This window comes from Clytia hemisphaerica, unplaced genomic scaffold (genome assembly GCF_902728285.1).
Source record: "Clytia hemisphaerica strain Z4C2 unplaced genomic scaffold, Clytia hemisphaerica genome assembly, whole genome shotgun sequence".
Taxonomy (NCBI): Eukaryota; Metazoa; Cnidaria; class Hydrozoa; order Leptothecata; family Clytiidae; genus Clytia; species Clytia hemisphaerica.
In genome coordinates, this window is record NW_027103595.1 from 7,212 (window position 1) to 141,267 (window position 134,056).

The window sequence follows — 134,056 nt, forward strand, 5'->3', positions numbered from 1 at the left end:
GTCTGAATTGGAAAAGTATTTGACGAAAGATTTTTCTGAATTTGAATTTGAATTTGAATGCGAGAACATCCAGCTGTCTGACTAATTTATCATCTATCATTTAGAATACGACCTCAAAAAAGAAAAGTTCCAGGACGCGTTGTGGATCCGCTTTAACGGAAGCATCCCTCGATTTCAAGTGATTGTGTGTTTGGCAACTAGTTCGAAATCAGTCACGCCTTATCTTGCAAGAAAGGAGGTTACGTCACCCTCCGGCATAATGAAGTCCGAGATATTACCAGCAAATTGTTGAGCAAAATATGCGTCAACGTGAGAAACAAACCGAGATTAATTACAATCAACGGTGAAGAATTCACATACAAGACTGCAAACACGTCTGAAGGAGCTTGCCTCGACATAAGTGCAACTGGGTTCTGGACACCTGGCCAAAGAGAATTTTTCAATATAAGGGAGTGGTCAGAAAGTATCTACTAGAGGGGAGGGGTGGAGGATTCTAGGGGGGGTTCCAAATCTTTTGGGCAACTCAAGAGAAAATGTAGGAAGTCTAATTTCATAGTTTTACGTTTCGAGATTTCAAAAATTTTTCGCCCTGACGGCCGACAACTCAGAATTTATTTTATTTGATATATGTACATGTCATACTAACATTATTTGGGCGTCATCGCCTTGCCCTTTTGGTTTGTAGCATTGAGCTAAATGAGGGAAGTAGATTAGTGGCTTTCACAGCTCATCAGAGTGGTTTGAAAAAGTACTTTTTAGAAAGAAATTTGTCAAAACAAAGTGTCTTTTAGCTAAAATGGTGGTGAAAAACATTGACATTTTTTCCCGTCGGCGCAAACCATGGTTGTGCCTCCTTAGTCTCTACTAATATCTTATAAATCATATACACAGATCTTTGACAGACCCTGGAAAACCTGAAAATATAGGTTTATAGGGAAATTTCAAACTCAGAGAATTTTATTTTTCAGACTCCTTTTAACAACAGAATAGCTTGTATTTTAGGGTCTCGAGTACCTGATCTTCAAAATTTTCTCCCTTGGGGCCACCTGGTGGCCCTCAGGATATTTGAGTAATTGAGTAATGCCTCTGTATGTAGGGATTATGTATCAGGAAAAATAAGCCGTAATTTTCTCCCAAAACTTTGGGAAACTCAGAGAAAATAACTCGTTGATTCTTATTTTAACCCTGGGCTATTCCTATAGGAGATCTACCATTTTGATTGACGTTTACATCACGGGTTTTTTTCTTTTGTTTACTTCAGAGAAATTCCGTCGTAACCATGGAAATCGACGGGAAAAATCCCGTGGTAAACGTCAATCAAAATGGTAGATCTCCTAAAGGACTAAACTCAACTTTACAGGGCTAAACTATCTCCCTTACCTAATTTTGACATAAAAAACTGTCATACAAACAAATAATACTCTTTGTACCGCATCTGTATGAAATCTTTTTTTGCGTGAACATTTTTCTAGTGGAGGGGGGGGGTGCGAAAAAATATTGGGCCTTATGAGTGGGGGTTCGAAATTTTTTTCCAGGCTAGGGGAGGGGGTGCGAAAGTATTTTGGGATTTTTCAAAATATCCTCCACTCCCCCCTAGTAGATACTTTCTGACCACTCCCTAAGGATCTTTAACCTAAACGCCCGTAGGTATAGAGGTTTGGAACTCATTAAGTGCTTTCAACGGAACGAATCCGAGAAAAAGAGAGACACTACAACGAGAGAGTCAACAATGTTGAAAATGGTACCTTTACCCAACTGATGTTTTCAACAAACGGACGCATGGGGAGAGAGTGCCAATTACTTCTTTTCAATAGATGTCGTTCCATTGCGCTCGAAAAAAATAAACCGGCGTTTTTCTTTCTGAAACTTTGACCTTCACTCAAAAGCAGTTTTACTTGCGTAAAGATGGTTTTTCCCATGAAGATAAAGCTGTCATAAAGAATGATTATATCGAAAAAGGCTGGTCAGCGTACAGGATTTGTAAAGAGCATCCCATGAAGAAGTGGTATAAAAGTTCTGTGCAAAATCTCATTAATCGATTCAAAAAAAGCGGGACCATGGACAGAAAACCCGGCTCCGGCCGTCCAATAACTGTAACAACTGCAGAAAACGAAGAAATTGTTGAGCAACTGATTTGTTTGCAGGAAGAATCACCTGGAACACACAAATCACCGCGAGAGATTGAAAAGATAACGGGAATAAAGTGATCGTCAGTGCGAAGAATGGTGAAACGAAATGGATGGAAGCAGTATAAAAGAATCAAGACCCCGAGTTACTGAAGGAACAAAGAAACGACGTACGGAAAGATCTGGTGCTTTGGCTGAACGGTTTTCCCACAAAAGAAGCGTAGAGAAGTGTGTGTTCCAAGACGAGAAAGACTCTTGATGTACCCATTAATTCACAAAATAGCATATATAGTATATAGTATATAGCCAAGGAAAAAAGGCTGATGTCCCTGATAAACGTTTGTATCATGAAAAAAACCGACAGTCAAAAAAAGTGATGGTGTCTGCCTGTGTCACGTGGCACGATGCCACAAAACCTTTTTTTGTTACGAACAATAATGTTAAAGTAAATGCCAAGAGATATAAAACGCATCTTCAAAAATAGAAGGACATTGTATAAAAATGTTGTTTGGTTGAACTGTTTATTGTAAAACAATCTGTATTGTGCTTCTTCTACGATATCTATTTAACTTTTGTAATATACGAATGTCTTGGTTAGATTAGATGAATAGGTTATGCTGTTACTTCTAAAATTTATTTTGACGTCAATTTTTAGCTATTTTGAACAAGTCGAATAATACCACTAATCGTAAAGTCTTAATATCTCCCTTTCACTTTTCGACTCGATACTAAAACTTGGCAAAAAATTGGGAAAATACTTATAGAATAAAAGTGCAAAATCGTGATTGCACATCTTTTTTCGATCTACCGTCAATTAAGAATGAAATATGGACTTGTTCCACCCGTATTCTATAAACGTTTGGCCTTGATGCTTGCCGAAAAACATGCACCTCTCCTAGAATCCATCGCGTACATCCAATCAAAAATATCCTTCAGTTTGTTGAGGTCCTCATTGTTATGTATTCGCGGCTATCGATCGATTTGGAACAAAGAATTGAACACAGCTCACATAGAACTCACGAACTCATTCGCAAGAGTCACAAATATCTAAGAAAATGATATTTTTTTTAATGTTATTTTATTTAACACAAAGCTTTTGGTATTTTTTTGTTTGAGTCGTTACAGTGCCATTTTTATAACCCAGCGCTACCGCGTTACAGGCACGACGGAAGCTTTTTATATCTGGCACGGCGAATGAGGAAATTTAAGCGATTTTATAGCGATTTTACCGACGAAGAGGAAAACTTCGGGTATTTTTGTGAAAATCTGGTACGGCGGCCGCCGTACCTGCCGTACCCGTTGCGTCGTGCCTGGCGTAGTGTGCCAACATTCGTCACAATTTCCCCTTACGTTCGTGTCCTCTTAGCCACACTTCGCTTTCCCTATTGCACTATTCTTGTTAGTGGTACACTTAGTCTTTAGATTACTACAGAACTCAAAATCTTTTAACATTTATAACATATTCCAGAAGATTTTTCTGGAATTAAAAAAGATTTAGCAAAAGATTTTTCTGAATTTAGACGGAAGATTTGGAATTGAAAAATATCTGATGGAAGATTTTTCTGAATTTGAAAAGCATCTGGCGAAAGATTTGAAAAGTATTTGACGGAAGACTTTTCTGGAATTGAAAAGTATCTGATGGAAGGTTTTTCTGAATTTGAAAGGTATTCGACGGAAGATTTTTCTGAATTTGAAAAAAAGTATTTGATGAAAGATTTTTCTCGATTTGAAAAGTATTTGACGAAATTTTTTTTGAATTTTAAAAATATTTAACGGAAGCTAGAATTAAAAAATATTTGACGGAAGATTTTTCTGAAGTTGAAAAATATTTGATGGAAGATTTTTCTGAAGTTGAAAAGTATTTGACGGAAGATTTTTCTGAAGTTGAAAAATATTTGACGGAAGGTTTTTCTGAAAATGAAAAATATTTGACGGAAGATTTTTCTGAAGTTGAAAAGTACTTGATGGGAAGATTTTTCTGAATTTGAAAAGCATTTTAGTGAAAGATTCTTTTGAATTAAACAATGTTTGACGCTCAACGGTCGGTTTTTACCAGAGATTCAAATTAAAAATTAAAAGCATTTTAAATCGAAATTGTTAAGATTTTTTGATGACGTCAGCATTTTTTCGCAAAAACAGTTTTTCAGCCATTTTTGCTGACGAAAGCATTTTTTCGATTTTGTTTTCCAATTTTCTAATTTGTTTTATTCATATACGTCTCTGGTCGAAATTTCAGCTCGAAATCTTTTTTCTACCTGAACTTATTCAAGTTTTTTTGTCAATGACGTCATCAAAATGGCGGATTTTCAAGAATTTTCCAAAATTTTTCGAGTTTGGTGCATTATGGAACATGTGACAGGACACAACTATGACGGCTAAATTAAGCTTCTCCAAAAAAGTCTAAAAATAAGTATGTTTATGAGGTGGAAGTACATGCAGTTTTGAAAAAACCGAAAATGAGCCCATTACGATCGCTGAGCGGAAGATTTTTCTGGAATTGAAAAGTGTTTGACAAAAATTTTCTACTTCAAAATAGTAGTACGAGCATCACAGAAGTACATGGCTCAGTTAAATTACTGAAAGATCTGTATGCTATGTTTTGAGATATACTCTTCGTTTCTTACAGCCAAGGAACGGTTTTTTTTCTGTCGGTTGTTTCTATTTGCTGACGATTGATCCATTTTTTCGCTAGGAGGGAGAATACTGTATTATATCGATAGCAACACTCCTGGAAAATTTGGCCAAAATTTCGTCTCTTGTACTAAAAATACCTCAAAACGCACTTCAAAACCATCCCCACTGGATTATTGAAGCTTGAAACTAGAGAATCTCTACCCCCATTGGGATTACGTTGGAAAATTTTATCCCCGCTGAGAGAAAAAGTTTTACCGGGGCTGTGAGACAGGGGTGTATAGCAAGATAAATTCCATTTTAGTCTGATTTAAGTCTGATTTTCACTTTGTTCGGGGACCGTGAATAAAATTCATAATGGAGCATTTTATTACAGAAATAAGATTTTGAGATTCAGAACAGTATTCACTATTCTAGGTTAAGAAATTACCGCACCTTTCTGGCTCTGTCAACTCGTGCTCGCAACACACAGAGGTGCCAGTGTATATTAACTACACTTCTTTTATATAAGAACAAACTATATAAGAACATAAGACTGGTCAAAATATTTAGAACATGCTAAGAACATTTTAAGACTTTGAGGACCTTAAAACACCCAGTTTCTTAAGAAAATGGACAAGAACACCCTCAAAATGGTGAAAATAAGAACATTTTAAGAAAATTTTTACGCTTGAAACTCAAAAGGTTAAGAACATCCGAAGGCTTAAATATTTTTGGAAGTTTTTGGAAAAAAACGTGTATACTTGACTATACCATAAACATCTAAACGACTGGACATCTATCTTTTATTATCTCTTTGAAGCGAGCTTCGTTGCCGCCTGTATTTCAAAATTGATATGAAAAATCGGACAATATTCCATCATAATTTCATTTCTTTGAATTATTTAGGTAAAAGGATTAATAGAGCTTGAACATTATTCCCAATTCACAAAAATAATTACTCTCGAATTTTTTCACAAGTTTGTAATATATTTTATCAACATTTTCAACTCTAAAATGCAGAATTTTAACTGCGTGTATACTTTTGAATCCCTTTTGTCACTCCAATAATTTTTTTTATGACTTGAAAAAATAGCTTGCCAAAGTTAAGAACCTGTGTCAAAAGAATATCGAAATTAGAGTGCGACACTCTCTAAAATTATTAGACACTTTTAAGTCAAAATTTAAAAATATTAGTCGGAGTTTTGACAGCAGAGACTTTTGTCGAAGTTTTGACGTTGTTAGCAAGGTACTCCCAAGTTGTATATCATCAAAATCTATTTCATTTTATGCTTTTAACGAGGCGGCAACGAAGCTAGCAGCCCTTTCTACATAAAGAAAGATGGATGTCCAGTCGTTTATATGTTCATGCTCAAACACAACACCAGACATATCTCCCAACACTATTGAATTTATGTTCCCGAAGATGACTGAAGTCGACCCTTAAACGGTTAAGTAGAAACACGCCTCTATTGTCATCAAGTCTGAAAACCAATTTCCAAATCTGAAATTCATTGAAATATCATATTTTGAAAATATGATGTTTCAATCCTGGAAATATCATGAAATATGATATTTTCTAAACTTTGGAAATATAGAAAAGTCATATTTTCATATTTAAAAATGTATATGAAAATATCATATTTTTAAGATATTTCCAGGATTGGAAATCTCTTATTTCAACCAGTGATTTTCACTCATTTCAATTTCATTCGCATAAAAACATAATGATAACAAGGCAAGCGTTGTTCGTGATGTAATTTTATTCATGAAAACGTCTTTCTCCTGTAAAAAAGGGGACGTATTCCTAGACAAACTGTCTTGACAAAAATAAAAGCGTGATGTAGAGAACGATTGCAAGCAAAATTCCAAGCACTTTGGTCATTGGCCGTTATCTGATATAGAAATTAAGTTTTGGTCTTCGGAGTAACCAGTGCAGGTGGTTGATACGCGCTGTAGGGGCCAAAACCGTTTCAAAACCCCCTCTAAGCCACTTATGAAGGGTTTATTTTCAAGGAATAAGCATTTTATTTACAAAAATAAAAATAAATGTATTGAATTGAATTCATTTTCAATCATCATAGAGAGAATACATTCTTATTTTGCTCACTATCTTCATCTTTTTGAAATATTCTAGGAATTCTTAAACTAAACCTTCTAAGTGTATAGGAACTTGAAAAATGATACAAACAGGGAGGGCTAATTGCCGGGGGCGGGGTTGGAAATTGTACTTCTGAAAACCCATAAATCAAGTATATTTATAGCAAAATAAGGGACCTTCTCTTTGACTGCTGAAAATATTCTTAAAATTAATGAACAGGGGGGTCCTACTTTAATGGGATAAACTTTGGCGGGGATTAAAGTTCGCGGGTTGGGCCTATCCGCGAAATTCAAAAATTTCGCAGGGACTTAATTTCGCGGGTGGGACTATTGGGTGGCAATATTTTCACGATTTTGTGACTTTTACTGTCAAATCAGGCATGTTGGTTGTTGAAATACACATTATTCGCGCCTTTTTGATGCAAGTAAGTAACCATTCAAATTTGGAAAATTTTCGAAAAATTACCAACTATAGGGGGCCCGTTTATTTAGAACCTAAGAGTATGATTTGAACATGATTTGAACATTTACTTTTATATCACAGATTAGTCTCTTTCCGAACCCAAACTCGTATCCAGACCCTTAGCTCTCTCTGTGATGATTCTGATAGCGCTCACGAATGTGAAATGAAAGAGTGATATAAATGACTATGGGTACGAGATTGATGCAAGCCCCTATAACTCGAATAATTCCTTAACTCGAACAAATTTGAGCTCCCCATGCGTGTTCAAGTTATAGAGACTCCATACTTAAGATATTGTAATTCTAAATGAAAACTTGAAAAAATATAAACGAAATCAATAAAAAAAGCCTTCCTTGAATTTTTTTTGGATAATGTTCTTCCTCTGAAATTCAACCACTAATAACACACCTTCAGAAATCCGATGCCACATTCTCTTAACTGTACAGCATCTGAAAAATTGTTACTTGGGAAGAGCTCTTCCAAGTAGTCAATCAAGCTCAAACTCGTTATATGGTTGAAATATAAGTACTAGTTATCGCATGACTTCGAGTGCAATATGAGAAATATTTTACGAGTACCGAGATTTTTCCGTAATATTTTTCCGAGCCTTAAGGCGAGGAAAAATATCGGTAAAATCTCGGAACGAGTAAAATATCGAGTATTGCACGAGAAGTCATGTGATAACTAATTTATTGTCGACTCAAAAAAATTGTCCTCTTTTTGTTTTAAAACTTACTTCCGCCTTCTTCTGCTTCTGTGTACTTTCGAATGTTTTTATTCGAAAATCTAATTCGAACGTTAGATTCGAACAAAATAACATTCGATAACTTCCCGCCGAAAATATTCAGACAAAAACAAAATAGAGAAACATTTTTCGATCATTTTCGATTCAGAAGTTTTTTTTTGAATAGTTGCAGATTTTTCAGAGATGTATTTGAAAGTTTCTAGATTGATAATTCAAAATGCAGATGATGTACAGTATGGTTTCGATAGAGAAGGAACGCTCCATCATTGGATTAATCAGATTGATAACATTCAGTCTTTTTCTATGTTTTTGTTTCGATGACATGGCAATGGGAAAGAATAGCAGAGGAAAGGAGTCCCACGATGGAAATGTATGCTTGTAAAAATGGTTAAGGAGCAACATTTTTTCAACAGCAAAACAATTTGGATACTTTCTTGATTATCGTCAAGCTCTAAATGTTTCGAATTTTAGAAGGAAGATGTATAATGATTGTTGAGTTGAAAAGTCAAGGACGTACGTTGTTGTCGAGAACGAGAATTAAGAGAGAACTTTTATAAAAATCACTCGTCATTTGGTTTAATACAAGACATTACACTTTCCTTGTTATGTTATGAGAAATTTTATTGGCCAACATTCAAGAATCTCAAGTTTTTTTGTATGCATTGATAAAAAACTGTTTGGTTATCACACGGACAAATTTGCCACAAGTTGAAAATATTTGGGTGGTGTCAAGTAGTTTTATAATAAATTCTTAGTTCATCAGATTTGATTTTAGTGTCTTTTATGGAAGAACTCCAAAGTAAAAGTTAATCTGAACATATTTTTGTTGCGTTTCCCCCTTTGATGTTTGATTCCCAAGTCAGTTTCTCCGAAAGTCAGTTCTTTTCGGCTGTTTTGTTTAGATTTTTCTCCCGCCGCTTACCCAGTCCCCCAAAAGTCAACGCGGTCATATTTCCAGACTAAAGAAATATGAAATATCGCAAATATCTCGATGCTCTCGACCAATCAAAACGCTGATATTTTTTTGGGTCGGCAATAAAAAACATTATTATGGGCATTATTAGGGCAGTATTAGGGGCAGCTCGGATTGGACCAGTTTGATTTGTGTTGGGTGTGAATGGCACACTTGAACCGCCTGTGATATAGTTGTAAGAATTCCCGTATTCTTCCTTAGAAAAGAATTAGGAGAATTAGAGAACTATGCTAGATTCCATTTGTTCTTTTACATTCCGGAATATACACGATGTATTGCCAAGAACATTTGCGAATATAGGGAAACTAACAATGCATTTATGCATCAAGAAAAAGTAAAACGCTTGACACTCTATCTAAAATCAGTGCCATAACTTCGATCTGGGAGGGATTTATTGGTTTCTAGGCTATATTTCAAGCCCTACTGGACCATTCTTGAACTTTGCGGGATCCTCAGATCCTAAGGTCCTAAGTCTTATGTCTTAAGTCTAGCGTTAAGACTCATAGTTAAAACTCTACCCATCCGACCTAATTTAGAGCGCTTCCAAATTGTTTGTGGTTATAAAATTTCGTGGGGAATTTCCCCTTTGTGCCAAGTTTTTTGGAACTGATTGTAGAAGGAAGTAAAAGTAATAGCTCCATAACTAGCCAATCAAATATATTTTTCAAAGTTTAATTCCAAATTGTTTGTGGTTATAAAATTTCGTGGGGAATTTCCCTGTTATGCCAAGTTTTTGGAACTGATTGTAGAAGGAAGTAAAAGTAATAGCTCCATAACTAGCCAATCAAATATATCTTTTCGAAATTTAATTAGAATAAAAATACATTTATATTTTCCAAAATTAAGTAAAATATTTATGAATACTTTACCCTACTCCCGTAAAACGGTAAAGCTGAAAATTTAATACGCACGAGGTCAAGATATGTTTTCAATAACATTGACAGAGAAGATCATCTTCTTTAACCATGTGGAATTGTTATCGTTTTAATATATTTGAGCTTTTATGGAAAAGGAACCGTTGAATCAAAAGTATACTTCTGGGAGAAGAACATTTTGTCTTGAGATAGACCATACACACACCACCGTGTCAATAATCTGGTAGGAACAACCGCCTCTAGAAAATTTGGCCAAAATTTTGTCCCAGATGGGAAAGATACCATGTAATTTCAACTCTACTGGTAAACTGACGTTAATTTCATCCCTATTCGAAATTTAATGTAAAAATATACTCCAAATGAATTCCTACTGGTGTTTTGGTGATCTGGAAACAATTGACTGTCTATTCCCATTTAGAGTTCGAAAAAAACCCTTCATCTAAAATGTGGGAAAAAGTCCTCACGGAGCGTTGAGACAGGAGTGTTTGCCCCACATCTGGGAATAGAAAGAAATTTGATTTAGCAGGAATAGATGTATTTCTTACCTCAAAAACATCGGATTTCCAGTACCTAGCATGGTTCCGGTTGAAATAGCGAATGAAAGCTGCTTAAGTTGCTATGATAATCGGAAAATTGACATCGTTTGAATTGACCGCAGCCGATAATTTGGACAAGACTAGCTAAATCCACAGATTTGTAAAGCCCGAATTGCTAGATGTAGTGCTTTAAGTCATCGCATGAATAAAAAATTGAATATCGGAAAAAATATTGTTTCTATTGTTTTCAAAAACCCGCCAAGCTTTTGATTGTTCAAGCGCTGAAATTCAATTGTAATGTCACGTGACCTAGGTAAGATTTCCTGCCAAACCACGGCACACTTTTAAGCCGAAGCACGGCATCTAACCTTCCGGTTTAAATCCGGTGTTTTATATACCTTAAGGGAAAAAGATTTCACTGGAAGAAATTTTTGCCGGAAGTAATTTTCACGGAACAAGTTTTTTTGGAAATTAATTTCCCGTTTTTTTGCCAAATCCGCGAAATTAAATTCCGCAAAACACGACTATTCTCAGAAGGGAAAAGCATCTCTCTTATCAAAAAGTTTACATCTGAAAATATTGTTTTCAACGGTGATTTCTAAATCTAAAAGCGATGCATGGTTTCCGGTTTCCATGGTGCTCAACTTTGAGATCTTATTCTTTAGGGTAAATCTGTTTATAGCAATAATGAAACTCATCTCTGTCATTTAAGGCACAATTCATCAATAAATCTGCCCAAAGAGTAGAATTTATTTGCACTAGGCGAACTAGCAGAAATGACCTTTGACATACTCAGATTCAAAATGGAAACAGATTGGTCTATTCCCATCGGAATTCCGATGCACTGTTTAAGAAGAGAAGTGCCAACTTGGAAGAAACAATTTAAATAAACAGCTAATTTCAAAATTCATTGTCCAAGAGGGTCTGTTGTCAAAAAATTTCGAATCAGAAAAGATAATGATTTGAGATTTTTCAAACTGACCGTTGGAGTGCGGATGAGAGAAGGTAGACCAGCAAAGTAGTCTGTTAATTAATCATGTCAGAGGGTGGGAATATAAAGGCTAATTGCTAGAATAGGAGCTGCGTAGGAGAACGAGCAAAATTTGGTGAGAGGCTGCTGATTAAAAGCTTTCATCCCTTGCCAACAACAAAATTTCTTCCTACGCTCACTTTTCCCGCGTGATACCGTTCCAGCCCGACTGACGTGCCAGTCTAGGTATTTTAAACCTAAAGCTCGAGCGGGAATGACTTTTTCAGGCTTTCTACTTTATCCGATCGGGTATTTCGATTTGGGTTGGGAATAATGGCTTCCACGGCTATATTTCAGCCTACACGTTTTTTTTTTATTAGAACACCTAAAATTTGGCTGAGCCTGGATGTGCTTATTTTTTTTAGCAATTTTCAGCCTAAAATGTTCTTAAATGCGTTCTTAATTTTTCAGACTACTCTAAATCAACAATATGATACAAAATAAAGAGCACTTAAATTTGGCAAAATTGGACAATATTTGACTCTCGACTTTTGAAGATCCACCCCTAAATTCGGTTAAGACTGCTTAAAAAGAGGAAAAAATTGTAGTTTCTTGTCATTTTTTCCAAACTGAGGCTGGGCATGTTCTTAAGATGTTCTTAATTTTTCGACGAATTTCAGCCTATATGCTCTTATAATAGTTATGTCAGTGTTTTTTACACTTTTGGCAAAAACGTGAAAATTTGGGCACTTTTTTGAAACCAAATTTTAGAGAGCAAGTTTTCGTTTATTATCAAATTTAGTGGTTTTATTGGAGAGAAAAAAGATTGAAGATTCCATTCCTTTTTAAATGAACTATATAGCGTTATTGTACTAAAAGTAACGATCTTTCAAAGTTTGGAGCAGTTAATCATAAATTTATTCCATTGGGAAATGGAAGAAATATTCCATCGGTAATAACTCATTGAGTTTTTAAGCTTTTGGGCTAAAATTTGGCAGGCAGAAACCTTTAAGCGTTCGCAATCCATAAAAGGAAGAATTATTCCATTTAGAGCAATCCTGGAGGAGTTATTCCACTTTTTCGTTGGATAAATCATTAACTTCATTCAAAATTTTATTGGGTAGTATTTGAGAAATCATGTTCAAGCAAGCATTTGTTCAATCTCAAGCTTCCCTAGAATTGAAAAGTTTACATTTTGTTGGAAATGGAGCATGCAGGGATTCCATATTTCACTTTTTGCATAACCCCTTATCATGGTACTCTTTTTTTATTAGTTTGGTAGAAAAGGTCTCATTTCAGAAGTATCTTTTTGTAAAGAATAATTTTACACCTCCTGATAGTAAAAAGCCTGCTTTATCCGTAGGGTAAGATATAAATTCATTTAGAGCTCTCTAGAATGAGATATTCCAAATTTACAAAAAATCATGTATGTCACGGATGGAATGATTCATCCTAAATGACTTACTACATTCGAATGTTTTTATCAAATCCATTCGAAGAGAAGGTTAGATAATCACTTGATAAAGCGTTACTTGTGATAGAGAGCCTTCTAAGATTGATATATTCCTAACAGTTCTTGTGTTAAAAAAATACGAAATAAATTACCCAGAAGCATCTTTACGTTCATGTCAAGTTATTAGCCATAATCTGAGCTTTGAATCCTTTTTACAGACTTGTTTCATATTATGACAAAGAAACTTTTCATCGAAAGTATTTGTAGTTTAGAGCGTGCAAAGATTATTTATTCCATGAAACTTTTGAAAAATGCCAGAAAATATATATTTTTTGTTGGAATTCGAAATGTTACATTGCTTGGGTGACTGCGGTAGACTTCGACTGCTTTGCATTATTAGAACTAGGTAAGCCTTTAAAAACGGAATATTTCATCCTTCTGAACTCTAGAAATATCTTACTTCTACCATTAATCGAGTTCTTGATACTTATTATGTTTCTAAGCTTTTCAAACTGGGAATAGTTACCGTGAAAAGCACAGCTCAAAATCATATATTTACGCTGTGCCGACGAATCGAGATTCTATTCATCGCGCAATCAGCGAAGACAAAAGTAACCATGACGACCATCCAAGATCTTGGATGAGCGTCATAGTCGATATTTTTATTCCCGTCGTTGAAAACACAACTTACAAAAAGTCATCAATGCTTTGTAAAAAGAGTCAGTGATAGAGAATCATAACATAAAGTCTGTCTATTATTTCGATTCAATTAAAGTGACATTTCCATAATTAAAAGTTTAGTAATTACTGTTATACATTTGGGGATCATGTAAAAGATTTCTTTCGAAATAAACTCATTTCAATTACACTTGGATGTTTCTGGGGAATTCGTAAATAGTAAACTGCATACTGATACAGTCTGCTAGACATTAATATGGTAATATTTGCTCTTCATCTTTGATTTTTTCTACAGTGATTAGATTGACACATGCGCGATAAAATTTCTATTATTTGTCTTCAGAGGTTACTATTTTCTTTGAAAACTTAACCTCTGATACTCAGGGTAGGGAATAGTCCGAAGAAGCTCAAAGAGGTTACTATGGCTAGGTTTTTCTGATATTTCTTGTTGGAATATTTATCTTTCTCAGCTCCTTTAGATTATTTCATTAGTATTCATTGTTAAAATTCGTTAACTTTATCTTGATATGTATTATGAGTTCATGCTAAAAATTCTTTCTTTGTTCGATAATCAATATGGTTGAATAATTTTGCTTCCATATAGTCGAACGTGCGCAACGCACTGGGCTCAACTTCAGTGGCTTCAAATTATTCATAGGCCCAATTGTAGACCCCCAGATATTCACCCAATGAACAAGTGTGCCAAATTTCAACCAAATCCGACCATTTTAGAGGCCTGTAGACTGCTCCGAAGCTTTAGCCTCGTTTTGGCAAAAAACTCGTCCCCATGACCCAAAAATCAAAATTTTTGAAAAATGCAAAAACCACACCCAAATATTCACCCAAAGAACAAGTGTGCAAAATTTCAGCCAAATCGAACAATTTTTGAAGTCTCCAGGCTGCCCCAAAGTTTTAGCCTCGTTTTGGCGAAAAACTTGTCCCCAGGCCCCAAAAATAAAAATTTTCAAAAAATTAAAAAAAAAAAAACCAGATATTCACCCAAGGAACAATTGTGCAAAATTTCAGCCAAATCGAACAATTTTTGAAGTCTCCAGGCTGCCCTAAGGTTTTAGCCTCGTTTTGGCGAAAAACTCGTCCCCAGGCCCCAAAAATCAAAATTTTCAAAAAATGAAAAAATCACCCCCAGATATTCACCCAAGGAACAAGTGTGCAAAATTTCAGCCAAATCTAACAATTTTTTAAGTCTCCAGGCTGCCCCAAAGTTTTAGCCTCGTTTTGGCGAAAAACTCGTCCCAGGCCCCAAAAATCAAAATTTTTGAAAAATGAAAAAAACACTCCCAGATATTCCCCCAAGGAACAAGTGTGCCAAATTTCAGCCAAATCGAACAATTTTTGAAGTCTCCAGGCTGCCCCAAAGTCTTGGGACATACACACAGACAGACACACACACAGACACACATTCTCAGATTCTAACTCAACTGAAGTTGAGAATAGTCCAAGTTAAATGGAATTTAAAATACTTATTGACTCTGTAAGGGTTGGAATATCATTCTAAAAACTTTCTAGGGTAATCTTGTACGACAGATTTTACACCAAGTTTAGATGTTATAGAACTCAAAATCATTTGATAAAACCTTTAAAATTTATGTTTAGCTTTAACTAACTTTTGTGACAGAATAAGCAATAAAAAAGTGCTCTTCGCTTGTGTTTTTCGAAATTCAGGGATGAAGGTGTAAGGAAATCGTATTTAAAACTTTGAAATTTGTATATAACAATTTCAAATGAGAAAAACACAAAATCTAATTTTTTGGAATATCTCATCCAGTATTGCTCGAGGAAAAAATTTCAACAGATTTGAAATTATAATTCGCAACTTATTGGAAGTTTTCATCCCAAAATACTCAAGAATCGTGATTTTAGACTGAAAAAACCGTTTTTGACGAAAATTAGTTTTCACGTTTTTGCCAAAAGTATAAAAAACATTGACTTATAAACTAGGTTCTAATAAAAAAAATTTCGTGTATTCGAAATGGTATCAAATCCTCGGTATTAATTACTACGTAGGTAGAGTGCAAAGAATTCAAACATAAGCCTTGTCATTGAACATATCACTGTTTGAGACTGTTTTTTCAAAAAAAAAATGAATGGTATAAAAAGTACAGACAATACTGTAAAATGAAAGATTTTTAAATACACGCCTTGATCGAATGAATTCACAAGAAATTGAATTTCTCCAAAACATACAAATTAGGGTTTGTAATGGATGTTATCAAGATAGCCTTTTGTACCATCAATTTTCAAAAGAAGTAACTTCTACAAGAATATAAAAAGCAAGATTTGAATGCTCACTGAAAGCTCTCTTAAAAGTATTTTATTGATCTCACTAGTTTTAATATTTTTAAAATCGGATTATCTTTCCAGAAGACTTTTGACCTTTTTTTTCCTCTCCAAAGCATTATGGTTTCAATTTGAATTTAAATTAATGCATTTTTCAGTCTATTGTCATTAAAGTCCTTCAGCTTTCACATTTCCTACTACATTCTACAATAAATCTCTACACTCCTTAACATTAACCATCCCAATAAAAAGTGACATCTATTATAAGTTTCATCATTCAAAATTCTTTTAATCTAACTTTAAAAATCATTAGATTTGACTTATGATGCATTTGTCTTCTAAGATTTTTAGATAGAATAAACTAAGCTTCTTGGATAGAATAATTTTCTAAGAAAACCGAGTCTCAAAAATTCAAAACAAAAAGAAAAATTTAAGAGCAAATCTGAGCAAATCTTTTTTACGGTCATAGTTGTAGAAACTGGTCAAAATCTGCTTGAATACTGAAAGAAATATTAACAGCAAGTATTATTGTATATCTAATTTCTCCTTTGTATTTATTATCCGTCCTCACAGCTATTTGTTTCAAATAAACACCCTTCCTAAAGAGGAGGCGTTTATTCGAAACGAGCGTTAAAAACGAAATAAAAAAACATGCTTTCGACTTTAACATGCTTCATTGATGCAAGGACAATTAATTAGAGGTTTGTACTAATTATATACACCACGTTAATTACGTCAACTATTGTTCAGCGCTGTTATAGAACAATAATTTTGATTAAACAATAGAAGAATCTACGGTCTTAATTTATGCAGAAATTTACCCATAATGCTTAGTTTTGTTTATTAAAGGGTAAATGATCATACACCCACTTCAAACACTTTTCGCATCTCGTATCGCCAGGATCAACGTGATTATCGATTAAAAAGACTTTATATTTACTTCCTTCAGATTTTGTTCGAGAAATTAATTTTGAAAATCTTCCGTACGATTTCATACATATCAGAAGAAATTTTGTTGGCGCAATATTTGAAATTTGGTTTTGTCATTTGGAAGTTATTTTGTTTTGGGCACTAAAAACAGGTAGTTGTTTGATTAAACATTTCTTCGGCTGATCATCTTTATTCTATCACTTTCTTTCGGCAAACTCACTATAAGCAAGATTGATATTCATTTGGGTTGAAATTAGAATCATAACTTTTGGCGTTTTATGATCTAATGATACTAAAAAGTTTTCATTTTCAGCAGGGAAACTTTTAAATGCTCTCCAGGCTTGGGTTATTGCTCAAATGACTCCAAACCAAAAACGGATGCAAGCTTACATGAATATAAACAATGCCCACCAATTAAAAAACTTTAAAAGGGCGTTGTTTTTTCGTGTTGTAGGGGAATTAAGGAAAAAAGATCACTTAGAAATTTATCCTTATTAATTTCGATTGACTGGAATTTAGAAATAAAGCTGACAAAGTGAGAAAATGTGATATTCTATTCAGCGAATAAAGCTTAAACGTACACAGCCTTTCAGATTCCTAGTCATTATACTTATTTATATTTAGTTAGAAAAATAAAATGTTTTCTCGTGTCAGACCTACAAACTACAAAGAATGAGCACACCCCTGTCTCAGTGCCCCGGTGGAGCTGGAGCTGGAGCTTTTTCCCTCGGTGGGGATGAAAATTCCTATCGAAATCCCAATGGGGATAGAAAATATTTTGTTTCCTGCTCAAAAATTCCAGTGGGGATGGTTTTGGAGTGCAATCTTTTCCATTCTTTTTCTAATAGGGATAAAATCAGAGAACAATTTCCCAGTGTATTTGAAATTTTAGGTTGTTTTTTCCAACGGGGCGGGGGTCCACCGGGTCTGTGACACAGGGGTGTATGAGCGAACTCTTTCACTCTTCGAGAGACAATGTTATATACTTCACATATGGTATTGGAATAAAAAAACAATGTTTCTTTTTAATAAAACTTTTCACTCTACATTTGTGTATTGAGCACTTATATATACTTACTTCAGGTGTACAAACTTTCACGAGCTTAAACTTTCGCGAAATTGAGGAAAAAGTATTTTTTGCGAGCAACGCCATTGGCAACAATTATTGCGTTGCACGCACCTGAAAAATTGCTCAGTGTAGCCTTAGCTTAACTTTCACGAAATGGGTGATGAAAATAAAAATTTTCACACGAAATACTACTTACAAGTGACAAATGCATTTGAATTTAATTATAACTGGTATTTTATCACTTTAATCAAGTTTTTAAAGCATATAAATGCTATAATTACTAATTTTTATTTTGCGAGGATTTATAGATTTACCACTTTTCAGATAATTTTCACGAGCATAAACTTCCGCGAATCACCTACTTTCACGATGAAGGCAAAAATTCGCGAAAATCGCGAAAGTTTCTGCTCGCTAAAGTTTGTACGCCAAAAATATTCACCTGTTAGCTTACACCCATTTTTGGTTTGGAGTAGATTGAGCAATTTCCCAAAGCTGAATAGCAAGTCAAAGTTATATCATTGAAAACGGTCGAAATACCTAATTTAGGGAATTTCATTAAAACACACAAAAATCACACCCTCTTTAACAATTCCACTTATTCAACATTGTTTCTATTTATGTAGGCTTGCATCCGTTTTTGGTTTGGGGTCTTAAAAGTCATTTATCAAGCTTCTAGTACACTTCAAAGTTCAAAAATGAGTTATTTTGAATCCCTAAATGGGGGAAAACACAAAAAAATCACGCCCTTTTGAAGTTTCTTAATTGGTAGGCATTATGTTTCTATAACTGTCAGATTGCATCCGTTTTTGGTTTGGAGACATTTGAGGAGCCCCCCCCCCCACCAGTGGACCCAAAATTCACGCAAGTTTTTTTCGGGTGTTTATGATAGAAAAATGACATAATCTTGACTGATGCATATCAAAAATTGTTGGACAACTGGTCACATCAAAGGGGGCACTAGTTTGAGGGCTGAGGTATATTTGAGTAAATTGACAAATCCCACCATGGTTGGGCAACGGAGAAAATTTTGAATTTTGAAGGGTTCAAAGTGCTATTTAGGACTTGAGAATTGAAATGGTCAATTTGAAAAACAATTCATATAAAAATAATGGAAATCTTTTAAAAGTACAAGCAGCTTTTTTGGTAAAAACATGAGGGGCCATGCCCCCTGGTTTCCCCGTTGACGGGACCCGCCATGGGCATTAATTGTGAATTAGCGTGAATAGTTTTCAAAAGGGGAATGAGGAGACGCAACCATGGTTTGTGCCGATGGGTGAAATTTTCAATTAGTATGGCTAAAATGCCCTCGTGTACTCTCTTTTTTCCAAAATATGGTTTAAACATCACAGGATTCCTTTGATCAATACTGATCTGCTTAAAATTACACCTCATAATAAACATGTTGCTTCTTTCTGTTTAAGGTTTTGCTATAAATATATTCTTTCCTGAAATAAAGGACCTGGTGTCTTTGATGCATTTAATAAGACTAAGCATTTAAGAAAGAGAGGAAAATATTAGTTACGGAGGAAGCGCAAACATAGTTTGCGCCCACGGGAGAAATTTTCAATTTTTGAACCTCTCTTGGTATTCGACTTTATTTTGAAGACTAGCTAGCAACTGCTAAAGACAATTGGAAGTTACAAGGATAAATGGCACATGAATAAAACTGTTTGTACCGTTTCTTTTATGCTTTGAAATGAGATCTATAGGAGGCCCCACCATAGTTGGGGCCAACCAAGAAAATTTTGAAGTTTAAACCCTCTAAATTGGCTAAAATGGACATACAATTACGATTCAACTAATGAATATAATTTTCACGATCACGCTGAACTGCAAATTTCCCGCAATCACGCCTAAAAAAACTCGATTTCACGATTTACCGGTGTACTTCAATTTCACGCCATCCCCCCACTTTTTTCAAAATTTCACGACATCACACCCCGGGGGGGGGGGGGGTACTAATGGTGAATGAGGGTTATGTGCGGACGGGACCTCCGAAAACCGACCCTTAGAGAGACCAAATTTTAGTGAAAAAGTGACCCTTAGACTTTTTCGAAATTTTTTTTCTGATTTTCAAAAATTTCCCTACCCTTAGTGAGACTTTTTGTAATTTCTTCTCTCAAAATCAAAATTTATTTCTAAAAATCGTGATTTTTCCCACCCTTAGAAACTACTTTGAAATTTCTTGATTTTTGTAACCCTTAGAGAGACTTTGAAAGGTGAAAAACCCGACCATATACCCAGCACCTATTTTTGCCTAAGTACCCCCCCCCCTTCCGGGCATCACGCCACGAAAAACCTTTCATCATGACATCACGCCAACCGCTGAGGGGGGCTCTTTGAGCAATTTCCCAAGCCTGGAGAGCATTTAAAAGTTGCACTGTTCAAAAATTGCTAAATATCTAAATAGGGAATTTCCCTAAGTAACTGTCAGCCGAGGGTTGACATTACTGTTCCGGGGATAAGAATTGATCGAGACTAATTTGAAGTTACTTTTTGGTATGCATTATCTGCATGTCTTTACTCCATAAAATATATATTAATTATCTATCTTGAAAGTTGCAGGCTCCTTATCAAATATCCTTCGGCATGCTAGCCATACCGAAGGTGAGCGAAAATAAAATATGGCTGCCTGACAACCCCCAACAAAAAAAAAATGTGACGTCCTCGTTACAAGATTTCGTCAAAAATAAATTCTAAAACTAAATAAATAATAATTTTCTAATATAAAATACTACAATCTTTTTTGGTTTATTGTTCTTCTTCTCTTGGTACCATCATTGGACCGTCAGGCCATTCCCGGTTGCACAGTGGGCAACGCTTTGCCACAGGATAGGTGCTGTTCGAAGACAAATCTATATAAATACTCAAACAATTCCTGCAGAACGCTGGCTGCCCACAGCAACTGGTTTGCATGTCGCTGTTGCCAATCTGGTCCATGCAAACCGTGCAACACGGTTCGTTCGTCGCGCGTTCGTCGTTTGTGTTGCGAAGAGAAACGTTTGTCCCGCGCGTCCAATTCCTTATTACTCGATTACGTGACAATCCATCAGCTTCATTACCAGTGCGTCTGGCTAGTGGTCGCATGATGAATTGTTCGTCTGTCCAGGATATGAGTCGTGTGAGGTCCACACGTACCGTTTCTCTCCTTCGGACCCGTCTTAAGATTCTTTGATGCTCCCTTTCCACTATGCTGCCAGCTCTCGCAAATAGTTTCTGATAGTGTGGATCGTTCATGAATCCTCCAAACGGTAAGGGGCGTGATTCGTATCCCATCGAGCTCAATTCACTCTGCATTGTGTGGTACATGAACCATAGGTACCAACGTGGTGTGAACCATGAGAGGGACGAGTTCTGTCTGATTACGAATTGGTGATTACTTCGCACACGTTCCTGCAGCTCCTCTCTCACTGCCGCTCTGGCATTTGCATTTAAACTTCTAAATTGTTGATTGGTTTCCACAGTGTACATTTTGTTCTTGTATTTTCTTCTGCTGTTGGCAACTGCTCTCTATACTTGTATAGCACGTTATACTTCCATTCGTCAACGACTATCTGATTTGGCTGTACTTTTCATTCTCAAAGATAGCCGATCCTTTGCCCAATTGATCACTCAACAATGGCCTTGTTCAAACAGCTACCAACACAATCATTTAGAAACGTTTTAACAGATACAAAGTCAAACTGAATTTGTCTTCTTGGTGAAATCAATTCTTCATACCTGGCGATCAATCAACAAACAATGTTTTAGAGATTTTGGCGCATGTTTTCTTATACACAATAATTTAGCATGATTAAATAATGCGCCAATTTACTTTAACTCTTTGGTGCTTTTCTTGTATATTCTTTGTCGGCACTTTATGGAGGATTTCGCAGTCATGTTCGCCTCGGTCTTCCAGGTGACCATCAATAACTTCCAAATTTAAACCTCTCCTGGAGAACTTTCGGTATCATTATCTCCATCACAGCATTGGCTTCGGTGTTTGATGCAATCATCTTGCCTTCTCTTGCTCCAATTTCAGTTGTCTCAATTACATATGTTGTAGAGTTAAACGCGTTGGGTATAGTCTTCTGATTGCAAGCTAGTGGGGTGTGATTCTGCGTTGGTGGTCTCAACAGAAGTAGTAGCACCAGTGCCAGAACTGTTAAAATCTATATAGCAGTGACACCTATTATTACTTTTCTTGAGCATCCATTGTAAACGAAAGGTCCTTTCAATGATATCTTTGGATGCTTAAGGAATAATTCTGGTTTTAACCCTTTTTGTCTGCATGCTCTTTCCTGGAACATTAACGACAGCTTCGATTTTCTTGGAGCTGCTTTTTGGTTTCTTCCGTTTGTGCATTCTTTTCGAATTATTTCGTTTGATGCCTTCTGTATTTTTTATATAAGTTTTCATCTCTTCCTTTATAAGCTTTTGGACAATTCTTACCAATTCGACATTACTTTGAAAACTTTGTTCACTAGTAGAGGGCGGATTTGGTCTCTCTGTTTGATTTTCGTTAGATCTGCTAAGTCGCTGATGGCGTCATAAATTCGAGACATTATTTCTGATATTGTTACTGGAGGAAGATGAAACTCTTCCTCAAGCATGATTTCTTTGTGATCACTTATGATGTCCTCGATGACATCTTGTATTTTTCACTACATGTTTTCTTCACTTCCATCACTCGTCATACATATATGAAGAAGTGGGTAGTCTTCGGGTCAAACTTGTAGATTTTGTGATCTTTGACATATACTTCTGTTGCTTTGCCATTCAAGTTCTTACAAGAACTTATGGTTTGTGGGGAATATATTTTCAACACCTTGCTTCTTCTGCAATCAAACATCTTCAGTTTTGGCGATGCATTGGTTACATTGTTCGTTGCTGTTTTATTGAGGTTATTCTCAAAAAAAAATTTTATTATTTGAAGTTTTTGCTTCAATATTCGAGATACTTGAAATAGTGAAGATTAAATGTCCGATCATTTTGTATTTAGCTTTACTTCTCTTGTATCTTCACTAAGATCTGTTCAAGTATCAAGTGATTCTCTTTAACTTGTTGATATCGGGTAAAAGCTTCTGAGTTTGGCTTCTATTCAACACGACTGTATCTTCGTTTAAATCATTCATTCATTCATTTTATAATTCATAATTTATTAGTCATGTCGTTTTTCTTATAAGGAAATTTAATCGAACATTCTTTTGGTTTTGATGCTCGTTTGATTATTCAAAGGATTTCATTTTCTTGTCTTGCTTCGTCAATATTCCTCTATTATTTTCTTAGGAATATTTTTCGTTGGCTTTCAAGTGTTTTGATTCTCATCATAGTTCAATCATTTGATCAGGAATCTGATTTTATTTCTGGTTTTCTTGTGTTTAATCAATTTTTTTACTAGATAGAAATCTTCGGGTAGATGGCCATTTTTCGTCTTGCCATCCTTCTCTTGCGACAAAGTGGCTTCTTTTGCTTGGGGATTCGGTTTTCTGGCAGCTTCATTTCTAGGAACTTCTTGGGTGGCTGCACCATTCAATTCTTCTATAGTTTTTTATGGCTTCATTCTGTCGAAATAAACTCGCGTTGGGACATCACTTTCTTTCTTTTTGACTTGATATAAAGGATGATTTTCTCTTGACACGACAAAAGGTTCTTTTCATTTAGGTGTAAGCTTTCGTGACAGATTCTTGATCTTTCTCTGTATGGTAATGTAGACTTCATCTTCTATTTGGTGTCTGGTTGTATTTCTTACTGATCTTAATCGTGAATATTCTTTGTCATCATTCAAGTTCGTCTTTACTTGCTGGTGCAAATTATACAATTTTCTTTTGAGGTGATGCAGGTACTGATTTGGAGTCTGGTAGTTCATCTCATCTTTAGAGATTGGGACTTCAGTAGGCTGCTGAGCAATTCTTTCAAAGTTTATTTCAAACGGCGAGACTTTTCTGGTCTTGTTCACGGAGGATCGATATGCGAATAACATCAACGGGAGTTTTGCGTCTCAGTTTCTTTGGTTCGTATCAATCAGGGTGGATAGACCATTTGCTATGACTCTATTGAATCTTTCTACTTGTCCATTCGACTTTGGTGAGTAAGGTGCTGTTTGTAACTTCTTTATTCCAAGAATTCTGCATACTTCTTTCATTAGGCTACTGATGAAATTTGTTCCACAATCTGATAGAATGGTTGACGGGGTTGAAAATCTTGCAATAATCTCGTTCACTAGGAGTGATGCAATGATTGGGGTTTTCGTTGTAGCGACTGCAAAACATTCTGGTCATCCGCTAAATCGATCCACAAATGATACGATGTAGCGATTTCCACTATTGGTTTCAACAAAAGGATCTAGGACATCAACAGAAATGTCCTTCCATGGAGCACTTGCTTCTAAGGGATACAGTTCACACATCTTTTTCTTTTCTTTGAAAATGGCACATTTCTCGCATTGCTTCACTTTTGTGATGATGTTCTTCATCATTTCTGGTCAGTAGTATTCAGACTTCAGCTTTTGATAGACGATCTCTGAATTCAGGTGCCCTGCGAAAGGGGTGGCGTGGCCTTCATGTATCAGTTGTTCTCGGTACTTTCTTGGAATACATAGACGCTTCTCAATCTGGTTGTTTTTATTCACGATTCTGTGTAGAAAACCATTATCGTCAAGATATAATTTGTCATTCACCTCGTAATTCTTGAATTCATCTTCTTCCGTCAATTGCTTTAACCAATCTTCAGCTTCGGTTTCTTCGCTCACTTTCAAAATAACATTGATTTCTTGTGGCAATCTTGATATTCCATCGGCATCTCTGTTCTTTAATCCTGGCTTGTAGATAATTTGGAAGTCGAATTGCTGGAGGTACAGATACCACCTAGCTAGCTTACTCGTTTTTTCCTTAACGTTAAATAGGTGGACCAACGGTTGGTGATCCGTGTGCACTGTGAAACTACTTCCTTCCAGAATGAAGTAGTGCGTTTTAATTCCGTGCAACATTGCCAGACATTCCATTTCTGTCACGGTATAGTTGCATTCTGCCTTGTTCAACTTCCTTCCACCATAAAAGATTGGGTGCTCCTTCTCGTCTGGACCTATCTGCGTGAGCACGTGACCAATCGCAGTGCCTGATGCGTCTGTGTTCAGGTTGAATGCTTTGGTAAAATCTGGATAGGCCAGCAATGGTGGATGTAGAAGCGTCTCTATAAGCTTTTTATAGTTATCTTGTAGCTCTGCATCCCATTGGAATGTTACATCTAGCTTCAGCAAGTCATACATCGACTTCGAAATTTTGGAGTGATCCTTAATGAATCTCCGATAGTAGGCAATCAATCCTAACACTGATTGTAACTCCTTTTTGTTGCTTGGTGGTGTCTTGTTTTTCAGAGATAACAGGTTGGTTGGCGATGGTAGAATTCCTTCTCTGCACACGATGTGTCCAAGAAATTTGAGCGAATCTTTTCCAAAGTTGCATTTTGATCTTTTTGCTGTCAATCCTGCCTCTTTTAGAAGTTTAAAGACTTCTCGTAGGTGCTCAAGATGTTCTTCAAACGTTTGACTGAAGATTACGATGTCGTCTATGAAAACAAGGACGCAGCGTCCTCTGACCTTCTGCAGCACATCTTCCAGTAACTTCTCGAATGTACTGCTTGCTCCTTGCAAGCCAAAGGGCATTCTGACGTACTCGAACAAACCCAAGTGACATGTGAAGGCGGTTAACGGTATCGACGACTCTTCCATTTTCACTTGATGAAATCCAGACATCAGATCCATCGTTGAGAAGAACTTTACTCCATGCAGGGCAGCTAAGATATCAGACGTGTTCGGGATAGGATACGCGAATTTTTTGGATGCTGTATTAATTTTCCTGTAGTCAACACACATCCTCCAACCACCTCCTGGTTTAGTCACCAATACAATCGGACTACTGTATTCAGACTTACTTTCACGTATGATATCTTTCCGTAGTAGATCTTGGACTTGACTCTCAATTTCCTTTCTCTTGAATGGTCCAACACGGTAAGGCTGCTGTCGAATTGGCGTTGGATCCAATAGCTCAATTTTGTGCTCTACTCTGTTTGTTGAACCAAGTGGCTGCGATGCATCTGGAAACAGTGTGCTGTACTCTTCAACAAGCTGATCAATTTTCTTCTCTTGCTCAGCATTTAGACAGCTCGATTTCGGCACCAAGGTGGGCTTTATTTCGTTGTGTGGTGGTAAGCTTGGATCTTGAGTGTCTTCCTCTGAATATCCTATTGGTGCAGAAGCTTTGAACTCAATCTTGTCATCTGATACATTTGTGATGACGCAGACAGCACTGCCAGTTGATACTGGGTTCTTCTCTATGGAGGTGAACATGTTGACACTAAGTCCATCAGCTAGGGTCATCTTTCTGTAATTCTGGAAATCATCAAAGTCCATGAAGAATTGTTTACTCTCTCCAGGAGGGATATGCATGACTTCCTCAGGTTTGTTATGCTCGGATATGTGGATGGCCATCTCGACTTTCTTCTTGTTTAGTTCAAATGACATGCTTTGGTTTTGAAAGTCTACCTTTAAATCATGCTGCTTCAGGAAATCCGCACCAATGATGGCATCTGTTGCGATACCTTCCAGGACCAGAAATTTGTGAGTGATTGATACATCTTTTCCCACCATCATTTTCAGGTTTACGAATCCCTTGGTGCGCAATGGCGTTCCAGAAGCACTCATTAAGGATATCTTGGATTTTCCTTCAATATTCATGCGTAGTTTTTCCATCATTTGAACGCTGATGATTGAGACAAGTGATCCAGTGTCAATCAGGAATTCCATTTCCTTTTTATTGATTGCAAATTTGATCATGGGTAGGCCTAGTCATTCTTCTGTGTTGTTGCCATCGAATCGTTGGTTTCGGAACTTGGATCGACATCTGCTGGCAATGTGACCGATTCTGTCACATGCGTAACATTTCAGATTCTGGTGCTTTTTGGTGAAACATTGGGATTCAACATGACCTTTCTTCTTGCAGAAACTACATGTTTTCTGTGCACTACCTTGGTTGTGCGACATTGTATTGACCGAGGATCTTTGTCTACTCCTTGATCCCCTCATTTGCTGCAATTGCCTTGTGATTTCAACGTGATCAACGTCGTTGTTGTCCAGGTATCCGGCGTCTGGCCGTGCATGACTTTTCAAGAGTCTGATTATCTCCTGAACTCCAATGCTCTCTTCTTCTGGTCGGTGGAGTGCATCTTTCAGCTGAATGTATCTCACAGCCTCATCATAGGTTCTAGGCTGCCTCATCTGGAGCTGATAGCTGAGATTTGGTCTTAGGTTTGCAACCAGAATGTCAATCTTTGTGGCATCGGGAGTTCCCAACTCCCCGAAACACTGTTCGATCTTGGTCAGGTACTCATCTAAATTCATATCTCCTTGTTTCTCGGTGAACAGCATCGTTCTTCTTTTTGCCAGCTCCTCTGGCGCGTTAAAATGATTCATAAACTTGTCCTTGCATTGCTTGTAATTCTTTTGCACTCCCGGTGTGAGAGTGTCATAGTAGGAGAGTGCTCGATTCACCAGACAGGTTGGTAGGATCAGCGCTCTCTGATCATCTGTCCAGCCATTCAGGATTGCATAGCGCTCGAATTTCATAAAAAATTGCTTTACAGTCAAGTTCTTGTCACCGAATGTGGGCAGATCAGTGATTCTGGTATTCAACACCGTTTGTTTGTCCTGCTGAGTTGTGCTATTCATCACCATCTTCTCGAAAGCGGATACTAGTTTATCATTCTTTTTCGTGCCGATTGGTTGAACGTAGTCTCCTTCATTTTTGACGCTCTCCATTCCTACACTTTCAATTTTGTCTGCGTCTCCTCTTCCTCTAGGAAACAAGGAATATTCTTTCTTTCATCTCCTTTGGTTCTGTTTCGCTTCTGCCACCATCCATGATAGCGTTTATCCTTATTGGGACGTGGAAGACCTTCTTTTGCTTTCTAATTGGTGATTGATCTGGGCTTGAGTCTGCTGGTGATGGAACGGTATATGGTAAGGTTGTATCAACTGTTGCAACTTGCTCTTTTGGGAATTCTAAATCTTTTTCTTCTTCTTTGCTTGAGCTGGAGATGTTTTTCTCTTCAGTTGATTCCAGACTTTCTTCTTCTTCAGTTGAGCTGATTGCTTCTTCTTCTTTTTCTTCTTCTTCTTCTTTTTCTTCTTCTTCCTTTTCTTCTTCTTCTATTGTTGAGGTTAATCTCTTCCCACTGCGAAACCACCTCTTGTGTATACTTTTGATTCTTTATGTCGAACTATCTATTTAATTGCAAACAAATTGCTTTTAAATGTTATGTTTATTTCTTTATGCAGCCATGTGCATATTTTCATTTTGGGCATTCTTTCCAACCACTTGTGCAATACCAATTTTTGTTCATTTCGATTGTTTGTGCTTCATTAAAACAGTTCTGTTTGACATTACGCAGTTGTGTTAATATCCTCTTCTTCGGTACATTTCTTGAAACATCTAGACAATATTCCGTTTGTTTGCTTTGTTTTCAAAACTTTTCAGCTTGATAAACAACTTTTTTCATCTTCTGTGATGAAATTTTGAATTTAGTCAAGTTATTCGCTTAACTGCTTCCTCACATTCAGCATGTGTTTATGCTTGATTCATTGGTTTTGATTTAAATCTTCTAATTTTATTTTAATTTTTCTCTCATTTTGCGCATGATATTTCTCATCTCTTTTTTGAATTCTATCTTAGCCTTTTGCTGATTTCGAAAGTTTTTCCTTTATATCTTTCTGGGATTCCTCTTTCCCATACGGTACATAATCTTTGGTGCCTCTATTTGTTTAATACTTCATTTCCATTAGATGTCTTCCCAAAGCGTGTTTGCGTTTAAATGTGTAATCTTGCTGGACTACCATTTCAATGTGTGCTTACGTTAAGCAAATACAATACACCGTTATCTTTCTCATCAGGAACATATTCATCTGTGTATTGCTACTCGCCTTCCTTCGGCTATATTACTCATGATACGTACTCTATGACATTTTATTTTTATTCAGGATTGCAAACTCAAGTCAACGTCCTCGATAATGGGCCCTTCGAGGATGAATTCTCGAAGATTGCGTGCTCTGACATTATGTATACATATTTCTTATTCGCTGCGAATGATTCGCACATGCGATCGACTTTCAACCATGGTTTCTGCTGTCACTGCACAAGGCATCAGTACATATCCCCAAACCATGGAGTTTCGTTAACGCGTTATCGTTCCTGGAATATACTCAAATTTCAGTTCTTCAATTTTACGTTTCCATTTATATTTTCTATTCTTTACTTGTATTGCGCCTTAAATCTTTAATCTCCAAATTGCTTTTACTGCACCACAATTCTTTATTTCATATTTCACCATAAATATTTGTAAGTCACACCATTCGTATTTTCTCACAAATACCCGCAAATCACAAAAATTCGTACACACGTACCTCTTGTAATTGCCATTATACGCTAATTAACTTCGTCGTAACCCTGACAAAGGGGAGCTTCCGGGTGCTGACCTTGCTCAAAGGAGCCCGGGAACAGTTTAGTGTCTTACTCAGGACTTACTGCTACTCATAAGAATTCATTCAATATTGATCTCTTTGTTAAAGAACCTTCAGATTTTCTCATTTCTATTACATTCCCCAGAACAGCACAATGGTCCGAGACCCATTAGGATCTCGGTAGAACCTCCAAATGTCAGCCGAGGGTTGACATTACTGTTCCGGGGATAAGAATTGATCGAGACTAATTTGAAGTTACTTTTTGGTATGCATTATCTGCATGTCTTTACTCCATAAAATATATATTAATTATCTATCTTGAAAGTTGCAGGCTCCTTATCAAATATCCTTCGGCATGCTAGCCATACCGAAGGTGAGCGAAAATAAAATATGGCTGCCTGACAGTAACGAAATAACCACGCCATTTTTTGGATTTTTTTCCAAATTCTTAATCTCAAGGTAAATGACCTACCGGACCTGCGGCCCTTACGGCTAGGTTTATCAAGGTTTTGTTGAAAGTCAGAGCAAAGTGCTCTGTAAGGGTAGGAAATTTGATTAAATTTTGAAATTCTTCTTCTGCACTGTAAGCCCTGTAAGGTTCGTTTTTTTGCCAAATTTTGTACTACACTGTAAGGGTCTGATTTTTAAAGCCAATTTTTGGGCCGCACGTACGGTAGTTTTGAGATCGAGTGCCCCTGCCCCTCGAAATTGGTATACAATATCAGAGTCATCTGACAGACCATGAAGATATCATCTACTTTTTGGGACTTTGACTTTTCGCTTTCATTTAGGAATCTTGTTCAGCCAATTTTTGGTCGCAATGAATAAAACTATTTACTTTTTTTTAACAGGGATGGAGTCTTCAACCGAAAGCAAAAATGATAATGCTTTTGCTAAACGCAAAGAAATTCTTGAGAAACTTGATGAATTAAAAAAAACTGGCAAGGGGAACATAGAGTTGTTAAATGAAATGTATGTGAGAGTCGAAGCAATAGATCCAGCAAAGTCAAAAACTGAGAAAGAAAAAGCAGAATTAAATAAAAGCCTTGACCGATTAACAAAAGCTGCAAAAGCTCTAGGACAAGCAATACCAAAATTGGCTAGTGAAGATCCTTTTGTGATCAGTCAAGGATTTGTGGAGATTGTTGGAGCCATTGGAAGTGCTTTTCCGCCCCCAGAAGGGGTTATTATTGGTGTTATAGCAGCTTTCGTTTCTGGAATTCTGGGTTCGCTGGCCAAAAAAATCTCTCCAATTGATCGTATTATAAATAAATTAAAAACGGTTTTAGAAGAGTACCACGAGGCTGAGATACGTGAAAAGATAGCTGGTATGTTAGAAGAATTCAAGCATGCTCAAACCACAATGAACAGCATTGAAGGAACAAAATTTTGAAGTGATGACGCTCCCCACCTTGATCAAAACGTTCCGAATAATATCGGAGTCAATTTCTTGGGCCAGTTAGCTTATTTCCTAAAGAAAGATGTATCAGAACAGAGTGATGAAGCCGCTGCAGAAAAGTTTCTTCTGTTTGTGCGTTCATACTGTGAACTTTACAGCTTTAGAATTTCGCTATTGCAACATAAGGTATCATTGTTGGAACGAATGGGAAAGACAACCATGTCAATTACAGCTCAAGCTCAGATCAAAATGGACCTTGGAGAAGATAGAAAAAATGATTTAAAATTTCTGTATCGACCACCAACCCCTAAAGCAGCTGTTGTAGCATCAATGTATAGCTGTAAAGACTGGCCGCTGATTGATAAATTTATGATTAAGTCACTGAAGTATTTTGAGCCAGTGATTGAAATACCGCATCATGCAATGTTGCAAGTGAAAAAATGGAAAGATATTTGTATAGCTTTCAAGGGCAAAGAACTTAAGAACTATAGCGACGATTACATGGTTTGGTTAGATAATAAAAAGTATTATAAGAAAGATTGGGGGCCTATTTTCTTGCCTAACTTCAGTAAATTAAATAACGCTGACTACTATTTATTTGAAAAAGATGATTCTTTCAGTCAGAAAAATATTTTTTCTATTAGAAGTGAATCCAAGAATCTTCTTCTATCAGCTGGCCTTGTCGCGGTGAATGGTGGCAATCCTTATGGTAAAAATATGTTTTTATCACAAATTGAAGAAAAAAAGGTAATTGTTAAAGTCATTTTAACTGAAAATGACATCTGCTTGCTGGCTTCACAACAAGAACCTGATAGGTTTCTTATGATGAAGAAATTCGAATTTAGTGAATATGACCATTCTCCAATAGAATTTGGAGATGGTGTACCAGATTTTTGTGGCTGGTGGAGATTCGATATTCGATGTGACGGAAAATCCTTAACAACATCGGAATTTGACGGGACTTCGAAGAATTTTTACAATGACGACTGTATTATAATTTAACCAAGTACACAAATGGAATTATAGCTCAATAACTGTGTTTGGATCACACGCTTTTTTTATAAGAATAGTGTAATTTTGTTGCATGATGGATATTGTTAGTTTTTTTGGTTGAAATGATCCTAAAATATTTATTATTCATCTACTTCTTTCTCTGAATTTCGATATAATGTACAAAATGAAGGTTCCTGATTATAATCAAATAATGAGTACGCTTCGTACATAAAAATATAGATATTAACAACATCAAATAACGTACTGTTACAATTTGTATTTGAAGGATTAAGTTGTGCAGATTTAGAAAAACAATTGGAAGTGTCTTGATAACAAAAGAACTTGATTTTGTCTACTTGGCTAAGCTGAGTATCGAGAAATTACGTCGAACCAAAGGAAGACCAAATGGCATAGGAGAATTCTTACTTATGAATACTCTAGAAGTTACTAAAAAATACTAAGAATTTACTTTAATATATTTTGATATATAACTATTTTAAGATTTTTGGAAATTGTTAGTTTTGTATGTTTTCACCTATGGTGATTCCGGCAATGTTTAGGTTGAAATTTTAGGTTTGAGAACTTTACAAAGCGATTGTGGGGCCCTTGTTTCGACAATAGATACCCAATAAGGAGCTTTGGTGTAAATGTTTTTTTTCTGATGAAATTATACTAATCTTGAACTATTAGGCCTTTATGAACCGTCTAGAACAATAATCTCGCTCCAATCTTGAGAAACACTGGAAAAATAGGATAGTATTGCCTGCCATAATTTCACAGATTTTCTCTGCTTTCTGCCTGAAAATGCTGCCGTATAGCCGAAAACGAAAGTGAAACTGTGAAAACGTCCGCAAATTCGGGCCCAGTCCTCTTCCGAGACAGAGGCTAACTTGGAACCTAAGAGTAACTATATAACTTATTCATAAAAAAAAAACAGAGCAAAAAAAATACTTTTGATGTGTAATTTTTTTATATTTAATATTCATTCGATTTATGTCATAGTTGTATGTATTGTGTAGTATATATAATTTATTTATCAGGTAAAGGCGAAAAAATATTTAAGACAGACAATGCTCAATACTGTGCTAGTATATAAAGGGGGGGGGGGGTTCAGGGGGCGTCAAACTGTCTAAAAATGAGCCGAAATTCCGCCACCGAAAATTCCTTTGAAATTCAAGGTTTTTGTCAAAATCTCCGCGAATTTTGGATATTTTTTGCCAATTCCGAATATCCACAATTTTTTTTCCGCCACTCCACCAACCATGAACCCCCCCCCCCACATAAATGTCAGTTTCTCGCTTAGTGCGATCATGGAATTATTATTAAAGTCTATTCACGATAAGTGTGCACTCTTTTTTCATTTACCTATAACTTTTGAAAAAATTCTTCAATCTTTATAAATTTGGTATCATTAGAAAGATATTAGTGAGTGGAACAATTCGGAATAAAAAAATCGATAAAAAAATTCTAAAAATGAGAATGAAAATGAAGAAGAAAAAAATGAAGATCTTGTAGAGAAGTGCTATAACTTTCATTTTCATTGGAGAGATTCTTTGATCTTAGGAGGTCATCACTGTGAAAAAATTTCACTAAAATATTTATTCAAGATAAAGTTATGATACAAATTTTATAAGGGAGTGGTCAGAAAGTATCTACTAGGGGGGAGTGGAGGATATTTTGAAAAATCCCAAAATACTTTCGCACCCCCTCCCCTAGCCTGGAAAAAAATTTCGAACCCCCCTCATAAGGCCCAATATTTTTTCGCACCCCCCCCCCCACTAGAAAAATTTTTACGCAAAAAAAGAATTCATACAGATGCGGTACAAAGAGTATTATTTGTTTGTATGACAGTTTTTTATGTCAAAATTAGGTAAGGGAGATAGTTTAGCCCTGTAAGGGGGCCTGTAAAGTTGAGTATAGTCCTTTAAGAGATCTACTATTTTGATTGACGTTTACAACACGGGATTTTTTCCGTCGATTTCCATGGTTACGACGGAATTTCTCTGAAGTAAACAAAAGAAAAAAACCCGTGGTGTAAACGTCAATCAAAATGGTAGATCTCCTATAGGAATAGTCTAGGGTTAAAATAAGAATCAACGAGTTATTTTCTCTGAGTTTCCCAAAGTTTTGGGAGAAAATTACGGCTTATTTTCCCTGATACATAATCTCCCTACATAGAGGCATTACTCAATTACTGAAAATATCCTGAGGGGCCACCATGGTTGGCCCCGAAGGGAGAAAATTTTGAAGATCAGGTACTCGAGACCCTAAAATACAAGCTATTCTGTTGTTAAAAGGAGTCTGAAAAATAAAATTCTCTGAGTTTGAAATTTCCCTATAAACCTATATTTTTCAGGTTTTCCAGGGTCTGTCAAAGCTCTGTGTATATAATTTATAAGATATTAGTAGAGACTAAGGAGGCACAACCATGGTTTGCGCCGACGGGAGAAAATGTCGATGTTTTTCACCACCATTTTAGCTAAAAGACACTTTGTTTTGACAAATTTCTTTCTAAAAAGTACTTTTTCAAACCACTCTGATGAGCTGTGAAAGCCAATATTCTACTTCCCTCATTTAGCTCAATGCTACAAACCAAAAGGACAAGGCGATGATGCCCAAATAATGTTAGTATGACATGTACATATATCAAATGAAATAAATTTTTGAAATCTTGAAACGTAAAACTATGAAATTAGACTTCCTACATTTTCTCTTGAGTTGCCCAAAAGATTTGGACCCCCCCCCCTAAACCCTCAAAAAAAAATTGAAACCCCCCCTAGACCCTCGAAAAAATTTTGGAACCCCCCTCCTAGAATCCTCCACCCCCCCCCTAGTAGATACTTTCTGACCACTCCCTAAGTGATTGACCCAAAAAAACAGGAGAAAACAGCGTTTTTAGACGTCAATCAGCTTATAACTTTGTTTGATATCTTTTGACTGAATGATTATTTTTGAGAAATTTTTTCACAGTGATGACGTTCGATAATGAAGGATTTGCTTCAGTGAAAATGATAGTTATAGCACTTTTCTACAAGATCTTCATTTTTTTCTTCTTCATTTTCATCTTCATTTTTAGAATTTTTTTATCCATTTTTTTATTCCAAATTGTTTCACTCACTAATATCTTTACAATGATACCAAATTTATAAAGATTGAAGAATTTCTTCAAAATTTATAGGTAAATGGAAATAAAAGGTGCATACTTATCGTGAATACACTTTAGAGAGATCTGGTAGCATATAAAAACATAAAAATACTTCAGATGGTGATAAAAGCATAAAATTTGGCTCAGATGATCCTTGGAGGGTCTAAATTTTAAACAGTAACACCAAATTTTGCCACCTGCCCACCTGCCAAATGACGTCATCAGGTGGCTGGGTAAAAAAATATTTTTTGAAAATATTCAAAATCGGATGGTTCCAGCGGAAAGAGCATGAAATGCTGATGAAAATCGAGGTATAAAACATGCCTTGAAAATTTTCCTATTAAAAGTTATGAAGGTTGAAAGTTTTGTGATGACGTCATCATCAGCCTTTCCAGGCAAAACCTAAAAATCCCGTACTAGCGGAACTAGTTGGCCAGATTTGGTGTTTTATACATGAATCCATGTCAAAATTCGAAGTTCCACAAAATTTACCTCAACATACAAAGTTCTGAAATTATAGATCAAAACATGAAATGTCAGAAACTAGACTGTGAAATAGTTTACAGCCTGGATATCCAGGCTATATCCTTCCACTATTCTTCATAGTACTTTAATTGCATTTATCATCAAAATACACTTATATCCAATTCCCAAATGAGACTTTAAGTTCTCCTCTGAGATTCAAACTCATCTAGTTAATTACTACTCTTGGGTACCTAAGCCTAATAAGTTTGGAATCAATCGTAAAAGGGGTTACGCACGGAGAACAAGTCTCGTGTTCGCAAAGCGAAAGGGATTCTATAGACGCCGGGTACTCGTTTTTTTAACTTGGAAAGAATGACTCGGGAACTCCGGGTCTCTATAATTTCGAATGTTTTTGTTCGAAAATCTTGTTCGATTAGAACGTTAGATTCGAACAAAAACATTCCACAATTAAGTTCCCGCCGAAAATATACACATCAAAATAAACAAAAAATTTCTTTGATCCAGAAGCTTCAAAATAAATGCAGCAGCTTTTTCAGAGATGTGAAATTATCATTATACGTAGAAAAGAAGATGTATTGTATTTTTTCGATTGAGAAGAAATTCTTCATCATTATTGCGTTTTTCTATAAGATTGATAACACTTTTCGATGTTTTTGTTTCGATGTATGGATGAGAGAAGTTTGCATACTGGACTGGTTTTAAATAGCTATATATAAATGATCTGAAACAACATTTTTGCAACAAAAACTAAATGGGGAACTTCTCGACTTTCAACTTTATTGTCAAGCTGTAAACGTGTCGAATTTTCGAAATTGTTGAAGAATTGATGCTGAAAAGTCACAGTTTTGTGGAGAATTGGCTGGGAGATACACGAGAGACCTTTTACAAAAATCCCTCGTTACATGGTTTAATCAAAGACATTGAATTTTCCTTGTTTTGTTATGGAAAATATTCTTGACAAGTATTAGAGAATTTCAAGTTTTTATGAATTTATTATTGTATTGATAAAAAAAACTGTTTGGTTTTCACGAACGAAGAAAGTGCCAAAAACTGAATTTATCTGCTTTGGGTTGTGTCACGTGTGTGTCGAGTAGTTTTGTAATAATTTCTTTATATTTAATCAGATTTAATTTCACTGACTTTTTGGAAAGAATAGAATAAGAGCTCATCAAAAAATAGTTGTATTTCTTTTACGTTTTCCCATTATCATTATTTATTCCGAGAGTTCAGTTCTTTTCCGCTGTTTTGTTTTGATATTCTCACACCGCTTACCCAAATGTTAGCTAATTTCTATTTAAAGTCGTCCTAAAGCCATATAACACCCCTCTCTCATTGCATTCTCGATAAATTTTCCGATCCAAAGAGGGGTTAGTGCCATTTCAGAACTCCTTTCCAATCTAGAGTTATCACGTTTTTTTTTTGTTTTGATGACGTCATCAACTGAAAATGGCTAAAGCTTCAGCCAAATTTGAAAGTCCTACTCAAGAGTTATAAACTCTTCAATCTCATTCCCCATATAATTCCCGATAGAATGAGGGATCAACGACCTCTCAACTCCTCTTCAAACTCGAGATATCGCATTTTGAAGTTTTTCCCAAACCCGTGACGTCATTGGGTCCCTTTACCCCTAATGTTATCAACGGTCAATTCGCAAATTTTGGAATTTTTGCGGTCAACAGGTACCTTATGCCCCAAGGGTCCCTAAAAACCAAAAAGCGTCAATTTTTACGCACGGAACGAGCGTTAGCGAGCGGAGTGCGACTCTTTTGGCAAACGCATGCACGTAAGCAAAATTAACAAAATTTCAATGATATGCGGGCGCTAAAAATGGAAATTCACCTTTTTTTCGTCCAGCTGCTATTCGACCATGTTTAGCCTCTGGAATGTTTCAACTTTCCGATCCAAAGAGGGGTTAGCCATTTCCAAACTCCTCTTCAAACTCGAGATATCGCATGTTTTCTGTTTTGATGACGTCATCAACTGAAAATGGCCAAAATTCAGCCAAATTTGAACGTCCTACTCCAGCCTTATAAACCCTCCCATCTCATTCCCCATAAAATTCCCGATAGAATGAGGGGTCAACGACCTCCCAACTCCTCTTCAAACTCGAGATATCGCATTTTGAAGTTTTTTCCCAAACCTGTGACGTCATTGGGTCCCTTTACCCCTAATGCTATCAACGGTCAATTCGCAAATTTTGGAATTTTTGCGGTCATCAGGTACCTTATGCCCCAAGGGTCCCAAAAAACCAAAAAACGTCAATTTTTTCCAAGGGAAAGTGGGTTTATCAATCGTAAAAGGGGTTACGCACGGAGAACGAGTCTCGTGTTCGCAAAGCGAAAGGATTCTATAGACGTCTCAAGCCCACACTAGTTATGTAAGAAGAGGTGAAGAATATCGTACTCTTTTTCCGAAATCCCAAACCCCAAAGAAATTCCGAAAATCCAGAATTCCATAAATCTAAAAATTACAACTTAAAACGGATCAAAACTCAAAATACTGTGAATCTTGTGACGAGGACGTCATTTTGGCCCTGAATGTCGTCACCGAAAGGGTAATAAATTTTTAACATTACTGAAATGAAATCGATTTCTAATTGATGATCCGATAGATTCTATCGATGATTACCAAATCCAATGAAGACTCAATAAGTAATAGTTATCGCACGACTTTGAGTGCAATACGAGAAATATTTTACGAGCGAGGCGAGCCTTTTAATTAAACGTAAAATTTAATAGATTTAATCTATTTACAGAAAGTTATTAAAGGAAGCCAAAATGGGCTCTTCCAGAAAAAATCCGTTCATGGGGGGTGGAGGATATATTATTTTTTTCATGATTTACCCCTGGACATTTTGATTTTTGACCCCCTGGACACGGGTTATACCCCTGGACAAACATCAAATCAACCCCGTGGACACAAAAAATTACCCCTGGACATTAGAATTTACCCCCTGGACATTGCAATTTTTTGGCATTTTTTCAATACCCTGGACAATTCATCCTCCACCCCCCATGAACAGATTTTTTCTGGAAGAGCCCAATTCCCGAGTTCAAAAAATAAAAATAACTCGGATAGTTAAAGGAAGCACAATTTTCCGAGTTAGAAAATAAATAATAACTCGGAAAGCTAAAGGAAGCAAAAATTCCAAAGTTATAAAAAATGGAAAATAACTTCCGGGTCTCTTTAATTTCGAATGTTTTTGTTCGAAAATCTTGCTAGATTCGAATTTTAAATTCGAACAAAAACATTCGATCGAAGTTCCCGCCGAAATTATGCACATCAAAATAAAGAAAGATTTTGTCGATCCAGAAGCTTCAAAATAATTGCAGCAGCTGTGAAATTATTATACATTACAGTATACACAGAAAAAGAAGATGTATTGTATTTTTCGATTGAAAAGAAATTTTTCATTATTGCGTTTCTCTATCAGACCCCTATCAGATTGATAACACTTTTCGATGTTTTTCTTTTGATGCATAGATGAGAAAATGCATACTGGTTTAAGCTATGAATAGTCTGCTGAAACAACATTTTTGCAACAAAAACTAATTGGGGCGAACTTCTCAACTTTCAACTATCGTCAAGCTGTAAACGTGTCGAATTTTCGAAGTAAAGTGTTGATTGTTGAAGAATTGATGCTGAAAAGTCAAAGACACAGTTTTGTGGAGGATTGGGAGAGACACAAGAGACTTTTTACAAAAGCCCCTCGTTACCTGGTTTAATCAAAGACATTGAAATTCCCTCGTTTTGTTATGGAAAATATTCTTGACAAGTATTAAAGAATTTCAAGTTTTTATGCATGCATTGATAAAAAACTGTTTGGTTTTCACGAACGAATAGTGCCGATAGCTGAATTTATTTGCTATATGGGTCGCGTCACGTGGTTGTCGAGTAGTTTTTTATAATTTCTATATATTTCATCGGATTTAATTTCACTCACTTTTTGGAAAGAATGGAGTAAGAGCTCATCAAAAAATAGTTTTTTTTTTACGTTTTTCCATTATTTATTCCGAAAGTTCAGTTCTTTTCGGCTGTTTTGTTTTGATTTCCTCACGCTGCTTACCCAAATGTTAACCAATTTTTATTTAAAGTCGTCCTAAGGCCTCATAACACCCCTCTTCTCTCATTGCATTCTCGATAAATTTTCCGATCCAAAGAGGGGTTAGCCATTTCCAAACTCCTTTCCAATCTCGAGTTATCGCATTTTTTTGTTTTGATGACGTCATCAACTGAAAATGGCTAAAGATTCAGCCAAATTTGAAAATCGTGCTCAAGCGTTATAAACTCTTCAATCTCATTCACCATAAAATTCCCGATAGAATGAGGGGTCAACGACCTCCCAACTCCTTTCCAATCTCACGTTATTGCATTTTTTTGTTTTGATGACGTCATCAACTGAAAATGGCTAAAAATTCAGCCAAATTTTGAAGTCCTACTCAAGCCTTATAAACCTTCCCATCTCATTCCCCATAAAGTTCTCGATCTAATGAGGGGTCAACGACCTCTCAACTCTTCTTCAAACTCGAGATATCGCATTTTGAAGTTTTTCCCAAACCCGTGACGTCAGTGGGTCCCTTTACCCCTAATGTTGTCAACGGTCAATTCGCGAATTTTGAAATTTTTGCGGTCAACAGGTACCTTATGCCCCAAGGATCCTAGCCTGTACCAGACGACCACGGCTTTTTCCTCGACACCGTATCGTCTGTAACTTTTTACATTTATTCCCCCAGAGATTCGTGGGGGAATAAAAATCCTCGGCTTCAAGCCAAAGGACCGTAGCTTTTGACTGCAGCAAAAACTCTACCAATAAAATTTGTCACCGCGAAGGAGTGTTTTTGTAAACAAAGCTCAAAAACAGAAGCGGGAAGAGTAGGAACTGATGTTTTGCTACATTTCGAACGAAAACATTCGAAAATATGTGACTTTAGAAACATTCTAAAACGTACCAAGAGAGTTCGAAATGTTGCAGAATGTTGTGTTTATATTTATTTTGTGCTTTGAACTTTGAAATTTGAAGAGTCACTCTTCAAAAAGTTTTTGGAATGGCTAGTCACTAGTTGTCTAGAATTATCCAGAAATTAATAGATACGAATTTATAAAGGGAAAGAGCAGAAAGATGACTACAAGAAACTTTCTCTGGAGCACTGCTTATGTTGGATTATTTTTGTTACATAAAGACTTTAATTTTGGTAAAATGGGCAAAGATTGACGAATGGTTTTATGAATAGAATTTGTCGAAGAATGGACAGTGGTGTGGTGAGACACACAAATTAATCAAACATATCTGTATGTTGGAATGATAGTGGTTGGATTTTTGTTAAAGATTGCTCCATGGATCATCCCTGCTTCCAACAAACTTGGAAGTACATGAGTATATACTTAGGCTCCTTGTTTTTGTTACCAAAATAAAGCACTATTTTTTCATTTCGAAAGATTTGAGTAACATTGTTTTTAAGTCAGATCGTTTCTATCGTGGACATTTCTATTTCTATTCAGACAGTGGACATACAGAATGCATGGTAGTGTATTTCATAATGAGAAATGTTAACAAAGAGAATATATGTTACTTACGTGGGTGGTGTGGTGGCAAGCACAATTCGAGAGGCCCACCAAATACTTTTGATGATATCATGAGGAAATGTGGCTGATGGTCTACAGCTGGATTATTTTATTTATAATTTTTAACAGAATAATCCTCGAGATAGGAGACCTTTAAAAGATACCTTTTCTTTCCTTTTGTGGATTCTACCGGAAACCACTGAGTATAGAAATAATTATTTGAAAGTTTCGAAATAATCAAAACATGTTTCAGCTTGATATATGCGAAGTACAAATCCAGAAATCAAAGTAAATCTTATTTATATATTTTATACTTTTTTTACTCTTTTCAAGGGAATTTTGCATATTTTTTTACAAAGTGGTAGGAATCTTTTGTCGTTTTAGGTGCATAATTTTTTTTTTTTAATTCTTGTATTCCTCTGTTTTTATGTATGGTGGTAAGCTTTATATTTTCTATTTCAAAAAATTTGAGCAATTTATTTTCAATGCTTTTATTGATAGAGTAGGGTTGTTACTTTATCTGCTTTTTACTTTTTAGGCAGTGAAATTTTATAAACAACACTAAATACATTTTTTGTTGTGTTTAATTTTTGTAACATTTTGTACAATCAACACAGCGACACACCTCACAATACTTAAAAAAAGTTCTGCAATAAGTCTCAACATTCAATTTTTTCTTTTCCTTTCCACCCGCCCTTCTTTGTTTATGTTTTCGGCCGCCATCTTTTTTCGTCGCTAGTGACGTCGAATTTTATAAAAAAAACACGGCGTCGATAAATTCGGTCAAGTTCTCCATCGTAGACGCGAAAGTGGTAACAAGTGATAGACCAACAGAGTGATAAAAAAATCGCGTGTTGGGATAGAGATAGGCTACAAGGATCCCAAAAAACCAAAAAACGTCAATTTTTTCCAAGGGAAAGTGGGTTTTGCGAAAGATCGACACTGCAACGACTTCTCTTAAAAACGCTAATTTTCACGAAATTTTCAAAGTTGAACCATTCCAGAGGCTAAACATGTTGGAATAGCGGCTAGACGAAAAAAATCGTGAAAAAAAACTGAATTTCCATTTTTAGGACCCGCATATCATTGAAATTTTGTAAATTTTGCTTACGCGCATGCGTTTGCCAAAAGAGTCGCACTCCGCTCGCTAACGCTCGCTCCGTGCGTAATAAATTAGCGAAAGATTGACACTGCAACGACTTCTTCTCAAAAAACGCTAATTTTCACGAAATTTTCAAAGTTGAAACATTCCAGAGGCTAAACATGGTGGAATAGCGGCTAGACGGAAAAAAAGGTGAATTTCCATTTTTAGCGCCCGCATATCATTGAAATTTTGTTAATTTTGCTTACGCGCATGCGTTTGCCAAAAGAGTCGCACTCCGCTCGCTAACGCTCGCTCCGTGCGTAATTATTGAGTGCTGAAAATGCATTTTTAGCACCAATCATATGAAGAGTCTTGATGTTGGTAATCTGCACAGGTGATATTGTAATTGCCCAGATGATGTTTGTATTTCTGTTGGTGGAACAGTTCAAAAAAGCTTGCAGCTATGTACCTAGGCAATGGTACAACAAATTGAAATTTCCAACAGAAATAGAACAGATAATTTTTTGTTTCATCATTGTACGGGCATTTACCTTACGCATTTTCTTTTTCTGTTCTGAATAATAATGAGACACTTCACTCGCCATACGCTCAAATGATTTCCATTTGTGGCGGGGCTCTGAGTCCAGAATCAATGTTCAAATTCACACTGCAGAGCACTATTCTGAAGTTAAAAATTATTTGATGAATGGTTTTAAAATCACAAAAAATGGAAGTCCAGAATATTTCAATGTTATTCCTATTCTTTGTGCTGACTTATCCTTCGTTTAAGAGGTTCTAGGTAAATGATTTTGTACAAGCATGTTTGGTTTTATGTATTGTAAGAAAAACATCTCAAAATGAGATGAGGACAAAGTACAACCCACATCAGCACAATCAATAGAGGAGATGAAATTGTTTGGAGAAGAGGCCATCAAAGTTCTTGGAGAAAACCCATTTTACGAGTCCAGACAGTCTATAGAATTCCGGCAAAGCCATTTTGGACAGTATGTAAGTACGTTTTTCATAAGCGTAGCGAGATATCCTGCAAAATTTGTGGATGAGAGTGGTTTTTACGACACTGTAATTATTTTCTTTGTTTTATCAAAAGATAATGGATATGTCACAAACGTCTGCACTCCCTCATAAATTTTGTAGGGTATCTCGCTACGCCTTTGTTTTTGTTAGCTTTGAAAATTACCTAACCTTTAGTTTTTGAAGCAAAATTAGTTATGACCATTTTTACGGTAACATTGGGTAAATTCCATCATATCGTGAAGAATTCTGTTATCACAACCACCTCTTTCTAGTTATTTTTTACTCAAAATTGTTAATATACTGATACTTTTTTGTAAAATACAGGTTCCACTCCTCTTTGATCTATCATTTTTCTCATTCACTTTTTTACCGTTTTAAGATTTACACTGTGACACGATTATGAATTTCGGTTATATTCATAAGAGGACAAAAGTATGACATCTGGTAGAAGACCACAGTGATTTGTAAGAATTGTAAGAATTTAAGCATTTTCAAACTTGGATGTGCAAGCTATTTCCTCATCATAATGTGTCATAAAATGTTTACTGCGATCATGGTCACGTAATATTTACGAATTCCACAAATCCCACGAATTTTCAAAACCACAAACAATTTGGAAGTGTTCTAAGTTAGGTTGGAATGGTTGAATTTTAACTCTGAGTTTTAACGCTACAGACCTTAGGATTTGAGGATCTAAAAGTTCAAAAATGGTCCACAAGGCTCAGAATATAGCCTGGAACCCGTGCTAAATTGAAATATGAGATTAACTTAAGGAGATGGCAAACGATAGATTTTGACCATCATTGTTCTTCTGGTAGTCCGCGTGAAAAATTGGTACGCATTTTCTATATCACAGCTTGTATTTTAAGGAAAGCCTTAAGATGTATTTCTAACAGTGTTTGGTGTTATTGACCATTGTAGATTATTGAACCTTCCCAATTAGGAATACATAGCCCAAAAGCTATTCTTATGGTTTAGCCTAGGGGTAGGAGGGGTGGAGTTAAGAGGTTTGCAGGATGAGGGGTATGTGTCGCCGGACTTTTTGTGGTCAGGTCCTTGTAGCAAGAGGGACCAAAACGAACCCTTAGAGGAAATTAAAATAAACGGAGAAAAAACCCGAATTTTTGTGAATCTTTTTTACCCTTTTTGGGACTATTTTATAGAAATTTAGGCTTTTGAGAGTTATGCTAAGGAATTTGAGCTGTTCTTGCAACCCTTAAAAAAACTGGAATTAGATTATGTAGTTTTTATGACTAGTGAGATTTTGAAGATCCAAAATAAGGAACCCCTTAAGAAGGGCGGCACATATCCGCCCTCTTTTTGCCTAGGTATCCCCTGGGATTCAATTACATTTAACAAATAGCCCAAAAGCAACTTTCTCGCCCGAACTTCAAATTTCGACGAAAAACGAGGAAATAACCAAAATTCTCAATATATTTTGACGCAGATTGTAGTTGAAATCAGGAGGCTATAAAAAGTGCCTAATGTATCGATAAAAAGTTTGCAACACAGGATATGATAAATTCCCTTTTTCTTCTTCATCTTATCATCTAGTTTATGAAATTAGTTTTTTTTGGTATACAGTATGTGGGGTCAGGCCTGATCTGGATCATCTCTTCAACGGTGTAATATCACGATTCATGAAAATTGAAACACAATATGGGAGAAGACAATCGGATATAGTTTTGTTTTAACATTCTCTTTCTTTGGTAAGAACAGGACCCTACAATTGACTAATTCTCGAATTTTACTGTGTCCCCCGTCCGTGTTCGAGGTATGGCGTTACTCTATTAAGGGCTATGACCATACTGTATTTTTCATATTTGCCATACATAAAATATAGATTATGCGGGTTGTAACCATCAATCGACTCCGTTTTAGAACCGTAAATTGCTACCAGTAAATGATAAATTTTTGATAAATATTTCAGTCGTTTGTATACAAGTACAAGTATACCCTACGATTTTATAAAAAAAAGTAGACAAGAATCAATTTAGTACTTTCAGTTTCATCTTTTACGAATCATCAGCTAAGCTACAAGTTTATAGGTGAACTAAACTTCACTGCTCGTATAACCGAATATAATGTCCTGAAAATTGAGAAAAATCATTTCATTTCCTTAAACGTTAGAGACATTTAAAGTTGATCAATTTTAAGATTAGTACATTTTGAATTATTTTGAAAAATTTCTAAAATAACCATCTTGCGGTTTTCCTCCCTTCCCCTGTTTGTTTTATTCCCAGCTCTCCCTCGTTAGTTCCTCACAGGGGCGGAACAATTTCGGTTGTCCGCCCTCTGTCTTATGTTCCCGCCTCATTGCTCGCATTAGAAACTAGTATTTCTCATCAATTTTTCCTCAACAAAAACGACAACTGTAAATATTGTATTAAAGATGTTTTATTTTTTTTTCTTCTATATACCATATTTATGGTGATTAAAGAGAAATTAAAAAAAAAAAATATCCCCGACGTTTACTAGCCTCCAAAGACACAATTTCTCCAGGTAGTATAAGCTCTTTCATCTCTTCGTCTTCCAAGTCCAATACCCATACATCTTCTATCGCACGATAATGAAAAATAGCAATATAGAGGCAGTTTTCTTCATAGTTTCGATAGCTAGCTGTCAACACCGAATGTCTACAATATTTTGCTTTGTTAACTTCTTCGTTAAATTCTGCTAGCGTGTCGTAAATGGTAACAAATATATTTCTTAGTGGTCCAAGTGTAAGTTTTACATAGTTCGATACCATAACACCGCAAACCAAATATTGGCGTAATTTGTTCAACCTCTTACTCCAGTATTTTGGATAAATTGTATTTCTGTATCTCCTGGAAGCTTTTTCGAGGTTGTCTAGGTAGGAATAATCTTCAATCTCATCGGAAAAATCGTCCACAAAAATATCCCAAGAGAGCTAGGCCAACTATTCCTGGATCTGAAAATCTAAAAATTACGATAAAAAAACTTGACGAAGAAGAAAATAAAGACGTTCGCAGAAGAATGAACATTTCAACTTTTCAACAACAAGTTTTATTTTTATTAAAAAAAAAAAAAAAAATGTTCGAGGCCAACTATTGAAAAAAAAGAAGAAAAAAAAGAAGACGGAATGTTGTGGAAGACTTTATTAAAAGTGGTAAGTAAATATTTTGTCTTCAAGATCAAGATCTCGATTTTCATTCAAGACAAGGAAGTAAAATGATAAAGACACCTCTGTCTCACAGCCCCGATGGAACTTTTTTTTTACTCAGTGGGGATAAAAATTCCTTTTGAAATCCTGATGGGGATAGAAATTTCAAAGTCAGGTTTATACTAGTAGCTAAGGCTAAATATAAATGTTTGCACAAAGAATTTTTGGGATTTCATCTTTTTCATCATCTGTGAGACACGCTAAAACTTTTTTCTCGGGACAGGGGTGTCGCATTCAGACTTTTTCGTCTTAATTTCTACACCCTTGTGGGAAAATATTCTTAAATTTCAGCACCGCTGGGAAAAGGACTTTGACTTTTTTTAATGTTTTTAAATCTACAGTATAAACAACTCTAACGAATGACTATGTATTCTGTAGTATTAGGCGAATTCGTAGACTCTAAGACACCCAATTTCTCAGGGAATCACACAAAAATACTCACAAAATGATTAAAACAAGAACAACTCTAAAATCATTTTTAAAGCTAAAACAACTCAAAAAGTTAAGAATATTCAAACTCTTCAAAAATTCTTACAAAATGCGTATGTGCTTTTGAATAAAAAAGATTTTACCGTCATGCATCTATGACAATAAGCTATTAAAATCGTTAACAAAAAGTTACATATGAATTATGAATATACTTTAGTCATACAAGCTTCTACGAGCAGAAACTTTCGCGACTCTTATGAGTTTTGTTTTTTTTGCGAAAATATGCAAGACTTCTAACTTTTTAGCTTAATGAAAGAATTATTCTGATTTTATTAAACGCGCACTCAAAAGTAGAATGGAGCCGCACAGAAAATCGAAAATCGAAAACTATCAATGAGTGGTTTACTGTTACACACTTAGGAGTGACAGCAATTCTTACAATCCGTCTCCACAGCCTAACTTTCAGGTACCTTTTTTGGCTGTTTAAAAGCTTCATAAATCAAAAGACAAAAGTTTATCTAAGTCATTGTGAAAGTTTATGCTCTCAAAAGAGATTTAGTCCTAGGGGTGAAATAATTGTCTGGTCGGAAAATTCTTGGAAAAGAGGCTACACGCTTTTCTTTTTATAAGAATACACTTTATAAGAATGTCCATGATGAAAATGACCAAAAAATTAAGAATATCGTAAGAATATCACCATCATGGAATTAGGCAACAAAATCTAATAATGCATCGAGTTCCTTATAAACGTGTTCCTTATAAAAAAAAAACGTGTATTACATAAGAATCGGGGATAAAGAAAGTTATACTCTACAAAATTAATTGGCGTAAGTGTTTCGCTTCCGGAGAGTTAAACTATGGAATCCCAAATGTAGACTCTATAATATAATACTTCACGGAAGTTTTTTCTCCCAGAACTACTGTATACTTTTTTAAAACCTACCCATGATCGTCATATCCTAATATTTTCTCTTAAACCACTTAAAAAAGTAATTTTTAGGTATATTTTTGGTCAATAGATTTAAAATCAAAATCTGATTTAAAATTAGTAATAATCTGAAAAAAATAACAAAAGTTCAATCACAATATACTTTGAAAAGTTAGATTTATGAAATTTTCTTCCACGAAAGTTTATGGTCATCCTAATTAGTCGAAAATTCATTTCCAAATGGTCAAATACAATACAGTACAATACAAATTGATAGTCAAAATTAATTTGCGTTCAATTTAATCTTTTTTTGTAATTGCCAATTCGCCCAAAGTGAATGAAGAATAAATTAGCCGGATTAGAAATCTTCACACGTCAAAGCTTGAGGAGTTATAATTGAAAATGAAATCTTTATTTTAATGATATATGTATTATGTTAAGCATTATAAAAACAATAATGTTTGTAATTATGACTTTGATTTCTTTGACTTCCAGAGCAAGAATTTTAACAATTTTCAGACCTTCAGATTCGAGTTCAGATTCACCCTTGTGTTTTCAGAATTGAGCAAAGTAGCCTGTAGAAATCAGATATTGCAGTTGACTCTCTCTAATTCGATCTTCAAGGGGCCAATGATTTTCTTCTAATTAGAGAAAGATTCGGATTATAAAGGTAACTTTAAAGGGCTTTCCATCTGAGGAGGCCACTGTTTTAGTTCGAATTTACAGAGAAATTCGAATTATGGAGGTTCATCGAATTACAAAGAGTTAACTGTGCAGTGGGAGTTTTATCCCCTGCTATTCGGATTCGTTAAAGTAGCTTCAAAAAATCTTTTGAAAAATCTTGAAAAATACTCTCCTTGATCACGTCATCGGTACCAGGGGTGCGAATATCCACTATTTCACCAAACGGAATCGGAATTCGAGCTTGAAAAAATGGATTTTCCAATAAATCGGGATTTGAATTTCGGAATATTTGGACTCCAACACTAAGTTCAACCATACTGGCTTCTTTTAGTGGACCCAATAAATTGCGGACTAGATCATCTGATTCAGATGGTGAGATTTGACCTTGTTGTGTAACGCTGTTAATGATCTCTGGAATGGAATGGTTTCCTATGTGAAGGGGTTTGATAGTATCTTTCCAAAGTGAGTTCATCTTCCTATAAATATACCGAGATTATTAGATAATAAGATGTAGATCTTGTGATACACAAACAATTCTTTTCTACTTATAAAACTGGTCTGACACAGGACTTTTCTCGGGACACCCTGTATTTGGTGAAAAGCAATTGCGCCATAAAATGATAAATCTTGTTGGTTTCATTAAAACGCGCTAAATTCTAAGAAACTTGGCTCGTAAAAAAAGACAATTACCTTATTGACTTGTCATATTTACTTTGATCAGTATTGACGATATGGAATTGATCTCTGTAAATCTCCAACACAGTACCATCTTCGAACGCAAAAGAAAATAGGGTTTCTTTGTCTTTTTCAGCTTGATTGAAAGCTTCTTTTACGGACTGGTATATCTCGTTTGCGTGACGGGCCAGGTCGTCAGTTACATGGTCCAATGGTCCAAAAGGATCAACAAACTTTAGGGAAATCGACGTTATGTCATCATATTCTTTCTTATTTCTAATCGCTTGGACAACAATTTCATTTTGTTGCATAACAGAAATGGCTTCTCTTCTAACATATGGATGCAAATCGCGAAGAACGTTGATATCATGGAGAAAGAAGTGCTCGCAATAATTATTCTCCAGTCTCTCTAACATGTAGTGATATATTATACGTGCCAACGCTGGAACATCTTTGATGTAATCTTTTTTGCGTCGATCGGCTGGTTTACATTTCTGATTGAAAATATTAAGCATACTATTCTTAACAAAGAATGAAGTCAATAGTCTTTTCTTTGGTATATCATTACGATTTTCTCCAATGTTTGATAAGAATTTGTAGTAATAACTTTTCACCATAAGAAAGGCCAACTTTTGTTGCTCTGAAAAATGTGAAATGATCAATGCCTCAGCGTTCGACATTGACCAACGCCACATGAGATCACCATTATGAACTAATGAATTTTCTTTAGGTATGATATGGCAACCTCCATTTTGGATGTCTTCTGCTTCATCATCTGTAACAATACCGTTTCCGGCTTCCAATTGATGCGTTGCAACTTTGTCATTCCAGTGCTTGTAAACTTCTGGCCAGTGAATACTACAGAACACAGATGCGATATTATCACAAGAAAAGACACAAGCATGCTTTTTCCCATCATCATCCTTATAAGCACCATTAACATCAAAGGTGATTGACACTCCATCTTGGTGTAAATTACCCACGTGAACCGATGTGTCGCCTTTGAATTTCTCTATAAATTCCTGACGTAGAACATTTGTAAAAGAAGAATCATTGAAGTATTTTTGAAGCTCATTCATGAAATCCATCTTAACTTCAGGGCAAGAAAGATATTGCCCATTGATGTTTTTGCCATTGAGGGTATTTTTGAAAGGGTCTCGTGGTTTTAAGATACAGCCACCATTTCCCTTCGAAGAAAAGGTTTTTAGATAAACATACTCCTTGCAGTCAGAGGGCAACGGGTCACTTTCAACATAACCACGACAATGGCAATAAATCTCACCAATTTCATACATGACATCCCACTCCAATAATTTATCACCTTTGTTTTTGAACCAACGCGCTAAAGCAGTTCCATCTTTGCAGCTACCACGTAATCTCAGTGGAATACCAGGAAAAAATGCAGACGTCTTGTTCAATTTGTCGATTAAAACTTGGCTTTTTTCACACCATCTTTTGTCAGCTTCATGAAACTGCATCAAGCTGTGCAATGTTTCTTTTGAAATTTCTACGCCAGCTGGTTTCGGCTCGTAAGCTATAACAAAATTTGTAATGATTAATTGTTTGAATTACTTACAGTAAATGGGCCCCAAAACGGAGACAGCCCCCAAAACGTGTAGATCGTCATTAAAATGAGGATTCTGACCTGTAGGTTTATCAGAAGTAGACAATTTTTGTTTATTTTGAAAGAATGATGGTTATACATAAAAATGAGCATGCTTTTGATGGTTTGAGACATCTTCAAAATAACATATTTGTGTCTGAAGGAAATATTTCAACACCAAAATTATATAAATTTGCATATAACTCACTCTAGCTCCTTGTATAGTGAAAATAAGTTATGAAAATGGGGTATAGGAACCTTTCTACACGTAATGCCTTTCAGAAGATGCAGATACATACATCTGTGACTTTAGAGGATAGGTAAAAGATATAGCATCTGAAAGGTCAACCAGTATTTTAGGACCCTAGATTCAGCATTGATAAAATCGAAAAATTCTAAATATGAGAAACAGCAAAAATTCCATTCCTATCAGCTTGAGTTAATAGTTTATTACAAAAAATTGACATTATATATAAAATTTTTCGCTGAATCAGCAAAAACAGCAGATTCTGTCATTTTTTTTGAAAAACATAGGAGAAAAATACCTTTAAAGCTTAATATTTTCAGTTTCAGTTAAGCCGTCTTTCTAAAGTTTTTACAGCATATTCTATACATGAATGGAACTATTTTCAAAAGAGATTGATTTTCAGAAATTTGATTAAGACATTAACACAAATATGTTCATCGTTTCTCATCCTATTACCACTGGGCTTACCTTAAGGGAACTTATTTTGGCGGGCAGCAAAAATCGTAAAATCTTTTAATTTTGGCGGGAACTAATTTTGGCGAATGACAGCGTAAATCTGTTTTACTTTGCCTTATTTTGAGCAATTTTGATGATTTTCAGGAGTTATTCAGGCAAGGAAACAAAAAATTTAATTTTGGCGGGAACTTAATTTGGCGAGTGAGCAAAATATTTGATTTTGGCGGGAACTAATTTTGGCGAATTTCGATTTCAACTACACCTACGTTTTGGTGGGCCCAAACCCGCGTTTTGACAACCAGGGGTATACTGTAAAAATTTTATCAAACTAATTTATGCCTAAAACCCTCTAAATCACATTTCCAAACTATGGTCAAAATTTTGTATTAATATCTTAAAGATATCTCGAGAAATCGCTAAAATTGCAAACCTCCGTTTTGGGGGCCATTAGAAAAAAGCTCTATCTTTAAGCGATTGAAAAATATTGTTGAAATTGAAAATTTTGAAAAAGAACTTCTGGGAAATAAAGTATAGATGTTTAAGTTTTTCATGCAGCAAAAATTTTTGTAAAACCTCTTTTCCTCTAGATTTGGGAGAAATTTTAAATCTGATCGATGTTTTGGGGGCCACATACTGTACCTACTTACTCCAAATTATTCAATAAACCTCGGTCGGAATTAGTACGTTTCCTGTTAACCTTATTCCATACTAGGCTTTTAGGGACCGTTCAAAGCTAGGGGGAGGCTTTTCCTGTACCACCCCTTAACCCTATTTTTATCAGGAGGTGTTTTCCACCAGGCTGGCACTCTTTTGCTAATAGCTCACTGAAAATTTTTTTAACACTCTCAAAGTTTCTGACTTTTAATATAATTTTATTAGCAGCATGTATACTAAATTTTATAATTATAAACCGACCAGATTAGGTTTTATGACTTTTTTGTGCAGGCATAATCATAAAATCCAGCTAAAACTCTGCAAAATCACAAAATCTTAAATTTAGCATAACTTTTGAAAAACTGATAACGTCATCAAAAATGACGTCATTGTTTTTTGAAAAAAATTTACTCATCTTCTGCATGGATTTTAAACGTCAATTTTATTAGTAAGTCAAAAACCGGCAAAAATCTTAGAGATATTCGTCTTTGCTTTTAGAAATTCAAAACAGAATTGAAAAATCTCCATTCGTTTAACTTTAATTGCTATTTTATTGAATGATACTTTTTCACTGGTCAGCGATAAGTGTGAAACTTTTTGATGACGTCATCACCTTTATGATGACGTCATCAACCCAAATTTTTTTCTATGAATTCTATATATGGTAGAAAACATTTCTGTCAAGTTTCAAGTCCATAGCTTCTCTAGATAAAAAGTTATGCAAGGCTGGTGGAAAACACCACCCCCCCCTTGAGAATAGGAAACCTGAAAAAGCGAAGGATTCTTTGCGATTCTGGTGATACTGATGCTATACCTCAAATTTGGTATAGTACTATATTTGCTGGTTAAAGTTACCTGTGCATCCTTAAAAACAATGTTTTTCAGCCAGAAACAGCTGTTTTGTCCAGTTTTTGCCTAGTTTTTACCACGGTGTATCTAAGAGCTGATTCTTTGAGTTTTTCTCTCTTTCTGGCTAAAATTTCGTTTTCACTAATTTTTCGTCAAATTTGATTTTTCATGTATGAATTCCGAAAAGGATAAAAACTTTATAATACCGAGATTTCGAAGCAAAAATTCATGGATTTCCGATACCAATACAATTTCAGAATTCCAAAATACCGAAGGAATTTTTCCTGATTTCCAAAATATTGAAGAAAAAAGGGTTGATTTCCGCAATTCCGAAAACCGTACGCCCCCCATTTAACTCTATAGTTCTATAGTTCTAACATTTTTTGCTCGTTACGTTAAAAAGAGATCTTGAAAATTGGTCTGTAAAATATTATCAGCAACGAAATGCTACCGAATTACCTTTAACCCTATTTAGGCCGGGGGGGGGGGCTAAAAATTCCCCCTACAACTTTTTTTTCAATAGCTTTTTAAGGGATTGTGATGTGGTCTTAAAATTTTAGGACAATTCCTAACTTTTATTTTGGCTCATTTCCTCACAAAAATATTTTTTTTCAAACATCAAATAATGCTGACGTAAGCAAATTAAAATTTGACCTGATTTTTTTCGGTACAAAATCCTGTACTTTATTGCAAATTTCAAATTAAGATATTTCTTTTTATAGTAATGCTATGAAATTTTGACAGTAGTTTTGTATTGGCAAGAAAAACCATTTCCAGAAATAATTTGTTCTAATGACGTCATAATTTCAAAATAACGCGTAAAAATCAAAACAAATAATTTTGGAGATTTTTGCGCCCCATAGGGGCTTTAGATTTGAAAATTTTCCAAATCTGATTGAAAATTGTTAGTGGGGAATTCATTTGGCTACTAGAATATCAAAACAGAATTAAATAATCTCTTCTACATCAGGATATATAATACTTCAAAGATTTAGCATATTTTGAACAAAATTATCATAAATTGAAAACGAAAGTGCTGACGTCATTAAAAAAATTAGTCACGTGACGAATTTTTTTGTATTAATTGAAACATTTTATTGATATGTATAATCCTACCAAGTTTCATATTGATTCAACCATTTTGAGAGATTTTACAGAGGGGGGAGGGTGATTAGTCCCCCCGGATTATTATTCTTCAAAAAGGCCCGGCCCAAATAGGGTTAAATCGTTATTGCATGGATAATATCAAAGTCTCTCTGAAAATTTCGCTTTCAACAAAAAGTAGTGTAAAGGTAGTATATAATAAGAATTTTAACAATTCGCAAAGGTTTTATCGGCTCCAAACAATGGAATTCACTCTATAAAGGCTTACGTCAGTAGAAAAATGGAATTTTAGTGAACTTTGAGTGCCAAAACTTCTCATCTATTAAGACTTTTCTATGCAAATTATTGAAAACACATTACAAAACATGGGTTTAAGATAATGTCAAATTTTCAATGCCCAATTAGAAAGATTACTCATGCAATTCAAGAATTCATATAAAAATTGGAGAATTCTTGCATTTTTCCACAAATTAGTGACTGTAAAAAACACAGGCCAAAATCATATATTTACCTGTACCGACCATTGAGTTTAAAGCCCGAAGGGCTAGAGTTCAATCTCTAACCTTTTTCAGGCAAGAAAAAGTGAAGCCTTAAAAAATGCGCCGCATTTTTGACGACAGAAAAATGTTTTGTTTACGATTGATATTTTTTTCGAAATTTAACGGTAAATTTTAGTTTCAATCTGTCATTTGTGTAAAAACCAGGCGACCCGCTCAAGGCCGCGCAACTTTGGTAGGATTTGTTGCCTTCAAATCCTACCAAGGAGATTGACTTGTAGCCCTTCGGGATTATACTTCATTGGTCCCGACCAATCGAGATTCTATTCAGTGCGCAATCTACGCAGAGAAAAGTAACCATGACGACCATCCAAGATCTTGGATGAGATTCAAAGTTGATATTTTTATTCCCGTCGTTGAACACACAGCTCAAATATATCATTAATGCTTTTCAAAAAGAGTCAGTGATAGAGAATCATAATATAAAGTCTGTCTATTATTTCGTAAGTAACATTACTGTAATTAATAGTTTAGTAATTACTGTTATACATTTGGGAATCATGTAGAAGATTTCTTTTGAAAGAAACTGATGTCAATTACACTTGGAGGTTTCTGGGGAATTTGTAAATTGTAAACTGCATACTTATACAGTCTGCTAGACATTAATATGGCAATATTTGCTCTTCATCTTTGATTCTTTCTACAATGATTAGATTGACACATGCGCGATAAAATTTATTTTATTGGTCTTCAGAGGTTAATATATGGGGCCCCCCAGCGGTTAGCGTGAATGCGTGAATGGGCATTTTCGGTTGCGTGAATGCGTGAAAATTGAAAAAACTTGCGTGAACGTGAAAATTGACTTTTTGATTGCGTGAATGCGTGAATCCGAGCTATTTTGTGCGTGAATACGTGAATCTTTATTTTGTTCCACCGATTGTGTACAGTTTTCCCAATTTTTCAATGTTTCCCCGATTTTTCCCGAAAAACTTCCCGATTTTCTGAAAATCGGGTTATTGCGTGAAACTCGAGGAAACTTTGCGTGAATGCGTGAATTTCGAAAAAAGATTGCGTGATTGCGTGAATTGATTGTCCGCTGGGGGGGGGCCTCATATATTCTTTGAAAACTTAACCTCTGATACTCAGGGTACAAATTAGTAATTATGTTTTAATAATTACCTTGATCATATATACATAAAAAAACTGGAAATGGAAACTTCAAATATGTACTTTGTTTTGCGAAATTCGAATGCTAAAATAATTTTATTTGCGATTGAAAAATCTACATAAAAAGTCTTTTTTTAAACATTTGTGTTCGCCCATAAATACACCGCCGTATATCTCTAATCTTAATTTTTGAGACCTTTACAAAAATATACAACAGGTCTCCGTTTTCTCAAGCTAAAATTTTCATTAACTTTTGACTTTATGATTTTTGCCTGAGACCGCCATATGTATTTGTCCGAAAATTACACCAAAGTGTCCAAAAAAAAAAATTGGAACCTAAGTTATTTTGATTCCCCTACCCCTTAGCTTTCCAAAAATGTATAACAAGTGCTTTGACCAAAACAATCGAGTGACCTCAAAAAAACGAACAAAGCTCCCCCTACTAAATAACCACTAATTTAGTCTTTCTCAAGCTTGCATCTAGTTAAACAAGTTTTAAAACCTGTGGGGGGACTAGGTTTGCGGCAGGACGGGTATGTACCAAAACTGGACGGGTCTTTATAGGGACCAAAACGGATCCTTAGAGGGACTTAAATGTAGAAAAAAACCGAATGTTTGTGAGTTCTGTGACTCTTAGAGTGACTATTTTATAGAAATTTAGGCTTTTGAGGGTAACGATATGCAATTTGAGCTGTTTTTACAATCTTTAGGGGGACTGGTTTATGTGATTTCTACGACCCGTAGTGGGATTTTGAAGATCCTAAAAACAGACCCTTAAGGGTGGCACATACCTGTACCCTCCGTTTGCTTAGGTAACCCCCCCCCCGGGTTTTAAAAATTGATTAGAGAATCTGCAAAAGTTAGATCTCGCTAGATCAAAGTAGATTAATTAAATTTATAAAAAGTGCTTGCTTTCTAAGTACGTACACTTTTTCTTTAAATTAAGGTTTATTTTAGTAGGTAGTACAAATTCCCAGAGAAGGTACAAATTTCCTAAGAAAATACCGGCAAGCTTACTTTTTTTTCCAGACTGGCTGTACCTAAGCAAGTGAAGAGTATAGACTGGAACCGTTGTTTTATAAGAACAAGCTATATAAGAACATATAACATACGAAAAAGTAAAATTTCTTATTTTTGTCCCTTAAGCTTAAAAACTTGAAATTTGGTGTTAAATTAGTGAGAATACTTTTTTCCCAGGTTTATTTTTTACGAGATGCTACGCATCTTAAGGATCTTTAGGAGATACTAAAAGGAATGGCTTACCAGGCGATGCCATATTTCAATAAACGGCGCTGGACTTTGTTTTTCTGCCTTAAAATTATCGATCGTCTCTCTTGTTGTAAAAGTAAGAGTATGAAAAAAAACACATTCAACTTCTCATAACAACAACACGGGTATTAGTGCTTTTATAGACTTTTCAATAAAGAAGGTACTTTACAGAAATAAAAATTAGATTAATTCTCAGAATTTTCAACTCACTACAACATCAATTTGTTTGTTCGTATATTATATTTATCTTTACTCTTTCTCAAGCGTATAGCTTTGTAGCACCATATATGGTAGTACACTCTGTGCACATTGTCTGTTTGAAAAAAAAAATTAATTTATGAATAGCAATACTTCTCTTTAAACAGCTCCAGGCTTTATACTTCTCTCATCGTCTTCCTTATCTCACCGTCACTCCATCGCAGCGGTTGGTTTGAAAAATCTCAAGCGAAAAAAGGTTTTTCACTGGTAATGCTCAAAGTACAGTACAAAGGTACTATTCCTGCAATTCAAAGAAAGTAAAGCTAAGGGGACACGGAAACAATTTTTGTGCAATCGCAACAAAAACAAATTGTCGCAATCGCAATAAAATTTTACACCGTGTCGTATAGGCCTAGCACCCGAAACAAAATCATAAAAATGAAATCAAAGCAACTCCACCATTTTGAACTCATGTCTTGCGTGTTAAAAATGGGAAGATTATGTCATAATTTGTTTTGAGTTGTATGAACCACTTTGATTGGGTAAAATAAAAAAATGTTGCAAAAAATCTTCTCAAGGTGAGGGGACACGAGGGTTTTTGTATAATTCTCTATTGCAACATGAAAATTTTGTTGCAGAAACAAAAATGAAATTCAAATCGAACTTTGAGCGAAAAAAGTTGCCGATTAAGGAAATTTAACGTGGGGACACGGTGAAACATGTTTTTGTTGCAATCGCATAAAAATTGTTTCCGTGTCCCCGTAGCTTAAAGGTGATGTTTTTGTGGTTTTGTCATAACTTGAATATCGTTTATTTCTCAAATACTCTCTTTTTTTTCACCCTAAAACAAACAGGATCCTGTCCAAAATACAAAAATTTGTTTAGTTTTTAGATACTTTTCGATACTTTTTACATCCCATGCTTTTACCTCCCAATAAGCTCAAGTCAACCTTCTATCTTCTTCTTCTAAGTTCTTTTTATATGCATATCCAGGCTCAAATCTTGAAAAAACTGAAGCATTGCTTAGTCGAGGCCTTAGTAAACCCCTGTCTCGCAGCCCCGGTGGAACCTTTTCCTCAGTGGGGATAAAAATTCCAATTGAAATCTTAATAGGGATGGAAATTATATTGTTCCAAGATTGAAAATGGTTTTGGAGTGCAATTTTCAACCATTAGGGATGAAATCAAAGTCAACTTCCTAGTGATGTTGAAATTCTAGGGCGTTTCAATTGTGGTCCAAGTGGGCCTGTGAGGCAGGGGTATCTTAAAAATCAAATCAATAAATCAGAAATAAATCAAAAATAAATAAAAAATCTTTCGAAAAAAAATTGACTTTTCAACTTTTTTTAATTTTTTGACAGATTTTGATTATCTGTTTGTTACAATTTTAAAAAAATTTTCCATATGAAATTACTCCTATTCATAAATTAGAGATAAATAAAAAATAATTCAAAAATAAATCAGAAATAAATCATAAATAAAAAATAAATCGAAAAATAAATCATAAATAGAAAATGAATCAAAAATACACAGAGACGAGGTTGGACCTTAGATGGTTGTCAAATGAAGCGTTTCAGAATCAGCTGTTATAATAATAATAAATTTGTTTTTTCTTTTTGAGAAATTAGGGCAAAACTGGTTTTGAAGTCATAATAATTAATGTACAATGACGTAATAAAGCTAAAAAATTGAATACACGTTTTTTTATTAGAACATCTAAAATTTGGCTAAGCCTGGATGTGCTTATTCTTTTATTAGCAATTTTCAGCCTAAAATGTTCGTAAATACGTTCTTAATTTTTCAGACTACTCTAAATCGACAATATCATGCAAAGTAAAGAACACTTAAAATTGGTAAAATTTGGACAATATTTGACTCTCGATTTTTGAAAATCCATCCCAAAGGCGTAGTGGTAAAGTGGTTATCATCCTTGACCACCGCCTGGAGGCCAGAGATCGATACCCACCGTGTTTCTACGATTCACTTGACAAGTGAATTTACCTTCGCCCGGGTCAACCCATGCCATGTGAGGGTACCATTACTCTGATACAAGAGTGTGGGTAGTTTAGACAGACATTGTGACGTGCCGTGACACTCATAAGGTTCGGCCTCGCGTGAGCATCGCCTCGAGCATCGCTTTCCCAGTGTTGTTCGAGTGTCATGTTATACGTCATGGCTTGGCAGCTCGCGTCTCTCAAGTTGCAGTTTCTATCAGCGCCGTGATTCCTACTCCTTCGTGGGTAGGACCCATCCCGAATGCATTCTGAGCAGTACTGATTCGGAGGGCTCATATCCATCCCTAAGTTCGGTTAAAACTGCTTGAAAAGAAAAAAAAAATTTGTTTCTTGTCATTTTTTTCCAATCCGAGGCTAGGCATGTTCTTATCTTACGATGTTCTTAATTTTTCGACGAATTTCAGGCTAATGTTCTCATAAACTGGGTTCTAATAAAAAAAAACTTGCATCATATGAAAGTTTAATGATCAAAATATGTTGAAATTTTTACCAAAAATGCAACCCAATAATAAGAGGAGCATTTTTCGGCCAAAATACCGATATTTACCAATTTCTGCTGACGTTTTATCAAAAAAAATTGAAAAGTTTTCCTTATCAAACTCGAGGGGCAAATCACTGAAATAAATCTCGTTACACAATTTTATAAATCAAAATTAAATCAAAAATAAATCATAAATCAAAAATAAATCATAAATCAAAAATAAATCAAAAATAAATCAGAAATAAATCATAAATAAAAAATAAATCAGAAATAAATCAATAAATCAAAAATAAATCATAAACCAAGAATAAATCAAAAATAAATCATAAATCAAAAATAAATAAAATAAATCATAAATCTCGTTCACCATTTTTCGAGTGATTTGTCCCTCGATCAAATTCAAGCAGGCCGCGACCAATTTTTGCGCCAATGTTGTTATGACATATTTGCCTGGACATATGCCATTGGATCTGACCATCTGACCCCTTTGAATAAGGGAAATCAATTGTTTGAACTCTACCTCAGCATGTTTTTATTTTGCGCATGCGCAACCCCCTCCATCATCATCCACCACCGGGGCGGAGGCACGGTGCCACAGCCCTAGCAAAGATGCCAACTCGCTTTTTTTCCCGCGCGTAACATTACTTGAAGTGCATAATTTATGCATCAGCTTCAGCTGTAACTCGAAAATTAAAAAATTCCGAGAGTTTTGTTTTCAACTTGTAAAGTCAAAAGATATACAAGAGCAGTAACTTTATTGTTTTTTACTAAAAATTATGAAATTTGTGGGAAAAATTGTATTCAAATACAATGAACAAAATACATTCATTCTTTTGACGAAGATACATAGTATGCATGTGTTCTTTAAATGAACCCCCGTCTAAATCTTAAAATATGCGTAAAGTAAAGCAAATACTGCGCATGTCGGAATAGAACAAAAATCAATCCAATATGGCGGTCCAGTCGACGAGATGTTAGAGAAGCTAGTTATTTTCAAGAAAGTGGCGCTGAGGAGATTCCAGAAGAGTATGTGACACTTTGTAATAGCAGTTTGCAACTGTTACAGAGGTAAGTCGAGATGGTCTAAATTTCAAAACTATCATTTTCAGGCTTTGATTAAGCATGAAATGTAGCTTTTTTGCTCTACATGTTTTTTAATTTTATCTTTTTATTTTTTCTCCACTTGTCTTGCTCTTCTTCTTTGTTTTTGCTATTCCCTCTACGTTCGAATCTCTTCAGTTTGTTGTTCAGTTCCCTATCTAAAATTTAATCTTCTAAATTTTTAATAAAAATGGACAGTTTATGCCAACTTTGGGATGATTTGTTTCAGAATAAAATAACCACCCACCCACAAAGAAAAATTTACCAGAAAAAAACTAGACAATCATAACACAACATAAATCATCCAACATTCACAGCCTTTGAATGATAAATTTTTTTTAATCTATAGAGAAATTCTCTGCTCAATTTTATTTCTAGAAACCTTAAATAAAAAGATGAGATGAGTAGCATGTGCGTTTGCGTACTGTGGGGTAAAATGGCGAAATGTGAAAATCAATTTTGGCAAATTTTTTTTGAAAAATGACCCTACAAGATTTGACATAATATCTTTTTATTCCATGAAGAGATTACTTCCAAATGAAAAATATATTGACAATGAATGGGTAAGCTTTATAGAAATCCAAACATAAAATACATAGCCTTTACCAAAAAATAGCACTTTAGGATCAGAAACAGTCAAAAACCAGCCTGTTCCAATTTTCATCGAGTTACAGGAATTAATTCCTTGTTTGTTTTGATCTGAAATTTTCAGTAGGGGTGGCCAACATGGTTCTCTTGCTCATATCAGGGGGGGCGGGCCGAGATGGGGGTAAGAGAATTAAAGTTTCTAAGTAAAGTCTTAATTATCACCCAAAAAAGTGCCTTTTTTTGTCCATATCTTTTAAATAGATAGTCCCAGCCTTATCCCTCTCTCAGTAAAGCTTCTTATACTAGGGACTCCAGAAGTCATGCAACTTTTGTTGACGTCAAACCAAATGTTTCATTTTTCCGTGAACTTTGAACCCTTTTTAACTTTTTTCTATGTATGCTAAAGCGTTCCGGTTTTTACTAAAAGAAAGTGATCTTAGCTTTCCAGCGGTATATAACACTGTGGACACGGGCTAGACAGGAAATTGGTAAATTGCAGAACGTTTTTGCAACATTTAAGAATTTGAATTCTGTGGGAGAAAACATAGTTGCAACTGTTTATGAACAAATGTTTCTGGAAACAGAGGAACAAAGTTGAAGGCTGAAACTTTGTATGTTTATCAGAAAAAGGGTGAGGAATCAGGGGGGGGGGTCTTGCAGTTACTCCTTGACACTATGTGGAGTAACTGCAATTTTGGACATTTTCTACAGACACCACCACCCTTGCAGTTATTCCATAGTGTACTAACTGATTTTACCCTCAAAATTGGTGTATACCACCCCCAAAAATGCCAAATTTGGCAATTTTTTCACTGAATTCCTCATTTTTGATACCATTTTTACTGGGTACGTCAATTATTAACGACCGTTCAAGAGTTAAATATCTCAATCATTTTCCAAGTTTGTTAAAATATCTTTCATGCCTTGATTGAAGAAAAAATTTTGTGATTTTTTTTTGACTTTTGAAAAAAATGTTTTGAATTTTTTTGCTTTCTGAATTTTTTTAAAAACCTAAAATTTTAAGTGAAAAATGTGCTCACTTAGTACACCATATCCTACCAAAATCGACAATTTTGGGCTTAGGCGCAGCACCCATGTTGCAGTTAGTCCACTTGTGGAGTAACTGTTTTCCCAAATTTTGGTTTATATACCACCACGGTAGTAATTGTCATAGTGTTTATATAATAACTGCATGACCCCCCCCCTGGAGGAATTCAAAAATCACAATCGCTAATTCTAGTTCTTTCATTTTCATGTGGTTTTTTTCACTTTTTTGCTTCTTTAGCATGGGAATATCCCCAAAAAAAGGTTTTATTTTTGCCGAAATAGATTTTCTTTTGATTTGGGGTTCCTCTTTTCAGGGGGGGGTACAAAGGCAGGGTACTAACCCATAGCCGGGCGGTTGTGTCTATTTCTGCATTTCAAAAAAGTTAGTACCCGGTACTACTTTAGGGGTGGGGGTGTGTATTTTTCACTCTTCTAGCAAGTACAGGGTACTATTTGGGTACTTTTTCACAGAGTTTTGCTCCTTTTTTAATAAAAAAAGTAGTCTTTTGTAATATTTTGACTTTTTTCAAATATTATTTTTTTTAATTGAATTTTTTTTTAATTGAGAAACTTTTTTTTACTCTTTTGAGAAATTTTTTGATTTTTGTGAAGACAAAACTTCGAAATGGTCAAGAAGTGTGTTATTAAAATCAATGGACAAAAGCCTCGGACTTAATCAATGATAGTTTTTTTTAATTATCTGTCTATCTCAGTCAGAAAAACTAATAGTACCCTCTCTTTTGGTCTAATCTGTAAAATATAAAATTTTAGGGGGTGGTGTCTCTATTTTTTTACAGCAAAAATGAAGTAGTACCCGGTACTAAATATGGGTGGGTGGTACTAAAAAGAAATTGAGTGAAAAATCAAGTTAGTACCCTATGGGTTAGAACCCTGCCTCTGTACCCCCCCTGCTCTTTTCAGAAAAACTGATTCTTTATTTATAACTTTTTGTTGCTCCATTTCCAGAGGCACCTTGAAAATGGGTCCTACCACCTTTTTTTGACTCATTTCAGCTTTTTACAAGCTATTTTCTTCAAAAACAAAAATAAAACAATGTAATGTCTTCTTTTTTCAAAAAAAGATATTTCTTTCATTATTTGGATAAATATGCTAAATATCTTACAAATATTTTTATATGATGATAGTTTAATACCATCAAAGAATCCTCCCTCCAAATTTCAGGTCTCTAGCTACACTATAAAAAGAGATACAGATATGCTAAATTTTAAAGCTAAGCATGACTGGAAAAATTTTCTTTTTTCTTTTTTGACACATTTTTCGAATTTTTCCAAGCTATTTTCCTAACCTTTTTTTTGACATTTTTAGTCAAATTTTAGACACTAAAATTTGAATATATTTACAACCACTTATCCTCTGGAGGCCTTTGACCCCTCATTTTCTTTATTTTTCAAAGCTCTACAAGATAGGATAGGTTTCGAAAAAAAATTAAAATTTGAATTTGAAATCTTCTGGAGTTGCAACCTATACCTTTTGTCCTTCAGAAGAACCAAACATTTTGGCCTTAATTGTTTGCTTTCATTTCCTGTAGCCAGTAGTGTGACCCCCTGTATTTCAATTTTATTCTGCGCGGGTTTTTCAATAGAGATGGCACATGACTCAAATCCCGCAGTCTTATTGGACTAGAGAAAGCAAAAGTGAAATCCCGCGATCTGATTGGATGAAAAAAGACCGTGTGAACTGACACAAAAATAATTCTCATTCTAAAACAAGATGGCTGCGAGAAAGTTTTTACGTCTTTTGCTTTGGACGAAAGGTTGTAAATTCTGGTTGATTTTAAGGTTTTATCCTATCTTGTCTCATTTACTTTAAATATAGAGGCTTCTTTAATGTTTGGGGAAGGTAAGTCTATAAAAGTTATTTGTTTTTCGGTGGAAAAAAGTGTTTAAAATATCATTTTTGTGCTCAAGGTTTATTTTTCCTTGCAAATTTTTATCTTCAATCTTAAATAGATGAACAAGTATTTCACTGATGGTTATGATTTTTTTCACAGAACATAGTAAATCTATTTAGGAACTGGGACTTTTTTACAGAATTTCAAAAAATCTTATAGTTCTGGAGATGTATTGAAAAGTTTAGACATCGGTAGTTCGTGTTTCGCATTCCCAAACCAAGTGCACGTGGTTGGGTGAAAATCAGAAATGCAATCAATTTTAGCAGGCAGGCCATTTTTGAAAAGAGACTCTAAAAGATTTGACTGTATTTTTTTCCATTAAGCAATCACTTTAAATTTTTATTGACAATGAATAGTTTTCTAGAAATCTAAACATAACTTTTATACTGTAGCTTTTTTCAAAAAGAAACACTTCAAAAAAGCTGTATATATACACAGCCATCGAAATAAGGGATAGAAAGTGCATCGCAATTTTTTGATAAGCATGATTTTGCATCCTAAAATGGATCAATTTTCAATTTTTAGCTTGTAAGTAATCCAAAAACGCATCGCGAATTGCGAAAATGCGATACACTGATTCGATCCCTGATACAGTATAATGAACACGTGCGTTTGGTTTTGGAACGCGAACACAAACTACCAATGTCTAAACTTTTCAATATATCTCCAGAGCTAACAGATTTATAATATATATATAATAATTTTTTATTTGAAAGTAATTGCTTCATGGAATAAAAAGATATAGTCAAATCTTGAAGGGTCATTTTTCAAAAAAATTTTGCCAAAATCGATTTTCGCATTTCGCCATATTATTCTACGCAAACGCACGTGTGAAAAACCCTGATAATGACAAAAAAGTGCCCATACCGTGAAGTTGATTAACTTGCATCAGTAGAGGGAAACTTGCATAGCCATCAAATGTCTAACCAACCAAAGCAGCCAATTTCAAAACAAATGTAACAGTGCAAGAACTATGCAGCTATGCTAGCATTTCTACTCTACCATACCATTTAAATAGAATCCCATACCGTAAGTTGGTCTAATATCGACATCCCTTGTCTAATTCTGACACCCTTCTTTAGAGAAAGGAATAATGTGAAAGCTTGAATCACTGATTGAAAAATGATTATTCCTCTCTGACCACTAAGCAAAGAAAAACAGTTTCAACCTTTTTATAAATTTCAGCTGATAAAAAGGTTGTCAGAATTAGAGGAGGGGTGTCGACATTAGACCAAGTAACGATACTTGCCAGTATTTTTGGCGAGTTCTTGCAAACAGAATAACAGGTAAATAAAATACTGTGGTTGGATGATAAAAATCATACTAGATCATGAATTTTAAGATGGTTGGAATTCCAGGGAATTCAGATGTTTTTGGTGGCTGCTGGGGATAAAATCTCAAGTTTAATAATGATATTAAACATAATTATGCATGACATCACTTTCATGATTGGGAGAATCTATTTTTTAACTTTGTATTTTAATGACCAGCCAGGCCATTCAATTGAGGGCTATGCAATTTTCCCTCCACTGATGCAAGTTACCTGACTTAACAGTACTTTTTTCTTTACCTTTTGTCCTTCGGAAACAAATGCCTTCAGTTAAATTTTGAGGGTTATAGGCTTTAGCTTTTTAAAACAGAATTAGAGTTTTTTTAAGCATGTTAATTAAAATTTAGTTCCTTATACTTACCAAATTATAAAGGTCTATGGATCATTTAGGTCAGACTTGAAAATTTTGTTAGACCTCTGCTCTAATTCTGGCTGGCCTCACAAAATTACTGACCAACCTGGGCCAACTGAAATTTTCTTATTTGCAGAACTACAGGTAGAATAATCGTTTTTATTTCATAATCCTAATCCACCATCATGTCTCAATTCAGTGAATGGGTGATGTTGTTTGTTGATAGATTGATGTGTATAGCTTTCCCCTTTCTGGTATTCAGAAAAAGACTATTAGTATGGGTGAAGATCTCGGCTTTGTGGAGGAATGCGTCACCTTTGTTGATGGTATCTTCCATGAGAGGAATATCATCAGTAAATCAAAAGGGAGCTCTGGTAGTAGTTCAGGAGGGGTTCTATGGCTTCTTCTTCTCTTTAACGTTAAGACATCAGTTGAACCAATAGATGAACAGAGCGCATACTTGATGCAAACAATAAAATAAAGGGAGCAAGAGGTCGCCTTGACACCTGCATCTATCTTGAAGATATCTATCACTGTTACCTTCTGGTATTATGTCGAAGGCTGATGTGTTTTCATACATTGATTACAGATACTATCTCAGGTGGAATTCAGTATAAAGCCAAGGTTTTTAGCATTTTTTCATATCCAAGGAATGAAACGCCTTCCTGAAAATTGAGCACTCGAAAGAATATTTGTTTAAAGAAAATTTGGTATTTACTTTCTTTTAAAAATATCTCACTTTTTCATAAATTTAGTGCATTGGACGAATTTCAATAAACATGGCTACTGAATCCTTGGCTCCTGAGCCAATGACTCGAGAAGAAGCAAAGAGAATTCTTAGAAGGCTAGGTAAGAATAATATTTTTGCTTTTATTCGTTTCTCTCATTAATGATGAAGATCAGAGATCTGACCTCAAGAAAAGTAAGTTTTGAAAGTACCAAACAAAATAAAACAATGAAACATAAACAGAGAGACTAATATTTTTATAATCATACATTATTCTATTCTTTTAACACAGCTATATACATTTCATAATTTATCTAATTTATGCTACAAAAGCAAGGTATCCCATTTATTTAAAGGGTATTCCTCAAGTCCAATCTTTCAGATTAAAGGTTGGTTTTCTTTTAGCATAAAAAGTAGTAAATTGATGTATTAGAGAAGATTGGTGCCCGTGTTGATCATGGTTTCGAGTTTCATTAAATTACATCAATACTATTGAAATTGTTTTTTTGGATTGAAGAAATAGCTTTGATTTAAATTCATATTGAAACTGTTACAATATGCAAGGACGTAACAATGTCTATTATCAATTCTTTGTTCACATCTTGTTTTGTTTGTAGTTCAAGTTCAGGCTTTTGCAAACAAAGCGTATAATCAATAAGTCACAAAAGCTAAATAAACTTGTTATGTCATTCCTCACGCAGCCTCACGCACAGTTTCAATTTGAGAATTTATATCTTAGCCAGTTTAATATAGCTATATTACATTTTATCTGATTTTATCTGTCTTTGTATTTTCAGAGCTAGATGCTTATTCTGCTGTAGTGACAGCTTTCAGAGCTCAAGGTGATATGAACAAGTAAGCCTTTCCTTTAAATTACTATACTATATTGCATTTGTCTGAATAGGAAGGGTTTGAAATAACAAGATGAAATTGGTATATGCTCTCCTAAGTCAGAACTATCTGTTCAAAAAATAGTTTTATATATTTTTCTCTGGCCTTTTCCAAGCATTGTTTTTATAAAAGGGCTGTACGATTTTGGTGAACAAAATTCATTTTTTTCATTGTTTTTATAGATCAAAGAAATCAATCCTTGGGGAATTATCTAATCAGTTGAGGTATTTCTTTTATTTCAACTTTTTCATTCTGTTTAGCATATTGAAATGGGTATGTTGAGGCGTGGGGTATTTTTTGGAGCATGTTATGGCCTGTTGTGAAATTGCATATGGAGCATGTTGACTATTCATCTTGATCTATGAAAGTCTCACATAAAGAATTTCTTTCTACAAAGAGAAGGCCGCATTCATAGCTCGTAGTTGTCCGATCTAAGTCTTAAAACTGTAATAAAAAAGGGTTTGTAGTAGGATAATCTAATGAAAAACTTTTTCAATTTCTACTTCTTTAGTATTTCAACGGAGAGACATAGAGCTGAAGTACGACGGGTGGTAAATGATGACAGACTGAATGATGTTGCAGAATGGTATGTTCAACATATTTTTTTAAACTTATATACTGTATGTACAAAGTTCCATCATCTGGAACAATTTCTGTTTTTGTCTTTCCGCTTCTTTTTTTTTGGAAGTAGAAACAATGAGCTTCTGCCTCATCATTTTGATACATAGGTAAGGCTCTACTTACCAAAATATTGGTTTGCTATAATTGCCAAGATTTATTGCCATTTTAAAGTATAATTTTTTTCTTCATATTAGAATCTCTTTTGTGCCTGCCTCATTCAATCTTAAGATTTAAGAAATGTGAATTCCTTTCTCGCTCTCCAGTTTTCATTTCAAAATCAACCAAATATAAACAGAACTTTTACAAATCGTCAAAATAATTTTTTTTCTAACCAACCCACCTCCAAGATTTTGGTAGCGTAATCTAGTATTAACAATTTTTTTCTTTTTTTGATTTGATTACATTAGGTAGTATTGTAATATAAACATTTTGTCCATCTTGAACCAATTAAAGTTTTATTTATCTCAGGAAGAATTGAATCTCATAATAATTAGACTACTTTTTTCTCATAGTATGCATGGTCCTGGTACGTCTACAGAATGGGGAATCGAGGGATGTCGGTTAGTTTCTCTTATGCCAAGGCTCGTTCCACAAACTGTTTTCACAGCCAAGGCTACGGCTGCAGCAAACCAGGCAGCAGAGAATAATCAGAAACTACCAATAAAATCGGGTAAGTAGATTTTATGTCTTGTCACATGTAGTTTCTTTAAAAAGCCCAAGTCTGCTGCTATTACTTTCGAGTTCTCTACCTCAATCAAGCAATAGTGTGTATTCTCTTTAGCTCGATTTAGTAGATATTAAAACTAAAAATAGTCTTTCATTGTCCTTTTCCAACATGTAACGACGGATACTGCCTAGTTATCGATTTTCTTTTTTTCTTCAATTGTTTCAGAAATCGAGGTATTACCACTACCAACTAAAGTAAAAGGACTACCTCCAAAATCCAACCATTCGGATTCGAAAGACGACAAATCAAACGCCAAGTCTCTGCTTATGAACGGTAAGAATCATTTTCTTGTGGTGCTTCTTGAAAATTTTCAAAGGGGCTATTCATATGAAAGCTGCCTGGCCTAGAGGACTTACTTTAACGCTCTAGTTTTTTTATCTATCTGAATTACCAAATACAGTTTTAAATGAATGCTCTCAGGTGCTCCATCCATCAGAAATCGACTAGCTTGCCATAAAGTTAAGTTAATGTTTTTGATGGAATCTCTTTACAGATGAAGCAGTGAAGTGGAAATTTTTTAAACAATTGGTCATTCGATATGGAATTTTAATTTGTAAACTATTCATGATTTTATCTCACAGGTGTCAGTTTCAGATTATAAAGCATACGCGAGGACTCTCAATTTAACTTTTTTTCCCATTTCCTTTGTAGATTCGAAGCATGATGACAAACTGAAGAAGAAGAAAAAGTCCAACATTCTGTACACCAAACCGTCACCTCTGGCTTTGAACAAAAGTTTGTCGAACCCTTTCAAAGCTTCATCAACATCATCTGCAGCTACGTCGCTCAAATCCATGGGCAAAAACACTCCTTTGAAATACTCAACGAATACGGTGACAGCTAAAACGACGACCATACCCTTATCGTCTGTTTCCGGTGCCGGTTATCCACAGAAACCTATTATCTTGCAGCGAAGCCCATCTAAAGGAGCTACTGGTAACACCGTACGACCGCAATCTACAGTTTCGATACAAAGCGCGTCTTCTTCCCTGAACACGAATTCACCCTTAGCATCGCTGAGTAGTTCAACTACCTCGAAGATAGGTGAAGGCCCTTCCCTTGCACAACCTATGATCAAAGTTGTTAGTAACTCACAAAACGTACCCGTTTCCGTCACCGGAATAGGCGTCAATACGGCTAACGCGAGCATCACGCAGAAAATCAAATTCAAAACACCACTTCCGAAACCGAAAGTCAAAGCTACGAAATTCAAACCGTTGGTTCCGTTACAGAGATCCAATATTTTATCTTCGCAGAGTTACGGAGATAGCATTGTGTTAGGTAGTACGTCAGCTACGGTTACGGTAACCTCAACGTCGCCCCAAAAGTCCGTTACGCCGTCACAAGGAATGTCCGTCAAGGTTGTACAAGTTACCAAATCGTCTAACGTATCGTCGTCGACTTCTCTTATGAACACTTTGAATAAGCCTGTAGTTGTCGTTTCGAATGGCACATCGTTAAAAACTCCTCAAAAACTAACATTCAGTGGTGTACCGAGCTCAGTCACCCAGCAACTCAAAGTTATTTCTTCAACGACGGCTTCAACTTCTCTTACTCAAGCCCTGCCGAAGGGCACTCTAACGTCGAAATCAATGCCGCTAGCGACTGGTTTCAAAATGATAGCTGTAACGACGGTTGTGCCTGGAACAACACAAGTCAAGACTGTCTACATCGCCACTCCTATCATGTCTCTTCCAAAAACAGTTTCCCAATCGTCAAATTCTTCCATCACAACAGCAGCACCCCAAAACATCCGACACATCTCAAGCTCCCTTGCTTCGAACCTCCAATCAGTAGTAGCCCGTTCTATAAACACCATCAACAACAAATCAACAAACATTCAACAACAACAACAACAACAACAACCTCAACAAACCTCCCAACCTTCATCGACTATGGTCACCTCTATATCAATCACCAAGAACAATAAACTTGTTACTCAACCGAAAGGTCTGGGTAGTCTGAAAACAACACTAGCCGGTACGGCGCAAAGTTTGAAATTATTTACAGCCGTTACGAAGTCACGAACGCCGCAAACGATGACTAACGTGTCGAAAGGAACGCCGTTACTTCCCAGTACCAGCATGCTTACGTCAGCAAGTACTAACACGCAGGTGAACAACCAAAGACTTTTAAACAGTAATTCTACGTCTAAAATTTCCCTGGACGGAGCAGCTACGAATATACGTTTACGCAACGATAAGCCAGACTCGAATGGCACTTTTCTAAACATTAACACGGTTGGCTTGAATGCAGTCCCTCAGATAGGGAACGGTCCCGTGCACTCGAACGATAATCTTGGTCCCATTACGGTTACAGCGAATACTTTAGAAGAAGTCAATGCAACATTGAATTTATTAAACGACGAAAATAACATGACCACAGAGCAGATAACGGCAACGGCAACGGGCGAAACAGACGATATGGCTTTTCTGAACGCCGGTGAAAAATTTCTTGAACAATTATCAGCAAAAATGACTGCAACCTCTCCTGATAGTCTATCTTCTAAAACTGATACATTTCTTTTCCCTTCGAACTTATCTTTAGACATGGCTGAGCAAAACCAACCAGTTTTTAACGAATACGATCTTTCGGCTGCCGGTAATAATGTACCGTCATCAATCGTCATTCAAAATGGTATCGGTGCTGCGAAACCTACACCAGCACTTCTCGCTAAAGACTCTTCGAACTTCTTTCTCTCTCACAAAACTGGAGCCATCTCCTCACCGAAACTCTTGAACAATATTTTACCAACGGGTGCCAAAGTATTACAACCCAACTCGAATAGTCTAAGCATCGGCACTTTTTCTCAAAACTCTATAGGGCACCACCAATCACCCGTTATGGTGAACCCTGTCTTCCAACAAAACAAAAATGAACTCTCAAATAATGTTCAACCGCCTACTATATTGAACTATACGAACATCACTAATGTTAGTAATAAGAATGAAAAAGACTTGAGTAAAGTTAGTTTCATCACTGTTGGTGGTGCTATTTCTGGCGCGAATTCTGGCCAACCAAGTTCTGGTATAGTGATTGATAGCAGTGGTGTCGTAGTTGGGTCACCGGTGAATAAAAGACTGACTTCATCTCTCAAAATGAACACACCTCAGACTGCAAACAAACTACCAATGTCAATACCAGGCTCTTCAAAACTAAACATTTCACCCATTCTTAATAACATGTCTGGCCCTTTGACAGTTGATGGCAGCATGAAAAATCTTTCAACGACAGACGTTTTTCAAGACCAAAAAAAAGCGCAGAACGTAGTTAATAACATTCAGTTTTATCTTTCACCGACATCTGTACAGCAACAAGAGGGCGTCGGTGGTTGCTCATCGTCTGTCGGAAATCTAGTCGACGATGTTCGTTTGAATAATAATGAAAGTAACGCCCTAACGCCACAGTCAGATAGGAAACGTAAATTTGGTGACATGCAACCGCCATCCGCCCGCTCGCCTGTCAGTTGGGTGCGAAGCGCTGCAAAGTGAGTACTTAATAAATATTTTGCACTTTAAGATTCCCATTCTAAAACTGTTTTTCTCAACTCTTCGAAACTTGTTAATCACGCTCTTTTACAATCATAAAAGAAGACTTCTGGATTTGTCAAATATAAACAAAGTAACAACTGTTTTAATTTCAAGCTTATCATTTATGAGCTGCCCATACTGTACTGTGATCCAATATTAGACCTTCTAAGATTTAAGTATCTTTCGTTGACCCTTGCTCCGTCTCCAAAATGTTTCTTGAGGGGAAAAGTAATTCAAATATGAATTATGAATTGGAAAAACAACATCTCTGTAGATTTCAGTGTTGCTCCTGCTTAAATAAGAATCAAACAAACCTGGATCTTTTCTTGTTTAGTCTTTTGGGTCGTGTCTCGAAGTTTCGTGGTATCAACAAACAAAAAGGCGATTTGAATGCTGCATCCTGGTTCATAAAAGCTGGTAAGTCATCTTTTTTATTGTTTGATGTCCCACAGTTTGAACCCACTGGCCGTTAAATAATATAAACCCTTGAGAAAGTATATCGACCAATCAAAATTTTTAATCGGATTTTTTTCGAAATCTGCTTTCTTTTCCCAGACTCATTTATTTCTGTATGTTGCACTTTTAAAAAGCAATTTTGCATGGTTACTATCAGGAGTTGAAAATGTTTTCCAAAGTAAATAAGGGATGGGAGGAGGTGGAGAATCGAAAAATCAGCAAACTTATTTTGGTACTGAGTGCTAAGGTAACTATGGACATATTTCTTTCTTTAGTTGATCCATCAGAGGAGCCAGGGTATTACGGAATCATCAAAACTCCAATGGACTTCACTAAGATCAAACGTAAACTTGAGGTTAGTGCATTTTTCCACAATCCTCCTGGAATCAAGGAACAGCTTATCTCATTATATCTACATTCAGAAAAAGCCAGATCCGAAAAAATACCCCAAATCAACCGGTTTTTTCGGGATTTCTCAAAATTTCAGAATTACTTTTTCCTGATTCGTTGTAGATATGCGTATTAGTACTGCCATCAATGTGTCGAAATCAGTTTTCTGAAAAAATAATCTTCTTTTTATTGCTCATAAATTCAGTGAAAATGATGTCCTTTTTTAAAACCGTTCATTGTTCTTTTTAGGACGGAGAGTATGAATCGTACACGCAATTTTATGACGACATGTCTTTGATCAAGAAAAACTGTTACACATACAACCCTGCCAATCACATAGCTAGAAAGGTATCGATTTCTCAAAGCAATTCACATTCATTACATTTAGATAGAATTTCTACCTCCATTATCAGCACTGGCTGATCCACGTGTCTGACTGTGTCCGAAGCAATATGGATTTGTAAATTTTTTTTTTTTTTATTTTGAAGAGGAAAGGCAAAATTAAAATTTTGTCTAGAACTAAAAAAAATTTCGTTCAGTGCGAGATTCTGCGAAGATTCTATTCTTTTCATGTTCGGATCTTTGCATTGCAGGATTGTGACGATGTGTTCAATTTCTTTGAAGGGGAATACAAAAAGTTACTGGAAAGATGGGAAAAGGTTTGTTATGGGTTGACAGTACTATGTAACCAAAAGTGACTGACAATTTTTATGCGTTTTTTTCTTCTGTTCTTTAAAACCATTATGAGTTCAGGCTGAAAAGTGCTTAAATTCTTTAAAAATATATAAAGCTATTGTTTTCATGCAATAATGAAGCTTTTGCTATGTACATAGTGACATAGTGACGTGCTTTTGAATATAAAAACGTGCACTTTTGGTTATTTCGGCTTTCGGTTTGTACCAGTATGTACAACATTAAAATTTTTCTTATAAATTTTTTGTAGAGAAATGCTTTAAAGCATTTACATACAGGGAGGACCAGAGCTATGTGGTAGATTTGGCTCTGGGCAACTTTCATTTATACAGGAGTCTCTTTAACTAGAGCCTCTTCAAACCGGACTGTCTCTCGTAGAAGTTTTCTTGTCCCTTTAGTTCCCTTTAAACCAATCTTCATAATTCGAAATTTCTTTAACTCGAACAAATTACTGTGTTACCTTCCCCGTGTGTGACCACACTGTATTACAAATTTCACAATTGTTTTTCTTTTTTAGCATCACGTATCTCCACAGAAAAGACAACGACTCGAAGAAAACGGTAGTTGATACCAATCGAATGTAGTCTGCTTCTCTTGGTTTCGCGTTTCAAAACTTCAAATACCAGAAATTCCCTTTTTTACGGATCTCAAAACGGAAAAACGAAAGATTATTATTGTAAACAGTGACTAGATCAAATCATTTTTTTTAACTCTGTATAATAATAAGATTTTGACACGCGGTCAGTTGTTTCTGTTTATGGTTTTCATTACTTTATATTATGCTGATTCATCATGAAATTCTAATCCGGAGATTTTGTATTCTCTTGTAAAATGCAATTTCAATGATCGGCCGTCTACTCTAGGGGCTGAGTTAGGTCCCGTATGCGCATCGGCGTATAGTCATTTTTTCTTTTGATCATGAAAGTACAGTCCTTGAAGAGTCAGAAAACGTGTGTGGCGCTATTTGGATCAGGCTCGAATTTCCATAATGGCGGATTTTAGATTTCAACCCTTTTTAGCCCTCTTGCTTGAAAAAGAAAATTTTTTTTTGAGTTTAAACATAGACATATTATATACCAATCGATCACAAATTTTATGCTGATTAAGAAAAAGGTCAGAATCATGGTCTGAAAATTTCGTTATCTGGAGATATGAAGCACTTTCGATTTCGATTTTTTGAAATGACTACTTTTGGTTCCAGATTTGCGTGGCTGTAACATTTGATTGGCTTACTTAATTTACTTGAAATTTTCGGAGGGTCTTGCCTACCGTTCAAATAATAAAATTCAGGAAAAGTTTTTTTTTCTACATGAATTTCGAAATCCATAATGGCGGATTCAAAATTTTATTTCGTCACATGGGCTCTTAGGTTCTGCTAGGATAAGAAAAATATTTTTTGAGCTTAAAACCCTGCATATTATATACCAATCGATCAGAAATTTTATACTGATTAAGAAAAAGGTCAGAACTATGGTCTGAAAATTTCGTTATCAAGAGATACGAAGTACTTACGTTTTCTAAGTTTTGAAAACGAAAGTACTTCATAGCTCGAGATAGAAAAAATTTCAGACCATGATTCTGACCTTTTTCTTAATCAGCATAAAATTTCTGATCGATTGGTATATAATATGCAGGGTTTTAAGCTCAAAAAATATTTTTCTTAGGGAAGCAGAGCCTAAGAGCCCATGTGACGAAAGAAAATTTTGAATCCGCCATTATGGATTTCAAAATTCATGTAGAAAAAAAACTTGTCCTGAATTTTATTATTTGAACGGTAGGCAAGACCCTCCGAAAATTTCAAGTAAATCAAGTAAGCCAATCAAATGTTACAGCCACGCAAATTTGGAACCAAAAGTAGTCATTTCAAAAAATCAAAATCGAAAGTGCTTCATATCTCCAGATAACGAAATTTTCGGACCATGATTCTGACCTTTTTCTTAATCAGCATAAAATTTGTGATCGATTGGTATATAATATGTCTATGTTTAGAACTCAAAAAAAAATTTTTTTTTTCAAGCAAGAGGGCTAAAAAGGGTTGAAATCTAAAATCCGCCATTATGGAAATTTGAGCCTGATCCAAATAGCGCCACACACGTTTTCTGACTCTTCAAGGACTGTACTTTCATGATCAAAAGAAAAAATGACTATACGCCGATGCGCATACGGGACCTAACTCAGCCCCTAGAGTAGTCGAATAGTAACGCCTTTTTTCAACCTTATTCAAACTTTAGTGAGAGTAGAATAACAATTTTTAGTGTTAGAGAAATTTTTACAGATCTATGTAATTATAAGGTCTATCATGGACAATTATTATCATTTCTTCACCGTGTAATATTTCAGTTTTTATGTTTTGTTTTTTTCTTTTTGCCTTATTAAAACAAATTATATTTATTATTATGTGTTTATTAATTAACAGAGAGGATGAAAAAGAAAGATTCAAAGATTTTTCAATTATATTTAAAATGGATACTTCTCTAAATTTTCTTTAACATGATTACATGAATATGCTGACACCCTTTTGCCGCTATAATATGAAGAATTTCGGAAATTGTGAAAAACATATTTGAACCTTCCAAATTTTCTACACATGGCCTTTAGAAATGTAAAATATCTTTTCATTTGACAGCCTTCAAAAACAATTTCAGTTGAAACGAACAAGTCGATCGTGAAATAAAAGATTAATTAATCAAATTTACACGCTGATCTTCTAAATACCATTATTGCAGCACCTGACCCCGATAATGCAGTAAACCCCGAATGCAGGTTTCTCATTTTTTAGCATTGTAGCCCTAACGATAGTTCAACTTAATAAAAGGTTGTTCCAGAACATACTGTTACATATTACTTATTATTTCTAAACATGAAATTTTAACTTGAATTAATTTTTTCTAACGAAAATCTGAATCGAACTTGATTGGATACTACCCGAATTGAGACATTTTTAAAATAAATCCTCTCTAAATCTTATTCCTAATGAACTAAGGAAATGGGGAAAATAGTCCATTTCAATATTTATTGTTCTAAGTTAGATATTTTGACGAAAATCTTTGACCTACCTTTTGGGGTTAGTTGACCTACAATTTGGAGGGCCTTCATAACCCGACATAAAAAGTCTGTCACATTATATAAAACTTGTTTGTTGTACTTTCATAATATGAAAATACATCTGAGAGATGATTAATGTTGACATTTTGAGCTTTTACAACGTGTCCCAGACCCGTCAGCCAAATCAGGAAATTTGCCTAAGTTTGGAACAATATGGGACTTTAGTAGAAATTTTTGGAACCGGTGTGGGAAAAAGTTCCACCGGGGCTGTGAGACAGGGATGTTGTTACATTATTCACATGTTTTAACAAAGAATTTTCAACCTACAAAATAAAAACAACTTTCTTGTCACTTCTTTTCGCCCTTCCTTTTACTTTTCCTCATTTGTAACACGATAAATTTAATATCTTTGTTAATTTTTTGTCAGAGTGTATTTCTAAAGAATGAATTTCACTTAGAGAACAATAATTTCCGATGAATACTGAAATTCCGCTCTCAACAACCGAATCTTTTCACCTGCGTTCTGGGGGTTAAAAAGTGAAAAAATCCAATTTTCAGAATAAGAAAATGCTCTTTAGAATATTGTTTTGGCATAAAATTTTTCTAAAATTTGCTGTTATAATTAATCCAATTGATAAAATATCAACATTTTACTATTATTGCCGCCCGTAGCGAGCTTGCGAAGCGTAGGGTGGCCTACATAGCTTCACGCAAGGATATGGGACAGGAATCTCGATTTTTGTTTGTTTTGTAATCGGTCTTCCGGTTAATTAGTGTTCCGTAATCATCCGGCAACGTTTATAGCTTACCAAACTAGCAATAGCTTTCGCTAAATGCGCGGCGGACGTTTTTCGTTATTTTTCCTTTCGGGGTTTTTTGTTTTTTTCTGTCGTGCGTTAATTTGTGGATTAAGTTTTCAAACGCAGGTAATGGCCATCTTGATTTTCAAAAGTTGTCCTGAAAGCTCTCGAGCAATAGTCCAGCAGTCAAATTGCATTCACTTTTTTCAAAAAAAAAGAGATATAAATCAGTGAATTTGCTGACAGTCAAATTATACAATCTGTCTCCTGTCTTAGACATTCAGATTGATTCATTTTCGACCCAAACAGTAGAACAATGATTGAATATGGACAAAACTGATTATTGTTGGTGGTTGAATTGGCAACGAAATTCCACTGTAACTAAATTAATTCAACAATCGTCATTCAACATACTCTACTCCCAACAAGAATGCTTAAAGATCCTGTGTTGTGGTACTTCGACAGTAAGTACAAATATTTTTTTCTTTGTTACTTTTATAAGACTTGGTTTTATTAATCTTTTATGTTTAACCTGTGTTCTTGTTGATACTTAGGCGGTCATCAAAAAGATGATCTGTTCGCGTGGCAACTGGTGTTAAAAATGCATGCGGGTGGACGGGCAGAAAAATTCCCAGGTTTTTTTAAATCACGTCAGTAATTCAGGGGAGGGTGGTGTCGCGAGCAAAACAATTTTTCGATGGCCATCGGAGCAATTGAGAAAAAAGCTATACTTTGAAAGAACAAATTGGTTTTCCCGGATTTTTTTCAGCATCTCTGCACCGGAAAATCAGCAGAAAATATGATGCGGGCAGGTGATGCGAATAGAACAATTTTTGGACGACCGCCTTACCAGGCACTATTTGGGAAATTATTATCAAAGATTGAAAGAAACTTTTGTAAACTAGTTTTGAGGAAATTTCAGTACACTCACCATATATCATCTAATTTCATGTTTCTTATTTTCCCTTTAAGCTTTTTATGAATGAGGATTCATTTACCTTGACAACGCAATATTACCTTGTTACTGCTACTATTACCACGTTACGTCATGATTTTCCATCCTTCTACACGATATTGCTGTTAAACTGCAAGATAACTTGCATATCTTTTTAATGTAAACAATTTTGTCCATGAGATCCCTTATCATGTTGTTGGAAAAAGTCCTGAATGTACGCTATTTCCTGTTAATACCTATGCTTCCTGCTCATCAATATTGCCTCGTTACTGATACTATTACCATGTTACGTCCTATCATCTTCCATCCTTTACACAACACTGTTACAGCTTCTAGACATAGTTTGCAGAGGGGTATGAACCCCCCTAGGTTTATTTCATCCCCCCCTATATACCCATCCCCCCCTTTTGTAATGAAATCTTATCCCCCCTTTTTTATTACAGAAAATCCGTTTCGAAGGAAACTCGCTTTCCCACCTACCAGCAAAATTATCAACAAGAAAGAGTATGAAGTATTATAGTCACGAGCCAACAATGACAGAATATAACTAGCGTTTTTCATTAATCTTGATCATTTTAAAATCTAATCTAAAATGTGTGTGTTCTGTTGAAAGTTCTTCAGGTCCCCCCCCTTTTTTATTTGACCCCCCCCCCCTACATTCCCATCCCCCCTAGTTTTTCCGGCAGATCTCGGTACCCCCCCTACAAAGGCCCTCCAGAAAGTTGGAATCCCCCCCCTATTAAAAAGGGGGGGTGCAAACTATGTTCTAGATTAATGGTAAATCCATTTAATGTAAACAATTTTGGATCACGATAAAAACTCCTAAGTACGTTGTTACCTGTCAATTCTTGGTTCCTGCTCGTTATGTTTCTGGCTCATAGCATTTCTTATGCTACAGCATAGTATTTTATTCTTTGTAAAAAGTAATTCACATTTTTAGAAAAAAATATATGTTTCATTTATGTTAGCTTATTCATTGATATCTGAAAGAAAATGCTGTTGAGAAGAATCATTCTAACAATTCCAAATCATTTCCAAAACTTTTGTTATAAATATAAAGCATTAAAAAGCCTTAATTTGCATTAATTAGTTTTTACAAGCATTTGTGCTAGCGGGTGGCAGTTAGTGAAAGCTATGGCTAGTTAAATTTAAAGCCATAAAACCAAACCTACATTCTGGGGGTTATAACGAAAATGTGAGTCAACTTCAAGGACCAAAAAAATTAGCCTATCTATCAAAAGTAATAAACTAATCCCTGGGAAAGGATTTTGGGAGTTCAAAATTTCGTTGAAAATATTCAATACTTTTTAAAATGCAAATCTACATCTGTCAGGTCTGATTAAAATTTCACCTACATTCTCGGGGTCAAGTGCTGTAGACAACTGATCGATATCTTCCCAACGGCCGCGGTTTCTAGCTTTCATTTCAACATAGCAAGAATTGGTGCAGAAAAATTGTTAATAAAGTAAAGTGCTCACATACATTCGAGACAGCCTCTAGGACACTCAAAATAGGTTTGATACACTAAATTCGACCAAATAAAAAGGCAATTTGTTGATTGATATGTAGTTGATGTATTTACCGAATCGTTACCTCAATTATAATTCAGTTAAATTTTACATGTAGTAATTTGTAATCAATTTTAAAATACAAAATCAGTAGTAAGTCTCTCATAATCCGTCGAAAAATGAAAACTCAAAAGTAACAATGATATGAAATTATACACTATTTTCAACTATTTTTGACTATATTATGGTTCTAAAATCTATTCTTCGATATATCTTATATACAGGTCTCATAATAGGAGTACTCTTTAGTCTTTGATCTTTAGTCTCTTTAGTGGTTGGTAAAATCTCAAAGCTTCACAATTTTTCTCAAATCAAGAAAATAAACTCCTCCTTCTTCATCAAAAAGAATTATGTAGAATAGCTTGAGTTTTTTTCAGTAGATTTAACTCGAGATTAGAATTGGCGATTCGCGAATTTTTGCCATTTTCGTAGACTGGAGTCGTTTATAATGCATGTAATACTAATAATAAACACAAATGATGATACGGGATTTAGTTTGTATAAACGACTGGAAGAATCCGGTGTTCCAGCCTTATAGATACCGGGCCTAGCTACGCAGAAAATTGCGTAGCAAAAAAACAATTTATCAAGCAACAACAAACTCTCAAAATAAAATCAATTCAAATGAAACATTTTTAACACACAAATCCACACACATTTTATTTTCAAGAACTTTTTTTGAGCGGGAAAAAATTTTAATTGCGATATTGACACTTTTTTTTTTGTTTGGAGTTAGTGCACAAAGGTTTCTAGACGACTAAAATTTACTTTTTGCTTTATTTCTAATATGTCTGAATTAGTCGTCTAGCTTGCTAGACTACCATTTTCGCGAAATCAAAACTCGCGAAAACGCGTGAGATTTCTGACTCGTGGAGTAATATCCAGAACATTTCACGATTATTTTCGCTCGCGAAATTTAATCCGATTAAAGTATGCAAAATAAGTGTATTTATAACGGAAATAAGGTTTGCGATTCTCTAACAGAATGTATTTTAAAGAAAAATATATTCAGCACATATTCTAGCAAAGCATTAGTGAGACTGAGACCAAACGTTAGGTCATTATACATATGTCCATTAAGATTGATCAATGTTTCTAGAAAAACATCTCTTATTTTCTATTCATCATAAACAAGACTACAGACAAAAATGAAAGTCCAATCGCCACAAAACTTCCTTGAATCTTTCCAGCATGACTTGGTGTCGTAGCCGGTTTGGATGTAGTGGCTTGTCCCCCATTCCAACCGATTGGGTATCCATGCTCTTTTCTTTGTTCTTTCAACCAATCAGATAAAGGTTTGAAATATTCCTTGATAGCAACAGCATCGATTTTTTGTGAACCAGTCACTTTTTCAAGAGCGATGGGCCATGGTTTGCTCTTGCCCATTGTGAGCATGTCACTATAATTAAAAAGATTTATTACAATTACTTTGCGATCAAATTGAAATTGAGCATTTTTTATTATACCTTACCGTTCCGTACACTTTTTTATAAGAACATCAAAAATCTTTGAAGCCTTGGGATTTTCCTCTCACAACCCTGTCTCACAACCCTGTCTCACAACCCTGTCTCACAAGCCTGTTTCACAACCCTGTCTCACAACCCTGTCTCACAACCCTGTCTCACAACCCTGTCTCGCAACCCTGTCTCACAACCCTGTCTCACAACCCTGTTTCACAACCCTGTCTCACAACCCTGTCTCACAGCCTCGGTGGACTTTTTTCACACAGTTGTGATACAAATTTCAATCGAAATTTTATTGCTCCATCTCAAAAAATCCTGTGGGGATGATTTTAGAGTGCATTTTTTTACTATATTGTTGATTGCTGAAATTAAAGACAATTTCTCAGTGAGGCTGAAATTCTACGGTATTTAAACTTTAGCTAAATTTTCCATGAGGCGGGGTGTCAGCGGGTCTTTGACACAGGATTATATACTCGTCCCTCCAAAATGATACAACGGGAGAAATCTTGAATATAGACTTACTGTCCGGGGGTCAAAAGTGACAATGTTGGGGGAGGGGGTAAATTTCCAAAAAATGTTTATATCCTCCATCCCCATATTTAATTTTTTCTGGAAAATATCCTTGTGAGATTCGATCGAATTAAACTGGAATTGTATTGCGATAACACTAGATGTATCCCTTTAAACTTACCCTAAGAGTTTTCCAGCTTCTTTGGATTGATAGATGGAACATTGATGAAGAGGAACAGTAACGTTGGCTGCATCACAAGCATATTTGTGGAAAGTGAATTGCAGAATGTGTGCGAAGAAATATCTGAAACAGGTAAAAGTAAATTAAATTGTAAAAATGAAAGTCACATAGCTAGCGGCCTTCAGACCAATATAGCTTTCAAATTTAGGCTATAGGTTACAGCGAAGTGATTCCTTTTAGGGGTAGCCTCGGGTGAAACAAGGCATGTCCCAAATATATTTTGCGTGACGCGCACCGCTTCCAATTATTCCTTAACGTTCATATATAGCTCAAAAGAATCATATCAACGAGCAGATTTCGAAAAGTGCTGGGTCAAAAATTTGCATTAAGCCAATCTCAAGATATCGGTCAAAAATTGATTTTGACGTTATAAAATACATCGAAAAAACACGTCATAAGTAAGATTCAAATAGCGTCATTATTGAAAAGCAGCGATAACTGCAATCAACACCAAATTTTGACTGGAGTTGTAAATTAATGATTCTGAAATATTTGTTCAAAAATGTTCAGAAAATTTGAATGACGTCATTTGTTGTCGGGAAAAATTAGAATACGTCAAAAAATGCTGACGTCATCATAAATTTTCAAATTTTTTTTTCATGAAATATTTTAGAATTGTTAATTTACATCTGGTCAAAATTTTGCTTTGATTGTAGTAAGTTAATTGGAATTATCGCCTTTTTTTCAATAATGACGTCATTTAAATTGTCTTTTTGACGTGTTTTTTCGATGTATCTTATAACGTCAAAATCAGTTTTTGGCCGATATCTTGAGATTGGCTTGATGTAAATTTTTGACCCAGCACTTTTCGAAATCCTCTCGTTGATACGATTCTTTTGAGCTATATATGAAAGGTAATGAATAATGGGAAGCTGGGTGCGTCACCCAAAATATATTTGGGACATGCCTTGTTTCACCCGAGGTGGGACTAAAACTTTGACCTATTTCTTTTATTAATTTCCAAATACACGGGTTGCAAAATTATATCAAATGTGTACTCGAATAAGTTCACGATATTTTTTCCCCATGTTACTTGCTTTACGACTTACAGCTGATAACTTTATCAGTGTCAATAAATTCCAAATCAATCAGAAATAAATGTCATATAGCAAGCACATAAAAATTTCGGGTGAAAGCGTGATTGTCTTCAGACTCTAATTTTGCAGCCTTTGTATTCCGGACGATTTTTACTCAAGGTGTACTTATCTGCATTCCTGAAGAAATATGACTGGACGAAAATTTATTCTTGTTTGTTTCAATAAACAAACCTGATATACGGTGTGTCAGCTGGAATGTGATACTTTGCTCCTGGATCAAAATCATTTTCACTTCTGTTGGTTGGCGGTTTCAATCCTTGGTATTTCAATCTCATTTCCCACCAAGCTTTATTGTAATCTTCATATTTGATTTGACCACTGTACACATTCCACATCCATTGGTCCATCAGATAACCAAACGGTAAGAATGCAATACGCTCCATAGCAACTTTGAGCAAGAAATTGATGTCAGCCTCTGAAAGGGAGAAAGAAAAAAGACAATAAACGTTATTGTATAGACTTGCATTAGCACCTTGCTGTTCTACTTTTCATAATCGCGGTTAACCTGCCCTAATCATTCATATATTCATAAGATTAATTTAATGAGTCAGGTAAAATTCTGAATTTAAAACCCCCTCCTAATTCATAATATTTTCCAGAACACCAGAGCTTTCGCGTGCCTACATCAAGTGTTCAGAAAGTTCGGATTAAAAATTGTGTCAAATTTTTCCCATTGGTTCTAGGTTTGTATCTGGTGTAACAGGTTTTTTTGAAACATTTGACGGCGATTAGCATTCAATATTCAACAAGGTGTAATTCCTATCAGATCAACGCTATTGCAGCATCAAACAATCCTACCTTTAGTAGTGGAGACATTCTGAAGGAGTCCAATTTTCTTCAAATGTGTTGGTGTTTGAACAGACAATGCAAGGACATCACCTACAGCCTCATGGAACCCTGGGTTTGCTCCATCACGATAAACATTTGATTGGTTCCAGTATAACAAATCATAGTAAATATGACCAAGCTCGTGATGAACAGTAATGAAATCATCTTGGTCAATTTTGGTACACATCTTCACTCTGAAGAATAAGAAACAAGAACAATTTCAATATTTGACTGGCTATCAATGTTACCCATGTACATACTAAGGTAAGTTATGGCCTGTGCAAAAGGTCAATGAATCAAATGACTTAAATCAAATGGCTTCTCCGTTCACCACAAACGATTTTGCGAAGCTCAACACTTAGTGTTTTGAGCACTCCGGTGACAACATTAGTCTATGCTCGCTTACTCGAGCCGTACTGATGAGTTTTGGGATGGACGAAACGCGTGTCTGTGGATAGATAAATCAAAAGACACGATTTCTTCAGCTGTTCCATACTAGCTATGGTTTGTACCATTGTAGCCCATGTACCTAACGTGACACCGTCCACTTTTTTTTCTCAAAATAGTTTCGAGGGGTTTAGGTGAATATTTTCCCCAAAAAGCTCATCATATAATGAAAAAAACACCCTTCTTATAAAAAAGAAGCGTGTATTCCTATAAAGTTAGATAGCTCAATATTCAACGTATAAGCAGGGATATGTTATAGCGTAGCTGGATGAAGAACGAGAATTCTTTAGCAGATTGCTTCTTTGTCTTTTCTATTGTAAACTGTTCATAATAGAAATCCATCTCTGTCCCCTAGAGTGTTCTGTTTTTATAAGAAAAATGAAGCAGACAAAGTATTCATGCAGTACGTTTGCACATATTTTGCTATTATGTTCCCGCTTTTCATCAAAATAATATTTGCAAAAGATACCCCAAAAGCTGCTTGGTAAATGAAATCTAATTTTATCAGCGTGTGTTATGAATTTGAGAAGCTTTCATGATTTCTCTTTAAAAATTTCGGATGTAATTATTTTGACAAATATTGTTTCAATTGACTTGAAATTTTTTCCATAATCAGACATACCGACTTGCTATCTGAAAATCAGTTAGATCAGTTAGAAAGTGAGGCACCCCGCGTTGTTTGTATAGCGCGGTATTTCAAATGAAAAAGAGCTATTTATAATCTTACAGAAGAAATTTCTTATAACTTTACTAATGAAAACAATGTTTTTCATTTTTTTAAATTGTCATTCACCAATGTTTTGATAATTAAAAGTTTTTAATCGTGAACAATAAATGCAGCAGCAGAATCATTGGCTAAAAAGAAATCCAAATTTCACGAATTTGTTATTAAAAAAGTTTAATTTCATATCAAATTTTAATGTCAGGGACAGAGATAGAACAAGGCTTTTTCAAATGTGCGTTATCCAGCTACGCTATAACATATCCCTGGTATAAGTTAGTATTTTATAGCAGTTATTTGTTAACAGGTACTCGATACTTTCAAAAGAGTTTGAAACGAAAAACGTTTTCAAAAATGGTGGGATTTCAAAAACAGTTTTTGTGATAGTTGAAATTTCAAAATCTTTTAAAAATTCCTTCGTAATTTTAAAAATCGAAACAATATTAGGAAAATAATAGAGACTTATACATATGCGTAATTTAATGAATATGTAGCGGTGGTAGTCACGGCGAAATATGTCATTCTTTGATAGTTAGGGCTAGGGTTAGGGTTTGTCGTTCTTTTTGTCGCTCTTTTTGTCGCCATTTAATAGTTATTTGTCTTCTTTTTTAGATGGTCTGGAAACGTTAGGTGAACAGTCTCATAGAGGTAAGATATCAAATTGACTCAATAAAAGTCTTTTCTTCTAAAACCAATATTTCTTAATGAAGTCTTTACACTCGGCCACGTATTTTTTGCCTTCATCACTTGGCAACCCTGTAATCTCATCTGGTACTTTATCTCCTAGCAAAGTGGTAATCACAGCATAGGTACCTTCGCACAGATTCTCAACCAGATAACCGCCTTCAAAATAAATAGCTGTTTTTGCAATCGGCAGCAATTTTGACGTCATGTAAGAATACGTATTTATGGTGACGTCATATTCACCAAGCGGGTCACCTCGGGCTGCATCAAAGCCACATGAAACCAGAATCAACTCTGGTTGAAATTTTTGAGCAATCGGTAAAACAAGCTCCTCAAACGCATACTTATACTCAGTTTCGCCCATCTTTTGATCTCCGCCCCAAGCGATATTGACATTGTAACCTTCACCAACGCCCTTCCCAATACGATCCGCCTTTGCTTTTTCTAAGCCAGGGTAAGTCTCATATCGATGCAAGGAGAGATACAATATTTCGTTTTCCTCATAAAAAGCATCCTGTGTGCCGTTCCCGTGATGAACATCCCAATCAACAATAAAGATCTTCTTAACGCCTTGCGATTGTGCAAATCGAGCTGCAATTGCCACATTATTGAAATAACAGAATCCAGCAGCTTTAGTTGAATCTGCATTATGTGTTCTGGTGGTCGAATCAACGCAAATCCTGTATCTACTGAACCATTGATGACAGATTCTGTTAGCTGAAGAGCTGATCCAGCCGCCAGTAAAGCGGTTTCATAAGTTGCTTCGTTGAAATATGTGAAGTGTGTTTCATCATCAAAGATATGGTGATAAGTTGGTAAAACAACTTTATCAAAATCAGCAAAGAAATGGTTATCTCCCTTCTTCATTTTTTGAAGATCAGACACATATTCTTTATCATGGATTTGATACAATTCTTCAACTGTTACTTTCCGAGATTCAATCATGTGTAGCTTTTCAAGTACACCTCTCTCCTTAAGGGTGTTATAAGGCGCGGACACTCGGACAGGAACCTCTGGATGATCTTTGCCATCAGGTTGTGCATGCAAAAGAAATTTTTCATCATACACAAATCCAACTTTTCTTTTACCATTTGTTGCAGCCATATTTTGCACTCCTGCAATCAAACCTTTATGGAATTCAATAAAATGATTACATGCTCTTAATGCACTTTTTAAAGCGCGGGTACTAAATTATTTTGCATACTGTTGACTCGCCATGTTAATACAAACAACAAATACCTTTATTGCTTCTCTCCTCTTTTTGTAAATACTGGATCATAGGATTTCAAAGCCCTGAAGAGGCTAGATTTGAAATTCTTGGAATTAGAATAGCCTGGATATTCAGACGGTAAACTATTTCACCGTCTAATTTTTTATAATCTTGTCTCTTGTTTACGGTCTGGCCCAACTAACAGGGATATTTGTCCCTGCATATGCGAGTGCATGCATCTAATTGGTCGATTCGTGCCGAGTCACTGAGCAGAATGTTCGGGGGGTTTTCAATTTTTTTAATAATTTATAGAAAAGCTGACAGTGCAAAAAAAAATAAGCAAAGACAAATTAAAATGAAAACACAGGTTCATTTCTAAATAAAAAAGGTCGCTGAAAAGGGCCTTTATAAATGTTGCTGATGTTTTGATGTAGTTTAAAGTAGTTTTAAAAGTTTTTTGAGTTTGTAAAAGAGGTTATATGGTAAGCTAATCTGGGAATCAATTACCATAACATTATATTGAAAACGAGGTAAGCATTATTGCTCATGACGTAATTTACGAAAATGTCTATAGGTAACTTAACAACTTTCTTTTCGATTTTATTGATAGGTCCTTAAAAAGTAAACTGAGGGACTGGGGACGAGTTTAAAGATAGGGTGTTCAACATACCGAACATCTGGCTCATTATCAGGTCCATTACGAACTCCAAAATCCCAAGCAGATGCATGGCATGTCACATTACGTCCTTCAGGTTTGACCAGCATTGATTTGGTCCAGAACTGTTTTGGTAGCTTTTGCCATCCAATAGAGGTGAAAAATTCTTCGGCAGTTTTGAACATTTTATCGACGTCATAATCTTTTTGTAAGGCTGGTGTAATGTCCAATTTTGGTTCATCTTAAAAAAAGAAGTGTGGTGTGGGAATAAAATAGGGAATGAATGATACATTTTGTATACTTCGGGATCTAAATGCAAAAGAGGTTTTGGGGTAAGAGTTAGTTCATGTAATGTTTCCAGCTCACCCAAATAGAGCAGACTTATATGCATGCGTAATTAGCCGTTCTTTTAAACCACAAACAGTTAATTCCCGTGATAAACAAAGAGGGTTGAGTCTGCAATCTTTCGGTCGGGGTTATGGATGGCGAAATATGATATATGTCGTTCTTTAGAAATTTGTCGTTCTTTTTATCGCTTTTTGCCACCGGAGGAAGCCTAAAGATTCTGAGGATGGCATTCGTAGCTTCACGCATAAGGAAGTTGGGCAAACATCTCATAGTTTTGCGCGCGTTTTTCAGTATTTTAGTCCCGCTTAACGGTAGCATTCTTATCTTACGGTCTCTCTATTGTTTTATCATCGTCAAAAAGACTTTTCCGGAGTTATTTTGATCTGATTACTCATTTGGAAATGTCAGTTTGTCTTTTTCTTATCCCTGGAGAGTTAAATGAATCTAAGGAAATTCTCTTTTCTTGGGAAATTCCTTTTTTATACCACAAATATTTATTAAGCACTCTTTATAGTTTAAAAATATTACTCTACTCAAAGTATTTGAACAGTTAATAGTTATTTGTCGTTCTTTTTAGATGGTCTGGAAACGTTAGATGAACAGTCTCGTAAGACTCTGGTTGGTATAACTTTTGTTTTACCTAATTAAGTTTCAGTCACTTATGATCTCATGAACATTGAAAAGTTGAAAATAGGAAAAAATGGTTGAAACTTTAAAATAAAAAGTTTAAATAGCTTAGATGGAGTATATTAAAGTCTGTCCAGATATAATTGGCAGTGGAAACAAGAATGCCTGTAACTTTTGATAGTCAAATATAAATATGGAAATTTATTTTGCTTGTTTTAGAGAATCAAAAGCGCTATATTTGAATGTCTTTGTGGTTGAAAAATTCGCGATTTTTAGCGGTTAAATTTGCGATTGTAAAAATTGAGCTTTTTTTCTACTTATGCTATAACGTTCATTTTTACACCAGTGGTAGTTCAACCTTAGGTTAAGAAGTTTGTTAAATTTTAAGGCAAACAGAAAAGTCCTTCGGAAGATATGGGATCCGAAATACCCCTTGGTAGCACTTTTCTGTGAAATATCAAATCTCCAACTTATTACTAAAAACGGGGGAAATGTTATCTTTTTTGAACAGTGCAATTAAAAGTTAGAAAATGTTAAGTGTTGGTGCATTGGTATTATTGGTATCATTGATTATTTCGAAACGAAGTGAAATCACAGTATAATTTATTTATTGAAAAGATAAGCATGAACTTATTATTGCCTTTTTTATTTTTTAAGTCATTGAAGAACTTTGCTAATTCCCAAAACACTAAACACAGATTCGCTATGAGGTCATTAAAGAGATCGTAAAATGTGTTATGATCGAAAAACTGTTTTATCAATCATATCACTACCCCCGTTTTTAGTAATAGGTTGGAGATTTGATATTTCACAGAAAAGTGCTACCAAGGGTAATTTCGGGTCCCATATCTTCCGAAGGACTTTTCTGTTTGCCTTAAAATTTAACAAACTTCTTAACCTAAGGTTGAACTACCACCGGTGTAAAAATGAACGTTATAGCATAAGTAGAAAAAAAGCTCAATTTTTACAATCGCAAAATTAACCGCTAAAAATCGCGAATTTTTCAACCACAAAGACATTCAAATATAGCGCTTTTGATTCTCTAAAACAAGCAAAATAAATTTCCATATTTATATTTGACTATCAAAAGTTACAGGCATTCTTGTTTCCACTGCCAATTATATCTGGACAGACTTTAATCCTTAGACGATGCTATCGTCCGTAAGAGGGCTAATAAACGCGGGAAGGCGTGAGGACGGTTTACGGCAAAAATTGTGGTGGTAGAGTTTGGAACAAACACTGTAAACACCTCCGCCACTGCCTACTCCGTTCCCCGCACTAGCCACCGTTTTCAAATTTACCCCGCCTGCTAAACTATTTCCTTTTCAGTGATCTTGTGCAGACGATAGGATCGTCTAAGTAATCCTCAACAAGATTAACTCTAATTTTAGAAATCTACTCTCGCCAAAAGGGATATTGACTTTTCACGCCCATTAAAATATTTCAGAGACAGTTTACAAGCAGTCACTATTTTACTTGCGGTTTTAAGTTTCATAATACGAGTAAAATTTAAGGCATCAAATTACACCTCTAGATAAACACTGACTGTTTTATTCTTGGCTGGAAAATTTCTCTTGTCTTCGTGGGGGTTTTTTTTCAAATTCTAAATTTTGAATTTGAATAATGTCTTTTTAATGAGTAGATTATTTGGAATATTATGTTTGTATCCTGATTCTAAGAATACCCATGTCTCACAGCCTCGGTATAACTTTTTTCCTCAGTGGGGATAAAAATTCCTATTGAAATCTCAATGGGGATAGCAATTCATTTTTTTCAAGGTTTTAGAGTGCAATTTTTGAACATTTAATTTTGAGTAGGGTGAAATCAAAGTCAATTTCCCACCGGGGACGAGATTTTGGCCAAATTTTCCAGTGGGGCTGGGGTCCCAACGGGTCCGTGACACAGGGGTGTAATAATCTAGAGTTTTCAAAACTAAATCGGATATGAACTTTTCTAAGAACTGCTTTTATTGACAGACAGAAAACACCCAAAGACTGTAAACATTGCGTTTTTTTGAATGTAAGTTGTAGCATGACTGCTGGTCGACGGGATGTTTGACGTAAAGTAGGATCTTTCTCTCAAAATAACTTGATGTGATTAAGGTGCAAAAAACAAGAAAAAAACGCTCCGAAAAATCGTTTTTGGGAAAATATGGTTTCGAAATTGAAAGTTCAAATTTTTCTAGACAAAAGATTTACACGAATTTTCATCACCGTCTCGCCAATATTTTGTGGGTTCTCAGATTACAATTTTCTGAACTCGAGAAATTTGTCACATGATTTATACAAAAGATAACTGATGACTTTAGTTGGGTAGTTTTAAATCTTGATTTTTTTCGATATGCTCTTGACAACAGAGCCACGATTTTGCAAGTGGTAAGAGTCTCTCTTTGTAGCCTCCCGAAATCACGAAAAAAAAACAAAATTTGGTCCTAAAAACGGTTAAGAAGATATTTTCTACCAAGGGTTGATTTATTTTTTTTCATCTCTTACACGTTTTTTTTTTCTATAAAAACATCCAAAATTTTTGAAGCCTTTGAATGTTCTTGAAATCTTGAGCTACAAGCCTTAAAATGTTATTAACATGTTCTTATTTTCACCACTTTTTGAGTATTTTTGTCAATTTTCCTAAGAAATTGTGAGTTTTAGAGTCCGCGAATCCTTAAAAGGTTCTTAACTTGTTTTTAACATTTTGGGCATCGAAGCCTTATGTTCTTATATAGTTTGTTCTTATAAAAGAAACGTGTACAAGTTCGTCACCTTAAAATCTAGTAACAGTTATCCGCAGAAATTTTCTTGTTGTTGAAATTTGATCGTTTACCGTATTTTTTGGTGAATTACATACATATACAGTATATAAGTGTTTCAAAGCTTGAAAAATATGCACCAAAGTGAACAATTATTGACATTCTCACACGCAATGTTGTGTCTGGACAATATGTTTGCGCAAATATTTGACATTTAGATTGAGAAAAAACAAAGCAAATTGTGTGGAAGTCTAAAGAAATCACGTAAAAGTCATGTGTTTGATGCTTGAGCAAAAAGGGGTATGTGCCCGGGGGGGGGGGGGGGGGTACTAGGGCAAGATGGGTTACGGGGATGCTCCGCTGGTCAGGGTACCTTTTTTAACCCCCACAAGTCCCAGGTAGGGTCGCAAAAACACCAAAATAGAAAAATCAGTCCCTCGTAGGGTGCCTATTTTTGGAAAATTTGGGGAAAATGTAGAAAATTTTGGAATTTCAGTCCCATTCAGGGTCACTTTTTTACTTTTTTCGCTAATTTCGAGTCCCACGTAGGGTCCATTTTTTGAACCTCAGCGGAGCACCCCCGTCGGTCGACAAGGGTAGTACCCCCCCGGGGGTATGTGCATGTGCCACTGGTCAGGGTACCTTTTTTCACTTAGGTTCTAGGGTCCCGGTAGGGTCGAGAATATATCAAAATAGAAAGGATTTAAAAATAGTCAAAAGAAATTTGAGAACATGTTGGAATTTCAGTTCCATTCAGGGTCACTTTTTTCAAAAAAACGAGTCCCACGTAAGGTCTATTTTTCGTGACAATTTTTTCTAACATTTAAAAGTTGAATTTTTGATGACAGATTTTCTTCGCACCTCGTTTAGCATTATAAAGCATCATACACGTTTTTTTATAAGAACATTCCAAATTTTTGAACGTTCTCAACTTTTTGAATTTTAATAATAAGGCTAAAATGTTTTGAAACGCTCTTATGTTCAGCTAATTTGTGAGTATATTTCTGCAATCTTCTAGGAAATTTGGAGTTTTAGAGTCGGTAAAGCCATGATAATTTTAAAGTGTTCTGTTTTTAATATTTTGGCCATCGAAGCCTTGTGTTCTTATATAGTTTGTTTTTATAAAAGAAACGTGTAACTCAGAAGAGGGACAAATATTTATAAATTGAGGTTTTCATTTTTCAAGTCAAGATTCTCCTCTTATATTCTGAAAGATGCTGTTTTTAAAAGTAAATGGGATACTGTTTCAAGAGATCTTCCAACCTCGTTAGGAGGGACTCTCCAACGCCGTCTAGGGCGTGGAATTTTATTACTAGTAACTTTGACAACACATAAATCAAAAGATTCTCAGCTCCAGACTAGACCACGTTTTTTTTTATAAGGAACCTTAACTTTGCTCTGAGCCTGGAGTTCCTTATTTTTACAGAGAATTTCAGCCTCAAAGTTCCTTATCCAGTTCCTTTTTTACATAGCTGCTAAGTTTGGATAACCATATCTCTTACTGTTCCTCAAAACTTGTTTTCTTATTCTCAGCAGTTCCTAAACAATTCCTTATTTTTTTAACCATTTTCAGCCTCGAGTTCCTTATAAACGTATTCCTTATATAAAAAAAACGTGTACTGCACTTAAATACTTATGCAGAGATACACGTTTTTTCACAAAGACAATATATATAAGAACATAAAGCTTCGATGGCCAAAATATTAAGAACAAGTTAAGAACATTTTAAGACTTTGGGGACTCTAAAACACCCTCATTTCTTAGGAACATGGAGAAAAATAATCAAAAAATTGTGAAAATAAGAACATGGCGAGAACATTTTTAGGCTTAAAACTAAAAGAGTTAAGAACATCTGCAGGCTTAAAAAATTGCTGAACAGGGTACCTTTCTTTTCCTCAACAAATCGTATCATCGATCAGTAAGGTTGGAATCCCCCCTGCAGACTAGCCAATACCTCCCTGATCGCATTTTCTCCGGATGATGTAAACTTATTGAGCACTAGAATTTGTCATGCGTAAATAGTTTTATATTTGAATATTTATCGCGAAAGAGAAAAAAGTGTTTGAAAAATAAGCTTATTTATTTTGAAAAAGCTAAAAATCGGATCTAAAAGTCATTAAAGGATCTAAAACCCGATTAGAATCCAGATATCAAAATACACAGATTACTTAATCTTAGAAATTCCATGTTGCTCCCATTCAATGACAAGAAGATTAATAAGAGATAAACTTGGTAGGTTAACACCCTAAAGGGATATTTTTCCCACGTTTTACGCGTCAACAGTTAGTGTAAAGACACCAAAGTGTTTTTCCCTTCAGATGCGACTCAGGAGACTAACGTCCTCCTTTTAGATTCCATTTAGGAAGTATAATTTCCATTCTTGCCCAGCTGGCACACAACGTTGTTTTAACGTTCAAATAACGTTATTTGAACGTTATGAATGTCACATGGATGTTGTTTTGACGTTGTGTTACCGTTTGGGTGGTCATCTTTCCCAAAGGATTTTAGACACGGAAAACTTTCACTTTTAAAAATTGAATAATAAATCCTCAAAACATAGAGACTATGCCGAGTTTCATCTAAGAGGAACAAACGTGAAGACGGGAGATTTTTTGGGGGAGTAGCTACTATTATCGCTTCCACCGCATTTTTCCTCTACATCCATAACGGCCTTAACTTCACGCACCTTATTTTTCCGTGCGCTAATCTTAACGGACGATAACATCGTCTAGTCCTTAAGGGCTCTGACCATAGTGAATTTTTCATAATTGCCGTGTTTAAAATGTGTTTTCTGACTGATGTAACCAACAAACTATGGCATGTTATACATTTTCAGTTAGACAAACTATTCCTGAATCTGAAAATTCAAAAATTGTATTGAAAAACTTTGATGAAGAAGAAAATGAAGACTTTTGCGAGGAAGAGTATTTCAACTTTGAAGAGCTTAGTTTCGGCGAAGAAAAAACATTTTGAAAGATTTTTCGCAGTAGATGGTGTATCTTTTACTGAATAATAAAAATTTTTGCGGAAAATTTTTGTAAATGCTTCTTTGTCTCGAAATCTTGAAAATAGTGGTTTTTCATCAATTTTTCATCTGGATTTCGCTCAAAAAAACAGTCATAACTTTTGACACATTTTTTTAGAAAAATTTTCCGCAAAATTTAAAATAGTTCAATTCTTTGCGGACAGTTTGAAAAAACTTCGAAACAAAAAGGTTAATTACCCATTAAAACTTAGCACTTTTTATAAAAGAAGGTGATGCAACATATTATTAACGTCTTTTTAAAGTTCATAACGTCATTTTTGCAATTAAGTTCTTAATTACTCTTAAGGGATTTGATTAAAAAGGAATTTATAAAGGCAATTCTTTGTTAAAAGTGTTAAAGAATCTAAAACATAATTTTCATGTTCAGATACTAAAATCAATTTTACGATTATGGTCAGAGCCCTTAACATTTGTAATAAACCAAACCAATGTATGAGCGATTTAGAAACCCATGTGCTTGCACGGTGGCCTGGGAATCTGTAAAACATTATTATTAGTCAAAACAATGAGCTTACTTTTATACGGTGAAACAATATCAAAAACATTCTCCCAAGATTGTCCCCACATGTTACCAAGTAAGTGGGCAGGAATTGGACCATCTACTTCGATCTCTCCTTCGTAATATTCCGCCAGACGATGTCGTACAAAAGCGTGTAATTCCAAATAGAATGGTTTTAACTCATTCCAGAATGATTCAGCAGATTCTTTAAGATCGTCCACTTCATAACGTTTACGTTTATAATCTCCTGCGTCAGCAAATTTGTTTTCATGGGCACCAATATTGTTCAATCGGACATACTCCTTGTAAAGTGATTTTAATTTTGGTCCTGTCGCTTTTCTCCATTCCTCCCAAATATATAATAGTTCTTTAGGGTCCCTGGATTTGGCTAATGTAGGGTTCAAATAATTATCCAATGAAAGGCATGTTTTGCCTTTAGGGTCAACGCTTTTCATAATGGTAGCATCGTAGGGAATACAGCCTTCACTATAGATATTTTCCATGTTGCTTCCAATTTCAAGAATACTATCAACCACACTTGCATTAGAAGACGTCATTGTCATTAGGAGGAGTTTGAATTGCCGGCGCTCATCTGCTGTTGCGCCAGTCATATTGACTGCTTTGGCCCTGGTGCGATATTTTTTGGCCATATCAGAATACGCCTTACTGGCTGCATTACTTAATTTTGAATTGTGTGTAGTAATGTTTGTAGCTTTTACCCAAGATGCTTGAGATGAGTTATATCCTTTCTGAGCAACATTAGCATTATAATCAGCTAAAAACTCGGTAGCATTTTCACAACTCGAACCATAAACAAAAATACCAATAACCAAAAGTAATACTCCAAACGCTCTCTCCATTTTTTATCCTCTTTTAGTCACTAAAGAGCATAAAATGACAAAGCGTATGTTCAACCCAAATTCTTTTAGTCAAATGACCCTAAAAACTTTATCAAAACATAAAAAATACTATTTTTCTCCCCTTTTTTTCTTTTGAATGTAAATCGATCTGAGATCCGCTGTCAGCGTTTTTTTCCGTTTGTCACTATTTTTCTTTTGTATGACTTTAGAATAACAAAAACATTGTGTGGTGTCTTTTGGTCTCAAGTTGTCTTTTTATTGTTCAAATGCCACTAGTAAATGAAATAGATAAAAAAACGGAATAGATATATGAGACAATCTTGTGTATCTTCCAGCATACAGACCAAAGCTTTAACTTATTTTGTAATCCATAGTATAGTCACGTACAGTCGTTTTGCATAAGACTCCTATTCTCACACCAAGATTCTCGTCATTTTTCAATGATTTTTCCGCTTTTTTTCCCCGGGATAGCTGGCATGAGATCGAAATCTTGTGTTTACTGATTAGGAAACTACCTAACTTTCCAAAGCTTACTTCTCAAGTTCCCAGATTTCTGCTCATTTTCCAGTAGAAAAGTGGCAGAGGAATCTTAGTGCAAGAGAGGGAATCATGAAAAAGACGGTTAACTACAGTCCTCAATTAATTTTCTTGCAAGAGAGACATCCACGGATAAAGAATTCCCAATTAATTTTATGGATTATAACATAAATGATCATATCCTTAACCATTCCATGCAAAAGGATTGCCATTCTAAGTAAATGGCAGCAAATCACTCCACCCTCTAGTTAAAAAGATTCCCTCCGGATCACAGAGACAGGGTCATATGAGCCCTTTCCCTGATTTATTACAACTGCAGTGGATCTGGATCGCGACTGAACCAAATGAAAAACACCCCTTTCAATGAATTCAAATGTCCCCAGCTGGCACACAACGTTCTTTCAACGTCAATTTAATATTCACAACGTCCATTTAACGTTAGGTGAACGTTGAAACGACAGTGGTCTATTATGGAACAACTTGGCCAAGAATTCATCCTGTCAGAGTAAATCTACTCAAACTTGAAAACATTTATTTTATGTACGGAATATTATCTATTTCTCTCATTACGGACGACACTAAAAGATGGCAAAAAGAAAGTGAATATCGAAAAAAATTTTGTTGCTTTTGTTTTCGAAAACCCGCGAAGCTTTTGATTGGTCAAGCGCTAAAATTCTATTGTAATGTCACGTGACCTAGGAAGGATTTTCTACCTAACCACAGCACACTTTTTCAGCAAAAGTACGCCATCTAGCCCTTCGGGCTTTATAAATCTATGGTTGTTATAAACCAATAGACCTAATCGGAGTTTTTGATTTTTCTAAAAAAGCGATGCATTGTGGTATTGTTTCGAGTGTATTACATTAGAAATCTTTTAGGAATTCCTCGAGTTCTATTGTAATACACTCAAAACAATCCCACAATGCATTGCATTTTTAGAAAAATCAAAAACTCCGGTAAGGTCTATTATCCAAAGATGGTAGGCTTGACTGTATACTCTTTTGTAGGCTACATTGACTGTTAGCCTGTTGACACATGTAGTGTACCCTACTTTGGTATGAGATATAGTATGGACTATCCATGACGTAATCAAATATGAAATCGATACCCTGAGACTTATTCAGTTTCGTTGTCGAAATTTCGGTTCCGTTGCCAAAGCAAAAGAAGTCTAATCTTGCTCTAAGTTTTGTCGTCATTTTTATATTTTCCTCGCTAAGAATCTAAAGAATTTAAATGGCCCTAATGGGCTTCCGACTTACAGACAACTTTAATGTTTTCGGGTTTTTGGATAAGCACCGATTTCGTTCCTTTCCAAAATCTTACTGGAGAAAAATTCAGTCCGAAAATACATCCAATGAAATTTATCGTACAATCAAGGTCATTAACATTTGAGAGAAAAAGGAAATTCCCCAGGAAGTTTTGAAACCACAATCGATTTGTAAGTGCTCTAAAGTAGGTTCGAAGGGTAGAATTGTAACTCTGAGTTTTAACACTAAACCTAGACTTACGACTTTAGGATCTGAGGATCCAAAACTACCAACCGATCCCAAATTGAAATATTCGATTAAATTAAAGAGATACACAAAATCGACTTTCTCGCCGGAAAATTTTGAGAAACATTAAAATAAATAACTATTTGTCCACCCCCTCCATCTTCAGTGTTAATTTGGAGTCAGTGGAACTTGCAAATTTCATCCCTCAAACATTGAAAGTGGGGGAGGGGGGACTCAGCATGGGGAAATGAGTAGTCGGACAGCAGTTATGTCCACGATTGTATCTCTTTTTGCGAGGTCTGTAAGAACGTCAATTTTGCCAGTTTATTCTTTGTAGATAGTTTTTGGAATTTCTCTCTTATTTTCCTTCACAAAAACTTTATGATGTTAGATATCTTTGATTTTTGTGAAGGCATTCAAGGCACTTGATTATTTTTTGAGCTCTTTCGACCAACCATTTTGTGCTTGTATTTCTTATTGTTGGTCTTTCCTTCATAATGATTATATGATGCAAAGATATTATCCAAAGGCATATCATTAATGTCTAGGACGCAGTGAGAAGTAATTATTAACGATAAAGCAACAAAATTAAAGATGGTACATTACTAATATCTTGATCTGCAAAGGTAATGCGACAGAGACAGAACGACAGAAATTTAGATGTTATCATTAAGTTTCAAGCCCGAAGGGCCAGAGGCGAGAATAGTTTTCGAAGAATGTAGTCCTCTAAAACAAAGGAGCCGCTAGATGCAATCCGTCGTCATGATTACGGCGCGTTCTATTGCGTGTTTTGGATGGGAAATAAGTAGCTTCAATTTCTCTTGCCCCGAGAAGGGTTTCGCCTTATAGCCCTTCGAGCTTGAAACTCAATGGACGTTACGATTCCAGCCGCGGCTTTCTTCTACTATATGATTAGACATCGATTATAGGGGAGGGGAAGAAAACGGATATACCGTAGACAAACAGACAGAGTAGGAACAAAAACTTTTTTTGTTGTTCTTATAACCTTTACTAGCAAAATCTTATTAGTATTCAAATATGGCTGTAAAAAAAGAAAGAGGAAAAGGAGGACTGCATAGACTATTTTACTACCTGTGCGTAAAGCTAAGACCATGACGATGTTTTTATGTCAAGATATTTGATTCATGGTTTCCTTAGTATACAAACAGTCTGACACTGCGGTTCAAATATTATATCTAAACCTCGTGGCTGTCATGGCATGATTTAATACCTTATTTTTCTTTGTTTACATAAGGACTACTCTTATAACTCATAAATCATTAAGTGCCATCTTTTTTGCATGTGTTTCTTTTAAAGCAGATGTATTTGGGACGCATCCCTGAGACGCATATCTTAAATTCCAAACCTGTGTTCAGTCCTTTAGTTCGCTATTTGATGATTCTGATAGCGCATAAGATTACCTTATCGGGGAAAAAATGTCGGAGTTTTATTTAGTCGGGGGAAAACTTCGTCACCCGCTCAAAATTTTCGTCACTTTCTCCCGATATTTTTCCCAGTCCATCAAGAAAATCAAAAGTAGGTCCGTGTATCGCGGCTCTGTGTGCGAAGAACAACACAGGTGACAAGATTGTCCGATTAGTCAATTTTCAAAAATTTTAAAGGAAAATAATTTTTTGCAACTCTTAATGTTCCCGTCTGTTGGGTCGAAGCTCCTTTTTCTCACAGGGTATATTATAACCAAGTTGAAAACATTTGAAAAGTGAAAGATCAAAATTTGTTCAAAATTGGTCAAATTTGTCCCACTATGGGTCGTAAAATTCACAAAATTTTCCTTTGTTTTCTCCTTTTTAGTCCCGGTAAGTCGAAAGTCGGGCGGCACCCCCTGTCAGCTTGCAACCCTAGTACCCCCCGGGCTTTTTTATCGTTAATCTTTTATGTCACCATGCTAGTTGACATACATACAATCATACTTAAATATAGAGTTGTTGGGACCTAAACCAGATCCATCATGCATTCCATAATCTTACGTTAATTTTTGTTGTTTTTCCCATCGATGTTTTTCCAAAATGAGGGCATAGGAAAGATCAATTATAACACGTGGGAAGTTGAGGAAGAATAGAGGAAGACTCAAGAGCCAATATCACCAAAATATTGTGTTGTTCATGCTAAGTTCATTAAATAAATTGAATATTTTAAAAAGACCACGTTTAGTTGACAAAAATAGTTGACATAGTTTCAAAATTATTTGTATCCTGGTTTAGAGAGCGATCTTCGATGAATATTCGAAGGTAAATTTCCAAAATTCCAAAAACAGATACTTCATGACATGATAACAATATGAGTTCAACATTTTTGTAAAATTGAACAACACCGACAAAGTCAGCCCTCCATTGTAAGTGTTGGAAGGGACATCTAATAAGACGCTAGAGATTCGCGAAATTGGAATGACCTACATCAAAAAAATAAAAATCCAAAGTTTTCACCTATTTCACAATCGAGTTAAGATGCGTTATACACATAGTATACGCCCACCATATTTTACCGTTAAAAGCAGAATGTTTCTAGCGTGCTGGGTATCCTACAATAAAAAACAAAATAACCTCAGCAGAACAAAAGCTAAAATCACAAACTTGTATTTCCAAAAATTCTTCAATACCTACCCAGGGCAGTAATACAGAAATTAATAAAAAGAGTGTGCTGTTCCAAGTTTTAAAACTTTTTAAATAACTTTTTAAAAATAAAAATGAATAAATGGCATGTATCATCTACCGGACCTTTCTAAATCATAATCATTGAAAGAAGAGCAATTTTCTTCCTTGTCAATAATTATTAAGCTAGGTAAACATCATATAAGTAAATTTTCCCTTTTCCCTTTCCCTTTCAATTCGTTTTCTAGAAAGCATCTTAATCTGATATTCTGATGGTGAGTTGGCGGCCGCCCACGCTAAAGCTCTAAAGGAGCGGACCAATTTCCCATCGGAGAGGAATCATAGTCGGCCTTTGATGTGTCGCATCCCCAGTCGGGTTCAACTAACTTTGCGCGTAAAGCTAAAAATATTTCGGTTGCACCCACTAATCTCCAGAAACGAGACCTCGCTGCAAAAGCCTTGATGTGGTCTTCCGTAATCTAAACCTTATTCCAGATGTTGAAAATTTTCCTGATCTTCAGAGCTTTAGCGTATCGGATGAAAACTTCTGCAGAAACATCTATATACGATAAATTCGAAGTGAAGGGAAGTGGATCCGTATCCTTAGGTTTGAATGCGAGTGATCTAGGTAAATAAGACGGTAATTCATGGATGAAAATAAAACAGAATCAGATGGACTGCGAAATATAGTCTAGATGTCTAGGTTAGGTCTGATCAGAGCTTTTCTTACGGTGGTACGTCACTTTAGGCTTGGTGGATCAGGATAAATCATTCCATACCTATAAATTAAACGGAGAACAATTAAAATATTAATTATCTTGACCCGCCCAGCTGTAATGTGTCATACAAGATTTTAATTGAAAAGAAATCACAATCTTGTACTCACCTGGAAAATGATGATGGATGTTGAAAAGAAAATTAGAATTGATTTATTGGAAACGTTTAGTTTTTCACGATTGACGATTTAATTGAAAGGACGGATGGGCAAATGGCTCGGTTATCATGGCGAGTATTCTTAATATGCGTAAGTCAAGATGACTTCATATTTTTTAACGGAAGCACCCAAAAAAGCCGGTTTTTGACCTCCGTGTTTCTAGTTTTAGTAACAGAGAGAGGTCAAATCCCGGCTTTTTAGGGTGTTTCCGCTAGAAAAATGACTTCTCTCTCAAAAAGATGTCGTCTCCACTAATTCCTATCCAGTATTACTGTTTTATCTAGTGATCTACTGAAAAAACATCCAGGGCATGTACATTTGTAAAGCACGTCTCCTTTTAACGAAGATAACTGAAGGGACCAGAATATCTGTGTTCGAGTTAAGGAGACATTCGAGTTATAGAGGTTCGAGCTATGAAGACTCCGAGGCTCCCATTGTACTTCTGGTATGTAACAAATATCAAAAGAATTTGCTCTATTTCGTCTCAAATCCGTGGTAAATTGAAGATTTAACCATTTGTGCCCCAAGAATACTCACATATTGATGTCATAGAAGCTCACAATAATCTTCAAAAAATATATTTCATCTTGCCTGCGGGGCAAAAACTTGTCTGTACACAGACCCAGTATCTACGGCTAATTTCAAAATTCATTGCCCTAGAGGGTCTGTTATCATTGTCGTTTATCATTTGATATTTTTCAAACCGACCACTGCAACGGAGTGTTGGCAAGAGAGGGAAGGTCTCCGTACGGGAATTATTATAAATCAAGCAGACAATACGCACAGAGTGCACTACGAAGCGATAAATGTGAGATACACTCTGGTAGGCAAAAACACGAACACACAAAAAGTATATAATTTTGATGGTGGAAGGATGTTTTTACTTAAATCTTGTTTACGGATGAAGATTTCTTCATTTCAATGCTTCAAGCAACAATGACATGTCAACTTCATGTTCTTTCAAAAAATACTTCCCTTTTCCCTACTTCTGCTTTAGTTCGAAATCAATAAAAAGAAGAATAGGCTTATGAAATCACTTTCATATTGCAATATTTTTTCTCCATTGTATCGTCGTCAATGTTTCCAACGTCATTTTTACAAGCTTTTTTATTGCCTTCCTTATTCCAATGATGCGCAATGACGTCACTTTTCAAATGCCATACTGAAAATGCTCCTCGTCACAGTCAAGCTTCTGAAAGTATAGTATTGAATATCCATGATCGAAAGCGGTGATCTAATATTTTGGCAGCTGGGTCTGGATTACCTAATAGTTTATAAAATGAAAATATAAGCATACCTTTTAACTTTGTTTTGAAAATGAAAGAATATATGTGAAGTAGACTCTTTCTCTATGTTTGGATACTAATTGTCATTGAGTATTTGAATATAACACCTTAAATTTAATGTAATGTAATAAAATTAAGATTTAGTAAAATTAAATCTAATGTAATGTTTTCAGGCACTTTTCGCGCACTTGAAAAAGAACACTTACAGAAGTGTATAGCCGGGAATAAGGGTGCTTTTTATGACCACGTGGGATTCTTGTTATGGTGAAAAAGCACGCGTTATACAGATGTGCATGCTGAAAAACGTCAAAAATGATCTCGACCTTATTACAAAAAACTTCATGATAAACTTCGTACGTCAATTTCATATCATAGCTACTAAGGATCCTTTATTATCGATAATGGCATTTTTGCGTATCATATTTTCCTGATCTAATGATATCTGTATTATAAAGCAGAGTCATTTTAGTGCATACTAATTTGTAATTTAGGGTACTACTGCACAATAAATATGACAAGCTGATTTTAATGCGTGATTTCAAGATCCATATTCGGGTGAAATACAAAACAAATTCGCAAATCTAAATGCATCATCTTGGTCCTTCAACCACTATCGAGACAATGAATTTAATACTCTAAAGCCATGTGGTCCGGCATGGCCTCTGGAAGATACCTTAAGACTAATTTCGGCGTCTCTGCATACTAAGTCTGTAGAAATAAACTCCCCAAACGACGCTTCCCTTATTGAAAAGCTTTCAATTGGAGTTAGACAATCGAGTCAAATTTATAGCAATTAGCAGTTATTTAGACCACAAACTCCCACTAAATTTTAAGCGCATTAAAAGACAATTCTATAATGCAAATTTTTCCAAATAGCATATTATAAATATTGACTCTATTCCTCATAGCTTATACAGATGATGCCAATATTCATAAGCATTCCAAGATGCCAAACCTCAAATTTGAAGATAACTGGGCAGATGGGGCTTAAATGAGCTAGAAATTACTGTAACACATAATTTCGGTACTTTTAAGTGGTGTGTACTTTGCGATGTTGAATACCATCTTTAAAATGCCATCAATTCAATTTTCACAAAGCGTGCTATACTTATAGTTTATAGGTCCATTTGCTTTGACAAAAACTTATTCTGCTGACCTCTTCTGATTCAGCTGTTTTTTTTTTCAACATTAGATAGGAAAGTGTGGAAGATTGCCGTTTTATCTAAAATATCTCATTAAGCAATTACTCTATGGAACATGTTTGAACTTGATTATATCGAAAAATTACCAAAGTGCTTGGGGACACGAGCGTTGTTCGCGTTGGTGCAATGCAATATGCTTTATCCCACCAACACAAGAATGGTTCCCATGGTTTCTTTTTTTGTTTAATGGGACAAAAAGTGAGGGAAATACACAAAAGACATGTTGATTTTGTCCCTGCGACAAAAGTGAGATTTCACTTTTATTGGTAGAAAGAAAAATGAGGTAGAAAGACACGAGAAAGCGTTTCAAGTTGGTGGGATGGAGCATGTTGCATTGCACCAACGCAAAAAAAACTTCTCGTGTCCCCAAGCCTTTATTATAAATTATCCGGGGGGGTACTAGGGTTGCGAGCTGACGGGTGGGGGCGGGTTTGGAACCTTACCGGGACTAAAAAGGAGAAAACAAAGGAAAATTTTGGGAATTTTACGACCCTTAGCAGGACAAATTTTATCAATTTTGACCAAATTTCGATCTTTCAGGGGGTAAAATGTTGAAAATTTACTAGTTTTCTGACCCTTAGTGGGACTGAAATTTGGTTTTCAAATTTTTCCGACCCTTAGCGGGACTTTGGAAGTCCAAAAAAGGTACCCTTAAGGGCGGTACATACCATACCCTCCATTTGCCTAAGTACCCCCGGGTGAATTATAAGTATTTGGAAATTATAAAAAGACACCCCTGTTTCAATGACCCGGTAAGATTTTTTCTTCCAGTTGGATTGAATGTAGGAGCCAAATGCCAATAAAGATGACAAATCCTCGCATTTAAAGGTTGGGGATTTAAAATTTACTTTACAGGCTAAAAATATAGTTGGTATTTTGAACGGAATGAGAATTTAGTGTAGTTTTTTGTAGATCGTTAAGGAATTTCTGAGTATCACCTAGGACGGTTATTTTCATTAACAAATTTTCCAATCGGGTCCTTCCGGGTCTGTGGTATCGGGTTACTAACTGGGATCATGAGACTTCCTTTGGGTTTAAGGCTAAAAAATAAACAAATGTAAAATGGGTTCTAAACATGATTTGGGATGCCATACTTTATTAAGCCCCACCCAACCAATATTTTCTTATGTGAAAAAGACGGTGGCTCTACGCAAACACGCAATTAAATTGAATTAAACACCACAAAATTGTAATGACGAACAAATTCCATTACTTCATTAGATCATCAAAAAAAAACTAAATTGAAGAGCATAAAGCATATTAGATAAAAGAAAATTGTTGTTATTATCTGTCAGAAAGTATGTTTTAATTATATGGCATAGTTTTAATGAGCAAGACATTACGAAGAACTTTTGATCCGACCTCAATTAATGCCAATTGTTGGTTTATACTAATGATCATTTTGATGATGATGTTCGATTGAAAACAATAGAAAAGAATTTCCCTTTTCACAAAATCAATATAAATACTGATCAATCATCAATTGAAAAGATCAGATCACAAAATACATACATACAGAAAACACGCATTTATAATTTTTTTTACTGGATTCTAACATCTTTGTCAAAGATGGCAGTGGACACTACACAACAAATGCAGCTCGCCAAGAACACTAACCAACAGGGAATGAAGACTTTTATTCGACTTGCGTGTCGTATCAGCAAGAAAGCAAAAAGTTGTATTCATCGTAATAAAAAGCAACAACAATCAACATCGCCGACATTAAATACTTTAACGACAACAACGACGTCAACTAAGACGACATCATTACCGACAACACAATGCTCAAATAAAAAGAACAAACTCGAAAAACGTATTAGCAGTGACTTTTTAGTCTACTCAACAAAACCATGTCAAAACAAAGACCAAATTGAAAATGCTTGTGCTAAAACTAAAACATTGGAAACTGAAGTTTGTATCGGTGGAAACGAAGTTACAAAAGTTAACGAATATTTGAAAAGACCTCGACGCAATGCTGTCTTTATCACCACAGATGAGGAAAAAGCAGGACTTAAATTGGTGTTGAGATACTATATTCAAACTCAAAGTATAAAACAATTTGTTTTGTAAATTTTCCTCACAACGGAAAGATGTTGGAATCCCCTTTCAAAATGCCAACAACTGGACTGTACGAGAAGAAGATAATTAATTTGGTATTGGAACCAAAAATTGACTTTTTGAGAAGAGATTTTCATCGAATTTATATTTTTGTGGATTGTTAATTTAAAAGAAATTTAAAGAATGTTTTTTTGTATGTACATTGGAAAAGGATAATTTTATTATTTTTTAATTGCTAGTCATTTGCGATTGTAAATATGTTAATATAATATCTTTTTTTTGAAATAGTTTTGAAATTATATTTTATTAGAAATTATTTAAAGTTAATTATGGGAGTCTTGAATATTGTGAATAAAAAAAGCAGCAGGAACAATATAAATTTAAATTTTCTTTTCTTCTGTATCGTTTTGGTAATCTCAAACAAAAATTTCCTTTTACTGTTCTATTTCCATTCTTTTGGAGGACCTGAAGTTTCAACCTAGATTGCCTCGAGAGACACGACATGAAAATTTTTTTTAACAGCAAACAAAGTTAACCAGATTTATGCCAAAGCATTCTCTTTAACGAACCTGATCGCATCCATATTGTACATGAGTTTTGAGAAATATTTGGAATCTGATATTCCTATCAAAAAATGATAGACACGGAAAACAGAGACCAATATTGAAAACTATAAATTTTTGTGAATACCTATGTCGCAATTTTTTGAAACAAACACCGATCATATATAAAATCGTTTTCGTTTACAAAACAAAAGATGAAAAAGATTGAAGAGTTTAAGTACTCAATTATTTTCCTATCCTACACCTTTTGTAATTAATCAAATTACAGGGTTTTGTTTTCCCATTGATCCCAGCTGATGATAAAATTCCATGCTTTCGAGGCGATTGATAATGCAAATTATTTGCCATGGAGTTCACTTAATTTATGTTGGAAGAAAGTGTCGAATGGGAGATACAGATCACCTTCGAGTGGGTAACAAGAAAAGTTAAGAATAGAGGAAGAATGCACCTTTACTAGTATGAAGAACTGTTGCATCTTGCTAATGATAATCCTTTTTACCGACATGGGGGGGGGGGGCTTGCGAAATGGTGGGGGGGGGTGGCGAAATGACGGGGGTGCTCGATTCTTGAAAATCGGAAATTTTAGGGTCTAAAACCGACGGAAAAACCGAAATTTTGCGAGCTTTGGGGGCAATTATCTATATCATCTATTTGCCAAGTACCCGCCCCCCTCACCCCCGGGATAAGAGTGTTTTCAAATCAGCTCTGAAAAATATGTTTTTGTGCTACTTTCATCAGTCTTGGGTACAGACATACAGTAAGATTAACTCAACTAGACCACACCATTGGAGTATCAAATGGTGGCCATAGTCTGTGATAAACGGAATGGAGAGAAAACAAAGATTTCTTTTAATTCTGCTTGTTTACAAGGAAATAAGAGAAGGATACAAACAGATCTTGCATAACAATGGATTTCTTATCCGTCGAACGGGATGAAAAATAATTCTCAAATTAGCGATAAATCCTCTCTGAGTTACCTAATCCAACTGAATAGAAACATTGTACTCTATAGCAGAGCGTCTCTCACGTATAATACAGCATGATACAATTTTGAGGCAAAAAATTTTAAAAATTTCTGTAGATCTCGGGTCTGTTTACAAACAAAGATTCTAAGGCCTTGACGCCTTTGGCTTATGCTGTTTCCATAGTTTGTGTACAACTGTTTCTCGTTTCCGTCATATAATTTGCCAGTAACATTCATTTTCTAATTATTTGAATAAGGCCCTTTGAAATCATTTGCGATTCAACTGAAATTCTTCTGCTTGTTATAATCTTTTTGTTTAGTAGGTATAGCTTACGGGTAGTATGGTTTCTTTCTTTTGTTATAAATTTCCAACAAAATTTTCCGTACTTCATGAAACCGCTCAATCATGCATCATATAAGTCAGCAAAATTTAAAATTGTACATCTGACAGTGTAGTTTTAAATGATTAAACCATTAAACCCCATTTATAGACATTAGGCTTTTTTTCTTTGTCAGTTCGCATTAAAAAACTTACCTTTTTCCTTCGTCGGTGTTAACTGACCATTAACAATTTTTGATTGGCAATTCATGGCTTCACACTCTTCAAGCAATTCCTTTGTGTTTATTACGCTCAACTGAACCACAATACCTTAACTTCAGAAAAGTCCATCCTATTAAGGTTAAGTTAAAAATCTTGCGAGAAAATAAAATTTTCAATTATTCGAACTCCCGGTTATTCGAAGTAAATTCTTATCCCCCTTCAAGCTTCGAATAACCGGGAGTCTACTTTAGTAACGTTTTACGTTTATGAAGATAGAATATTAAACAGATAAAGCCTAGATAATGCAAACATTTTCTTAAAGATCTTCAGCATTGTCTAAAACGTCTTTCGCATAGAGCTAAGAGTTTGATGAAATTTCACCATCCCCTGATATTTTACCCAGCGAGAGTCGGGGATATCTGATAAGAGGTTGTCAAATTAGTCCGGGTCCTTGACAGGGTCTGTGATAAGAGTTTGTCCCGGGAGAGGCACTTAGGCGAATTTGGATACGGGGACGTGCCGCCGATCAGGGTCCCTTTTTAAGACTCTGAAGATATCTAACAGGGTTCCAAATTTACTAATTTTTAAGATGTGTAGCTGACAGGGTTGACTTTCTCTGCCACTTTTCATGGTGATATTTCGTTCTGAAAGTGTCCAATTTTCAAAGGCACGTTCCCGTCGGTTGTCAATGTCAGTGCCACCCCAGGGGGGTTGTTCAAATGTCGATGTTATATCAACTCAAAGCATTCGTACCGATTCAAAACCAGCCTTTGCAGTTCCTTATAATCCAATGTATTTAAAATAAGATTACAGTCAACCTAGTGAAACTTAATTCGGAAATGTCAAATTTACATATCAACATATCATCATTACTTTTTGATAGCGTTTCCCTTTCCTGGATATTGCTTCAAAAAATACATATTTCTAAAATGCGTCAAAGCCTTATATATTTGCAGTCTATGATTATTTATTTTAGAGTTTACTTTTAGTCTGCCCTGGAAGTATTAATGAGATTTAACAGTTCCTCAAGACATTGCCAATTATATTGAATTTCTATTTCCATTCGTTAAAGTAGATCTTCCAAACCGTTTGTTTCATACCAGTATTATGTTTTAGCCCCGGGGTATACTTAGGCAAAAATACTTGCTGGGTATTTGTGGGCTATAAGGAACTTTTTTGTTAGGGTGATGAGCAGAAGCCTAGTTTATGTTCTTCCCGCCAAGTCTCTTTAAGAATCACAAAATTGAACCAAAAGTCATGGTTTTAGCTAGAAGAAAATCACTCCAAATTGAGTTCCTCTTGCGAAAATGCGTAAGTATTTTAGTGTTAATTATACCACCGTTTCACGGGACAAAATTGTCCTTAAAAGTTACTGCTTCCTATCAATCAAGAAAGCTTCGATTCATTTTTATTTCGTAATAGGCGTGAAAAAGAAATCCAAATTTTGACGAATAACCACAATTTTCTCCTCGTGAAGTTACGGATGAATATTTTACCCATGGGCCAATATGTTCAGCGAGAAAGTCACTCAGCGCCAAATCTTACTTTTTGTGGCCACACTCCTAATACTGTAAATCTGATATCATTATTGAACTTTGGTTTCCCAAGTAATTAACCGTAAGAGGTTCTTAGGTAAAGGCTTTTTGAAAGGTCTGATATTTGAAATTTTATGCAGCCCATTCACGTCAATCAAGACCTGATAGAATAGCTGTAAAATTTAAAAATTACCCAGCAAACAGTTTCAATCCAATTTTGCTGTAGTCAAGATTTTTACAGAGAACTGAGAAAAATGAGAAAAAGGTCTTTTCTAAAGCTTCCGTTAAAACGATGCTATCGTCCGTTGAAAGGATAGTAAACGCAGGAAAAAAATATGCATAGATTTTAGAGATATCATTGCGGTTTACGGGAAAAAAAGTAGCAGCGATAGAGTTAGGAACAAGCATTGTAAATATATCTGCCACTGCTTACTCCGCCCCGGGCTAAGCTCCCCTTTCAAATCAACCCCGCCTCCTAAACTATTCCCTTTTTTATTAATCTTGTGTAGACGATAGGTTTGTCTATACTAACTTTTACCCCGGATTTTCACTTGTCGAAATGGATTCCCTACCCAGATATCTGTCCAAAGCAAATCAGAGTGATTTTGTGTTTCCATCGAGATGATAGCCCTTTCATAACTGTACAGTTTTTGCCTAGAAATTCTTCCTTGTGTCCTTTGAAACAGCTCTGCACAAAAACAAGGAGAAACTTTCTCTCTCCAGCTACTCAGAAAATGACATCCACTGATAATTTTAAATTACATATTTCCATAAACAAGTGATCATATTTAGCGAGACATACGGATTTCTGGTGTCTAATAGCATTCAAAAACCCTAACAAAATGTCATGTTTAACATTATCAATTACGCCCCCTTTTGACGTCCTATATACGTGCTTTAAAGAAATAATTGACTACAGATTTGCTTTTTACGAGCGCTTCTTTAAGCTGAAAGTTTTAGTAAAGCAATATTGAAAGCTTGTTTCTTGGCTTAGTCATCAACGCTAATCATCATAAAATAATTAATAATCTTTAAGTAAAGAATGATGGTTTTTTGATTAATTATTAACCCTCATTACGCCCCCGAATCTTGGATGTCCTATATACGTGCTGCTGAAAAGTAAGCAATAAATTTTTATCAATACTCGCAAATGAAGCAATATAGCTGAAAGCTTCCTTCTTGGTTAAGGAAGTAAGAAGGTTTGCGACTGCAGTCGAGGGCGATCCGAAGGCTCCCTTTTCGTATAGCTTTCTACCTGAAGGTAGGGGAGCGCGCCACTCCTTTCCCTGGATTTCTCCACTTACCCTTGATCTGTTTCTTTAACTGCTGAGCATCAAGAAGAGAGGCATCAAGTACCATTTCGGGAATCTTTGGTATGACCTAGCCGGGGATCGAACCCACAACCTTGCGTATCGTAGCTGGATGCTCTACCTTAATGCTACGGTCGCTACTTGGTTAAGTGATTTTAAGTATTTTACGCCAATATTTTTGATATTTTTTAATAATATAACCCATTACGCCCCCTTGGATGTCCTTTATACGTGCTGCTGAAAAGCACGCAAAACATTTCTATCAATAGTCACTTACTCGCAAATGAAGCAATACAGCTGAAAGCTTCTTCTTTTGGTTAAGTAACTTTTGTGTATTTTAGCGTAATATTTTTGATATTTTTGAATGATATAACCCATTACGCCCTCTTGGATGTCCTTTATACGTGCTACTGAGTAATATACAATAAACTTATTTGAGCAATCCAGTCCAGGGAAAGTGTGCTAAAAATGAATACAATTGTGCATTTTTGACTAGAAAGCATGAAATTCGGTAGAGGTAGGTAACATTTTAAGCCTCTGACCCACTTCCGAAACACCTGTTTGTGTATTTTACAGACCAGAATGCCTCCCAGCCAAGAAAAAAAACTTTTGTCTTCAAAACATGTCATATGATATATCGTTGGAAAGGTTTTCTCACACTGATTCTAAAAAACATCACAACATATATCTGAAAATGGACTAGGACCGAGTTATGAGCTACGAAAGTAATTTACAGACCAGTCTGCATGCCCGAAATTTTTTTTGTTTTCACTCGTATTTAAAAGCAAAACCTTTAACGGCTAGAAATGATAAATTGACAGTTCATGGGTCATTATTGAATGAAAGTTGGTCAATTGAAGATTAGATCAATCTACAGATATAAAATAGTGGCTAAAATAGTAGTATTATTACAAGAAGAAAAAAAAACGTCACACGACTTATACATTCGAATAGACCTTATCAGAGTTTTTGATTTTTCTAAAAAAGCGATTCATTGTGGGATTGTTTCGAGTGTATTACAATAGAAATCTCTTAGGAATTCCTCAAGGGAGTTGTATTGTAATACACTCGAAACAATCCCACAATGCATCGCTTTTTTAGAAAAATCAAAAACTCCGATAAGGTCTATTGGCTGAACTAGCGTACTAAGAAACTTGCAGTAGCGTCTATTTAACTCTAACCTCTGTAATTCGAACGTGTTTTCTTGTACCTTTAGTTTACAATGCCTTATAAACCTTACTTCATAACTTGAAATTTCCTTAACTCGAACAAAGTTGTCTTTCTCTGGCGTATTCGAGTTATGGAGACTCAGCTGTAGTTCTTTTAATCCTCATTTTGAAGTATTGAACGAAGCCTTCAGGAAAAGGTTCATTTCTTTGGAACACTTTTTTCACTTTTGACGTATTTTAAAGAAACTGACGTATTCACACGTATTACTTTATTACGTACGTTAGTTGGGATCATTACACACACGGAAAAGATATGAGATCATTATCGATTCATTACTTGAGTGATTTCGTTGATATGTGTGATCGAATTGCCAAATCAGTTGAGTCAGGTACTATGTAATTGGCAACCAAAGACTTTATCAACTCATTCTTTCGAAATTGAAGAGATTCTTTAAATATTTTTAGAAAGCTAAGGTTATGATGCATTGCTGGGCCTTTTTCTTTTACTTGAAATCGCAAAGTTTTCGTTGAATTATATATTTTGCTTTGTTTTGAACAAAATCAATATGCCACTCTTTAGAAAGCTAAATCTTGGTCCATCTCGGTCAAAATATATTGAGAATTTTGGTTAAATTTCTTGTTTTAGAAAGTCGCTTTTAGGCTATTTGTTCAATTTAATCGAATATTTCAATTCGGGAGTGGTTTTTAGACTACCAGGTTATATTCTGAGCCTTATTGTACCATTCTCAGCCTTTATTTTAAAGACAGCCTTAGCTGTGCTTATTGTAGACAACCAGGGGTAATTTAGAATAAGCTTTTCCATGGACATTGGACTCAGTAAACGTTTTTCTTAAAATCAAGATATTAATTATCCCCCAGAATCAAGGTCATAATATTAGAGAAAAAGGGAAATTTGCACGAAATCTTATAGCATCTAATGACTTGTAAGTGAAGGTAGAGTTTTAACAATGAGTTTTGATACTAGACTTGACTTGAGGATCCAAAAGTTCAAGAATGATCCAATAAGGCTCAGAATATAACCTGGAAATCTATAAATCCCTCCCAAATTGAAATATTAGATTACATTTGAAAAATATAGCCCAAATGTGACTTTCTCGTTGGAAATAACCAAAATTCTCAACAATATATTTTGACGCACATTATTGTAGAAGTTACTGTAAACATTGAAGGTTGTTGCCAAGTAACAAGAAAGACTTGTCCTGTCTCATTTCTGATAACTTTAATTTGCGGCAAACTGTGCTCCGCGGAAGAAAATAATTGAATATTTTAATTTCCTCTTCTTTTCGTTGTATTCTTTTTCTCTAAAAAACACGCCATGAAAATGAGCCACATTGATTCAGACATTAAAATGTGGTTATGAAATACCACAATTTCCGTCATTAAAAAATGATCTCTCATCAATTTCTCTTTCTGATTAATACACCAATTATTGGAACTCCCTTTCATTTTCCTTTTCCATACTGCATCAATAAAGGTACCAATCGATCAATTGTGGCGTAGTTTCGAATGCTAATACACGTTTTCTTTAATAAGAACATCCAAAATTTTTGAAGCCTTCGGAAGTTCTTTGCTTTTTGAGTTTTAAGCCTAAACATCTTCTTAACATGTTCTTATTTTAGCAATTTTGTGAATATTTTCGTCATTTTCCTAAGAAAATAGGTGTTTTAGGGTCCACAAAGCTTTAAAATGTTCTGAACTTGTTCTTAACATTTTGGTCATCGAAGCCTTATGTTCAAATAGTTTATTCTTATAAAAAAACGTGTACCAATCGATCAATTGTGGAGTTGTTTTGAAATACCAAATATTCGTCATTAGATATGTTCAATAAATTATTCAACCAAAGCAGATCACTTTCCTAGCTAGAATGCTCCCCCCCCACCGGTTTATGTGAATCGAAAAAAATTAGAGTTGACGCTTTCCAATAGACCTTATCAGAGTTAATCGCTTAGGAATTCCTCGAGGGAATTCTAGTGTAATACACTCGAAAAAATCCCACAATGCATCGCTTTTTATAGAGCATCGTTTATTAAAATCCTCCTTGTGACTGCGTGAATGAGTGGGCTCGCAAATTATTTGTAAGTTTCCCCCGTGTTCCTGAGAATTTCCCAATTCACGTGAATTTCAAGAAATAGTTATCGGACAATTGCGAGTACAACTACAATATGAGAAATATTTTACGAGTTCAGAGATTTTTCCGTACAATAAACGGAAAATCTGGAACGAGTGAAATATTTCCATATTGTACAAGCAAATGTCTGATAACTGGTTCATCGGTGACCCAAAAAATGCACTTTTTGTGTTGGAAAAAAGCACAGGGCATTTTTGCAGCAAATTGACGTTAGATTGCTGCTACCGCTACAATGCAACAACATCTTTTCGTCAATTTATATTTTTACATGTAGAATACAAGATATATTGTACTCTTTTTAACCAATCAGATTGCAGATATTTCTTGGATCGCCGATAAAGGGTATTTGAGAGTTGAGTAAGGGCGTAAACAGAAACAGATTGAGTATTCATTTGATATTTTATTGTAATTTCCACAGTTCCTCATACAACATAATATCCGAAAAAAAGGAATAAACGTGACGGCGTCTTTTGTGGGACTTAGAGAAGAAACATCATTAATTAAAGGACAATCACGTCCTATTTAAGTCGAAACTTCATATCATTGACGTCATAATAAATCCTTATTAATCGAGATTACGGCTACCGAGTTATTTGGTTACAGATCCTAACTATCTCTCCCATTAAATCCTCAATATAATGAGTAGCCTGGACCAAAATACCAGTACCTTAGATTATATAATATAATATTGAAATTATCATGTGGTAGAATAAATCAGAACAGCGAATGGAAAATACCTTAGCTTATATATTGAACATGGGATCATAGACGATACTATGGCACTACACGGTACAGGTATTGTTAGGGAAGTATGGTGTTTTCTGTCCGCTGGAGGGACCAATTACCTTCCTGATGTCATACCAAAACAAGATTTGGGAACAGCTGTGATGAATATGGATGTTTGGAGAATGCTATGATGATAATGATGATAGATACCCATACACAGAATGTTATTTCAAAGTTTAACGTATTTCTCATATCATGACCGTTTGATGTACATTGCTCTGCACTTAGTATTGGCCAATGGTATTGATTATATCAATGTCCTTCATCATTTGTGCATCTCGTGCGTAGGCGTACGGTGGAATGCGTTTTATACACCACAAACCAGGCCAAGATTGTGCTGAAACCATATGACTTCTTGCCAAAAGTCAATAATTATGTAAATTCTTTGAACTCTCTTTTCTAAAATGTTTGGCAGTCTGGTCTTGGTGAAGTAGAAAAAATGAATTTAAGAGAAAATACCTTTCCAGTAAGATATTCTAGAGATATCATTAAGTTTATTAATTTGGTGGGATTTTTTTAATTCATTAGATTCTAGTATGCAAAGTTAGAGAATCCGGCAACGGTGCACAAGGACGTGCGTTGAAGTCGGGTCATACCAAAGACTTTATACTTCACTCTGAATGGTACTGGATGCCTCTCTCTTGCTGCTCAGTAATTGAGAGGAGGATCCAGGGAGCAATCCAGGGAGAGGAAGTGGCATCCTCCCCTACATTCGGTGAAATAGCTTACAAAAATGAACCTCCGGATCGCCTCCAAATGCGGTCTCAGATTTACTTAGATTCTAGTAAAAAATGACTTTTTATCAATATTCTGATTATAAAGACACGTACCACGCTAGCTATATAAAAAAATATTCGACTTGAGTACTGGACCTAACGGAAAAAACAGAGGAAAGATACAGTAGTAGGCCGAGTATAAATGAAGATACAGGATCCTGGCGCAGAATTCTATTGGCTGTTAAACAATTGTTGAAATCACGTGATATTATTGTTTTGATTGGAAATGCGCGAATCTGATTGGCTAACCTTCATATTATATCATCAACGGCTTTTTTTGGCACAAAATTCAAACCAAATGTAAACAAATTCAAACTAGGTCATAAATACTATACTCTCACTGAGAAGCTTCTGTTAGGGTTTTTCATTATGTGGTGTAAGTTTTGGTTAGAGAGTATGAATCTCCAGACTAGTACCACGCAAACACATTTCTTTAAATCTGCATCAGGATGGCCTTTCATACTGTTTAATTGCAAAAATACTCTTTTTCCTTTTTGGATTTAAAATCTCAAAGTAATCACTCTGAAACATCACGAATCAAGACTAACCAATTTGCAAAGGAAAATTGCACCCTTAGTTCATAATTTTTAATCTTTCAACAATTTCTTCTATCATAAACATGAGATCAAGAAGATTTCCTCATATTAAATGATAGTCATTTGGAATAATTAACGCGGATTCTTTGACACTAAGCAACTATCAAAACTTTGGATTTCCTGCTCCCTGTCTACATCACTTCGCGTGTTGTGTGTTTTTCAAAACACTGTTCTAACCTATTAGATTGCTCGCCAAGCAGGGGAAATTTTGAGCGTATCGACACGTCATTCGGGGTCTGATGGGAAAATGCTATAGTCTGAGTTAATTCGACGACATACAACAATCACAATCTTATAAGATAAGATATAGACCTATACAGGGTGTCCCGAAAAAATGTCCTGTGTCAGAACACAACTAAAAGTAGAAAGTTTTATGTGTGTGCTTGTCAAAAATTAATTCAGTGTAAATATGATTTAATATACAATGCGATCATTAAAATTTTGGATATCCAAAATGTTTTTAAGTGTATTTCACAACACAATTGAAATTTTAATTTTAACCCTTTGTGCGCGCTGTTTTTGAAAAAGTTGAATTTTTTTGATTTTTTTTTTTAAACTCAAAACTTTAAAGTGCCATAAAAGCTTGTAGCTTTTGATTTAGAAGATGATTTTGGTACCATGGAAAGCTATTTATTTTTATACTCTTTTTAAAAGCATTCGGTTTTTTATTCCCCTTTAAATCAAGCTCTCAGGAGCTATGGCCTCAAGTTTGAGGACTTTTTTTCGGAACACAGTACTGTCAGTTGTCAAACATTCCTGAGGGGGCTCTGCTTCAGCGTTTTTTTTTTGGAAATATACTATTCAATTTCAAATATCTTTTAGGACAGCCGTTTATTGAAGGGCTCAATATACATAGTCCAAGAGTTAGTTCATCTAATGTTTCCAGCTCACCCAAATAGAGACTTATAGACATGCATAATTTATTGTTCTTTAAACCGCTAGTTGTTAAATAGCGTAAATTATAAAAAGTAACGAATATGTAAGGGTGGTAGTCACTGACCAACGTCGGAGCTTGGGACGGCGAACTATATCGTTCTTTGATAGTTAGGGTTAGGGTAGTTTAGGGTTTGTCGTTCTTTTTGTCGTTTTTTAATAGTTATTTGCAGTTCTTTTTAGATGGTCTAAAAACGTTAGATGACCAGTCACCAAATACCGATATTCGAATTATTCCAAGCCTGAAATCAAATATGTGCCTTGATAAAAGATATCATTTAACGTAATATACCTTTTCGACCGTAGCTGCCAATTACCATGCGTGCATTTGTTTGTCCGATTTACCATGCTAAAACTACTTCAGTCTTTTTTTCACATTTATAGACAATATGAAAAGGTATAAAAAAAGGATTGGATCGAGTTTAGGGTGGTTAGTTGGACAAGCAATTGGTGGCTACGGCCAAAAAAGTGTATACCGGGTGCGCCACAAAAAAGTTTCTCTCTTTGAAACTAATTTTCTTGAAATTTAAAAATCTTAAAAGAACCACTCCTTTTTCATTGGAAAGAAGGATAGACTTAAATTTTGATGGGTCATTTATTAAATTCGATTCATTAGATCAAAAGTTATGCTCAATTGAATAAAAAGGTTACTTTCAGAAAGTGCTCGAAAACGTTAAAAATCGACCTATCAAATTTTTACTTAAAATTTGGCAATTGCAATAGCCTTTACATGATTTCAGAGCATTTTTCAGTAACAAAATACAAAAATTTTGAAGCTGAAGGGTTGAAAGGGTTTACAATCTTCATCAAAATCAATTTAATTTAGTTTTACCGAAATTTTCCTCCGTTTTTTGGTTCTAGACTGGATAAAGTTTATGTAAGGCTGGATCTACCTCGAAACCCATATTTGATGTATTTTTATGAATTTTACCAAATTATTTGGCCTTTTTTGACGAATTTTCTTCCTTTCATTGAAATTCAACCTTCCTTAATATAACAAAAGGTCATTTAGACAGCTAATTATCATTTTTAATGACTGAAACGAAAATACTGATATATCATGTAATTATGCTTCTGTTTAATTTGATAGGTCAATTTTTAACGTTTTTGAGCATTTTCCGAAAGTAACTTTTCCATTCAATTAAGCATAACTTTTGATCTAATGAATCGAATTCAATAAATGAACCATCAAAATTTAATTTTATCTTTCTTCTTTCCAATGAAATAGGAATGGTTCTTTTAAAACTTTTAGATTTCAAGAAAATTAGTTTTAAAGAGAGAAACTTTTTTGTGGCGCACCCGGTATATATGCTTGAACAGCATTTTCAAAGAAAGAAGATGCTCAACCTTCTCCCCTCCCGTGCGCCGAGGAAGCACAGTCTTGAGAATAGTTTTTTTTTGATTTGTTAGTGTGCCTCATTTCTATATCATATAAAAAGGAATATTTCTAAAAGGTTCGGTCATGGTTGTATGTATATTACTGAAGCACATACGTAAAGATGTAACAAGGAAGTCATTAAGTTTCGGTTTCCTATCAAATTATCTTAGGATTCGATTTCAACGGATGAAACTTCGCGACTCAATATCATCTTTATTACGCAAAATGGCTGGCCGAAAGTCTGCCAATGGTTTTTACTTTAATTGCTGACCAATCAAAAGTCTGGTACAACTTTTAGAGTCTGGAGTCGCACACCTTACCCCAACTGTAATGACTCATTATAATATTGAGTAGTAGCTCATAGTATGCAAAAGTTAGCAAAATAAATTAGTTTTTGTTTTCAATGACAAATATAATTGGGCAACTCCTACATCAATACCTCTAAAAATTGTGAATAGAGCCTTCTCAACTTAAAAATTTGTGGTAAAAAAATGTTCCAAGTGAGAACAGTTCACTGAAATTTGATACCCGCTGTAACATTGACTCCACCATCATCCAAAGATTCTAGGACGAGGGCTACAGTGCGGAAAGGTTATGATTTCAACCCCCTGCTGGATGATCACAACAAAGGTCTCAAAATATTACTTAATACATTTCTAAAACATTCCCTTCTCACAGACCCACCGGGAACCCTTCCCACTGTAAAAATTGGCCAAAATATCGTCCCCGGTAGAAAATGTTACTCCAATTTTTGCCCCATTGAAAATATAAAGAATTTAGATACCCGGACGATAAAAGATATGAAAATACCAATCCCCAATGAGTTTCAGTCCGTTATTTTTTATCACTATTGGCTGATAAAATCCTACTGGGTCTGTGAGGATAAGTGAAAGGGAGTGTTACCCTTCTAAATTGCTCCCGAAAAGCTAAGAAAAAGGGAGCCTTTAGATCGATCTCAACTGTGATTTCAGACTTTTTCCTTACTTAGTCCTCGCCCCCCCCCCCTCTGGGAAAATTTCTATATTTTCAAAAGCACCCACATTGTTTTCCAACCCCATTACATTTAAGACTTCATCATTTTCCACTAACTGGCTGGAAAGTTCTCACTGAGAAATGATTTTTTGTATCCATTGATTGGGTAATATTTTACACTTTGGGAGTGCCGAAAAGTCATTTAGTACTCCTAATTACACACTACAGATTTTAACTGGTTAAAATAATTCCTTCCCAATTTCATTGCGGGTTTTTTGATTTCGTTCTTTTGAGAACCTCCTCAATCGAACCAATATATCAATAAAGGATTTTACTTTCTCCGTATTGTTGTGGTGCCAGAGTAGTAATTAAGTGATTTGAGGTCCTAACTAACTGGTCAGTTATTGTCTTTTATAAGAATACATTTATAAAATCTAACAGTTAAAATCTAGGAATTTCATACAGAGGTAACGGGGCCAAAGGTTGGAATCAAAACTCTAATGTAGGATTTGAAACCACTTATTTCCTACAAGTGCGAAATTGTGAGTAACAATTACTGCAAGGAGAAATTTAAAAATATAAAGTGCAGATACAGAGAAAGTGATGCTAGATTCAACCTGTCTACCCTGTCAATTTGAAGGCCTTGGAAAGATCGAAAATTCTTCTCAAGCCTTTGGCTGTATCTGGGGCAAGGGTGTTTCCAAAAGTTATTTGCAGTACTAGTGCCTAAAATCTGAAGGCTGATTTCCGAGAAAAATGTTTTTGGATAAATTTGAGCCGAAAACTTTTTTGATTGGATCTATAAAAGATGGCCTCCTGTCAGTTCATAGCAAACCCGGGGGGGGGGATACTACCCTTGTCAACCGACGGGGATGCTCCGCTGAGGTTCGAAAAATGGACCCTACGTGGGACTCGAAATTTGCGAAAAAAGTGACCCTGAATGGGACTGAAATTCCAAAATTTTCTCAAATTTTCTACTTTTTCCCCAAATTTTCCAAAAAAAGGCACCCTACGAGGGACTGATTTTTCTATTTTGGTGTTTTTGCGACCCTACCTGGGACTCGTGGAGGTTAAAAAAGGTACCCTGACCAGCGGAGCATTCCCGTAACCCATCTTGCCCTAGTACCCCCTCCCGGGCCCGGGGGATAGCAAAGGTCTAAAATCAGTTCTTGATACCTCTCTGTTTGATTCCTTTTCAAACAAGGCTATGAATATTTTGAAACTGAATTTATATTCTGGCGTAGTACCTATGGGTTCTTATAACCATCTATAATACCAATTATAATATCAAAATCTTTAATCACCCACAAAGAAATTAGCTGGAATAAACCCCTGTTAAAAACCTTATTAAATTTTATTAAATCATTCTTCTACGACCTTTTGATTACAGTATTGCAAAATTTATTGATTACCAACCATTCAGTGTGGTTAGTTAAAAACTTGATGAGATAGTTAATTTTCTGTAAATTTGCAATGGGATTGGCACCTCCCAATAAATTATCACGTACAATCTTATTGGCATTACTTTTCAATGACGTTAATTTGGAGACATTTGAAAAGATATTCAGGCAGCTTTGATTTACATACTAAAATCGAGGATATCTTATTCCAACTATACGAGGAAGCTATATAGCCCACATCAAATAGCAGGCAATTTTTTATGTAGCGGTCTTAAGTAAGTAAGTTTGCGACCGCAGTTGAAGGTGACCCGAAGGTAGAGGAGGGCGCCACTCCTTTCCCTGGATTTCTCCACTTACCCTTGATCCTTCTCTTTAGTTACTGAGCATCAAGCAGAGAGGCATCAAGTACCATTTTGGGAATCTTTGATATGACACGGCTGGTCTTAATTTGGCCTGGTGGATGGCAAGTTTCGAGGACTAAAGACACTGAAGATTTAAGAATCACTGGTATCAATAATATTCGTCACCCAAAGGTTCAAATATTTATGTTAATCAATGCAGTTAATTTTTTGTTGATAAGACGCGGAATAATTTTCTATTCGCAAGCCAAACAAGAAAAATAATTTGGTCCAAATATTTCCACTGCAGTCACTGTGACCTGAGTTTGAAAATAACCCGATGAATAATTTACGTGAAGAAAGCGAAAGTAGATGTTGTTTGAATCGACAAAACAATAACATGCATGATAACAGTAATTTGGAGAAAATAACTTCAAGGGGGTACGTAACACTCAAAAAAACTTTACAAACGAACGAACTTTACTTATTGGCAAGTTTTTACACTTTTGATGACGGTAGAGTGACTGAGGCGTTTTAGAATAATAACCCGCAGTTTTGACCCGCAATATCGAGGACGGTAAAAGTGCTGAGATACCGTCGTCCTGAGTTGGTTAGGATCTAGAAAAATGAGAACCCTACGGTCTCCATCGCGGAAAAACACACATGCATAAACTCGGTATTGATGAGTCATCAAAGCCCATAATTTCCCGGCACCATCTTAGAAGCTAGCAATTTTCCCAATCAGTTACTTATTGGTAGGAAATGAAATTACTTTGCAAATATCCTTTTTGATTCATTGAATTTAATTCAAAAAGGAAATGCCATTTCAAAAAATCTCTATGTCATAACGCCAAATAGCGCGGCAGAAGGAATTTATGAATTTCTTTTTGGCTAGCATTGAATTGTGTATGAAATCGTGAAGCTATGAATCGGCCAGTGAAATAAGAAAATTCTCGGCTCCTTCCGTTGGACTAATTTGCCAAGAATTTTAATGAACATTAAGTGGATTTTTTCGCTTTGCAAGCGAAGTTAATTTTCCGAGTATATAATTACCGGTTGTGTAATTTTCAAGATGATTTAATTGAAACCACAATGGCAAGTTTTCAGTTATCATTATTTTATGATGCCAGTACGATTCAGCTTTTAAGGAGATAAATCCTTTTAAGGTCGTTTGTTGATTTGACTAACTAACTAAGACTTAGTTTGAATGTATCCAAAGTCGACCCTAATAAAATGTAAACCAATTTGCAGTCCTTTCGTAGTTTCATTTTTTGACGAAAAGACAGACTTGTAGCCAAGGCAATAGTCTACAAGGAACTAATTTAGTTGACGGAGGAATTGCCCCTAAAGAAAAAGAAGGGGTTGTGTTTATGGCTCCAAGGAGAAGGACCCTAAATAACAAGAAATACTAAAATGGTTTGAATACACCTTTCCCGTATTTCGCAAAACAAATGCACGCGCATAATTTTGATGCTCTCCACCGTTTGGTCTCTGGGAGGTTTTGCTTGCGTCTTAAAGTCTATTCACGATAAGTGTGCACTCTTTTTTCTTTTACCTATAACTTTTGAAGGAGTTCTTCAATCTTTATAAATTTGGTATCATTGGAAAGATATTAGCGAGTGGAACAATTTAAAATCAAAAAATCTTTTAAAAAATTCCAAAAATGAAGATGAAAATGAAGAAGAAAAAAATGAAGATCTTGTAGAAAAGTGCTATAACTATCATTTTCCCTGAAGTGAATTCTTGATCATCGAACGTCATCACTGTGAAAAAAATTCTCAAAAATAATCATTCAGTCAAAAGATATCAAACTAAGTTATAAGCTGATTGACGTCTAAAAACGCTGTTTTCTGCAGTTTTTTGCTGTTTTTTGGGATCAATCACTTATTAACTTTGTATCATAACTTTATATTGAATAAATATTTTAATGAAATTTCTTTACAGTGATGATCTCCTAAAATCAAAGAATCTCTCCAGTGAAAATGAAAGTTATAGCACTTTTCTACAAGATCTTCATTTTTTTCTTCTTCATTTTCATCTTCATTTTTAGAATTTTTTTGAATTTTTTTTTATTTCAAATTGTTCCACTCACTAATATCTTTCCAATGATACCAAATTTATAAAGATTGAAGAATTCCTTCAAAAGTTATAGGTAAATGAAAAAAGAGTGCACACTTATCGTTAATAGACTTTAGAATAAGTTGGTCTTTTGAGCTTTTCTTAAGTTCCGTCGATCAAAATCCCCTCGAATGCTTTTCTATACATGACATTATACCACCCTGAAAATCTGTTGCCAAAAAAAAAGATCGCTATCAAAAGTTAGAAGCTGAAACCCACTTTACCTGACAAAAAAAAACGTGTTGGTTTACCTCTCAAACAATTTTGTACATAACGGTGCAGTGCACATTTTCCCCCGGGAACTTTGAATTACGGGAAAAGTGTATTTGGAACTTTTTCTTTGAGTGGCGAGGTTAGCGAGGTTAGATGAGATATCTAAAAAAACATTGTCAAGTTTCTTGCGAACCAGGTGGCACACAACGTTGTTAAAACGTTTATCTAACGTTCACAACGTCCATACAACGCTGAATTAACGTTAAAACAACGTTGTGTGCCAGTTGGGAACGTCACCAATGATTATTTCGTATTTCAAAACTTATACACTGTAAATGGGCTTTTCCAGAAAAAAACCGTGCACCCCCTGTTGAGGAGTCATTTCCATTCCAAGGGGGTATGGTTTGAAATGCAGTGGAATTCCATAGCAGTAGACAAAAATCCGTCAAAAATAAGTGGAATTCCATGAGGGTACTGAATGAAAATCTGTAAAAATTCGGAATTCCAGAGGGGTGTGATCCTAAAATTGCCTGGAGATCCAAGAGGGGTGATTCACAAAAGGTTGGAGCTCCTCAACAGGGGGTGTACGGTTTTTTCTGGAAAAGCCCAATGTTGGAAGCTATAAGCTTTAAAACGTGTTGAAAAATCGTGAAGATTAAAAACGACACATTGCAACAATATCATTTCGGTTTTGGAAATCTAAGGAATTCTATACTATGGCAGAAAACCCTATTCTGGGATAGGATTCACTATCTTAGAATTTTAATAAATCACTGGCTCTGCCAAATATTGCTTACGATATAAAAGCGAATGAAGTTTATTAACAGAACTCGAACGATACGGGAGAAATAATGTATTCCAGGGGAAATTAAGTGTTGATACCAGACCGTAGAGGCTGGCATATAACCCTCTGCCTTCCATGTATCAGCAAATATATCATTATTTCATCTTCTTTTACATTTTGGGTGATGTGCATGTTCAATATACGTTCAATTTATCCATGACATACTTTTAAGATAAGGATTGCGAAAAAATACTTTATCGCCTCAAAGTTCTCTCGAATGATCAAAATCAAGATCTTACACTAGGTGCAAAAATGACATTTATTCAATACCGATAGCTTGCTAAACGAAAGAATGACTTTGTAATTTGAAAGCGTGTGGAAAAACCATCAGATATGATCTAATTTGATTTAAACATATTTTTCCATGTATGGAGGATGCTTAAACTAATAATTTTTGATAGCTGATAATTTCTTGATTTCAATCATTCAATGATTAAATAAAGAAGTTTTCCCTGATTCGAATTAAGTCATACTGTAGGTTTTGAGGTAGTCTATGTTATGATATAAAATATAGAGAATATAGAGAAAAAAGTATGAACAAGGAAAATTTCAAAAACGGGTTTTTCTTCCCGGGGCGAGTTTACACGCGGTGTTAAAATTTAAAGTTTATTCTATTTAACATTCTTATTTTAGCTTCTTTGTTTCTTAATTTTCTTTTATAAAATTTCCAAATTTGAGTTGTCCGACATTTCTTTAGCCACTGCTTGCAATGCATTCAATGGACGCATGACATAGATTCCCAATACTTGTACTATATGAAAGAATTAGAACAAGCAAATAAAAAACGAGCAAATGAAGATAGTGCTAAGGGACAAGCTGGAGTTTTTACAAGCTCTTATTAGATTTGGTTGGTCGTTAACCAGTAATAAAACAATTTTGATACATTTTCTAAAGAATGCGTCATCTCTATCACTTCAAATGACCAATTATTGAAGTATCTTGTAAAAACTCCAGCTCATCCCAGTGCTAAAGTACACTAAAATTTCCCACGTTTCACGAGTTGTAGTACCCATTCCTCACATGGTATAGGTTCACCTAGCCGAAGATGCATTTACATTTTGGTAAGTAAGCCGTGATGCTGACATGTGAATGGTAGACCACCATCCAGCAGCTTTACAATATATCATGGACTAGAAATGACGGACTTTTCTAAGTATATGACGAATATTCAGATGATGGAAACTTTTGGGAAAGTTTCATTAATTTCACGGATTCGTTGGTAAAGGAAGGATCTTGCAACCACTGAGCTCAATATTTAGATGCACTGGAGGTAGCTTCTCAATCACAGCCAAGCAAAATAATTTGATCTGAGTTTCTTTGAAAGCTGTACCCGAATCGAGGGGACCAGATCTATAGTTTGTTTTCATGCTAGTGATGAATCGCCATTTGTCGTTAGGTAAAGTTAAAAGAATACCTTAACGGGGAAAACTTCGTCGGGGAAAAGTGACGAAGTTTTGGCCAAATGACGAATATTTTTCCCGGTCTTAATGCGTTTAGCAACTACCAGCAAGTGACGAATATTTTTCCCCGACGAAAATTTTCCCCGACGAAAATTTTCTCCGACGAAATTTTCCCCGATAAGGTACTATACAATTCACCCTCTTCTCACAGAGCCAGTAGAAACTACTCCCACTCGGAGAATTTGCCAAAATATCATTCCGTATGTATTATTGTACTCCAATTTTTGTCCTTGCTGAAAAAAATCAAATAAACAAATCCTCACTGAAAAATACTGTGCTACTATTGAGTCCACCCCATTGACTTTTCTAACTAATTCAAATAACCAGCCTTTTGAGCATGGAAATATCAATCCCCCATTGAGTTTCAATCCGTTATTTTAACCCACTGGCTGAAAAACCATACCGGGTCTGTGTGTAAGTAACAAGTGTGTAACAATCGCTTGTTTGCGGGTACCACTTTCAAAAAAGCTCCATTAGCTTGGTCCAGGTAACTCCTGATCTGGTAACTAAAAGGGGCTGGATTTGAGAAAAAGGTGTGAAATAGAATAATTTTGTCACCCTGGCTGGCCTTATGGAATCATTTTTTAAGGTTGTTTTTGTCACGAAAGATAATTTTCAGACATTTCAATGTTAATTTAATTTCTTAATTTGTTAACCTTTAGGTTTACAAATGAGATGAAGTACAAAGCTAATTTTTAAAGGTATGATACAAGAAATCGTGAAAAAAATTGTGAATAGAACTAAAATGTCGAAAAACTCTATAGGATGAAAGAAAATCAAAGTCTTAAAAAGATGCTCTTTTCAATCGACAAGAGTTAACAGACATTGTTTATGACAACAAACTAACCTAAACAGAATTGTGTTTTTCAACAAATACAGCTGTTTCAAGACAAACATGGCAATTAACATCATATTCAGCATTATGCTTAATATGAGCAGAATAAGGATAGAGGCAATATAAAGGTGGCAATTGCAGATAGCGTCTTAGCAACTATCAAAAAGCGTTTGACCACCAACGGCCTAGAAGGAAGCTTTTATCCTTCTGAAAGGCTTGAGGTCAACTAGCGCTGGAAGATGTTGTTCAAAATTCGGTGTTGAAGAATGGATGCAACCTCCATGAATTTTCACTATAATCATTGCTTACTTGTGGTGGCAGTTTCCTTAATTTGTTTTTACAATGGAGTCCATCTACAGAGCAGTAAGTGTCCATTTGCTCGTCCATATTTTAGATTCTTTGTTTGTTGCCAAAGCTAGGGGACTTGGGAGGCTACAACATTTCAACTTTTATTCATTGAGTCCTGTCCACATTTCTTACTACTTGTGATTTGATTGGTGCGGCCTTCATCCAAGATCCTGAATGATTGAATTTTATGTTTGCTTAATGCACACCGTAAAGAATTCCTGATCACTGAGTAATTAGCCATTTATTCTACTGACTGAGGACGAAAAAAATCAGCACTTTTACCTCCTTTAATTTTGCGGGTTAGAACTGCGGGTTGTTCCAAATCATTTCAGTCACTCCAACGTCTTCAAAAGTGTAGATACCTAAACTCGCTACTGTGATAATCACGGTGGTACCATTATTAGTCTTTAGTCCCTCTATAACAACGCAGTTTCAATGTCTAAAAGCTAATTATTAAGCACTTTCCCCGATCTTTCCTTGTCGGTCAGTTTTACAGCTCTGGTGCAAGAGAGGAGGTTGGGATCGCTTCTGCCTCCCTATAAAAAATCGACCAGGTATTTCATGTTACAATTTCCTGTAGGTTTTTTCTACCCATAAAAGAACTAAGAAACGTTTTATTTCTTCTTCAGTAACCGATTATGAAGAAAAAGGATGTATAGGTTTACCTGATGGTGTTTATCCTATAAGGAATCTCAGTGAATACATCGTATGTGAGAACAACATTGGAAATATCAGTTCATGTCGTCCAAATGAGATTTACAGCACAAACCACAGTTCATGCACACCATTGAAAAACATCACTGAAGGTAATTTTTCCCAATATGCAAATTTGTACGAAAATTATTTCAGTTGAGAAAAACCGACATTATGCATGAAATTTTTCGACCTTTCCGGTATTTACGTTATCCCCAGTAACTTCTAGATTCATTCATTTTGTAACAGCGCTGCTAATAAAGTATGGTCAGTACTCTATTTCTGTTTCGAACATCACTTCGTTAATCTAAGTCACTTGGGTTAAAAAGACTTATCACCCATTGATTAGTAGATTAGATAGTCTTGCTTTTTTTTTCTTAGAAAGCTTTTGTGACAACCGGCCAACAGGTGACTGGATGTACATATGGGATTGCCACAAATTCTTTCATTGTTATTTCAACTGGTACAATGTACAAATCTGTGAAAACAATACGGTTTACAATGCCTTACAAGATGTCTGTACATCTGAATCTGAAAGCACATGCATGGCTTACAATCTTACCGAAAGCTCTGGCAATCATGGAACAGAATCTCCATCTACAACACTGACACCAATCACCACTATCAGCCCTGGTGGTTCAAATACTACAAATTCTACCAACACGACTTCAACTCCATCGACATTTATCACCACACCTTCACCAATAACAACTCAACTGCCACCAACAACATCTTATCCAACTTTTAGTCCTGGTGAATCGAATACTACAAATTCTACAAACACCACATTAGCTCCATCTACACTCACCACTACAGTTTTACCCATAACAACTTCACTGCCACTTACAACACCTTATCCAACTAAAAATAGCACCGCGTCTTCAAATGGTACCACAGACACTAAGGATCTGATATTCCCAAACGATTTACAACAAAAGCTTGCAAACAACGAAAGTATTATATTGATTGATGTTCGAATGCCTTGGGAATTGAAATTAGAAGGAAAAATAGGCGCGTCAATCAATATTCCTCGTAAGTAAATCTTAAAAGTGTTTATTAAGTCAATGCCTCTCCACTAGATCAGTTGCGTCAACTCCCCTTAAAATCAGTGTGTCAACGACGAACTTTTCCCGCTCTCAAGCCGATATAGAATCCCTTCATCGATAAAACTATGTAATCTTTCCGTAATAACAACCTCATGATCTGCTAAAATATTGGAGAACGTGATGAAGGGTTGCAACATCTCCAAAATACACTGACAGCACCTTGCTGTAACATAAAGGGGATTTTCCTTTTTAGTACCAAAAATTAGTGATGCATTCCAGCTCGAAGAAGAACAGTTTGAATCAAGATATGGCATCAAAAAACCTAAGAAGGATGATTGTAGTCTAATCTTTCACTGCAAATCTGGTGTTCGAAGCATGCAAGCTGTCACCATTGTGAAATCACTTGGATATACATGGTAAGGAAATATTTTTACTCAACCGTCAGCGAATTCATATGTTTTTGGTTCATGACGTAAAAAACATTTAATTTACTGCCAATCAAATTAATAATACACCCCTATGGTATTTGAATAATACCTCAAGAACCAAAAACCTTCGAAACAGTGAAAGCTCATCTTTCTTGGGAAATGTATATTTAAAGTCTGTTCACGATAAGTGTGCACTCTTTTTTCTTTAGCTATAACTTTTGAAGGAATTGGAGAGATATTTGTGAGTGGAACAATTTGAAGTAAAAAAGTCTTTAAAAAAATTCTAAAAACGAAGATGAAAATGAAGGAGAAAAAAATGAAGATCTTGTAGAGAAGTGCGATAACTTCATTTTCACTGGAGAGATTCTTTGATCTTAGGAGGTCATCACTGTGAAGAAATTTCACTAAAATATTTATTCAATATAAAGTTATGATACAAAGTTAATAAGTCATTGACCCCAAAAAACAGCAGAAAACAGCGTTTTTAGACGTCAATCAGCTTATAACTTTGTTTGATATCTTTTGACTGAATTATTATTTTTGAGAAATTTTTTCACAGTAATGACGTTCGATAATGAAGGAGTCACTTCAGTGAAAATGATAGTTAAAGCACCTTTTACAAGATCTTCATTTTTTTCTTCTTCATTTTCATCTTCATTTTTAGAATTTTTTTATAGATTTTTTTATTCCAAATTGTTCCACTTACTAATATCTTTCCAACGATACCAAATTTATAAAGATTGAGGAATTCCTTCAAAAGTTATAAGTAAATGAAAAAAGAGTGCACACTTATCGTGAATAGACTTTAGAGTAACAGTCCAGAAAGATTTCTTTATTACCGGATTAGCAAGACAGGGGGCATCATACAAAGTAGTTATATAGATTTAAACTAGAGGTTTATTCTAATTCACAACAGTTCCTTTGCTAGTTAACAAAGATTTTCCATGTTTTTTTAGCCCAAAGAGTCTAGATGGTGGATTTGAAGCATGGAAAAAAATCTACCAAAAATAAAATGATACTGAAGATTTAACTCTTGTCGAAGAAGTAAAAGAAGAAGGACACATAGCCAAAAATGATTCTTCAAATTGTCTGGTAAATTGTTTTTTGTATGTATAAATGTTCTTTAAGTTTTGTTTTCTAATATTCTTTGAGTTTTTGTGTTATACGTTCAATTTGTTTTTTTAGTTTTCTATTATTGTTAAGATTGTTCCTGCTTTTCTGTTCTTATGGTTGTCTTTTTTGTTATTTGTCTTTTTTGTTCTGTGTTCTCTGTCCTTTGTCATTTAATTGTTTTTCGTTCTATGTTCTCTGTTTTAATTGTTTTTGATTTTTCTCTTTGATCTTTGTTTTTTTTATTGTTTAATGTTTTTTGTGTGTTTTTTTTCTTGTTCTTCGTTTTTTTTACTTGTTTTTTTCTTGACGTTCTTTTTGTTTTTTGTTTTTTTGTTCATCGTTACATCGTAATCTTTTGTTTTAGTTTTGTATTGTATATTATTGTTTCTTGTTCTAATCCACAAAATGTTATTTCCAGTCGTTATTTTGTAATTTTTTGTAATTTTGTGTATTTGACGCTTAGATTTAGATTAAATGTATTTTTTGCACATGCATACATAATGTTTATTTTTGTACTAGACTCGCTTTATTTTTATACTATGTATGTATGTTATTGTCGTTTTCTTATGTTTATGGATAATGTTTTTCATTTGTTTTTTATGTTTTTTGTTTGCTTTTACCATGTTTTTATACCTGTGTCAGATTTTTTTGTTAATTGTTGTATTTCCAGTCGGTAAGTTTTTATGAATTGTTTCACTTGCACGTTGTTTTGTTCTTTTGTTCCAGACTAGGTTTTGTTGTTGTTTGTTTCGTACTTTTTTTGTTTACATACATCAATTATGTGTTGTCAAATTGTAAATTTATTTGTTGTTCATTAATTGTTTTGTTTAGGTCCCGATAATTTTATGTTTGCGACTCTTTGTTCCTTTGACCAACCACTGTTCGGTATCATTATGTTTTATTGTTATTATTACAAGTTTGTTTCATGTGTATTTTTCTTGTCATTGTACTTCTTCCTTGATTTTCCTTTTGTTCCTTCTGTGTTTGTCTGATTTGTTTTTTGTTTACACTAAGTTCACAAGTGGTATATTTGTTTTGTATTTTTAATCTTATAGCTTTGTCAGTCTTGTAGTGTTTGTCATAAATTGTTTGTTTCTATATTATTTAGAAGGCTTTCGTTCTTCGTTTTCTTATCCACCTTTTGTTTATCATTGATTCCCTGTTGTCTTGTCTTTTTTTCGTTTTGTTTCTTTTTGTTTTGTGCTTTGTTTTTTTGGTTGTTGAATTTGTTCTGTATAATTGTTCTTCCTTATTTTCGTTGTTTTGTATCATGGCCCATCATTCTTGTTTTGTCACTCGTATTCAGTTCATTTTCTTTTGTTTTTATTTTAGTTTTATATCAATCAAGTCATTTGTCTTTTGTCCCAATTGTCTTTGTTTATGTCTTTTTCATTAATGTTTGCTATGTTTTTGAATGTTTGTCTGCATTTGTGATTTATTGTGTTTTTATTGTTTTGTTGTTATCTTTTTTTCTTCCTGTTTACTTTCTGTGATCATGTGTTTTTCATTATCAATGATATCAATTTTAAGGCACTTTATCATGTATATGTAACCTATAGGAGGACCTAGGAGCTGATTTTACCTTTTCATTGCTCACTTGTTTTTGTTTGTTTCTGCTGTGTTTTGTCATTCTTGTTGCTTACGTTGTTTATTCTTTGTTGTTGTATGTGTGTGTTTCCTTTCCTTTGGAGGTGTTGTTCGTTTTCTTCACTTGTTTTTATGTTTCGTCAGTTTTGTCCGCACACTTTTTTTTGGTTACTAGTTTGTTGTTTAGTTAGTTTGTCTTTTTGTTGCGTATTTTCGATTGTTGTTTCCCAATGTTTTTTCTGCAGCTGAATGCAGTCTGTTATTTGTTAATGTTGTTTTTTAGTTTCTTTTTTAATTTTTTCATAGTTTTTTGTAACTGTATTGCTTTTTAATGCTTTTCCTCCTTTCCTCTTATTTTGTTGGTATTTGTGTGTTGAATATGTTGTCTTTTCGTTCTACTGTAATTCAATTGTTCTGAATATTTCCTTTCGTGTTAGTTGTGTTAGTTGAATACTGTTGTTTTTCGTGCTTTTCTTTTTTGTACTTTAATTTCGTTGGTTTTTGTACATTACAGTATATATTTACATATGTCTTTTAGTTTCCTCGTTTCGAATTTGCTTTGTTGTCCCATTGTTGTTTTTAATATGTTCTGTGTAAACTCCTATCTCGTACAGTTTTAATTTTGTTTATTTGTTGTTTGAGAGCTTCAACTTCGTTGTTTCCTTCTGTTTTGTTTTTTGTCTTTAAAGCCATTACTTGTTTATTTGTTTTGCATTTGTTAATTTGTTTTCTTGTGGATGTTACTTTGTAAAAGTTTTTATTTTGTTTTTGTTTAACTTGTTGTTCTTCTTTTTATTTGTTCATTTGTATTGTTTTGTTTCCTTTTGTTTTGTTTCTCTTGTGTTTCCTTGTCTCTTGCCAGTTTGTTTATATGTTTGTATGTTTGTCTGTGTTTCTTATTGATGTTTCCAGATAATTGCTATGTTTTCATTTGTTTTTCTTCTCATCGTTTTTGTCAATTGTTTTGTTTTGTGATCGTGGATATTTGTTTTTTTAAATTTTCAGGCCTATTTATTTGTGATGTTCTGCTTTTTTTTTTCTTCGACCGAATATAGCTTCAGTAACTTAACCATACCACACCTTCTTTAAACTACTTTAAAATATTTTTGAAACCCCAGAATGAATTTATTATTTTTCTAAAAGATATGGATATGATTATATTAGGGTACGTTACCTTATATAAAATTTTTTATTTTTTATAAATGATTGTTAAATTTTTATGACAATAATGACGTTTGTTTTTGACGCTTTTTTCAATGATAAAATAAATCTTGAAAATGTTAATTTTTGGTATTTTTTTTCAACAGTGTTTCACCCCTGTATCTTAGCTTCTTAGATTTACAATTCTCCATCTTAGATCTCAGTCCTACTTTTCAGATGTGAATGCAAGCTTTTCAAACTCGAATCTCTGTCTCTCGGGCAGCCGTCTCTCGGATTTTTGTTATGCTTCTCTGCTTCTTTGATAATAAATGCATATCTCCTTTAGAGAGCGCAAATTTAAGTTCTTGGACTTGTATATAAGACCAGAATTTGTCAAAGTTCTGCAACTATCAGAATTCAAAAAAGAGAAAAAATATCTACGAAGGAGAGTGGCTAAGATTCAGAAAAGCATAGAAGAGAAGTTGATTTGGTGACATAAGTGCACTCAATGGTAACCCCTGGAATAC

The 134,056-nt window shown here is 35.1% G+C and overlaps 5 protein-coding genes across 6 annotated transcripts; 2 read left to right on the forward strand and 3 right to left on the reverse strand.

Annotated features, from left to right (window-relative positions):
• Window positions 1-48,123: 48,123 nt before the first annotated feature.
• On the reverse strand, window positions 48,124-56,949 carry LOC136801581 (uncharacterized). The gene is made up of 3 exons (XM_067058215.1): window positions 56,762-56,949; window positions 48,937-50,455; window positions 48,124-48,722 (listed from the first exon to the last, which is right to left on the reverse strand). Exons 1-3 carry the CDS (start codon window positions 56,772-56,774, stop codon window positions 48,371-48,373), a joined length of 1,884 nt encoding a protein of 627 aa, XP_066914316.1. The 5' UTR covers window positions 56,775-56,949; the 3' UTR covers window positions 48,124-48,370.
• A 3,437-nt stretch (window positions 56,950-60,386) lies between these two features.
• LOC136801582 (BRCA2-interacting transcriptional repressor EMSY-like) lies at window positions 60,387-76,284 on the forward strand. The gene is made up of 14 exons (XM_067058216.1): window positions 60,387-60,528; window positions 66,546-66,639; window positions 67,315-67,372; window positions 67,591-67,632; window positions 67,920-67,994; window positions 68,542-68,699; window positions 68,922-69,029; window positions 69,408-72,243; window positions 72,621-72,703; window positions 73,018-73,097; window positions 73,382-73,480; window positions 73,726-73,791; window positions 74,343-74,705; window positions 76,016-76,284. The coding sequence occupies exons 2-13, from the start codon at window positions 66,570-66,572 to the stop codon at window positions 74,391-74,393; spliced, it is 3,726 nt and encodes a 1,241-aa protein (XP_066914317.1). The 5' UTR covers window positions 60,387-60,528; window positions 66,546-66,569; the 3' UTR covers window positions 74,394-74,705; window positions 76,016-76,284.
• A 5,019-nt stretch (window positions 76,285-81,303) lies between these two features.
• On the reverse strand, window positions 81,304-96,292 carry LOC136801580 (angiotensin-converting enzyme-like). The gene is made up of 6 exons (XM_067058214.1): window positions 95,332-96,292; window positions 88,065-88,290; window positions 84,303-84,526; window positions 83,676-83,919; window positions 82,348-82,470; window positions 81,304-81,592 (listed from the first exon to the last, which is right to left on the reverse strand). Exons 1-6 carry the CDS (start codon window positions 96,173-96,175, stop codon window positions 81,304-81,306), a joined length of 1,950 nt encoding a protein of 649 aa, XP_066914315.1. The 5' UTR covers window positions 96,176-96,292.
• On the reverse strand, window positions 85,888-88,054 carry LOC136801583 (uncharacterized). Its single transcript, XM_067058218.1, is given in 2 exon segments — window positions 85,888-86,839; window positions 86,842-88,054. Coding segments are annotated over 2 exon segments (1,101 nt in total). The 5' UTR covers window positions 87,289-88,054; the 3' UTR covers window positions 85,888-86,185.
• A 30,984-nt stretch (window positions 96,293-127,276) lies between the features above and the next one.
• On the forward strand, window positions 127,277-133,673 carry LOC136801584 (uncharacterized). 2 transcript variants are annotated; one of them, XM_067058219.1, is made up of 5 exons: window positions 127,277-127,537; window positions 128,152-128,328; window positions 128,597-129,247; window positions 129,515-129,677; window positions 130,646-133,673. In XM_067058219.1, exons 1-5 carry the CDS (start codon window positions 127,441-127,443, stop codon window positions 130,698-130,700), a joined length of 1,143 nt encoding a protein of 380 aa, XP_066914320.1. In that variant the 5' UTR covers window positions 127,277-127,440; the 3' UTR covers window positions 130,701-133,673. The 2 variants fall into 2 exon arrangements, 1 of the variants encoding a protein (XP_066914320.1); XR_010845877.1 differs by having other exon boundaries at window positions 127,314-127,537; window positions 129,515-129,850; window positions 130,492-133,673.
• Window positions 133,674-134,056: the final 383 nt, after the last annotated feature.

Coding starts and splice junctions, on each gene's coding strand:
- LOC136801584 (XM_067058219.1), top strand. CDS start 127,441: ATGGATGCAACCTCCATGAATTTTCACTATAATCATTGCTTACTTGTG. Junction 127,538..128,151: donor TGGAGTCCATCTACAGAGCA/GTAAGTGTCCAT, acceptor TTTCTTCTTCAG/TAACCGATTATGAAGAAAAA. Junction 129,248..129,514: donor CGCGTCAATCAATATTCCTC/GTAAGTAAATCT, acceptor TTTCCTTTTTAG/TACCAAAAATTAGTGATGCA.
- LOC136801582 (XM_067058216.1), top strand. CDS start 66,570: ATGGCTACTGAATCCTTGGCTCCTGAGCCAATGACTCGAGAAGAAGCA. Junction 67,633..67,919: donor GAATTATCTAATCAGTTGAG/GTATTTCTTTTA, acceptor CTACTTCTTTAG/TATTTCAACGGAGAGACATA. Junction 73,792..74,342: donor TACTGGAAAGATGGGAAAAG/GTTTGTTATGGG, acceptor TTTCTTTTTTAG/CATCACGTATCTCCACAGAA.
- LOC136801581 (XM_067058215.1), bottom strand. Junction 48,723..48,936: donor AAATATGACAAGTCAATAAG/GTAATTGTCTTT, acceptor GTATATTTATAG/GAAGATGAACTCACTTTGGA.
- LOC136801580 (XM_067058214.1), bottom strand. CDS start 96,175: ATGGAGAGAGCGTTTGGAGTATTACTTTTGGTTATTGGTATTTTTGTT. Junction 83,920..84,302: donor GAATGTCTCCACTACTAAAG/GTAGGATTGTTT, acceptor TCTCCCTTTCAG/AGGCTGACATCAATTTCTTG. Junction 82,471..83,675: donor GCTGACACACCGTATATCAG/GTTTGTTTATTG, acceptor TACCTGTTTCAG/ATATTTCTTCGCACACATTC.